This window comes from Phaethon aethereus (assembly GCF_964289735.1).
Source record: "Phaethon aethereus genome assembly, chromosome: 10".
Lineage (NCBI taxonomy): Eukaryota > Metazoa > Chordata > Aves > Phaethontiformes > Phaethontidae > Phaethon > Phaethon aethereus.
Genome location: NC_138586.1, coordinates 22,764,536 through 22,908,714, shown reverse-complemented (window position 1 = coordinate 22,908,714; position 144,179 = coordinate 22,764,536). Strand labels below are relative to the sequence as shown.

General features: G+C 43.6%; 2 protein-coding genes and 1 pseudogene across 3 annotated transcripts; 1 reads left to right on the top strand and 2 right to left on the bottom strand.

Annotated features, from left to right (window-relative positions):
• Window positions 1-23,427: 23,427 nt before the first annotated feature.
• Window positions 23,428-24,612, top strand: TENT5D (terminal nucleotidyltransferase 5D; the record flags this gene model as incomplete). The annotated part of the gene is made up of 1 exon (XM_082004359.1): window positions 23,428-24,612. Exon 1 carries the CDS (start codon window positions 23,437-23,439, stop codon window positions 24,610-24,612), a length of 1,176 nt encoding a protein of 391 aa, XP_081860485.1. The 5' UTR covers window positions 23,428-23,436.
• A 48,680-nt stretch (window positions 24,613-73,292) lies between these two features.
• On the bottom strand, window positions 73,293-74,817 carry LOC309408387 (syntaxin-1A homolog; annotated as a pseudogene). The gene is made up of 2 exons: window positions 74,744-74,817; window positions 73,293-74,367 (listed from the first exon to the last, which is right to left on the bottom strand). The product of its transcript is annotated as a syntaxin-1A homolog (transcript).
• Window positions 74,818-82,767: 7,950 nt separating this feature from the next.
• BRWD3 (bromodomain and WD repeat domain containing 3) lies at window positions 82,768-138,950 on the bottom strand (the record flags this gene model as incomplete). The annotated part of the gene is made up of 40 exons (XM_082003990.1): window positions 82,768-83,552; window positions 84,679-84,837; window positions 85,347-85,444; window positions 86,018-86,181; window positions 89,193-89,345; window positions 89,609-89,749; window positions 90,305-90,361; window positions 91,906-91,987; window positions 92,076-92,201; window positions 92,924-93,044; window positions 93,725-93,880; window positions 93,971-94,032; window positions 94,400-94,511; window positions 94,926-95,008; window positions 95,233-95,357; window positions 96,879-96,986; window positions 97,442-97,558; window positions 98,166-98,343; window positions 99,336-99,412; window positions 100,240-100,389; window positions 101,022-101,115; window positions 101,611-101,794; window positions 103,651-103,821; window positions 104,529-104,754; window positions 105,163-105,291; window positions 106,103-106,237; window positions 106,768-106,921; window positions 107,886-107,990; window positions 112,181-112,221; window positions 114,055-114,155; window positions 115,322-115,392; window positions 116,109-116,209; window positions 117,825-118,046; window positions 119,859-120,019; window positions 126,981-127,079; window positions 129,706-129,856; window positions 138,226-138,285; window positions 138,592-138,621; window positions 138,766-138,824; window positions 138,914-138,950. 40 exons carry the CDS (start codon window positions 138,948-138,950, stop codon window positions 82,768-82,770), a joined length of 5,385 nt encoding a protein of 1,794 aa, XP_081860116.1.
• Between the last annotated feature and the right edge of the window lie 5,229 nt (window positions 138,951-144,179).

The following is a 144,179-nucleotide window of genomic DNA, read 5'->3' as shown; positions in this document are numbered from 1 at the left end:
TGCCTTAAAAAAAACCCGTTGCTTTTGCAGCAGAAGTATGATTGACAGAGCAGAGGATAGACTGGGAGAAGACCCAAAGATCCTCCAGGACTGGCTTTGCAGAGGTAGTGATTTCCTCGGCTCCTAGGGACTGCAAAACCTCAGAAACCTCCACCAGTGCCATCTTCAGACCCAGGTCCATGAGCTGCTGTTGAGATTGGTAGATGCCCAATGTCGTATGGGTTTTCTCACATAACACATCCACTTTGTGTTCCTTGTGGCAAGGCGCAGCCTTTCCTCGTCTGCATGGCACCACCGCTTCCTTGGAGACCTGGCGGCAGTGGGACAAGCAGCAGTTCACATCAGTGGAGGCATCGTACGTGCAAGCTGGGTGTGTTACAGGACCTCTCTGTGTATCCAGGGACCAGTCCTGCCAGGCCGGATCTGCTGTGTGGTAACCCATGCTTGACAAGACGCCTCTCCACCCCATGCTCAGTGGAGCTGATCATTTGAGCGTGGGACGGAGAGCACCATTCATAGTTTATTTTCTCATGCTTTCCCAGACTTAACCATTACAAATCTGGTCTGTGACCATGGAGAGAGACCTCTAATCAGAGCTGTGCTCAGTTCTTCTCATCCTCAAGGCAGCTTTGATGTCACAGTAGTGGAAAGAACAAACCAACACAATCCAGCTTGCATAAGCTTTTGATCCTGGCTTTCATCAGCCTTTCTCTTTTCGACCCCCTTATGGAAGAAAATACCTATATGAAAAAAACAAAGTGTACTTTGTTTTTGTTGGGTGTTGGACTAGATGACCTTTAAAGGTCCCTTCCAACCCAAACTATTCTATGATTCTATGATTTGACAATGTCAATGCAACTTGTGTTAATATTAGTGGTTCCTTCCTGCATAACCAAATGAGTCTGAGTTTCAGACAATGCTAGAGATTTCTAACCATACACAAGCCAGAAATTCCAAGCCTTCATTTTGCAGATTTACGATAAACATAGCACCATTTAGCTGGACTCTTTTAGAGTCTCTTAAGCAACTTCTATGTTTGCTGGCTATACAGCTGAAAACTAATACCTGGTGGTAATAAAAAACAATTTTTTTATATATATATAGTTATGCACCAAGTGGTGTTTACTCCTAGTTTTTGAAGAACAGCTTTTAAAACCTTAATTTCAAGTGATTCCTAAACAATACTCCAAGAGCTCCAGCTTTCTATGAAGCATTTCTTGGTGGTCATCTGGTTTCTAGCTGGAAGGCTGTACCTAAAGGTAAAAAATGCATTCAATAGATCATTCCTTTCCCTTCTCTGGGAACAGAGCTGTTACACGGCTGTGGCTGGCGAGGTAGATACGAGAACAAGATTTAGCAAAGTAGGTGCCCTCCAGTGCAAGCTCTCAACAAACCAGTGTAACTAAGAAAACACTATCACGCCATTTCTCAGTGGCCTGAGGATTGTAGTGGCGTATTATTAGAAAGCTTGTGTTACAACTGTGCCTCTTGAGTTTTGGGAGGTTGGTTGGAGTCTCCGAGCTACTAAAACTGCTATTTTGAGAAGTCAAACAAGTATTTCACACGATGCAGCTCACGTAATCTACCTTCAGCTCCTTTGCTGAAAGTAATTTTCTTCCAAAGGAGTTTTTTTCTTGCAAGAGTTTCTGAAAACATGGAGGTGAAAGCAATTTAAGAACAAATACGCCTGTCGCATCCACCAGAACACAATGTATTGCTCAGGAACTGCTCAGGGCACATGGTGGTATCGTGGTTCTGACTGCTCGGTGATGCTTCACACAACCTCTGCTTAATGAACAAGCCCAGGTGACCCTGGCTTGTGCCAGCACCTCCTAAAATTCCTCACAGATGGCATGATAGCTTCATCATTATGATCAGCCTTTTCCATTAGAAGTAAGTGTCATTGCTTAACCGTCAGTTAAGTGTTTTTCTACTGATCCCAGTATTCTGTCATCGCCCCTTCGTAGGATCTTCCTGCTTATTAAAGGAAGCTGCAGATTTCTGTTATGTGCAGACATTTACAAATAAATAAGAACATCCTAAAGCAACTTGCCAACTCCCCATGAAGCATTTGCTGTGTTATCAGTCTCAGAAATCACATAGGAATTCTTAGAGTGAATGGATAGAGCATCTGGACTTTTTTCCCCCTCAAAGTCTTTAAGTTTTGATGGTTGGGTTCCTTCTTGCTGGGTGAGGCAATAAACCTATTTTACAGTTCTGTCAGCTTCAGTGCAACAGGTTGCAACCTGTAAGAGCTGTGAAAGTAGCCTGCAAGCATAACAGATCTCCCATTTCTGCACAGTGCAATATATTCATTTCAGGTTTGGAGGCCTTGGCGAGCAGGAAGCCCTGCTTGGACATCTCATGGTCTGGGGAAAGACCAGGGAGGGCGGGAGAAGAAAAAGGCATAGCCTGACTTGTGCTACAGCTGCAGCTCAAAGTACCCCATTGATCTGGAGATAGCTCTGGCTATCCCCTGCCACTTTGGCATGTAAATTGATGTTTGCTGCCCTTTTAGCCTAGTGTCAACTTTAAAAGACACAGACTCTCCAAGAGAGTTATGTAGGGGCTGGTCCTGGTGCAAGAGGTCTCTTGGTCCTCTCATGTTCAAGGAGGAGATAGATATGTGGCTCAGAAAGAGAAGGATTGTTGTATCCCTACAGGGCCAACACATTATTCATGTGGAGGGTGGAGGAGAAGACCTTCCTTTCCTTTGCTTACCATTTTCAGCAGGGAAAAGAAAGTAGGACGCAGGAGGTCTAGAAGATCTTCTCCTCTTCCAGCTTCTCCAGCAGAGCAGCTGAAACCAGTACACAGCAGGACTCAGCAGATGCCATCCTTACTGCTCCATGCCGTACATTTTAGATCTCAGCAGAAACTACTGAACTTCGCCCAGATTTAGGGCTGAGCCGGCAGTTCCCCTGTCCTGCAAGGAATGCCTCCGCTGGCCCCCGCTGCGGCTGGCATGCCAGCTCCAATGCCGGGGGGAGCTGACAGCTCACGAGTTCGGATGCTGTGACGGGGTACCGCCAAGAAGCCTCCATGACTGCTCTGTTGCTCTGGGATTTAAGAGAGTTTTGCTACCAGGCCTGCCTGTGCTTTACTGAGTATTTAAAAGTTGTTTTCCCAGTGATGATCAAAATAAATCTTTACTTTCCATACAGTATTTGTCAGAACAATTTATTCTCTAAAGGAATGGTTTTTGCTCTGTATTTGTCATTTTTTTTTGATTGCTACAATATTGCAGAATGTAGTAAATAATAATATCAAGCTCCAATATAGCTCTTTTGATACAAAGCCCACGAAACGATGCTTTGTAGTACCTGAATACTACTGAAGAGCCTTGCTGCTTCGCTAAGCCATTTCTCTGTTAAAAATACCATGAAATCTGATCTAAGCTTTTTCTACTTTGTAAATGTGGAAACTACTAACGTCGTTCCTGTCTACCCCGGGTGACTCATGCGCTGCTGGCGTCATGCACCGAAGCGGCAGCTGAGCTCTGAAGTCAGTGCGTGCAGCCCAGCTGCGTACCTGTCACCTCCGATCGACCGCCTGCTCCATCACGGCGCAGTCACTAGGGCACGAGAGCCATCGTCACCCACGGTCTCGGCTCCGGGGCTGGGGCCAGGGCACGGGCTAGCCCCCAGCCTCTGCCTCGCTCCTGTGCTGCCTGCGGGGAGAGCTGGGAAGGGCCCTCTCAACCCTTTTGCCCCTTTCCGTACAAAGTAGTAGTTAGGACGTGTGTCACTCAGACGGGAGCAGATCTGGCTCCAAGTCATCTTCTAAATCAGCAAATGCCTTCATCCTTACCATTCACTCCCCCAAATTCCTTTGTATGCCTTCCTATGCTCCCTGCCTGCTTTGACTGCTGCCTCTTTGCACAGGTACCCTTTGGGCTGTATCCTGTCCTCCTCCTCTGTCCCTCTTGTAGAAAGAAAAGTTTAAGAGGCTGCTTGATTCCAGAGTCATGACCCACAGGTCCTGTGAAGTCACCATCAGTGCTTCAAAGTCATGGTCCTTGAGGCGTTTCTACGGGACCTTTTAGTCTTGCTCCTAATCTTTATGCCAGAGTACAAAGGCTGAGACGGTATGACATTCTGTGATGCCCAAGGATTTTTTTGTTTTTGCAAGAGAAATCTTTCAGCGGATAACATGAATTTACGGCCAGTTCGCGCTGTTACAACAGCACAAACAAGTGGAGCATGCAAGAAATCTGCAGCAAGATGTGCAGCCAGGTGTGACCACATGCGGGGATGTTTCCTGCGTTCAGTCCGTAGCTGAAGTTCATGGTCCAGGCTGCAGAAAGGTCCCCAGTTGCAGAAGCGTCCCGTATGGAGGCACATAGTGCTGCTGTGCTTCATGCGCTCCTCTCAAGGAGTTTTGGGAGGTTGGTTGGAGTCTCCGAGGAAAGCCCTACAGCAGGAGATCACCTGGGTTTGAGAGTGACCAGCAGAAATTTTATGATGCAGTTTGAGTACTGGTGCAGGAAGGCATTTCAGTAGCTTCTCTGGTCCTCTACAGCATTTAGGCAGGATTTCATTCTCATCCTTCAGGTGCTCCAGAGCGCCCTACACACACGATTATTTAAGCTTTACTAGGAGAGAAGATTGGATTAGCAGCTAAACAAGTCAGATCAGGTTATACATTTCTGTTCTTCCCTACCACCACAGGAATATGTACAGAGAGGCATATATATAAAAACAGCAGCCATACAGGGAGATCTTGTTACAATGGCCACAAATTTCTTAAGTGTAAACATTTTTATTTGGGATCCTATAAAGGAGTCAGAGGTGAAAGGCACACACAGAGCTTGTCTTTCCTTCAGACAGGACAGTCAGGAAATAGCATTTTTCTGAGCTTCCCAGCTGTCCTCCAATGACGAATTAGTGCTCGTTTCCATTTAGCCCAGCTTCATCTGCTCTGAATATATTCTATTTACAAGTGCCTTAAGATCAGTTCAAGTTGCTCCAGACTTCAGTGTGCTGACGTCGGAGGAGATAAACAGGAGTAATTTGCTGAGTCACCATAATAATTTTCATAAAATATGAGTCAGGATTTTCTTCTTTCATGTAATGATGAAATTAGGTTAGCATGCTTTGCTGAGCACTTAGCTCTACTATGTGTTCCCAGTAGCATCTAATGTTCCTATGGTATATTTTTGGAAGTCTAACCAGATTTACAAGGCCACATTTTCTCCTGTTTCCCTTGGCTTCCCAATAAACTGACGTTCACCACTCTGTGTCTTGAATTAGAAACCTTCTTTTCACTCCATTATATAGTCATGATACTAAGTGGATTTTCTGCAACCTCTCACCTGTTGGACTATTAAATCTCCATTTAAATTCTGTGCTTACCTGAGCTTCTCCAAAATGGGACAGCTGGAGCAAAGTTTGCCGAATGTCCAGGGATCGGCACTCAAATTACAGAGCAGGGCGACACCTCTCCTCAAATTGCTCATTCACCTTGGAGCAGGGTCTTCTTCACATCCCCCTCACGTGGGGCCCTGCGCGTACGTTACTCCTTCAGCGTGTCTCATGGTGTGTCTGCCGTCGCATCGGCAAACCTTCATCTCCGTAGGATTCTGATGGTGCCTTTCTAGTTTCCCACAGTTAAAGAAGCCATTACAAATTGAAGTAGTTACAGTAGAAAATGATATCAGCATTTAAATAGATTTCCTGAGGAAATGTTTTAATTGTAATTTTTCTAGCTTATTTTGTGCTCTTTAACTTTTTCCTCTCTGGCCAAAGGTCAAGAAATTACTTCATACAGACCAGAGCCTGAGCACCAGTACAGAAAAAGAGCTAATTCTGGCTAATATCATGGTTTTGATTATTTTGATTCATTTTCATTCCGAGCACCGGTGGCAGAAGAAAAAGTGAATTGCATTCTGTCTTCAGAGAGACCATTCTGGACAAATGACCACATTCTCCACTCCTAGGTTCAGGCAACACATAAACTTAACAAGTCTCTTCACATTTAAGAGTAAAATTCCGTAAAAGTCAGCAGGAGCTATAAAAACTCTGACCTCAGTGGCCTTCTGAAATTTGCACATCAAGTAGTTCTCAGTACTTTTGCTCAGTAAGATCTGATTTTCCTGCTATGGCTACTAAACTGAAAAAACAGGCAGAGACAGTACAAATTCCTTCTGAAATCTGGCCGAGCACTCAGTTCAAGGTGCCTGATGCTGAGAGGAAGAGCTTGTAGTGCTCTGACAGTCGTGTGTGCAATCTGCCGCCTTCACCCTGGCAGGCTGGAAAGGAAAATTTCTGGGTGTGTGTGTGCAAAAGTGAATGCCTCACTAACCTGGAAAGTGCATTTCCCCCCACCATGTTGTCTCAGAAGCATGCGCTTAAAATTAAGGCCATGGGGATTTTTTTTTCTCAGATGATCTCCTTTGAGACAGAATATGCATCATTCATGACATGAAATTCTGGAGTTTTAGAAGGAGAATGTAGTCCTGCGATGGAATTTTCCAAAGGTAAAGCTGATTTTCTTCCACCTTGCTGAACTGCAGAGTGGAGAGCTAAATGCGCAGGATATCTCAGATCTAAATACATGTGAGAATTGGGAAGTGTAGATCAGGATCTGACCTTTACAGTTTCGAGCTTGGTAATCTTCAGCATTTTGCAACTGCCTTTATTGCTATCACAGGTTGAACTTGTTCTGCACATCAAAATCCCTATGAAATTTGATAAAATCTGAAAGTAGGGCTGGACCCCATCGTCGCAATTGAAGATTTAGGTGCTGTTATTCTAGCAAAACGTGACCTTGCTTTAGGTTATCCACTGCATGCTATGGACCTTGAGCTTTGCCCGATAAAGGGCATAGTTTCAAGCCTCTTTGAAAAATTGGCTGTGCTTCTAAAATTTTATTCAACAAGAAATCAGTGCTGTGCGTCACTGGTCAGAAGATGACTAAGCTCTGGTTATAAATTATATAAATGATAAGGATTTACAGCTAGATTATCCCATTTTTTACTCCTATTGAGTAACACCTTACTTCTTAACCAATGAATGAGAGATAAGCGCATCTTTAAACTAGGTGTTTGCTCAAAAGCTTTACTAACAAGAAGTGTATTTATGTGTATGTTAAGTGCTTTCTTGAATTAGGGCCAAAGTAGGAGGCAGCAAGAGTGCAGGCTTCCGAGAGCATTTCTTGTTCGTCACACCGGCAGAGGAGACCTGGCCTCAGAGGTTACCTTTAAAATCCTCATTTCCAAAGCAAACAAAGTGCTCTGGGTGAAATCCCAGCTTTACTGAACTCCGTAGCAAAAGTCCCAGCAACTTCAGTGGCCCCGGGATGTCATCATACAGACATCCTTCTCCTTCATTCAGTCTCCTGCCACTTTTTGACCTGTGGAAAAATGTATTGCTGCCAGCCCTGTGATCCCATCCCTGGCCTGCCTGCCTGTGGCCATTCACAGCAGCCTGGTGACATCACGATGGCACAGATTTCCATCCACCTCCCTGAAAACGCGCAAAGTGGTAAAGGCACGATTCCAAGAAGATCCAGCTCCCCCTGCCTGACATTACATTAGGTTTATCAGCCATCGAACGTAAGCTTTTCTCTGTATATTAAACACTATTCCCTTACTCAGCCGTGCTGGCAATTACCTAGTGATATAGAGTGAAAAAAAGGGAAGATATGTAACTTTTTCTTAGTAATCTGCTGTTTTCAAAGTGCAGTAAAACCATTAACTAATTAACTTGCCCAATTAATCACTCAATAGCTACCTACAGTGGTTGGGCAGAGCTGTGGGCTTCATCCTGGCACAGGGTGAGTGTGCACACTCCCGTCCTGTTCATCTCTCCGGCAGCGTGCTGCTTGTGGCCCAGAACCAGGCAACTGGAAAATACAGTTCTTGTAGCTGAGAATTGGTTCATGTTTGGAGTTGATGAGGGTTTTGGAAGTTACAAAAGTCTCCTCACTTTTTCATTTATTTTGACAACTAGGAATAGAAAGTAATATAATAATAAATAATAAAATAAATAATAAACTAATATAATAATATGCACCCATTTAAATATAAATAATTTTGACAAATGGGAATATAAACTAATATAAACTAACCTGGTATCTATGTTATAAAAGGAAGTTGGCTCATGAGCGAGGTTCTTTAATTATGAAGTGCTTTGTAATTGCTGCAGTTGCTTTATCACTGGCGTCATAAAACTGTTCTCAAGAGGAAAGAGACACTGAAGATGTTTTTAAGGGCCCTAAAGAATAACAGCTGGTTTGGGGGTTTTTATGTTTAACACGGGTCATTTCATTGCTGCAGATTCTTTCGAGATAAAAGGTTAAAATCTTGCTTTGGCGTAATACCCAAGAGCCAGCCTAGAAGTATCTTGGTGCTGTAAGTTAAGATACAGACACAGCTATTTAAGGTTATTATATATATTTGCCGATGATAAAATGCAGCTTAAAATACTTTCATAACCTTTTTTTTGCCAAGGTATGCTCACTGTTATGAGTCACCGTATTATTAAATCTGCACTTTTTTCAAAAATAATCATGGCTTACCCATTTGGCATAGTTTCTCAGAACAGTAAAGTAAAAATGATCTCTCATTTATTTCTGTGTAGTGGCAAAAAGCAAACTTTGACACTGTACAACAGCAAATGTAAGGTATTTAGTATTACAGTGTAATGGAAATGACCAAAAAAGGCACAAATGCTGTAATCTCATCCCACGCAGGGTTTTACTCCATCCGGCCAGTTAAGTAATTGATCAAAGATAATAAATTTAGAAGCACACAGTTGGAAAGCCTGGCTTTCTAAATCTGCCGCTCAAAACTAGAACCGAGCCAGTGACATCACGTATTGCACATAAAGGAGCATATGGAATGTGTATAGAGGGACCGTCTCCTAGCAAAGCCGTGGTGGAGGGAGATCCTGGTCCAACTGCTGAAGGCCCCGTCGCAGCTGAGCACCTCTCCGCTGCGGGAAGGACTGCTGCAGGTAAGGCAGGATTTGGGGGTTTGCATCACCAAACTGCTCATGTCACTGATTTCTTGCGTGAGTTTAGCTAAACCACCTTAATCCTTCTATTTGCATCCATGAAACTTCAGATTTCCTTGCTGAGATACCCTTGGCAACTTTATGTCCTCTTGCTATGCATATATGCGTTTGCACAGTATATATAGATCTGTCTGTCTCCAGTGTGTAACCAGGCGAGGGGCTGACCCTGGTGGAGCCTTCCTAGTGCTCCTGGAATACAAATAATGAGGCCAAACCCACCATCTTTTCACGCAGGAAAGATCTCAAAAACCAGAGAAGTTTTGTTCTGACATTTCTCGGGGTTAATAAGCTGCGAAATGAGTCACCGGAGGCTGAAACCATCTGCCACCAAGTAACTGGGACCCTCCTTCCCCGGGCGCTGGGTTGGCGGGACTTCGGCCGCCCTGCCATGACAGGCCGGCCCGCCTGGCTCTCTTGTCCCGTCGCCGTCAGGGAGATGGATGACGGGGGGTCTGCAGGTGGTGAAGGGCGAGGGTCGATGCCTCAGGGGTCTGCATCCTGCCTGGTTGCCCTAGGGAAAGGCCAGTCGTAAAGTCGATGGCACCCCTTACGTGCAGAGACACCCACGGGAATCCGTTAACTTCAACGGCCCCGCTTCTCTGGTGCAAGGCTTGTGTCTCGGGCCTTCCTCACCCACGCGGGGCTTCGGCACCCGCACCAACGGCCCTCAGTGCCGGGGGAGGCCTTCAGGGAGCAGAGAGGGAGTGACCACGGCCTGAGGCGGCGGCGCGCGGCCTCCCCCGTGAGGCGGCGGGCGGGAGCGGCGGCGGCCCCACCTCAGGCCGGCTGACGCGCGTTGCCATGGCCACCGGTTTACGCTACAAGGGCCGGCGGGGGCGGGCGGGAGGGGCGGGCCGCTTCAGCACCAGGGCGGCCGCGGACAGCAGCGGCGGCGGCGCGGCCTGCGGCGGCGGCGGCGGCGAGCGGTCGCCTGCGCGGTGAGTCCCCGTCGTCCGTTCACCCGCGCAGCCGCCCCGAGGGCCCGCGGGTCCCCCCCCCGGGGGCGGTGGTGGTGGGGTGGGGGCCCTGCGTGCCGCGGCTGGCGAGCCCCTCGGTGGTGCCCGGGGCGCGGGTCGGGCGGAGGGTCGGCGGCGCGGCGGGCGAAGCGCCGCGGGCAGGGCGGGCGGGTCGCTGGGCCGTCAGCGCTGCCGGGGCTCGGCGGGGATCTGCCGGAGCGGCCCCTCCCCGAGGGCCTGGGAATTTTGAAGGATTCCGCGGTACGAAACGGGTGCTTTACCGATCGGGCCGTTCCGGATCGGCTGGAAGCGGCTGGTCTCAGTTACAAAACTTTGCAAAACCTGGAAGGGTGCCTCGGGTTTGGCCTTTGCCTCTCTTGGTAAGGCGTTCTCCATAACAACTTTTATCAACTTACAAAAAGAGCAGTTTGGCAAACTGCCGGTGCTTTGGGGCGGGGGGGTGGTTTTCGTTGCACTCAAGCTGACTTACTACGGGCGTTCGTTTGCACGAATCCTAAAAACTTCGTGAATTTTGGGCAAGACCTGCCTCACCGAATTAGTAGTAGTAGTAGTAGAAGTGTGGTGCTCACTACTTGCTGTCCGATTAGATGCTGGAAGCTCTATCATCTGATCTAGGTGGCATAAAGTAGCCCTGGTATTTTAGGCCTTTTCTAGGTGTTCAGAAAGGGCCACCCGTGTTCCCTGGGGAGGTCAGAGCCCAGAGGTGGGGGTCAGGCAGCGAGCTGGGATTCTCTGCCCTGAACTATTTGGAAGTGCTCTTCAAGTAAGTGTGCCTGTGCACAAAGCAAAACTGGTTTCCAGCAACTTGGGGCAAGTATTCTGGGTATTCCCGAGCTGGGAAATCACCCTCCTGTGCTCACATCCACAGGCGTGTCTCTTTGCTACATCTGTTAAGCCACTGCAAATCCTCAACCATATTTATTATTCTGTCAAAAAGAGCACAGCTGACTACACCGGCGTACACCTTGTCTTCCGCGTACTGCTTTAGCAATAATAGTTTGTTATGGCTCCCATAAAAAGCAACTAGGTAGGTATGAATAACGATGTGGATCACTGTTAAAGGCCAGGAAATGAATAATAAATGAAAGTGAATCGAGACCAGGGACTCTCCCACGCCTTATGTGTTCTCCTTAAACTCAAGTCAGATGTGACTTGTGTATGTCCCATTCAGAAATGTAAAAACGAGACCCTTGTCCTTTCATCCTCCTGTGTGCTGTGGCTGCAGCATCCAGGAGCGAGGAATAAGGGCTTGATGTGCGGAGGGGAGAACAGCAGAGTCTGGATTATACCTTCTACTCCTGTATATCTTAGCCCTCTTGCATTCCCACAGCTTAGTTTAGAGAGAACAGTAATAATTCCTTTAATTTGCAGTTGCTGCACACCTTTGACCTCGTGGTAGAGTTGCTTGCACACCGTTCCTGCTCAGCTATGCATTAGAGGCATAACTTTACAGTAAATTTAGTTTTGTTGCCTCATTAGGCATCAGACATACAGCACTGTAGGAAGGACTATGTGCTCTGTAATGATTCAGCTGCCAGAGAGAGAGATGTCTAATGTCGACCCTTGCGAGCAAAGGCCTGAACTTAAATTCCTGCCCTGGAGAGCGTATCAACAGCTCCTGCTCAAGTTCAGAAGTAACTGCTGACACAGTAGAGTCCGATAATTTATGAATCCATTGTAAATCAGGGAGAAATAAGTGGACCACATTCCTTGAAAGATCACATTGAAATCACATTGAGATTGAGTTATTCTGGAGAGTAAATTAAGCAGCATTTAGGCTGGCAGTGGAAATTCATTCATTAAACAACACTGCTTGAAGGAATGAAATTCTACTCACATTTTCAGAATAATCCGGATTGCTTTCATGGCCTTCCTAGTTCTGAGCTCTGATGATCAGGGACTCCTGGGTGTGAATCAGGGCTCCTTGCCCCCAGGACGGGTTTGGTCTGTGCCATCAGTGCTTGGGGTGAAAATGTTGGCACCTTCTGCTCTGCTTTGCCTCTTTCATTCATGTTGAGCAGCCCTTGGTGGGTCACCCTGAGGTTATTGGCAGTGTTTTCTGAGTTCCCAGTAGCCTGACAGTCATCTGCATATGGGGAAAGAATTTGCCTTATGGATTTAAGACATCTATATGTCTTACATGTCTATGTTTAACTCCCACTGGTTTTAATGGATGAAGCTCAACAAACAATTACAAGATTTGCAGGCAAACTCCAGGTCAAATTTCACCATCAAACTATAGGTAACGTGGAGTGAGGGATCGTCCACACAGACTGGAAGCGAGCTCAGAATTTATCTTACTGAAGTTAGATGCCCAGCCATACCGGGCATACTTGGCTGGTTCTGCTTTCATTTACACCAGAGCAATTTCTGGTGTGAGAACTGAATTTACGTCATTGGGCTTCAAACATTAAAAAAAAGAAACCTTTTGAAAGTTAACAGTCTGGCTTTTCCCCCTTGCCACCACAATCTTCATGCAAAAATAATTATTCAGAGCATCAGTACAGAATCTAAGATACCACAGGGAATCAGCAACATACCTATTGTCCACTGCCATGCAGAATTAGAGTGCAGTATGTAAAGGGAGAACATAGATAGCTGTAAAATTTGGGCATAATATTGAACATGGTTTCTTCATGTTGCAGAATTGCTCACAGATAAAGCATCATTTCAGGTGTTTTCTAGCCAAGATATTTTTGTGGCCCTAAAAACTGTTTCTTTCAGTACATGTTAATAAAAGAACAGTTTTCCTCCATAAAACACTACAAATTGGTACAGCAGATGTCAATTTATGTCAACATCAGCTGATTTTCTTCTCCATTACCCTTTCTGCTGGATCTTTGCTTATCTAGCAGGTCCTGTCTTCTTGACATCCAATGTCATGTTGAATGTTTTTTCACATTTGGTGAGAGAAAGTTTGACTCAGTCTTTCTCAAAAACTGGTTGTTTGTAGTGATGGTTATTATGCATTATTGATAGTGATGGAAAAGTCATGAATACATGTCTTTGCTGCAGGGGCTTAGCCTTTTTCTTTGGTTTATCATTGCTTTATCTTCTCTGCTTTTTAGTGATAATGTCCACAGAGACATTGCATACTGCCTTCACCACAAAGGAGTAGCAGCACCCTGGTCCTGGTGCTGCAGCCATAATCCTTTTTCCTGATGTAGTTTGAGTGGAGTTATGCAGTTTTTTACTTTATCACAGAACTCTAGAAAACATTTCAGTTATCAAAAATCTATTTTCAGGGGGAATCCTAGCTCTTACTGATGCGGAATTAAGAATAAACTCTTGTACAGAAAGTATTTTGAAAGTAATAAATATTTTCCCTCACTTTTACAGTGTAACTCATAAAACTGGGAAAATAGCATTAAAAGGAAACCCCACTACTGTATTGTGTAGTCAGAGATTAACTTTCTAATATAAGTATGAAAAATAATTCATAAAAATATGAATTACATGTTAACATTGTAAACACAAACAGTAACATAAGCAAACAGTGGAAGATAGAGTAACCTTTGAAGAGGACCCCGGTTTGCTGTGTTATCTGTTCGGTGAGACACGTTTCTGTGGAGGGTGCCAGCCAAGCCTGGTCCAGGATCTTTTCTTCCCGGTCCAGAAGTTTTTTCCAACTCAATTTAAACTCGCCACTTGCTGTAGCAGTCACCAAGAGCCTTTATTCAGAGGGAGCCTAGACTGCTTAACAAACCAGCCAGGAGCCTAGAGTTCATGTCTTCCGCCATAAAAGGAAAATACTTCTGGAGTGAAACAGGATAATTGCTTAATAGCAAATGCTTTTATAAAATATGCAGAGCAGAGCAGGAGTGAACGCGGAGAGGGCTTTATGGAACATGAGTGCATTTGTCTTCGGCTTTCCAGCTCACCCCAAGGAAAACTCTCCAAATCCATTGTACTACTGTATGTACTATCAAAATCCACCCTCAATACTTCAATGGCTCAGTACTGATTCAGAAGAAAAAAAACCCAAACAACAAGGATTGCATTGATTGAATGAACTAAATGCAGCTTCCAGCAAAGCACAGCATTTTTTGGTATGATCAGTAAAAAAAAAAAGAAATCCATTCAATTTACCGTACGTGTGGTGTTGGAACCCTCTCAAAACAAACATGACTGCAAATGCTTTCATGACCAAGGTCATCCCACAAGACAGGTTCTTGGGGACATTTGGCCACATTTGTAACTCGCCGGGTGTCCCTTGGTGTAGATGAGGGGAGGAAGCCTCTGGAGAGTTTCTTGACTTTGTAACACCCTCTATCCCCTGAAAACAGACCAGAATTAGGATTGTAATAGCACACTGCATAGCTCATCCCTCTTTCTCTGGCATTTGAAGAGGAGAGATAATTATGGAGATGGTTAATAGATGGAAAAGGAGGGCTGTTTCATTCTTTACCTTTCCTGCTTTTGCTGCAGTTTAGTCATAATAATGAGAGTTTTTGATAAGTGAGCTTTAGATTGAGTCACTGGTATCTCGAGTGAGTAAATAGGTTTTGGTATTAGTCTGAGGAGCTAAGCAGAGCAATCATGTGCTGCTCTTGGAAGCTGGCAGACAGAAAGGGGGAGGCAAGCTCTCTGGAGAGGGGAGAAAATCCTTGGCTCTTGTTCTTGCCGACTCGGGGGAATTGCCTTGCAATGCCATGGCTCGCTGATGAGGTGTCCGAGCAACCTCCACGCTCACTGAAGCCCATGGGAGATGCAGGGACCCAATAGGTTTGAGTGTCAAGACGCCTCGTGATGGGACCTGCAAGTGGGGCACCCAAAAGCGGTGACCGACTGGGAGCGTGCTCTCCAGCAGTGTTCATGGCATGGCACAGCGCGTCGGAGGGGGAAACCCAAGGGGCAGAGGCATGCGTTAGGTCCTAGACCGTGCTGGGTCTCGTTATAGCCTTTTGCTCATTATGCACAGAGACACAAGGGTAAAAGACTTTGAACAGAGTTTGTTGGTGCATATCATCACAATTCACATTTTGAATTCAGGAATAGGAAAATACTATCTTTGAGACACAAGGTAATTGTTGACATAGTCGTTTTTATTTTTGTTTTTCCTTCAGTTAGAAAAATCCTGGAAACTATGAGTACAGAGTCAAGAAATGATGCACTTTTTCCCATAATGACAGAGCCAATAAGAGGCAGCCATTGAGAATAATGTCCCAACAGCCAAAGCACTTCATCAATCTCAGCTGCTGCTTTTATGAACATATTATATAATAATGGGTGTTCTTCTACAAAAAAATATAAAGGTCTCTCTCTTCTTCCCCTAAATATCAGCAGGGGAAGCCATTAATTCTACTCTAGTGTTAATCTATTCTATCATGACGATAAATCCATTAATGGATATCATATATCCATTAAACCTTCCACCCTCGCACAGAAAGAAATAACAATAGTTCATTGTTAAAAAGACAAAATGATGCTTTTCTTTTTTTTTTAAGTAACTGATTATGTATCTGTTTGACTTTTTCTCCAGGAGACCAGACTCCATATGCTGAGACCCTTATCTAAGCAGTCCAGTACTTCTTTTCCTTGCCATTGAAGACATAACTGGCTTCTCACTTTCAGCCTAACTAGACCTCAGCCCTTGCCAGACTTAACCCTGAATTCCCAGCTGCAAACACAAGCCATCACTGTATGGATTTGGGGAGCTAGCCGGGGAACATGCATTCATTGAATTAGCAGCCCATCATGAGCTGGAAAGCAAATGAAAGCTGCGGACAGATCCTGGCACAGCAGGGCAGAGTGAGGAAAGCAAGTACTGGGCTTCTGGCAGCAATAAAATGGCACATTCAGTGATAAAAATCTGACTGCTGTAGCATGAGGGAAAAATCCACAATAGTCTTAATAAAATTGAATATAGTCCATACCTCAGCTTTTCTTGCAGATTATGCATATATTTACACTCAAGTCATACTTGCAAAGTTATCTCAGAAGCATATATACTTTCAGCATAAAGGTTGAGGTTGTGGAACACAACTCAGCAACAAGTAAATTCACGTGTATATCAAATCGTACAGTGGACAGGGCCCTGCTCAGGGTAGTTAGGGAACATTGTGTAGGCATTGTGAACTTTGTAGGATGGAGTCTTTGAAAGAAAGCCTAAAAAAGGCGACCTAGCTGTCAGCACTCTTTGAAATGAGAAATATAAAAAACTGCTTTTATGATAGCATACAAATATTTACAAAAATAGTTGTAATTCCTGCATAGCCAGTCGGCGGGCCATTCAGTGCATGGAAATTCCAGCAACAGGCTGAATCCTGGGCTTGCTGTAAATGAACCAACAACCTAGTCTGCCAGGAAACAAGACCTTCCTGTCATCTGCACGCATTTTTAGAAAGAAGATGAAGCCAATACACAATTCATAATCTTTCATTTTGCTGATTTGTTATTAGTTCTGGTTTTTTTATGATTCCACTATGTCCCTGCTAATTTGCATGTCTATTAATAATATTAGATTCTATTCAAAATCCCATAGAGAAAATATCAAGTCTGTTAATATCCTTGCAGAGGATTAAGTATGACCTGAAACCCAGAGTCTTTATAAGCACTTCTGTGCCTTTCCACTGCTTTTACCTTATCATTTCCGACGTAAAAAGCTATTGTTATGACTGCAGGACTGCCAAGTTGTAATGCATGATTTATTATGTACAGCAGGTGACTGGTAGTTAACATTTATCTCAAAATGAAAGTTATTTTTTGTTGTGTTTTTTTTTTTTTTCTGCAGCTTTCCCTGTGAGGTTCGTGTTTTTGTCAGTGACAAGATGACAATTCGGATTTTTACCAAAGGATCCAGTGAGTCATCCTATTAACTCCGCTGAAATACATGCTTGCCAATTGTCCTGCCACGGTAAGTCTGTGGGATTTGACATTCTCTCTGGAAACGTTATTCAGGAGTTAGTCCGTAGTATGCGTTCGGTAGTACAAAAAATCTTTACTTAAAGCATTGACTTCTCACTGGTGACCACAGTCCAAAACAGACCAAATATTGCATACCATACCTATTTTTTTTAAAGCTATTGAAGTATATTAGAGCAAACGAGAAGACTGACTGTGCCTCGTACCTGCTATTTACAAGGGCTTGGTGTGTTTGAACCTGGAGGCTGTGTAAGAAGGAACCTTGTGTTGTGGGAACTGATACAAAGGCATGGTATATCTAGCCTTGAAAATGTTGCCCTGTGAGGGGATCCACATGCAGCTAAGAACGAGTGTACTGTGAGTCATGATGAAAAAATCCGACACCTGAAAAACCCCAAATCTCCAGGATGACATAACATGGATTATCTATTCAAACTGGTTGCCCAAATTAAACTCTTTAGTTATTTTGTCCCTCCTGAGAACTCCCAGCTCCTCGAGCCAGCATCCTGTAACGTTCCAGTAGAAGTGTAGGCTACTCAGTTCCTTTTCCCAGCTTTGTGCTATAGGAGAGTATGGCTGCCCTCGGGTCGTACTGCTCTGCAAATCGTTTTCATCTGGGAGGCGGGGTGGTGCAGGCTGGTATACGACCCTGTTGCTTTTCCCTGTGCCTTGGGTTGGAGGAAAGGTAGGATACATTTTTGTTGATAAAGCCTCTCCTTTTCTGCTTGCTTGTTCTGCCCTTGAAGATGATATTCTGTGACACAGCCCAAGCAAACTGCTTTTTGCTTAAGTGTGTTTCGCACACCATGCAACCTTATCTCACAGGAGAAGAGCATATGGCCTTGAGTTATTATTTGTTATTTCAGGGTAACTAGATGGTAACTGTACTGAAAACTTATGGCAACTCATGCGTTATCTCATGATAGCAGGATAAATAAACAGTATCTTTACTGCATGCATTAACATTAATGGAAAGAAAAAACTCATGAAAAACACTGTCAAGCCAGTTTAAATATGTCCCCATTTAGGATGCCCCAGATGCTTTACTGCTTCTACTTGTCTCATACGCATTTAAATTATGACTAGAACTCCTTCTACATTTGACATTTTTGCCTTCAGAGTGAATGCCAGCTGCAGTCCTTAAGTCAGTGCGCATGCAAAATACTTTAAAATGTCCAGCTTAATAGAGAAATGTGCCTTTGAATTAAAAAAAAGATTTAGCAGGATATCATGGAAATCATTAGTGTTGCACATAATGTGTACACAGCAAAACAACACAGAGAGCTAAGGGGCGAATTGCAATAGCTATGCTGAGCATCTCTGGGGTAGCCCCCAAAAGCAAGGCTACTATGGCAGCTGACAACACATTTTGCTTGATCTGGTCCCTTCACAACCAATTTCAAGTGCAAGCAATGTAAAGACAATTGGAGCATTAAAGTGTTCCATATAATTGTTGTAAAATAGATGGGGGAGCGGATAAAAGCGAAGGGAAGAGAACGGACCTCACACAGCTGCACAAAAACTATTTCAGATTTATCCTGCTTGAGGATGCCAGCACGTTGCAAACCCTTTGAAAATACAGTGAGGCAACATTATAGAATATATAAAAAGAGAATTTTAAACAGTTTATCGGTAAAATATGTGCTAAATTTGATGAGACTGTCCTCTAGACTGTAAGTATCTGTTTCTATGAAAGTTGTGTGGCACATGAAAGCTATCATTGGTGTGGCAGATTTTCTTCATTCAAATGGAAAGCCAGATCTGCTTTTGTTTGTTTTGATGAAGCTGATGTATGGCAGAGTGCTAAGAGGTGGTTGACTAAACCTTTTAGCATCATTGTAAAACCAAACTCATAGTTGTTTGATCCAAACCCCACTGAAGAAAATTAGAGCCTCTAATTTCAATATAAAAATAAATAATAAAAATTAGCAAAACTTGGTTTAATGATCCCACAGTAACTAAACATTTTTTTGCTTTGCAACCACTTCATCAGCTGAAGATGACCACCCAAGGACAAGTTGGAACTTGAATCGGGGAAATATTTTTCTAACCTTATAATAAGGATAACAGATCACAAAACTTGACTAGGTTGGATCCATCTTATTCTGTGCTTCTCTAGCCAGTATATGTAACAGTAAACACCCTGAAAACTACTTTTCCTCATCGCTTTATCTAGCAGAGATCTTAAATCAGGCAGAATGCAGGGTCCATTGTAGTTTATAGTAACATTTTAAATCCCATAAACAAAAAACTGTGAAAAATCACTAGGAGAGAGTCCCAGTAAGTTACAAATACTGATGAAGTGAGGAGAAAAGCCCCTCTTTTCAATACACAATTTCAAAGGCTATTTGTTTCTTTCACTACCATGGTGCTAGTGTTTATGCAGCCTTTCACTTGCCCATATATGCACTTTCAAGACAGGAAGACACTGAATGTGAAACATGTGAAATGCTTTTAGGTATTCATATGGAAGAAGTTACAGAAACTGAATTCTTTGACAGGGTGCCGCAGGGCAGACCTAGGGAAGGCTGAGACTGGGGGTGCCAGCAAGTAAGAGCTCTCAAAGTCTGTCTCACATATATGGTTACCCTAAATGGCATAATACTGCTGCTGGCAAAAGGGCAGTGAGATATAGCTGCCTCCAGGGATCATCCTCCACTGCAAACATCACCAGTTTCCAAAGAATTAAGCGATTTTCCAGACTCTTTCCATTAAGCGACCCAACCCTGGCACTCTCTTGTGTTCGGCTTCGTCTGGCTGCTGTTGTCACGTGCAGTGAGTTCTCTTCCCTTCATCCCTTGACCTCTTTTGTTTTACACAACACTTTGGCTCATTATAGCCTCAATGCTGATGCTGATTTATTGTAACTGAGGCTTATTTGCATTAATAATAATTCCTGACGTTAGCCTGAGCACCTTGGTAAATAAATTTGCCACTGCTTTAAGGAATAAGGTTCCTAATGACTATAAAATTGCCAGGAAATTGTTCTTGTTGCCAGAAAAGATGGCAAAAAGAGAGAAACGAGAGAAAGTCCTTCTAGGAAAGTGCAGGGTTATCTACTGGGTTGCAAACTGGAAGCAAATTAGCAAATAACTTTTTAAAAAAGGTTATTTAGGTCTACCTGTAAATTAATAATATTCTTGACAACTTAATCCCTGTTTTTCCTAGGACATTGTCCTTACTTGTCAAAGTTGAAGTCATTATTTCAGCGCAGAATTCTTAGTATTTATCATAAGACATTTTTCAGACATCAGTGTTGAGGCTCTGAACTCACAAAGTGTCACCAGATTCTCCAGGAATCAGAATCACTTGAGAGAAATGACATTTTGAGGTACGACCCTTCAATACAAAAAAGATATTTGCTGATATTACCTTTTCTTGTCTTTTTAAAATCTTAGTATATTGCAATAAAATCTAAAATAACTAAAAACATGTAGCAATAATGGAAGGATTTCTAACCTTATTTAGGGATACTTCCATCTTCTGATTTTCAAAAAGTATTTGAAGAGGGTCCCTGTGCTAAAAAAGGGGATTGAATTTCAACATTCCCTTCTCTAAGCCTTTTCTTTTACATCACAGCATTAACCTTGAAAAGCTCTCTCAAAATTTTGCAATATCAGACAAATCACATAACAAAACCTACTGCTTATACAGCAATTCTGACATCTATAAGTTTGCTAAGAGATTGTTAGAGCCGGTCCACCATAATCTGTACTTCTGAGTACGTATGCAAACGTATGTATTTTTGCATGCTATGTATATGGAGTTATGTGCTACGGAAACAATGCCAGGGACTACAGGGTTGTGCCAGAACTGTAGGACTGAATGCAAGACCTTCACACCGTCAATTCAGAGGCAGTTAAACTCCCAACTTTGGTCCTGATTTAGCCAACTTTTAAAGCATGCGTTTAACTTCAAACATAGGCTTAGTTCCATTCTTTGTAATGAGGCCAGAAAGGTGCCTGAAATTACATATGCCCTTGATTAGCTTACTTGGGAGCTGAAACCGTAGTAGAAGTATGTGAAAAATAGCTCCGTAATATTCCCAAGCCATGTCAGCTCACAAGTGACTTGAAATTACTAAAATATTCCAGAATGTGGAATCTGAAGGTGAGGGAAGGAAAATATACGGCAATATACATATGTAATCACTATGGATTAAGAAACAACAGTAGAGGCTTTTTGGTAGTGTTATTACTCAGTGTGATTTTAATTTATTTTTATTCCTGAGCCTTAGCTGAAAAAATATGTTTTAGCCATCTGTCTGTGGAAGCATTTCTCGATGTTTCAGTAGTACATTTGCAGTGTTGGCAGGAACTTCCCAAAACTAAAATTAGAAACTTAACTACTTCTTTCACACGGCGGGTGACTCACTGAGCCGGCCCGGATCACACCTGAACACCGCCTGAGTTTCGCATCTCCAGTCACTTTTCTTCAGTCCCTCCAAATTCCAGCTTTGCTTCAGCCCGGCTGGGAGAGATGGCTTCGTCTGAGCAGCGGTCCCCATCGCTGCCTTCTGAGAAACAGCCATCTACCTACAAGGGATGGCATAGTTTTTCTGTGGCAAATCCATTATGAAGTTTAGTGCCGTGGTATAATTCCCACCCTGTTTGTGTGCAGTATGAAGGAATACAGCGATCTTTGTTTTTGTATTCTTTTTAGGTGCTCAGGTAGTGTTTCAACACAATGATCTGTTGCGATACTCTTGCGATGTAACAAATATTTTATTGCAGTTATTCTGAAATTATTTTTACTTTCCCTGAATTCTCTCTGAGCTAAACTTGCATAAACCCAACAGAAATATTCTTAAAACAAGCCTTAGCTGACACATGCAGCATTAAAGGAGAAAGCAAAATCATAATGTTTGTGCAGAAGAAAGAAATTCCTTTCAGTACTCGAAAGTATTTTCAGTATCTCTACCTCCATCTATAAACTGTCTAAACAAGCAGCTTCCCATGGGTTGAGGATATCCACACCTGACTCGGCAGAGTAAAGAAATGCCCAAAATAACTGTATTGACTAAAGAAGTTTTGCTCTCCCGAGCGATGAAGGAAGGTCCCGCTATGTCCGTAAATGTTCTCCTTCACCTCAGAGCAGCAAACGCAGCTTCACACCCAGCACGCTGAGGCACAGCGGCTGAGCACTGGGGTTAATCGGGAAGTTAGCAGTAAATCACAATACCCGCCTCGGAGTTATCGTGCGATTTATGAGAGAGTGTTAAAAAATGGTACGTTAGGATTCAGCAATAAACCTTTCTGATTAACTGTCCGAGCGTTGACTACCCCAAAAGAACCGAGGAAGCGTAAGCAGGCAAGAGGGGACACAGCATGAAACCATGCCTGTGGATTCTGGAAGTTTTTCAGCCTTCTGAACTATTTCTGTTCTGTAACACTGACAGTAATGTCAGGAGACAGTAAGATGAAGATTTCCATCTTTCATTACACCTTGGACACCTAATGCCCAGTTGTGTTTTTCTTTTTCATAGTTTCTTTTCTTTTACTTTCAGTAATCACACCTAGTTATATAATTGCATGATTGTGCTTCATTACATTCACAGTATACATAAATAAAAATAAAAAATAAAGCATTCAGGTTCCCATTACAAAAATTTAATTAAAGTTTTGCATATGATCAATTAGAAATATTTTAAAACCAGTATTGTGGGGTTTACATCTTTTTTTCCCCTCATTGTAAAATGTAAATAAATTGTCCATGCTCAGGTCTATCTGATTGCCAAATATGATGATATAAGACAACATATAATTTTAAACGGCGGAATTATAGAGCCTGAGCTTTATAGAATACATGGGTATTCTATAGTCTTACCGGTTCTGCAAACCATAACTTGCAGCATTGGAACATTAATGTAGGAAGATGGTTAATGGCTTAGAAAGGAAAGATTTTGCCTCAGAAATTTTGCCTCAATTTTTGTAGTGGAAGCAGCTTAACAATTAGCGGATATCCAGTCCTTAAACTGTAACAAGTGGTATTAAAGGATGCGTGCGTATAAACGATCCGCAGAGACTAAAGTACATCCAAGGCATATGGCTAGGTAAACAATGAGCATGTTGCATCATTCCTGCTTTTTAAAACCTCCCGGTCTTTCAGTAGTTTTAAGTATGTAGGTCACTGAAGGTAGAGGGAGGTTTCTAGGCAGGACAGAAAGAACAAATTTGCTCATTTTGCTCCTTTTGTGTCTTCACAGTGAAATTTATTTGGAGTTTCATCATAAACACCAAGTATTTCATGTTATTAACCTTTGAGTAGTTTTAAATGAAGTCTATATGGTTTACTGCATTTACTTTGAGTCATGGATTATACAATAACACAATGGTTTCTCAGCAGGATTAAAACCTGAGTACATTAAAATTCAATTAAAAGCCTGTGACAAGTGCAGTGGTTGACTCAGACCGTTAACTGGGATTGTCTCTCTGTAAAATGAACAGCTTTGTCCCTGCACTGAGGAAGGAAGATATATGTTATAACGGAGTGAAATGCCAGGCTCTCTATTATTTGAGCAAGTTCTAACATTTGTCTCTTCATTTCTATTTCTCCCTAGTTAGCCAACCGACATCACAATGACTGAGGACTTAGACCACAGATTCAGTAGTCTCACCTGGGATCAGATTAAAATCCTGGATCAAGTTTTAGCTGAGGTCATACCTATTCATGGCAGAGGAAATTTTCCAACACTGGATGTAAAGCCAAAGGATATCATTCATGTGGTAAAGGAACAGCTCATTGAAAAGCAAATCAACATTAGAGATATCCGCCTGAACGGCTCGACAGCCAGTCACATCCTAGTAAAGCAGAATGGAACCAGTTACAAGGACCTAGACATCATTTTTGGGGTGGAACTTCCAAGTGAGCTCGAGTTCCAGGTCGTTAAGGAAGCAGTTCTTAATTGTCTATTGGACTTCTTGCCAAAATGTGTTAATAAGGAAAAAATCACTGCTCAGACCATGAAAGATGCCTATGTGCAGAAGATGGTCAAAGTCTCCACCGACCACGATCGCTGGAGCCTCATCTCACTGTCAAACAACAGCGGCAAGAATGTAGAACTGAAGTTCGTCAACTCGCTCAGACGGCAGTTTGAGTTTAGTGTGGACTCCTTCCAGATCATACTGGACTCCATATTAAATGTTTACAGAGCAACAGACTGCAAACTGACTGAAGACTCTCACCCCACTGTCATCGCCGAGAGTATGTATGGAGACTTCAACGAAGCAATGGACCACTTAAAATACAAACTGATTTCCACAAGGAACCCGGAGGAAATCAGAGGAGGTGGCCTCCTGAAGTACAGCAATCTCCTGGTTCGTGACTATAAGCCAGAAGACGAGGCTGAAATTAAATCTCTGGAACGTTACATGTGCTCCAGGTTCTTTATTGATTTTCCAGATGTTGCTGAGCAGCAAAGGAAAATTGAGTCATATCTGCGCAACCACTTCATTGGGGAAGAGAAAAGCAAGTATGACTACTTGATGACTCTACGTGGAGTTGTAAACGAGAGCACAGTCTGTCTCATGGGACATGAACGAAGACAAACTCTGAATATGATCACAATTCTGGCTTTAAAAGTACTCGGAGAACAAAACATCATCCCAAATGCAGCCAATGTAACATGCTATTATCAGCCTGCTCCATATATCAGTGACAGAAACTTCAGCAATTACTACATTGCTCATGGACAACCACCTATCATCTACCAGCTGTACCCATTTCACATACAAATGCAAAGCAGCATGGTTTAGGAACACGATAACCTCCTCAGCACTTACACTCCTCTCTCTTTCCAGTTCTCTCCGTAATAAAGGCCTCATTAAAGCAAGTTTTATCATCATTTTTGATTTAAGGACATATTTTTGTGCAAGTTGCCAAAGTTATTTGGTTGATCAATGTCTAAATCACCATTAAGCAGATTAAAATAAGTGAAATGGCTATCTATGAAGTATTTATACCCCCATGTATGTTTGGGCTATACTTTTTTTTTTCAATGAAAAGAGAAGCATATAAATTATTCTAATTTTATAAAATGAAATGCACTAAGTTCTGGGTTCCAAAAAATTCTTCAGCAAAATTTGAATAGTGTAAACGAAAAACTAAACCAATAAAATACCTCTCAGTAGAAACGTCTGATTTTAGAAGTGATAGTGTTCTGGGTACATTAAAGTAGATCATCCACCAGTTATACCCATGCAGCTCCAGCAACATTTATTTGCAGCACCTTTTGAAAAGACGTGTTGATGGGCTGTCTCTTGGTGGATTGCGCTCTGCTTTGCAGGCTCTGGTCTGATCGCTCTTCAGTCCAGTTAGAGACGTGAGTTCCTTCGCCCCACCAGAGTACTGTTTGGTCATGGTTAGCAGGAAGGATTCCCACCAAGAGCAGCCTCAGCATTTTTGTGTATCCAAAATTCCCACCGATCCGAGTGAGGGATTTGGCTGCTTAAGTAATGCAGTGTTGGATGATGCCTCACAGATAATGAAAGTTGTAAGAGGTACAACAATTCTGATTAAATAGGTCTTGAAAAACAAGGTAATAGAAAGAGAAAGAAGGTGAAAATTGAGCACGTAGGGCTTGCTTTCTATTGCTAATTTGTTATTGATCAGAGGTGCTTTAATGCATAATAAGCGGAGTCAGGAAAAAAACAAAAAGCCCAGAACTGCGTTGTTTTTAGGTGAATTAAATTAAATCCTTGGCAGTGGCATTTGAAAAAATATTTTATACTAGCAACATCCTGTATAAGTTTAAATACCTGCACACATACACTAGTAGCAAATGAAGATTTCTCTTATGATCAGGAAGCAAAACATTAGTTAGAAGTTCTTGTGTGTGTTTACCAAAGATAAGTTTTAAACATGTCACATAAGTGCCTCCCTGTGCCAGTCGCTCCGTCAAAGTCGTAACGCTGGTGGCAATCACGCCAGAGAGCTCCTGAATTTCAGAAAGGGAAACTCCACCGCCGGGTCGCAAAGCGTTCGTAGCACTGAAGGTCGGAGAGATGTGCACCGTTTGCTTCAGTATGAGTGGGTTTGGGACAGATGGAGCTAAGGTGTTCTCACCCAAAACGCCTTCGGTTTAGCCACAGAATATGGTCCACGAAAGAATACCAATGAAAAGGAGATTTAGAATGGGTGCGGTTGTAAAATCGGAAGAGCCAACTGGGATGCAAGCAGTAGAGTTTCTTATATCTGATGCTTAACACGTCACTGTGTCGTTACTGGTACATCACTGTGTGTCCTCCTTGTCATCTTTAAAAACACTGACTACATTTTATCTACTTGCAACAGGTATCAGGTCTTCGAAATGTCTGCTACTTGGGAAAGAGTGTTGGATTTATTTTACACAGAAATATGCTACATATCACCATTTTAAATCAAAAATTTCTAAGGTCTATGAAGTCCTATTGCCAGTGAAATGTAGCTTTTCTTTTCCCCCATTATATGCCTGTACAGTAGAACAAAGAGCTGTTTAAAGACAGGTTTGCTGACCGTCATCACTAAAGTCAACTCTTTTCTGTAAAATATAGTGCAAAAAACAGTGTTTCTGCAACGTAAGAAGGGTATAATAATCTACTTGGAAGCTGATTCATTTTGTGATGTCTTTAAAGGATATACCACTGTTTTTTTTCTTGATGTTATAGTATATCCAATTCCATGTCTAAAAGCACACTTTATTTCACTTCCACTAGTATCTTTCCATTGGCTAAACTATATTTAATAAAATCGACAATTCTAATTGCTATGTTATCAAATAAGATAACACCGTATTTGCATGTCAGCACTTCTAGAGAATTGCCTCTGTCAGAAGCAACATGGAGTGAAACATGGTGGATTTTAATTTTTTTTTTTTTTAAATTGAGCTGTTTAGATTACAAAGGGAGCCTTTAAATTTAGTTTGGTATTTGCCAAATTAAATAGCACTGTGAAATTCTGCAAGAGCCTTGCAGAATGTAGGTTATGTCCCTGCTGATGCTTGTGCTTCAATGCTTAGCACGTGTGATCTGCAGGGCTGAAGAGCTGAAAGCCAGCGCTTTCCGATGAATCTGTGGGAGTTAGGCATCCAAATGCCATGAGTTTCGAGAGGAACTGGGCTCCTAAACTCCCTAAATTTGTTTGAAAATCTCGGTCCCTCTGCGTTGGCCTGTGACCTTAGTGTAATGTAGCCACATGAACTTATTATTCCTCAACTCCTGGTTTTCTTGCTTGCTGGGTGGAGAAATGGGTTGATCTCAAGAATGGGGAAACAGGTCAGCCAAGAAGGAGCGTTTTCAATGTGTCGTGTAAAGCCAATGATCCATTACCCAGAGAAATATTTCAAAAAGTTGTTTTTCACCCAATGAGTAGAAACACGTATCACCCTTTATAAAGGACTATAGTTCTTTTTTGAATCAGACGTTGTGAAAAGTATCAGGAATGGTGAACTAGTTCTGGCTTTGTATAAACCAGCCTGTCTGCTTGTACAGCAACTGGTTATTTGCATATATATATATATATTTAATTCTGTTATGTCTCTGTTTATACATCCAGGTTAGATAAGGAAGGACTCAGCCAAAGCCCATGGCTGAGACCCCAGAAAAGAATAAAGGACTTACGGGAGTACCTAGAGGTAAAGGTACAAAGACGTCAATATGCAAAAATGTCTCAGGTATAAATAAACCCTTTAAATTTATTGAAAAAGGTCTTGTATTTCTTACCTAGAGGTAGTTCAATTTTGAAAGTGAAGTGAGGTTTATGATTTTATATATGCTTGCATATATAAAATCTCACATATCTACACATACACGGGCAATTAACAAAATCTGATGGTTTTAAATATTTCCTTCCAAATGTTGTATTGATACCTGGCAGCAGCATTTGACCTGGAGATTTTTTTTTCCAAGGTTGTAGTGATTCTGTAAATTAATACTAAAAAGGGGATGATGTACAGACTGCTGCTTGCAAAACATTGATATCAATATGTAGGATGAAATACTGTAACCTCCTCCAGTTGTTGCTGATTTTACTATGTGCAGATATAATTCTACAAAGAATCGAGAGAGTTTTCTCAGTAGCTGTCTCCTGACTTCATGTTTACATTATATCTTGTTGTTACAATCTGTTCAATAATTATAATACCTGGAAATTGTAATGCTGATTTTATTTAACCACATAAAACTTCTTAAGGTTTACAGCTTAAAGTAATCTAATGTTGTCCAGACCTAAGTGTTAAAGTTTCAAGTGCTTTCCTAAAAAAGGTCATTTGAATTTTGTGTTATATTGTAAAAGGTCTATTTGAAGCATATACTTTATGGTAGTCCTTTAAAATGTAATTTGTGCATTAAAAAGGTTTTTGCAATGGATAACAGAAATGTAAAATTGTCCTCAGTCGAGATGTTATAACATCTGTTGTGTTACACTGAGCCTGCGGATCTGTGGAATAATGGCTCTGATTTACCATGGCGTCACTTCAGTTTTCTAGATGTGTAATTGCACTGATGTTAGAGAAGTTGCATTGGCGTAAATGCAGAGTTACACAGGTGTGTATCCAATATGATTTGTCAAAATATCTGGAGGAAGGACAGCAGAGAGAGTTTGGCAGGTCAGCATGGTTCTTACAGCTCAGTTTTTGTTTGATACTTTTTTCTATTAAATTAAACAAATGGAAGGGTATTCAGGACAAAGCTGTTGCGGATGAAATAAGAAGTATTTATTTCACTTAATGTGCCAGCTGTTGAAAAAAATATTGTAATGCTAAAAATGTGTACTAATCACACACATTTGTAGGTCATTAGTCCACAGTGTTGACTAGTGCCTTTGGGTATCTGGGGAGCGAGCATTAAAATAACTTTCTTGTTTAACATACGGTTTGCTTGTACTACCTTCATTATTCTGGCTGGACATCAATTCTAGTGTGCAGACTTCTACCAGCCAAGCTGGCATATCGTAACTCTAAGATTGCTAAAGATTCGGTTACGGTTCGTTGGGTTAATAAACCACCGACTCAAATTTACCACCGATCCGCTGTCAGACCTACGCTGAAGGTACAGAACAACCGGATTCTCATAAATATCTTTGATACATTTGAATGGCTCTACGCTAGTTGTCAAACGGGCTTGTGCCAATATTCACATTTTAAGTGCCTAGATATACATTTATAGAACAAAAACATGACTGTGTGCTGGGTAAATAAAATTAATACTTGACAAATGATTTGACTTTACATATGCCTAAAAATACATTTTACCTACGCTGAAGGTACATTTCCATAATTCTAAACACATATTTATCCAGGCTGTAGAATTTCTGTTGAGTATGAACACGGCCAACGCCAGTGATGTTGGACCAAGGTCAGAGAAACTCCTGCAAGCTTTGAGTTTTCAGTTGGGCAGCATAACCACATTCATCACAGTTGGGTTTCTCGTTGCTTACTTGGATTTTCTTGGTTTTGTGGGGGTTGGGTTTGGGGGTTTTTTTTGTTGGGTTAGTTTTTTTGTTTCATGGGCTGGGTTTTGGACTACTGCTTATTAATTCAATCATATTTTTTAAAAAGGAGAAGACAATATTGTTCTTTCTTCTTGGGGGCGTCAAGACACTGTTAGATCCTATGGACCCTCATGTGCCTTACAGAGGAGGGGAAGGAACACGCCGGAGGTTTCAGCCCTATGTGAGAGCTCGGAAATTCCTGACTTGGGTGATTATTGCCTTTCAGCCTCTTGCGGTGTTGACTGTGCAATAAAGAGACTCGCTGCGGTTCACACACGGCAAAGATTCTGCCGTTTGGCAGAAATGGGGAGGGAAAGCAGCCGGGGCTGGTGCAGCCCAGCAGCCTGAGGACGCCGGAGAGGCTCCCTCGCCCTCACCAGCCCCTTCGAGCTGCGCCCCAAAGCCCCTTTGCTATCAAACGCCTGATGAGATGGAAGGCGTGGGAAGGGGAATGGCAATCTGTTGTGCAGGGGAAGCTGCAAACGTCTCTGCTTTCAGCGGCACTCATCAGTTGACACAAAATGGTCTTCAATGTTTTACCACTTTGCTTCATGCGTGAGTAGCCGGCTCTGCTCGGCTCGCCCTTGGGCGCCCGCTGCCATCCCGAGCTCTGGGTGTGCGAGGGCAGGGAGACACCCACAGTCTGGGGAAATTTTTTTTTTTTCATTTTTTTTTTAGCATCGCTCTAAATGTGCTCTTTCACCTGTTTTTCATAGTGGAATGGATAAATTTTTGGAAAAACCTTCCCATTTTTTCAACCAGCAATAACCGTTTAATCATAATTTCATTTTCTGACCATTTCTTTTCTTTTATGCAGCCAGATTTTTAATAGTCTGCCTCTTAATAAAATGGTAAGTGGGGAAATGGGAAGGCAGCCCACATAGAGGGGGGTTCCTTTCCTTAAATATTCACCAGACACTTTCCTGAGGAATTCAAAATCTAAGGAAATACATGAAGGTAAGAGAGTGCTGTTTTGTTTTCTTTTTTTTGTTTTTTTTTGCCCACCCCCCCATTTTTTCTGCTCCATCAGTCTCCATCACTAAATACTATTTCATAAGCAAGCGATTTTCTTCTTACCAGCTGCTTCCATATTCAGCTCCATTTCATCTTGTACCATGGCAGAACCTGTGTTTCTGAAATCACAATTAGTTACCATGGAAAGCAATTCAATACCATAATAAATACACTCCAAGGCTGCTCGCTCAGCTATGTATTACAAAATAAAAATTAAAAAAAAGTCCTCCAGAGGACTGGATCCAGATCACACGTATATATGTTTAAGGGCAAGCGTGTGCTTGTATGTACCCAGGATAATGTAATTTTTTATTCTATTTTCTGTGTATGCTGGGTGTATGTGAACACAGGCAGCATGGCAAACCCCACCGAGACGCAGCCCTGCTCCCTCGCAAGCCCTGCCCTCTGACACGAGCCCCTTTCTCCCCATCCCATATTTCATTTTCCTGTAAACATTCCCATCCTGTTGTTGATACGAATTTATTTCGCACTCGTTCTGTTTTGCTTTCCGGAACAGACAGGAACATAATGCTGCCCATATGTTCCTGTGTTTCTGCACACACACAGCCGGCAGCGTTTCCGCGTCCTGGGCATCTGCCCGGTGCCGGCTTCGCCGTCCCGTTTTCCCCGCGGAGGAGAGGCATTAGGTGCTGGGAGCACAAGTCTGGGCTCGAGAGGTTGATGCGACCCCGTAGTGCTCTCGTCATTTATGCCAACAATCTCTTCCTCCAGCGTTTTATCGGCTCCTGACGTTTTCCAGACAACAGGCTGAAACTCCAGCTCGGAGTTTTGCCTACAGGATAAAAATGGATGTTGGTATCTCGTTTTATTGTGTTGCCTGCATATCCCTGGAAGTACCCAGGTAATGTTTTTCCAGTCAAGGGTCTGGATTCATTACCTGCCTTGAACGGCAAATACACCCCATCAGGTCAGAAGAAAAAGCTGTGAACTTCTCGTATTAAAGTACAAACAACTCATGATGCTTCTTTGATTTAACTGTAAGTTCCAGTGCAAACACTCAGTCATGTTTTCAGTCCAGAGGCAGGAGGACCATAAGGAATGGCATTGTAGCTGTCGAATTTACTAGCGTGGGACAAGCACAGCTGGTCTAATACTAAACTCTAAATAATTTATTGCATCGATTAGTCCTTTCATTAAATAATGTATTCGGTCAACAAATTTCTCAAGTCTTATTTTAGGAAACAAGAGCATCGGAAGACTTTACATCCCACGTCCAGCCAGGCACACGCTTCGTATGGCTTCCACGGAGCCTCTTCCAGGTGGACGTTTATGTGCTCTTCTGAACGGAAACATGAAAATTTTTCCATGGTTTCTAAGTAAGGTCATAACAAGAAAAGAGGTTAGAGTTTACAAACTGCCGAAAAGTTGTGGGAGAAGCATGTTTTAGGTAAAAGTTTGGCTCCCCTTGGAGTCAACAAGGTTATTAAGTTAGACAATGAGGCAGAGCTACAATAAAACATAATAAAAGGTATTTAAAAATGGGAAGTGGTTTTGTTCTTCAGGTTTAAAAAACGACTGATTTGTCTGTATTAAAACATGCTTTTAATACCCTTAGATTAAAAACATCTTTTGTTCAGCTCTCGTTTACCTTGTTTCTGGCACTTTCTTTTTTTTTCTCCCACTTTTGCTCCCTCTTTTACCCTCCTTTTTGGGCTGGGACGTCCTTATGGCTTAAAACACTGAGCAGAGTGTCAAAAACCTCCCTCCTACACGTCCAATGCACACATCTGGGCCGACACCTCATCCTCAGGGGTTTGCAAGGACAATACTACAGGGAAGGAGTACGGGGAAGTTTCTCCATCACGTGAAATACAATTCAGCGTTTGCGAAATACAAAAAACCTCATCATGTTAATGGTGATGTTAAATGGCAGGTATTTTGGTTTTCTTGGTGATTTGGATTTGCGTAGCAGCGGATTAGTCAATACATGTTTGTGTTAAATAGCAAAAGGAAAATAATTTATTTTATAAAGTAAGGCTGACTAATGAAATGTCGCTGTGGCAGCCGGGTCCCGTTTGGTTTTGGTTTTTTTTTTGCGGTCTGGGCAAATGGATGTACACACTGAATCTCGACGTGGTGATTGCTGGAGCTGAGATGTGATTAATTTAACTATTTCCTCATCGTATAACTGTGAATACCCAAGTCATGGACCTATTTTCAATTGTTAGTACTTCGTTATTCATCCTATATTAAATAAGTGCGCACTTCACTGACGTGCGGGGCGTTTGTGCAACGACAGCGTGAAAATACAAATACAACCACCGAAATTCCACCTCCTGGTAACCATCGGAGTGTCTCAGCAGTTGCGCTCGCCAAAGCAGCGAACAACTTCTGAGTTAAAACGGTGGAGAGAAATGGGTTTGCCAGACACAGCATTTTCCTCAGCACCTGCTTGAAAACCATTGCAGATTTTATTAGCAGTTTAGCTCCGTTTCTTTTAATGGCATTAGGTCTTCAAACCCTTGTGGAGGGCTGGCAATCAGGCAGGAGACGTCTCAGGTTGCTTAAAATCGGTGGAAAAGTCTTGCCTGGCTCTGCCCTGGTAGTCCACCCCCTGAACCAGAGCAGTAACCCCCTCCTCCGCATACGTCCATGCTTTGAAAGAATAAGCAAAGGTGGCAGAGCTGGAAACCGTGCGTGTGTAGGCTTTGTGCACCTCGTGCTAACAGCGGCCGACTACGGCTTTACACTTGTAAGTTGTAGAGGTCGATAAAAAGTAGGTAAGAAGACTGGAGTAAATAAAATAACAGCAAAGATAGATGCTTTGGGGGTCTTTTTCACTCGCAGTTGCATCTTAGACACTGTAAAAACCAATTTTAGAGCCACTGGAAGTCGTTGGAAATCCTCCCTTTGATATGGATGGGGTTTGGATCCGGCTCAGCCTTGTGCACAGGGCTTTCTGCTTCTGATTTAACAGGAACGGAAGATTTCGAGATTGCTTTTCATTTAAAAATGCATGTTCTCTTCCTCCTCTCTTCTCCCCACACCTCGTTTGAAGCCTCCTCCGGGCTGGTCGTTAGAGCCCACGCCGCCGACCCCTCCGGCAGCTCAGCCTTGTGCAAAGAGCGTGGGCACAGCTCGGCCCCGGGGGCTGCAGCTCGTGGCTGGCAGCCTCCAGCTCTTGCCCCCTTACGCGAACGGGTCTGCTCGGCTGTTGAAGTGAGAAGGGGAACACGTGCATTTAATCAACCTGAAAACGAACTGCGCAGCACTGATGGAGGTAGCGGAGCAGATGAACCCAATCCAGCCCTCTGCTTCAGCAAAAAGCCGAAATAATTGAAATTGCAAACCACAACCTCGCGGAAACATGGCAAAACAAGCACGTGTGAGCGATTTTTTCCTGCGGACAGATTCCTTCCCAACCCCCAGCTTGTTTCACGCACGGGCGTCCCCCAGCAGGGACCATCAAGGACATCAGATCCACGATAAGCTCCACATTTCTGAAAGAAACCTGCAATTTAAAATAGAAACTGGGCAGACAGACGACAGCCAGGAGTGAGTGTACGGCAAAGCCGCGAGGAGTTGGAGAGCCAGAAGGATTTCTCCACATCGGTGAGTCCCAGGGGACACGGGCGACGCGCGGTGGGACGTCTGAGCTCCCCTGCCCGTGCGGCGAGCGGCCAAAGAAGCGGTTCTTCACCTGAAACCTTTGGCTGCAGCAGGTTAAAACCGTGTTCCTCCCCACTTTGACAAGTCAAAGGTTTTCACTGGAGAATCTCCCTCTCCTCCCTGTCAGCTTCGGGGAGGGCTGGAGGCAAGAGCTGAGGTTTGGGCTCCTGCTCCCGAGTTCCCGGTGACCAAAATACTCTCCGTGTATTTACACCCCACCTATCTGTGGACAGCCAAGGCCAAGCCGAGCCGCTCCCTTTGTCGGGGTGAGATTCGGCAGTCTCGGCTTGGCCGGTTTGGGAGGCAGATGGAAACATTTACCACGTCTGTCTCCTGCCTGTTGACCATGAAGAACGACCCTCTGCCCCGCTCCCGCCGAGGACAGCAGCTCTGCGGAAACACTGCTGGACATCATTATTTATGGTGTTTTAGTCACCCTGGAGACAAAGTAGATGCTACCAGACGTGACTTTTACCGCAGCTCATTATATCATTAGTGTCAGTACCACTTAACTGGCATACGCCTTCCCTGGTCCAGCGCTGGCGTTATCGCCCCCGGAGCGACGCGGCTCCGCGCCTCGGTGGGGTTGTGCTCAAGATGCGCCGGGACCGTGGCGAGGTGTCAGAGCTTTCTGCCGCTCATCCCGGCGTGGGTTTGCCGACTTCTGCATTTGATAAAAAAATTCTATTTGGGGGATGAGAAACCGCTCATCCGAATTTTGTGAACACTCTGCCCCAAAACATTTCACGCTGCCGACCCTACATGCGGTACTGCAGCCTCTCCTTTTCCCAACGGTGTGCCCATCTCAAAATCTACTGAAGCAAACAAATTCAATAAATGAAAAAAAAAAAATCCCAAAACCAAAGAGCAAAGCAAAAGCTTTCCTCCTGCTCCACCCAGGACTTCCCCATCGGTCCCAGCGATGTCAATCAGCTTTTTAAGATTTCAGAACGGCCTGGAGGAGATTTTGGTGGGTGTCCATCACCTGGCACAAGGCTCTGGCTCGGTGGGGGATGTCACCACGTCCAAGAGCCGCGTCCAGCCAGGCCACGCTGCAAGAAGAGTCCGCTGGGCTCCCGAGGTCCACAGGTGAGCAAGAAAAGGCTGCTGCCTTTCCTCCTCAACTGCACGTACCTGGGGCCAAGTCATTGCCGATGGGGTTTCCATGAAGTTTAGCAAACGGTTATAACCACACACACAGGGAGAAAGTTGGCTTTGGTTTCTGAGTGAGAAGCAAACGTCTATGTTGATCATGAGCTAATAAATGATCCTTGGAAGAAAAAAAAACCCTTAAGTTATTAAATCCCTGTCCTGAAGGCTGCACACATCGGCTCTGTGGACTTATCCAGCCACTTTGCCCCAGGAGCAGCCACTGTGGATGGGCTGGTGGGTCTCGGGCTGTTCATCAAGATCCAGCTATTTCACAGAGACGCCGTCACCACAGCCCGGCTGCCGCTGGCAGCAGTTTTGGGGCGATACGTGTGTCTCGAGAGGTGGATCCCCCCGCAGAGCGGCAGGTGGCAGTTGCTCAAATAGGGGAACTAAGAGGCGGGGCGAGGTGGGCAAGTTGGGATTTTAAAGCGGAAAACTGAAAAACAGTGCATTTGTGGAATCCCAGAATTCAGTCAAAAAATACAGGAAATTACTAAAGTGCCCCTGAAACCCGCACGCGTCTGCTTTCCCTCGCCTGGGAGAGCTGGACGGCATCGCTGGCGGGTGATAACCGGCGCATGCAGCAGGGCTGGGGGCTGCCGCAGCGGGATAGCACGGCTTCGGAGGGGGAACATGCAAACTAGCAGGAAGACAGATGGTATGGAGATGTGCCCAAAGCCCCAAGAATAAATCCAAGTGCTTGGTGGATGTTTTTCAGCAGAAGACAAATACTGTAATTTTGGATCGTTCTTCTGGGGATTAAGGGTTCAGCCCCGTGTTTTAAATGCAATGGGATTTTTTACTCTTTTGGCAGTGCTCATCTTTATCCCCCCTGCCCGTCACGCCGCACGGGACGTCCCTGGACCCGGCTACGCACACACCTCTGACACCCCTTTCCAATCACTGAAGACCTCGAGACCCCGCGAACTGCTCTTGGTCTAAAGCGGGGGAAAAAAAGTCAACTGGTGTTATATCTTTTTGTCTTTGTAGATGAAACAGCGTGAAATGGCTCAAGCCTGCAAATGAAAGGAAGCAGGAGCTCTTGACTGGAAACCTTATATCGCAAGGTTGGGGCTCAAGGGCACTTGTCCCTGCACCCGTCCCATCCCTTTCTGCCCCAGCCTTGAGGACGCCAGCGGGAGGGGAGGTTGGCCACCCCCCATCCAGCAGCACGGTTTATGGCTCTTCCACCAGCTTCTCATGAGGAGGACCTCAGAGGAAGGTAGGGCTGAAGGTCTCCAACAGACCAGCAGAACCTGCTGGTGGCTGCTGTTGTCCACGCACCACTCGGTGCCATGCCCACGGCGACCCAGAGTGACACGGGCACGGCTGTGACCTGGCCACCACCTTTCTTGGGGTGAGAAAAAAAGGCTAGAAGATAAATGTGACCCCGAGGGTGGTGTAAATCCAAAGACACTTTGCAGAAGCATCTCTGCTGCCCACCATAATCCCACAGGCAGGCTCTGCCCTCAGGTGTCAATTATTTCAAAGTGACTCCAGCCGAAGAGCACCTGCTCATAAATATCCACAAATCCTCCCAAATCCTGTTTGCATCATCACTCGTGTACTTTGGCAGGAGAGAATATGGGTGACTGACTCACAACGTCTTAGTTCCCAAATTTCAGGCAGTTTTAGCGTTTTCCTTGTGTTTTATATTAAGATGCTCGTTCCTTTTATAACCTTCATTACACATCAGGAAGAGTGCACGCAGACCCAAATAGCTCTTGAATTTATAAATATGGAGCAATCGATGTATTTTATTTTGCAATTATTGCAATAAACAAATGGGATATTTTGGTAACGCTCGAATGTGCTCTGTAAGTAATGCCTCTCATTGTCCTTTAATTGTATGTATTTGGTAAATGAGCTTTAAAGGTTCTATTAGTATTCATTAGGCAGAGACGACCACACACTTTCTGCAAAATTAATAAAATATAACTTTTTCCTCTGATCATGACATAGCTGAGTTGCAGCCCAGTGCAAAGCACTTTTATTATGTCGTGAAGGTTACAAAGTGGCTGCTTTTAGTTAATGGCTGTCTAACAAACCTAGGTGTGTGCACTCGCCAGTTTTCTTGTGATTTTCAGTCCAGTGCTGAGCTTGGGAAGCGATACTTGAAATCCAGCTGGCTCTTGGAACTGGGGTGCTAAAATGCTCCCATGAGCATTACTGAGCCAGCACCTTTGGGGTGTCCCAGTGCTCCCCTGGGGCAGATGCCCAGGGTCAACCCCAAAAGGCAGAAGGTGCTGCCGGTGTCCTCTGGGGCTGAGGAAGAAGAGGCGGCGATGTGGGGGCACACGGCAGGCAGATCTGTGGAGCCCCAGCTGAGCAAGGAGAGACCAGAACTCAACCGAGCTGAAATCAGTAACGCTGGGGAAAGGCGATGTGCCTTTTACACCATCGGGGTCGTGCCACAGAGCCATTAATTCTCCCTCCCCCTCCATGGGGAAGTCAGTACAAGCAGAAGCTTGTTCTCTGAGCTATCCTTAACTCAAGCCCTCTTGATTACAAGCTCCTGCTTGGCAAAATACAGTTTTTTTCCCCTCTATGTCCTGAGTTGCACAATTCTGCAAAATTTGTTGTCCAAAACCAGCCCGTGTTGTACCTTGTTATTAGGACCCAGAAGCCTTTAATCCTCTAAAACCAAACTATTTCTCCCCACCTGTGAGGAGCACCTCTGTGATTGCTGGCAAGTCTTCCTCCAGCCTTCACACGCTCCATGGAGAAGCTTTAAATGGTCATGAAGAGCCACGTTGGGTCCACATCCAAAGGCACATCAACTGATAGCCTCTGGAGAGGCAGGTCCATCTCAGAGGCCCAGCTGAAGGTTCTGAGTGGTTCCTGGTGAGGTTGAGAAGAGTTGCCCACTTGGCTTGAGGAGCAGAGGGGAAAGGACCTCACCTGCAAGCCAGGGCAGGACTTGAAGGTGAGTCTACTGATAGAAAACTGTCATTGTTTTTGTCCGTTTGCCCTTTTTTCTTTTTCTTTTAATCAAATGCATTCAAAACAGTTTGTAACAATTTTTTTTGGTTGGATTTTGAAACATAAACCAGAAAACATTTGAAAACTAAACCAAACTGCAACAAAAAGCCCAAAGAACAGCTACAGAAGTCCAGAAGGTTTTAGAAACCCACATGTAGAGAGCTGTGGACTTGTTTCCCAGTGAACTATTGAAATCTTGATTTAATGAGTCACCCAGCATTGGGTCTCAACATAGCAGAAACCGCGTGAGCAGATGGGAAGGCGAGCTGAGACTGAAGCAGCTTGCGCAAACGGGTGAAAATGCCACCCCCGGCACCCCCAGCCAGGCAGCAGCTATGGGCTTCGTGGTGGTAAAGAGGAGAGACGTGTGGTCTTGTGCGATCCTCCACACCGATGGGTTTTTTGGGAGGAGGCAGCATGCTCCAAGAGTTGGAGGCAACAGACCGCGGGAACAAACTTGCCTCCAGAGCTGCCGTGCGTCATCGCTGGAAAATAAAACATAACCACCTCTTGTCAAGGTGTGAGGATAGAATATAATATGTAATAAAGGATCCAAAAGAAGAAAAAAACCATGTACAGTGAGCTCTGCTTAGAGAGGGAGAAGGTTTGTTGCGGAGACGCTAACTCAGATCCTGCCAAGTCATTAATAACCCTGAATTCAAAAAATCCGTCAATCAGTTTGAGGAGCTGAATGAAAAACAACCGAGGGCAGAGGCTGCAGAATGTGTCTGGTTCCTTCAGACAGATGTAAAAAATGAGGGAGGGGAAGTGCATTAAAAAACCCAACTCAAAACCAATCAGGAAAGCTTTAAAAAACCCATTAAAATATAATGAAGGCTAAGAAATACAGAATATTACAATTTCCATCATGCAGGCTTCCCAGAAGGACTATTAAAACAAGGCAGCGTGGAGAGGCGAGGAGTGTGGGCTCTCACCCGGAAAGGCAACGCTTGTTGGGATTCCACTACATCAGACACTGAGTTCACAACGGGAGGGTTCCTTATGGCAAAATATAATGCCACCCCCAAAACACAGCAAACTTTTGGATTCGGCCCTAGGTCTCGACTGAAATGGAAGAAGAAAGCTGAGCGAGGAGGATGTGTTTAACGTAGAAGGAAATGGGTCAAGCAGCTGATAGCTCTATATAAATATCTAAACAGCAAGAGAGCAGCCCGTCACGTGTATTGCCTAGGGATTTAGGCTAAATAAATGAAGCTGGCCTTTCCCACCTTGTCGTCTGCGAGTCGGTAAATATTTGGGGTGCTCAGTCACCGAGTACAGGCACGTTGGGAAAAAGAAAACCACGAGCACGCACTGAATTTTAAAAGCGGATAACTTCATGCTCCCAGACTTAAAGGAGAGAAGTGATTGCTGGTTTCTGTTGAAGTCAGAATAATGAAGACATTAGGTAATTTGTTGCTTAAAGGCATCTGAAATCACAAATAAATTATGTAAACTGAAATCTTACCCACCTTCTCTTGATCCGTTACGGGGTCAGGCGAGGACCGGCATGTACATGCTAACGGCACATGACACTAATGGGTAGAAAGACAAACTCCAGCCCGCTTTTGCTTAAAGCACAGAAGGAATTCTGCCGGTTTTAATGGACATTCCACTTTAAGGCATCCCGAGAATTACGTTAAGGGGGCGAGATGTAGCGCGTCGGTGATGCGTGAACGATTCGGGGTTTTTCCTCTCTCGGAAGAGGGCAAAGAAGATGTGTGCTGGCATAAGCATCGCCTCTCACTTTTCAAGGACGGTGCAATATATTCCTTCCATTCCCTACCCGAACTTTCCGAGCCTGCCCGTCTGCCTTCTGGGCTAACCCCTGACAAAAAAGCCCCGTACGGGGAAATAGCAACGCTCTTCAGCGGAGCGTGAACCTGCTGCGCTTCCCCAGGCTTTGGCCCGAGCTTGGGGAAGGGACATGAATTAACTGAATAACCGTGTTGGCTGATGAGTTCCCAGCTGGGCATTTGCAAACGAGGTGTCCGTGATTCAAGACTTACCCCGCTGTGTGAGGTACCCAAGGTTTGGCAAAGAAACAGCATTTATAGCCACTCCGTGGCTACATCCCCTCTCCTTAGAGGAACACCTTGTTGAGATAAAGCCAGCTGGGGAATTATATATTATTGATTTAGATCTTGCAGCTTGTTTTTCATCAGAGGAGCTTTGCTAGTTCCAGTCAATGATCCATTTTAAGTCTCAAGAATTACTTTTAGGGGTGGAAAGATGACGTTAATGATTTAAACCTGTGCATGCTGCTGCTGAAGATGGTGTCTTTCCTGTGGCCCTTCAAATGGGGCAAATAAAATAGTGCCAAGCCTGGAAGAATAATCCTGTGAGCGTCCAGGATGGCATGGATGGTTTGATGGACGGTACGGTCTGGTTGTTCCCTTCCCAGGGCAGCCTCTGCTCAGGCTGGCACGGACAGCGATTGATACAGGGCTTGAGTAAGAGAAATATGCACCTACAGTAACTGGGTGATAGAAAAGATGAGATTTCTCCTCAAATGAGCTAAAAACATAACAGCCTTCCCAGCTCGATGAGGTGTATACAGATTCGCTCTGAACGGGAGGAAACTAGAAGATCGGCATCGCAGAGGCTGGTTTAAAAGCTCTACTGGTTTCCTCCAAGCGTCCCAGATAAATGAACTCAATGGTGTCATATTGCTGTGCAAATCCCATGAGCATCTGAATGACAAATAACTACTGGAGGTAAAATGCCGCACAAGGTAACTTCTCAACACCCGGGGACACCATGTGGCACCAGGTCAGGTTGACAGGCAGTTCCTGAGGCTCCTCCTTGAACCCACGTTACTCGAGATCCTGCTTTGGCACTGACATGATGCGGGGAGCAAAATACACAGGTAGGGATGCTGAACGGCACCCACAGGCATCCACTACACGGCTGTCCCCGAATTTACTTGATCCTTGGTTCTCCTCACAGCTAAACCCACATCTGCCACCTGGGCTATGAACGTCAGGGTGATTTTTTCCCCCAGGCCCCCTTTTTTCCACCAGCTGTGTATTTTAAGGACCATGAAAGCGCACAAACTTGGCTGGAGGCAGAGGGAAAGCTCCCTCGAGCAGTCCCGGAGGAGGAGGCAGGGCGAGGGTGTGAGTGGCCGCCCCAGGAGGGGCTGCGGGAGCTGGCCCCGCTCCCCGAAAACCTCCCACCCGTATGCGCAGCTCGTGGCTTGCACGGGGCAGAGAGCACGGGAGTTGCCTATTTCAAAGGAAATCTGCCCCGGGATAAGGCATTACGGGTCCAGCTAGCTGCCTCTTCTTCCCAATAACCTTATTTTCCTTTTACATTGCATATAAAATCACCCGCACGTAGTGCCGCACAGGCACCAAGCACACACGCACGCCAGCCTGTACTCACATGGCTCTTTCTTCAGAGGTGTTATTCAGACCCACTCCAGGTGCTGGTGAAAAACCGCTCACGAGGTGTCAGTCACCCAGGAATCCGCTGCCCGCCCCCCCGAGCTGCCTTGCCCAAGTTTTGGGGGCCCTGACTCAGGATTTAGATGAGAATTAGGTTCTGCATCCTATGGATAAGGATGATTTCCACTCTTTCAGAGCGGAAAGGCACTTTTTACCCTCACCCACAGCACAGAGACATTTTTACTGCCCCAGACACAAGCACAGTGCAACCTGGCACCCAACCAGAGGCAAGAATTAGGCATAGCCAGCTCTTTTAGGGGTTTGGGGGTTTTTTTCCAGGAAGACAGAAAGATGAGAGGATGGTTTAGAGCTGCTCAAATAAGAGAACCCCAGAGGAAAAAGAAAAGGACACCTGCCTGCAGTGCCAGCCAGGAGACAACACTACACCCAAGCAAAAAAAAAAAACCAAACAAACCAACTAATAAAATAAATAGGATTTTCTTAAAATTGAGGACAAAGCCCCACCCACACAGCCATCACCCAACAGCTCCACACAGCCATCACCCAACAGCTCCACACAGCCTTCCCCAGTCCCCCGAAGGCAAGCCCCACCCCAGCCTCTCCTTTTATTTACTCAGAACACCTGCTAGCAATTTCTTCCAGAGCATAATCAGCTTTTAATGAACAGCCAGGTCATTGTCACCCGTACCTGCTGAACCACGCGCCGGGTGCCCTGCCCATGCCAGTCAAAGGGACCTTTTGCTCGCAGGAGCCGAGGTCATGCTTGGTGTAATCCCTAGCACTTAAAGAAAATTTATTTTTTATTGTCATTTAGTAGCGTTTTATCATCATTTAGCAGCGTCGCTGGCGTTGTTGCATTTCATTATCTGCTGGTAACGACGTGCTGAGGCCAGACCCCTCTCCCCTGGGTGCGGGGAGCCTCCGTGGGGGCTCGGAGCGGTGAAACGGGGCAGCTCTGCTCCGGTTGCGAAGGGCCGTCCAGGAGCAGGAAGGCGAGTCCCGGTGCCGCGAGCGGCGGGGGCTGGCGGGGCCGCGCCGGCGGAGCTGCGCCCGAGCCGCGCCTCGGCCCCCGGAGCCGCGATTACCGCAACTTCTCCCGCTCCGACGCAGCGTTCGGCCGGGGGGGGGGAGCGGGGGGAAAGGCGCCGCCGGCCCTTGCCCGGAGGGTGCCGCGGTGCCTGGAAGGACGGGACCGCCGTGCCCAGCGGCCCCCGGCTCCGCCGCCCAGCTCCCCCGGGGGCTCAGGCGTCGAACGGCAGCGCGGAGAGGAGCTGGGAGGGAGAACGCTCTTCGCGGTTAATTGGGGTGGAAGTTTACCGAGGAGAGGGGACCTGGGCGCAGGCGGCCGAGTTTTCCCAGGTCACCCAAATAATGTGGGTTTAAAATACTGCTGGCGAACACGCCTGCTCACCCGCCGGGTTCACCGAAAATCTTTAAAGCTTTTCTCTTGACTTTCTGTGGGGGGGAAAAAAGCTGACTAAGTACTTCACACACGGGTTATGAGAGTAAATTTTAGCAGGGAAGGGTTGTGTCGCCTTCCTCTATAACATACTGCTCTTTCCTGGGGCTCCTGTGGCGGCTGCTCCAGGAGGTGTGGGCTCCTTCAACAGAGACAGAAGGAAAAAACCCACTAAACTTAGAGGAATACCACGGAGAGCTTTCTTCACTGACAGCTCTGGGCTACAAAATACTTCCTGACACACATTGATCCAGCAAAAAGACTGTAATATGTAATAATGCCACTTTGTCATTTTATATCCAATTATTTCTGCTCCATGTCCTTGGGATTTCCCAGCTGCGCGTTACGAAATGGGCAGAGAGCAACCTTTACTTTTGCGCTTGCTTAAAAAAAATAAAATAAAATAAAGTAAATGCAGCTGATGCTGGAGTAGCTTCAGTATTCTTCAGCGCAGGCTGGGCAAGAAGTCAGCTCCCGCGGGCAAACCGCTCTCTGCTCAGACCTGGGGCTCCCCTAAACCCGTCTGCTCCCCTGATTTTTCTGGGCTTGGCTTCTTTCTCCCTGCAGGAAGCTCAGCTGTAACGTGTCCCACATTCAGTCCTAAGCCCGGCGCTGCCACATCCGCAGTGACGACGCTCAACCAGCCCCTCCGCGCGGCGAAGCGCCGGGGCTGAGGGCACGCTCCCGGCTCGGCGAGGCCAGGAGGGGTCTGCCTGGCTGCAGGTATCGTCACACCCCTGAAATTTAGCTGCTCCAACCTGGAAGAGCCGCAGCGGCTCCAAAACGCTGCCTGAGCTCGTTACGCAAACAACTTGCGTAAGTTTTAAAGAATGAATCGTTATTGATGCTCGAAACGGCTGCAGGAAGACCTTCCACCTGTGACTATTGTTCCAATTAGAAAACTTTCCGCTCTTAAAACCTGACGTTGGAATTAGACCAAGAACACCCCAGTTAGTCGGAATTAGACCAAAAGCCCTCTCCGAAGAGAAGGCTCCCGTGTGCCACACCACCGCGGCCGGTGAGTCGCTCCTTGTGCAGCGGGGCGGACGCGCCCCGCAAAGGAAAAGGGAAGGACGGAGCGTAAAGGACATCTGGAGCCGTCGGGGAAACGGCGTGCCCAGCGCTTGCTTTGTACCACCTTTCAAAGAAAAGCCGTTTCAAATATTAGCAGCCAAATATCCAGCACGCTGACGCTTGCCCGCGACAGGTCACCCCCTCCGCTGCGTTTTCCCTGGCAGCCCACGGGTGGTCACACCGCACAAAGAGGTAAAAAGCAAAATTCTGCCGTGCAAATAAAGTGACCTTTCACCTTGGCTTATCTATTTCTTTTCCCTTGGATATTGCAATTATCGTTTCCGTTGCACAGTCCCTCCTCGCTGCTTCGGGTGCGCTGCTGATGCGCAGGAGCACGGGCTCTTTTACGGGCTGTTGACGTTCATTAGCTCTTCGGGTCCTAACGCGGAGCCAACCTTTCCCCTGCTCGTTGCCGCTCGCCGCGTGACACCAGTAGCACCGGGGATGCGGCCAGGAGCTGGCACTCATGCCGCTGGCGGCCGATTCCTACGGTGGGTCCGCTGGGGCTCGGAGCTGACATCAGAGCATGCGTCACTCTTCTCCTTCGCAGCTGTCCCTGGAGACAGGAGAAGTCCAGGGTGATGATTATTGAGATTCCTCTCGAGCCCCGGAGGTTTCTGAAAGATTTTTCTTTGGCCGTCCTGTGCAATCGCGTTGTCATGGTGACCAGAGCGGGATGCTGGACGCCAGCCCGGCTCCCCTTCTCAGAGGACGGGCTGGCCGAGCGATGAAGGTGATGGTTTCCAGTGGGGTTTTGCCACGCCTGAGCAGAGAGAAATGTCAAAAATGCTAAAAAAAAAAAAAAAAAGGGAAATCTTTTCTAAAACAGACTTGGAATTTTTTGCTTCACCATGACGATCAGAGATTCGGGATTCTCCTCATCATTTTGTAGAATGAAACACAAACTGTAGGACGCCTAATCATAGGACTGGACTAAAAACTTCTCATGGTTTGAGCGGTGCTGGAGCAAAACTGGTTTGAGTGGTGCTGCACCCGGCAAACCTGAGCTGCGGCCGCTTCGTGCTCTTCCCTTCACAGACTGACCTCCCTATGCAGGTGAACTTTTACTCCTGCGAGTAAACGCTGTCTCAGCAGGAGTAAGGCTCCATCGTGTGGCCCACAAACTACCGTCTAGACTACTCCTAGCCAGCTAGCTGAGTACTAACGCATTTCCGTGTGGCGCGGTGAATTATGTGCAGACTTCCCGTATTCTCCAAGCACAGCACTGACAAACCCGTTGCAATTTAGCGGGGCTTCGTTAGTGGGACAGTCACGTCCGATACGCACCCTCCCTCCTGCCTGAGTATCCTCAGCAGCTCCAGAAAGATTTCCAGACGTCTGTCCAGTTTTGCCGACGGGAATACGTGCCGGCAGGAGTATTTGCTGATCGGCCAGAGACGGGCCAAGTTTTGCTCTGCCGAATGAAAGAAATGATAAAAGGGGCTAGAATTGCTCCAAAGGCAGCGAGTGCCGTCTCTGCAAGGATACAGCGTCTCGGCACCTCCGGAAAGCCCTGGTACTCCCGGACCGTGCCGCTGGATAGCAGACATGGGCTGGAAACCGTCCAGGGAAAGAAAGCCAACTCTTAAGCGGGAGCTTCCTCGGCCCCTGAGTAGGAGCCCTCGGGAACATCGGTGCGGCGTGTAGGACGCGGCGCTGAGTCAGCAGCGCCTGGCGGGGAGCCCGTGGGCGGTCGGGGCTTGATGTTCATATTTTTGGCTGCCATTGAGAGGATGAGGCTTTGGGCTGAGGGGGATGCAATAGTCCAATGTTTAGTTTTACAGGCAGGCTGATAACATTTTGCTGAGCTTCCACTGTTAAAACAATGCAGCGCGCTCACGTCTGCCGGTGAATTACACAAATGCACCGAGATAATTTCTCAACCACGTGTGAAACACTGGGAAAGGAGCTGGCATTTGCCATGGAGAAACGTGTTTCCTGCACCTCCATCCCCACGTGCCTCCCTAACCCACCCATCTCCCTCCGGTGCAGCTTTTCCCAGCCGGCTCAAGGTGTTGTACTGGGGTCTGTGCCCGGCAGACCGGGGTGGTGATGCCTCGGTCCCCGCACCAGGGCCACCTCAGCTCTGCTCGTTCAGCCCAATACTGCAGAGCAGGATGCGGCGCTTCCACGTCGGGGCTTCGCAGCCGACGCCAACGGCCGTATTGGCTCGCAAAGAGGCAAAGGAGCCATGCGAGGGCAGGAGGGATTCCTTACAGGCGCATGGAAATGTCCAGATGGAGGTTATCACAATTTTTCCACCCAGCTTTTGCCATTTGCCGTTTCAGTGTGCAAATATATTTTGCCATCAAAAAAATCCAGCAAGTTGGCCACATCAAGCTATGCCTTACTGTTAAAAAAGAAAAGGAAAATCAGGCAAAATGCATAAGGAGGGACAGGACAGGAGAGGACAGGTGAGGCAGAGTGCCCCGGGGCCGAGCCGGTGCCGCGGACCGTGCCCTGTGCCACCAGCAGCCACCAGCTCTGCTCACCCCCACGGCAAATCCCCGATTCGGTGGGACGTCAGCATGTGCCGAGCGATGGATGGAGATTGTCCCGTTGACCTTCCTGAATGCTCCAACAGCTTCGCTGTGAAACTGAAACTCCTTTCCCCCATGATAGCTCAAATACTATAAGCTGACGTCAGTAGGATGGAGCACAGTGTCTTGATGGTTTTCCCCAGCGCGTGGCTTTTTGCGGCTCCTCTGTTCTACCACTGTAACAATGCATTTCAAGGAAGAGCCTTCTGCCGTCCTGTAAAATTTCTTATTAAAGCCACGTGTCCTTCTGGTCTGCAAGGAAGGAGAAGTGCTTTCACGGTCTCGAAGGAGGTCACGCTTTGCAACCTGTTTTTTTCAAAGCAGCTCAGCTGATGTCTTTTGCTGAACATGGTGTCCAAAACAACCTGCTTGTCAAGTCCAGTCACTAGATTAATTAAATACGAAGGAACCGAAGGAAGACAAATTTTACGTTACCTATTTACTCGCATCTCCTTGGCCCGTTGTTTATTCTGGTGGACCTCCCATGCCCTGGGAAAACAGGTCATTCGAGCCACTAATAATATTTCTTTCTCCCCTGCTCAGCCTATAACGACTACCTCTCTCTCCCTCTTGATCTCTTCTGCTTTTACTCTGTCTGTAGTAATAAAGATCTTATCCTTCAGTTGTACCTGAGGGTGTCCATCCTACACGAGATAGGCCCAAGGGGGTGAGCTGCCCCCAGAGCATCTTACCTAAGCAAGATACATCTCCAGCTGAATTTTAATGGGATGTTGCCAAGTCAACAATAAACCTGCTTTTTCTTGCTACTGAGATGGAAACTTCCAGGCACAAGCAGATCTTGCATGGTGAAACGGGAAAGCAGGAATGCTGCTGCATGGGGAAATCCTCCATGGGCACCCGGTCGTTTGAGGGCTGTATGAAGGGAGAGGGGATGGGCCATGTTCAAAGTCTCCCTGGCTCACACTTGTAACAGGCCTGACATTGTCCTCATGGCAAAGTGTGTAGTGTGGCAATCCTTGAAAATACCTTTCTATTGTCACGTTTTACTTTATTTAGCTGTGTACTGTGGAACGCGTTGAGAATACTTTCCTATTGGCATGTTTTAGCTCACATTAACGGTGTCATCTTGGCATCAGATAACCACTATTCAACCAGCTGTGTACTGTGAGTCTTCAAGAAGCACCTTTCCCTCGCATCCAAAAGCCTCTCCAGCTCTCAGATCACTGTGTTAGCGCAGGAGCATCCTTGGAAGAGCCGTCACTTCAGCTCAGCTCCTCTTCTACTCCTGGTCCAGCTCTGCACAATTTGGGAGCTTGCCTTGTTTCTGGGCTGCCAGGTTTGGCTTTTGATTATCCTCTGCTTTCTGGAATATGTTACGAGGACCTGCTGAAACGATGAAGGGGCCGGAGACGCTCTACGAAGAGGGCATCTTCCATTTCTGGACCCTGGACCACGACAGGCCACCAGTTTTAGCGGTGCCGGAGAGCTGAGGGCTTGTGCTTCATCACCTTTCGACCGCTGGTGCTCCATAAAAACCCATGGCTTGACCTTCAAGTCAATCCTTGATGTCTCCTTGGATCCGTGCTACACAGGCAATACATAAAATATCACCAAACTCTAAGGGATGCTTATCTTAAAGAAATTAGTGAAGGCAAAGTAGCTACTTTAGTGTTTTTCTACTACTAGACAGATGTTAATCCTTAATGAATTACGTTTGTGTGAATCCAGTAGTACTATTTATATTATCTGGCCTTTGTTGAGTTGACTTATTGTTATAAATAACTACTCTTAATATGCAGTCAGTGTACAAGTGGCTTGTATAATGATTCAGGAACAATCACAAGCTAATTTCCCACTGATAATTCCCCAGATATTTGAATAAATAGAAGACTGTATTTGCATACCTCCCCAGAAGGAAGTAATCTCCGTGGAAAATATTCTGGTTTGCATACTGCATTAGTCAATGACTTCAGCACAGTTGCTTTCACAGGAAATTAGGCTAATACACGTGGAAGATTTCATTTTCCTTAAAAAAAATATAAGCGCAGTGAGACACAGAACAGTGCAAACGACTGCAGAGAGATACACTGCCCTGAGCAATTGGTTGCAGGATCCACTCAGATAAATCAGGCTTTGTTAGGGAAAAAAGAATTAGTTAAAATCAGATGTAGCTATAGCTTTGTCTTCAATAAACAAACGGCATTGGGGATTTAGTTAGAATACGCACGCGCTGTGTTGCACACAACGTGCACGCGTTTAGGGCTTGCTGCGCTTGCCCACCGTCAAAATAAGCACCTTCGAAATACCCAGGGTGGCTAGAAGACCGCTCAGGACCTCACGCACCGTTTAAGGTCACGGCGTAGCAGATAAGCGGCGGCTCCGCAGCCCGGGCATGAGCCCTGGTTTCAGCCGCGGGGGTGGAGAAGGCGTCCCCCCCATAGCGGCGTGGGGCCAAGCGATCCCACGCGCCCACGCGAGCAACAGGGCGTGAACATAATGCAGTGATCCCCAGGCCACCCGTCCCAAGGCACCGGGATTTTTTTCATTTATGTGTAAGCATTTCTGGACTATTTAATTTTTTATTGGGTGAGGGAGACATGGAAAAAACCGTCCCCTGAGCCCCAGAAGCTGCGCACGGCCCCGACGCGAGGCAGCCGGGGTGAGCTGCAGCCCCGACCCCCAGCGCCGGCACAGAACACTGAATATTTCAGTAGTGGGGAGGCGATGCCTTTGCCAAAATCCCGAGTCCTTAACTGCCGGCTTCGAAGGTTGTATCTGTTTGAATAACACCATCAAGCTGTGCTTTAAACCGGCTTTTTAGTCAAAGGAAGACACAAATATTCTCATGCCCACGAAGGATACCATTAAGCGAAAAGAAGATGAGAAAGAATCTCTTGAATGAAGCCTACGGTCTGGTTTGTGAATCTTTAATATGCATTTCTGCAGCGCTGTTCAACACTCAGCAAATTCATATTCTCTTTGACAGAGTCGACATTTTCGTGAAGTATTTATAGCAGCCGAGCAAAATAACCATATTTCTGGAGATCTTAATTCATGAACATTGTTCCTCAAGCAATGGCTTTTTAGTGGAGGTTTTCAGGAGTCTGTTCCCAAATCCCAGTCTTCCTTATTTACACTATAAACAGTAAGGAGATCAAATAATAAACTGGAAATGCAATTAAACTGTTCTTTCCAGTGGAGAATACTTGTGTCTGTAAGACTATGTGTGTAAATTCTGACTGTGGTGCGCGACTCAGTTATTTATGAGTTAGTTATTTAGCCAGCGAGCAGGATAACCAAGTACCGGGAAGGGCTGAGCAAATCCAAACACGCTCTTCCGTCGCCAAAACGCAGCCAGTCCTCTGGGCACGTCCCCGCCGTGGTGGGAATAGCTTGTTCTTCAGAGAAAATGCCTTTGAGCCATCAACTGACAAAAATGACTACACGCCACAACCGACAGCCTTCTACCGCGCAGCTATTTTTTCTACAGCTGATTTCTTTCAATAAGCCAGCAATATTTAAGTGAAAGAAAGCACTACGACAAGAGGCTATTAATCTGTATTCCTCGTTACCAAACATCATTTCCACTCGCTCATGACTTCACGCTTCCAAATGCAGGTGTTGGAATGGAAATGGCAACCAAAGCTAACGTTTAAAGTCCTCTCTGCGCTAAGGTCTTCCGCCGCGTCTTGCCCGCTTCTGCCAAGGCCGGCAGCCGCTGCCCCCGGGATGCCAAGGCTGTGCGCACACCTTTGCAAGGCAGCTTGACTCTTGATTTCAGCCCAGCACCGCAGCCCCTTCCCAGCCAAGCACCGGTTCCAGATGCTGGTTTCAAGCGGTCACATCCTTCCTCACCTTCCACCAAACCCTCTTCATCCTGACACAAAGCCAGGATTAAATATTTTTAATCATCTCTGCACAGACTTCTGCAAATGCCGACACAAAACGGTTTTGCTGGTTTGGCTTTTTGTTTTGCTTTGGTTCCTTGGTTTGGGGGTTTTTTTTGTCTTTCCTGAGCCAAAGTTCTTTTTTTAGTTTTTCTTTTCATTAGCCATCTTTGGCCTTGTCAGTGGTAAAGTCATGTGTGTCACTTGGGCTCCTCGGTCGATAGCCCTTGAACCGGGATGGAGAGACCTTTTGAAAGAAGGTGCTTTGCAATGAGATATATTCCCTCTTTCCACTAAAAGGAAAGGACTCTTGTAAAGTTAATGATAGGGCTTATATTCAAGGAAACATTCTTTCACAGACTCTAGCTTTCAGAAGTCCTTAAAAAGTTTGTTGTAGCACGCTGAAGGACGCCCATCCTCCAGAGGCATCTCCAGCCATCCTCCAGCTCTCAGAGGAAGGTCTTCGCCTCCCCGGTAACGGTGAAATATTTCACCTTTCTCCAGTGTACTAACCACCGCATTTCACGGATGTCTTTTCTTTCCAGTATCGGGTGGTGGTGCCAGCCGGGGACACAGCCTCACGAGCTGTCTTGGCAGCCACATCGCAGAAACAAGTAGGGAGAGCTTCTACGGAAGACTAACTCCCATGCTAACGACTCATTAGCGCAGGGGGGCATTTCAGAGCTCGTCCCGTAGCCATGGTGAACACTTTTCGTCAGGTCTGTTATTTTTCACCTCTTGCTGATCGTATTAAGGAAAGTTTAGTTGAATACAAGCTGATCTAGGCCAGACTTTACGTTTCAAGCTAGCTGCTGTGCAGCATCCACAAACACAACCCCCCCTTCGGCACTTAGAAGTCATTAACCCTAAAATATATTTTTCTACAACTCAAAGACCGTTATCTCTACGCGTCAAATGGATGTCCCAATATAGACAACACAGACAACTCGTTTTTCTTTCAGATGATAATTACCATAAAGGAGTATTTAAAGTCTGGTCCAGACCGCATATACAACAACTGGGTTTGGTGGTGTGAATTTTTGCCGCCCTCCTCCCAGCTCAAGCTCCAGGTGAAGACCAGGGTGCAACTGGTTTGTCTCCAGCAACGATTTCCAACAGCTCCCCAAACCTCCATTTCTTTCTGGGGGGTCTCAAGTTTCAGCTGATCTTCCACATCAGTAATCCTTAAGTTATCTATTTTCATTAGTGGTTTGCTCTTCAATTTCTTTTATCCGAGCATTTCAAAGATCTTTAATTAAGCCTCACAACCCTCTTAAGCTGATGGCAGTATCACTGTTTTACATGGGCTTCACTGAATTAAGGGAGGTTAAGAGGCCCCCCAAAAAAATAAGAATTGTGAACCTGTATCAGTTTCTCTAACTATTTATTCCTCCACAGAAGAGATGAAATAGCCTTGAGGGAACAACCGCAAGCCGGGACCAGACATACAAGTTGGTTTGATTTTGTTTTCGTTGGGATGCTTGCTGAAATGCCCAGCCCTGAAGCTGGTCCTCTCTCTTGGTACCCCAGTATTGGGAACGATTAGCGCTCTCATTAGCAGACTCAGAAGAGCAGGGGAGAGACAAGATTCTCCATCTTATGGGCGATTTCATTTCCTTTCACTTGCTGCAAGAAGTCCTGTTGGTTGGAGGACGAGACCCTCGGAGAGATGCGTGGAGGACCAGGGCTGCTCCTCGACCCTTCCTTCTTGATGGTGGCACGGTGGTGACCAAAGTCTTATTTTCATCCCTCAGAATACCACAAATATTTCAGGCTTTTGACTGATCGGCTCTGTCTGCTAGAAGCCTATCAGGCACAGGGATACGATTTGCTACTATTAAAGCTGTTGGTTTTAACTGTGACTTCAGTGTCAGGAAGATGAAAATCTAACAAATGTAAAAGCCTCTGCCCGAGCAGCTGCATTTTATAAGTCACTTGATATTTTTCAGTTTAAATTACTCCAATAAATGTGGCTTGCTGGTCAATTTAGCAATGTAAGTGCTTCTGATGAGCTCTCAGTGCAAGACAAATAAGCAGGTTTCGGCAATATGACTCTTAACGTTTCATAGAAATTATTAAAAAATCGTAAGTGAGTGTTGCTTCCCACTAATTGCGAGTTTACAATCATGTTCCCATGGCTTCCTTAAGGAGTTTTCACCATTCCGACCTTTAAAAAACACACAAGGAACTTAGAGAAGACATTCGCTATGATTGATTTGGATGCAGACATCTAAAGAAAAAGAAGAATATGAGAAAACACAAGCAATATCTCTGAGTTTCTCTGAGTTTTACGGGCAGCAGAAGACCGGGCTGCCGTCGCCACTGAAATGCGCTGCCTGTAGGCAAAGATTTCCATCACCCGCGTATCAGCCGCGTGGGCGGAGAACGAGATAAAAAATTGCTCCTTTGCACAATGTTCAGCAGAGGTAATTAATTGGGGATCGATCCAGAAGTAATCTAACTCCTTTTAAGTTTACAGTGATAAAATCATGATGGATGGGATAGAGCCGGAGAAATTCCAGCCTGGCCGGACACGAAACGAGCTCTGCGTGCGGGAGCAGCCAGCCTGCCCCGCGCCTCTCCCACGTGCAGCCTCGTGCCTTGCCCTTCTGCGACAAGGCTGTTTAAAGCATGGAAATGGTCATTATTTATAAACCACCTTTATAAGCCACATCTTTTTTTTTTCCATCTACACAGTTTTCCCTGCCTCTGAAAGATGACCCGATGAATGCTGTTTTGCCGCTAGACTGTCCTGTCCCTACCCGTAATCCTCATGGAAAAATCGGTGCCGTCTATTGCTATTTCTATTTTTTCAGCACGGCAGCCCTGGCTGCTGCCAGGGTAGGAGCTACTTCAGAGGATTATTGCCGAGGGTCTGCTCTGCAATTTCAGCCTCTTCCCTCTCTTTCCTTTTCGCCACGCAGCTTTGCTGACCCTGTGATCCTCTAATTGGGAATTCCCCAATTAACCGTGTCCTCGTTGCTTCTCCCAAGCCGCCCGGGGCCATGGTTTCACCATCTTGAAATATTATACCCGCTTTTGATCCAATTATGCATCAAGAAACTGGACAGGCAGAGAAGCATCCCTGCCGACGGCGACGAGGGGAGCGCATCGGCGGGGTGTCGGCGGGTCGGACGCACAACGCCCGTCTCCAGCACCAGGAGGGGTGTCTGGATCTGCACGCGCCTTTGAAAGCCGGAGATTGAGAGTAGATTAAAGCCAGGCGATAAAGTCCCGTGGCAGAATTTAATATTCCCGTCGCCAGTTTTTGAAGCGTTGCTACAAAGCAGTACTTTCTAAGTCTGTTATTCGGTAATGAAGAAGGATCGAGACCGACTGGGCAGCCGGTGGAGAACCAGACCAGAGTGACAGCCCAATATCTGGACGCGGAGCTCACTTTTTGCATTAGCACGTGCAGGCTTGGCTGCTGAAAGCAACGTATTTCTTGTGAGCTAAAATACAAAAAAAAAAAAAGTTTCTTGTCAGCTCCCGAGGGAAATAGCGGTGGAAATGATGCCTTCACCTGTGTTCATTGTGTGCTGTGAAACAGTAAAGCAAAGGAGGTCGCCAGCGCAGTAACTCTGCGGCAAACCTTTCCCGAAGTTTTCTGTGAAAAGTCCCTAATTCCCTGAGCCCTCTGGATACCCATGACTATACTAGCAGAAGCAATCCCGACTCCTGTGTTTTGTCTGATATTTCTTCTTTATATCCAGGTGTTTGTTGTATCTTGGTGCACCATCAGCTCCCAAAGTCTAACGGCTCAGAGCACGTGGGTTGAGTTTTACCAGGACGCGGAACTGTGATGTACAAATAAAGGAAAATCTTTTAAAAATTTATTTTTTTCTGAGTCTTGAGAAAAACACATTAAGATAAGAGATCAGCTCCTGCAGGACTGTTACAGTGTCGGTGGGGACGGAGGCTGCTTCTGTGCTACGTAAGTAACAAGAGTCAGTTTTGAGGTGTATTTCTGTATTTTGAATCGTACATGAAGATATCTGATATCAACGTGTCTTTCAAATAATTGCCGTACTCCACCACATGCTACCAAACTAAACCGTGGCCGTTTTTGTGAGCCTGGAAAGTGTTTCGCAGCTATAGGTAATAAAAATATTTCAGACAGAGCAAACTGCCTCTCTCCAGAGACAACGAAGTCATTACAACCCTGTAAGTGTATAGTTTCTTATTTTCATTAGTTTTTTATTTAAAGAAAGAATAAAACGTGCGCACTGCAGTGGTACAGCGCACTAGCACGTAGTTAGCGTGAGCAAAGCCCCAGGAAAGGCTAATTTATATACAAAATCAATTTAATTTTGCCGCACAACTCCCCAGTCTTCCCAAAAATCTGCTCAGAATTATAAATTCGAGGCAGGACGCTGTGGTTATGAGCAATGCTGGGCAGAAGATGCTTATATGACAATATATTTTTGTCCTGGTTGCAGCTTGAGCTGTCCTGGACGCGCCGCAGCCGGCGATGTGCATCCCTGGATGGGCGACAGTCCTGCATCCCTCCTGGCAGGCCCCGCTGCCACCCGGCCCAATTAACACCTTTTCTCCTGCCCCGCCAGGCATGATACTCATTTTTATCTTTATTTTCTTGGCGAGGTCGCAGGCGGCGCGAGAAGATGGGTTTTGCCTGGGCGTCCTGGCGTTCGTCCATCTGCTAACGTCGGCGTAGCGTAAGGGAATTCCCGAATGTTTGCCCGACGTGGGGGCCCTGGATTGCTTAGGGAGGGGTGGACAAAATTATTTCCTGCTAATACCAAGGCTATTAGCAGCGAGAGGAATCATCTGTGCACTTCGAGTCGGCCTCTGATCTCATTTAACGGGCTGCGACGGGCTCCGCTGGGGGGAAGCGAACGGGAGAGCAGGACCAAACCTCTTCTCCTCCTGGTGCTGAGAGCGGAGCAGAGGAGGTCAACGCTGAGGGTGTTGGTCAACGCCAAGCATGACATCTGATGGGCGTGGAAGCAGGAGGGGTTTGGTAGGACTCTATCAAATAGGAAATAATTTCCAACACGACAGGTTGCAGGGAGCTCCTTCCCCTGTGACACCACAAAAGGAAGACGAAAGGTGGTTTTGAAGGAAACAAGAAGCTTCATTTGACCTGCTAGTACAAAGTGAATGAGAAAGCTTTGACCTGTTGATTCAGGGCATGGCATAAGACGTTGCAATGACCCGTTTCCGTGCTCGGAGGCTGTATGTTGAGTTAAAGGAGCATTCAGCGTGCTCGTGCTGAGTCTCCGAAACTCTCTTTTCTTTCAAACAGCACGTGTTTTCTTTGGCTATGGTGTGAATCGAATGCATTGTTTCCTTGCTAGCAAACTCTCTGAGTAAAACCGCTTTTCCAACATGGAAATTATTTGCCATTTTACAAATCAAATTATTCTATTGTATTCAGTGATGGATTTCAGAAAAAAAGGGCATTTGCTCCAGTTTTCATCATTCTTGGTTCTCCCACCTTCAGAGCAGTTTCAAGGCACTATATCATGGCTGGTTCCCAGCGTTGACATGAGGGGAAACGTGGTGTAAATCCCAGCTCAGCCCCTGCCCCGGGTTTGTTTTCTGCAGAAGGACAATTCCCAGTGCTCAGCCTGGCAGAATCCTGGTGGGTTTTCCATGGGCTCTCTGCAAAAACACTTTTTTCCCCCCCCTCTTTTGCTCCTGATATAAAGCTATTTTCCTAAAAAGGTTGTCTTTAGCTGGGAGGTGCCGGAGCAGCTTCACTCCCGTGCGGAGGTCGTGCCGCTCACCCCGGGAGCTGTGTTCGTCTGCGCCCCACTTTCTACATTAAATGCAAACAAGCAATTAGGAGGCACCAGCCCATAGTGTCCGCTGTTGCCAGTGCCCCGGCTTCCGAAGGGTGTAAAAAAGCACCTAATATCAGCAAAACCAACCTTTTTATTTCCCTTTTACCTTCCCAAAACTTAATGGTTCCTACATCACTTTAAAATAGTTTTGAGGGAAAAAAATTCTTTCTAAGCGAAGACTTGGACCATCACAATTCTGAGTAAATTCTTAGGGCCGAGCTATAAAGTGGTGGTGATGGAAATGCTGACAATCCTTCAGCCTCAGCGGTCCCAGCTGGCCCCTCTGATAATAAATTACATGAAATGAGGAGTAAACAGGACTTTCTGATTCACCGGGGCCATGTACAACCGAGCGGTAAAAACAAGTTGGATTTTCAACACTGTGTTATTTTCCCAGCTTCCAGTTTGACCCAATGGCTGGGACGTTTTAAATTAGGGTTGGTTGTGTGTTAAGATTTTATACTGTGAATATTTCAACATATATGAATCTTTAATACACTGCTGCTCAGCTTAGCTCAGGAAATCTGAAAATTATCGAGTAGCAACTATACAGCTTTCATAAAAACATTGTTATGTGATGTACCATCAAAATAACAAGCTTAAATTTGTCATAGTACTGGCTGCATGCTTGCAATCAGTTTAGCTTTATACAAATGCAAAAATGTTCCCCTTGGGAATGTGCTAGATACCAGATTTTTCCAGTCCCTGTGGAACACTATAAAGGGATCAAAAGTCACCCCAAACAGCATGCATATGGATGTTCTGCTGCACAGTCTATTAAAATGTTCCCAATTTAAAATACTTTTGGCCAAACAAGTAAAAATGCTTTAATACCCTCAGCCCAAACTGGAAAGAATGGGGATCATGCAGTGAATTCGCAGGATACCTGGGTAGAGTGCGGCACAGCCAGACACCGGAGCTCAGCCACAAGCACCTCAGCTGCCCAGCATCTACTAATGAGTTTCGTTATTTAATAATAAACAGCAACATTTAATTAGTGCAACCATTATTATGCATAAAATACTTTAATGACACTGAAGGCTGGTGGAAAGGAGCCAGTCTGGGGTGAAGTTGAGTGGGAGGCTCAGCTCTCATCCGTGCACTGAAATGTGGCTGTCAGCAGACAAGAGAGAGATGGGTTTTGCCTTTGGTGCCTGCGCTCACAGGTTAATTATACACTGAAATTGCTTCCGTTTGGGTTTTAATTGGCAGAAGGGGGAATTCCTGGTTTCCTTTGTTGCGTCCACCAGAGATTGTCGCTGCTGTCGGGTGAGGACGAGTGTCATCGGTGGCTGGCTCCAGCTGCACTCCTGCGAGTGTGCAAGCGTGCGAGTGTGCAAGCATGCAAGCGTGCAAGCGTGCAAGGCGACAGGAGAAAGCCCTTCTCTGCGTGACCACGGGGCCTCTTGGAAGGAGCAGAGAAACTGGAGTTTGGAGGAAATGGCTGAAGATTTTTAGTGCACAAAAAGTCAAGAATGACCACCTAAATATTCAGGGTATCACAACAATTTCCAACGATTTCCTGCCTTACTCTAGATTTAACCACCCAGGCAGTTGGCAAAGATGCTCACAAAAAGCGCAAAAGCAGTTGCAGTCGCAGCCATTGTTTTAAAACAAGCTGTGCGATGCCAGTCCGTGGGTCATCCTCCAGTTAACCCCCAGCTGCCCCAGGCTGGCCCCAGCACCAGCGGGTCGGTGGGGCAGGTCTGCAGGCTGAATTCAACCAGCCAGGACTTCAGCCCCGTCATTCTCTTGCAACCCAAGCAACCCCATCCCCGTTGCCCCCAATTCCTTCCTCTTCCCCAGCACTTTTTCCCCTCCAAACTGCATCTTCAGACCTGCCCCCATTTTCGGCCAGGTTTTCTTTCCCATCCGCAGGGCAGGGCATGGGGCTGTCCGGCAGCACGGGGCTGCGGACATCCCTGTGGCCACGCTGAGCCAGGAGAAGGCATGGCTCCAGCCTTCCTCACCACCAGCATCCCTTGCCCAAAGAGCCACTCCCCATCCTTCGGCTCAGGAGGCGTCTGAGCGGGGGATTCGTAGCTTTCCCGAGTGGCCCATCTGCCGTGGCTGTTCCAGGAGGAGCACGTGTGAATCCACACGTAGATAATACCCTGTGTCATCACCGGTGGAGACGTTGGTCTTCGGTAGCCATGTGGCAGATGGGCTGGAGGAGACTCATCAGCATCCTCGGTGTTGCCAAGCGGTTAAGTGGCTGCATGTGTTGTCACTACCCAGGAGAGTAATTTTGGGACACTGCGCGTTGCCGGCTGAAAAAGCGATGAAGCGATCAAGCTGGAGTGAAATTACAGCTCCCCGGCCAGATAAATTGAGGCAGGATGTGAGGCCCGGGATGGAGCTGGCCAGAAACCCCCACTCAGGTTTTCCTTCACGACAAAGCCTGTGCTTGAACATCCGCCTGCCCCAAAACTGGCTGCCCGGGATGATGCTTTAGCGCACAAGAGTGAAAAGTGTCTTCCAGCTTTGCCAATGATAGATTTGCTCAGGAATTTTTCAAAAAGATTTTTATCAGTTAATCAAGTCTTTCATGGTTAATTTGATTCATCACATTGCTTTTCTCAAGACAGTATTATGAAATTGCTGAAAACTTTTATTTTAGCCTTTTCTAAATGAGAAGTAGCCATTTAAAGAAGAAACCCCACCTCCAAACCAACCAAAACCACATTTAGCAAAAACATGCATGTGAAAAATCGTATTACAGTGGAAACACTGAAAGAAACTGATATTTTTTAGCTTTCTGATATGGGTCAGGGACATTTCAAGACCTTAAAAATGTTTGTGGAAGGAGAAAACTAGTACCTGCCCAACTCCCTTACAGTGCTGGTGTCTAGAAATGGGAGATACGGTGAGAAATGCCTAGATAGCCATGGCCCAACATGTCGGGTCCAAGGGTACCACCGAGCTGTGTGCTGGGCACGGTGCTAGCACCGAGGTCCGTGCGTTTGTATAATACCTCCCACGTACCCAGGAACCCACAGCTTTGCTGGTGGATGCAAGGAGAGGTCCCACCAGCTCTTCTGGTTCCTGCCTGGATGGCGACTGGGGAGGGAAGGACACAGATTGCTCATCGTTTTTGCCTACCCATTGATTATAAAGAGCTTTTGACGTCCAGGCTGCACGTCCTGGCACAAAGATGTGCTGGGCTGAGCGACTTCGTGGAAGTCACCGTGGGCGGTCGTGCCACGAGCGTGGAGGCTGCAGCATCCACCTTCTCTGTCTCCAGCCTGGGAGGGGAGGTATGGCTGCTAAAACCAGGCTAGCATCCCAGAAATGGGAATTTGCACGTCCCAGCTGGCCACGTTTGCCCCGTCTGCCCTCTGCTCGGCTGCAGGATGGGATCTGCAGAGCAGAGGGGGGCTCAAAATACGAGGCTGTGTCTGCGTCCCTTTCACCTCTGAGAAAATAGCACGGGTAGCTTGAATTTCTCCAAAGCCTTCCCTGCTCTCATGGTTGCATTCAGCTGCCCAAGTCGATTCATAAAGGGGCACTGGAAGAAAATTTGCCCTTTCCCTATTGAGTCTGGTGTTAGTTGCCACGTAAGTCACAAAAACATTAAAATAAATTATAAATGTCTGGTTTTATAACAAATTCATATTTTGCAAGTTTGAAAACTTCAGTTTCTTGTGGAACATATTTTCTTCCTGGAACTTTGTGCTTCTGCTTTTATTCATCAGAAATGTTTTAGTCTTAATTTAACATTATTCTGTTGCTGCTTTGTGGACGACAAACACATTGCTCTCTCCCCTGCTTGCATCTGCCACGAAAACAAAAAGATGATATTCTGCACCTGTCCCTGCTTCACAGCCAGCTGAAACGAAATTCGACTCAACAGTCCCTAAACAAAGTGCAAGCAATGACTCAGTATGGAAATAAGACTTATTTCTTTTTAAGTCTATTATGTGACAGCACAAGAGAGCAGGCATGCTTTCTTGTGCGGCGGTATATATATTGTGGGCCTATTTCAAAATCTTCTTCCACTGCTTTCTCAACAACTCAGAGATAAGAGGGAAAAATACTGTATTTCTCTCCCGCGCATGATACTGATGCACATCTGTTCTATTTACATTTTTTAAACTTTAACTAGGCATGGTCAAAATACAAGAAAATGGAAGAAAAATAGAGGAAAAGTCTCAAGTCCCAGGCTACAGCCAACCTGCACTTGAATTTTCCCACTATCTGCCAAACGTTTAGCAAAAACTTGGCTCTTAGATGCCCAGAGGGGTGGCTTCCCCAGAGACTGTGAAGTCTCCATCCCTGCAGATTGTCAAGACTTGGCTGAGCAAAGCCCCAGCTGACCTGGGCTGGCGCTGGCAATAGCCCCGCACCCATCAGGATGCTGGACTGGATGAGCCCCATAGGTCTCTTCCAATCAACATCGCTATGAATTTGATTTCCTGCTGCTGCTATTATCAATAAGGGTGAATCAAAACCGTTGCTAATTGTGCGGGTTATAAGTACCATGGTCTTCGTACGCTGCTGATGGTTGTCATCTACCAAATCCCATCTGCATCGCAGATGTGGTGTGCTGAAGTGGCCTCGCCACTTCACTCTAATTGCAGGTCGGAGCTTAGGCTTTAGAAAGCCAAGGTTAATTTACTTACGATGACCAGATGATGCCTATCATTATCCGTGTTGTAAGGATATTCCAATGGTCCATTCAAAACTGGGAGCCTGATGAGAAGGGCACTTTCCAGCCATGCAGGATAGGTTTCTGCCTGAGGACATTTACAGGAGAAAGAACCAACCCTGAAACCACTCATCTTAGAAAACAGACAGAGGAAGAGTGGAAGGAGCTGAAAAGTATGTGGATACAGCAACCAGATCAGAGAGAGGCATGGTGTAAGGTACTTCGGTGCTTTTGCATCTGCATTTGTCTCTGCTACAGTGTTTTCAATGGAAAATCACCCTACTTTAGAAAAAGTTGTAAGGCAGAGAGAGACATTACTGGAAAAGACGTTACATTGTGAGCCAAGATAAAGCTGGGCACAAGTAGGAAAGACAGCGAGGAGAAGAGAGGGCAGGTAAGGAGCACCTGCAGGGGGGTGTTCGTGGTGTTGGGGTTTATGGTGTAGGTGGGAAGCCAGCAGAAGAACAGAGTGGATCCCCCTCTTTCTGAGGAAACCCAACTGCCAGGGGTGGGTGAAGGCTGAGTCCAGAAGACCATGCAGCTCCCCAGGGCCTGATGCAAGAGCAGCAGAGATGCTCAGGGGCTCTCCCTGCTCTGTCTGACTTGACGTGCTTTGAGGAAGAAGCTGCTGGGAGATCAGCTTGCCACATGTCTCTTCATCAGGCTTGTTTGGCTAGAAGAGTAAGTACAGGGCGCTGCTGCATCGGCCCTCTTCCAGGCGAGACCTTCAGTGATGGAGAGGTGAAGCACCATGCTGAATCTTCACTCCTGATTAACTTCAACCATACTTCAGGCCACGCTTAGTATCCGTGTATTACCTTAAGCATTCATATCTTCTCCTTGACCTTAGCCTCATGGGGCAACTTTCTCAGACGCTGTTTGGGACTCATGAATGATGAGTTATACCCATTGACTATGCGTATAGTTATAGACTATATGTAGTTATGGTAAGAAGTGCATCTATACATGCGACATGTCCACTGCCTGTGCAATGAAGATGAGTGCAACATACTGAAATAGTACGTCTGGAAACATTTCAACTCTGAGCATGCTGGGGCAAGAACTATGGAAACTTTTAAAACACTGTGGAAACTTCTGTAGCAAACTTACTAATATCTGCTGTCCATCTTAACCCATCTAGTGTCCTTCTTCACTCGGATTTATATATTCCCTAAGTTTCCACAGAAATTTGGTTTTCAAGTCTTGTATCTGTTCTCTGTCTTAAACAAAATCCATTTTGTTACAGTGAATAAACCTAATACATTCCCAACCGCAGTAAACACAGCAATTTTTTTGACTGCATAATATAGCTGTTTAAAAAGTGCTAATTGCTTCTTTTGGAAAAAGTGCCTGAATGTTCCCATTCCAGCACAGAACAAGCAGCACATGTACGATGCTATCAAGATTGTTTATCTTCCCTGCTCCTCTATTCTTAATACTCTCCACTTCAGTTATTCTGAAGACTGGCAGGTTCCATATAAAAAAATCGGGTAAATAATTTAAAAAGTAGCGCTTTCAGAGTTGAGCTGAGTGTAAAACAGCAAGCAAAATGGTGTTTCTACTTGCACAGTTATGTCATCCTGGCGTGGAAAGCCATGGAAAGCCTTCCAACTTGCTGCCCTCACTGACAGGTCATCTTCGTCCCTCAGAGAGGCGCGGACACAGTTATTTCTCTTCCCATTTGCACAACATCAGAATTAAATGCAGAAATATCCACCTTCTGAAGAATAAAGCTTGGTGGCAAAAAGGCAGTGAAGGTCTAAGGGCCTGGCTTTTGCTGAGCTCTGCACCGTGTCATCCAAGCGCACGTGAGAGGAGAAAAAGGATTGATTTTGGAAACCACTCTTCCAGCTTCCCACCTTCATGTTTGATTCACATCTCATAAGCTCTTAACCGCCTGTCAAAAAATAAAGTAAAAAGTGTTCTTTGTGGCCCACAGAACGATGCACTTCAGTAATCATGCTTTACGATATTGACTGCTCCTGGTTTGTTTTCTGCCCACAATTTCATCTGAAAGTCACCAAAAGTTCCCCAGCTGTCAGCCAGCGCCTCCGAAGCTTTCTACGGGGCTCAGGTTTATTGCTGTCCTAATATTTTGGCAATAGGATTCTCTGTTGAGTAATATAAGGGAAATGATGGCACCCACTTGCCCTAATTATGTGAAGAATAGAAAATACTAGAACTTCCCTGGAGGACAGAGAGGCCACCTTCTTCTCCCATAAAATGCAGACGCCGCAGGAGACCTCTCAGAGACAGACTCCTCCAACCCAGACAGCACACTTGAGCTGTAAAATAGCCTTGCCTCTCATTACAAATGGCTTTGTGTCATTACCAATGGGAAGTAAAATTCATTCTAAAGTGTATTTGTTACAATAAAGTTCAGCCTGACCAGTTAGCTTTTTTTGAAGGGAAAAAAATTCTGCGTATTTTAAGTCAAAATGAGGACATGGAAATGGCCCTGGACTTTTCCATAGAGAAGACCAAGGAAAGATCTTCAACGTTTTCCAGCCCAAATTCATAAACACACCGTGTGAAGCCGCTGTTGGAGCAAACCAAGGAGTCACAATGGGAAACTGTCCCAGATGTGCCTGCTTTGGAGACCACTCAGTCGGAAAGAACTGAGTGGTCTCCAAAGGGGATATGTTTCCGTACGCTGCAAGGGGAGAAACTGCTAAAATAGGAAAGCCTGGAGTAACGGCTTGGGATCTTGCAGCCAGGCTGCGGAGCGGGGCGGCAGGTCAGGGACCCAGACCTCAGCGGGGGTTAGAGGGGCACTGAGAGGAGACAGCCACCCCTGGGGACACCCCGCGTTGCGTCGGTGCCGTTCCTTGCGTGGGGGAAAGGCTGGCTCGGGCAGGGGGAGATGCAAGGGTGCTCGCTGCCCCTGACCCACCTCTAGAGAGGGTCTTCTGTGTCTTGGGACAAGTGCCCAAGAGCATCTCCAGCAGCTATGCCAGCTGCCACCGCAGCTCTGCGTTCAGGGCCAAGGCGTGTGTTTCGGGGGTGCGGGCGCGCCTACAGCGCGTTTGCAAACACCCATGTTGAGCTCTGCCTTACCCGCACGCCGAAGTCGGCGCGGGACAAATACGTTCTGCTGTGCTCGGGGAAGGCAGCGGGGGCTGCACCCACTCGAGGCAGGACGCGCTGAATCCGTCACCCGCCGCGTTGCTGTCGTGTTCCTCCTCGCAAACAGGACACGCAGGGATGAGTCAGGATGAATCAACTGCTGGCAGCAAGGGACAACTGGCTCTGATTGCGACCACGCTGGCGGCTGGCCGAAGGACGGGCGGGCTGAGGAGCAGGTCTCCTGGAGGCAGTGCCCCCACATCACAGCCTTCTGCCGCAGGAAGGACGCTTGGGCAAGACCGCGAGGGTAAGCGGAAGGCACGCGCGTCCCTTGCTGCGCGTTTGCTCTGTAAAAGGGGCGACGGAGTCCCAGAAATTCATATTAGCACCCATAAGCTACCCCTTTCCTCGTTAGCGGGGCACCAAACCACCCTGAGCCTGCCACTACCTTTAAAGTGCAAGAGAATTTCCAGATTTTTGCCTTCTGAAAAAATAATTCAAATGACAATAAAGATATATATAGACAAAAAAGCCTGAGGTCTCAAGATCCAGTGGGCTCTCTTAACAGCTATGTTTTGACAACGAATGCTAATGTGCACATCTGTAAAAGCAAAAATAAAAGGCTAATGAAAAAATGGGCAACATCCTGCTCGCATTTGAATGTGCCAGGAATAAAAGAAAGTCCATACAAATGTCAATCAAATTAATTTTGTTATAGTGGGGTTTAACCATTCCTGTTATTATAAAAACCATTTCTGTTTTGAAAAAATATTACGTAGGTGCCCTTCCCACTTCCATGTGGTTTTTAACACCGAGGTTAAGTAGCTGGTAATTATTCTGTGCGATGAGACTGCCTGCAGCTCAGGCTGGGAAGCAGACTGAGCGATGTCGGTCCCGACGCTGCGCCCGGCAAGTCTGGCAGCTCCCCCCCGGTGCCGGTTCGGGAGTCAACCCCCCACCAGAAAGGCAATGCACCCAAAAAGATGCAATCATCCATCAAGGTATAAAAAAAGCTTGCAATTGCTCCAGGCATTTTTTTTTTTTTAATACATTACACAGCTGTAAATAGATGTTGGTAGCAAGAAAAAAATCATTGAAATGGGGTGTAAATTGGAATTAGGGAGCAAGGCTCTTCCCTGCTGCTGAGCTACTGCTGCTTCCCCGTCCCTGGGTCACCTGCTGCCTCAGCATGACCTGAAATACTCATGTTTCACACACAGGTACAGCAAATATTGTATATTTGTACCACAGCTCAGAGGGGATTTATAGTCAGCATTTTTAGGGGCATTTTTCCTTTTTAAATATTATCTGTTACAGTTTTGAAGCAGCATACATAGCGAAGAAGCCAAAGGAGCCACGTTATTTCATGTTACATTGGGATCCGAAAATATTACTGGAAAACTTTGTTTATTCCTATGTTAATTGTATTTCTTAGGAAATGCATGTATTTAAAGCAGCGTAGCTAAATAAGGTAGAAAAAAGATGGCCCAATACCAGATACCTCTCGCCCATCCCGCTGGCTGGTAGCTGCTCTCCTGCCCAGTGGCTGACGTGACTCACGCCTTCGCTTGGCTCTATTTTAAGGCACCAGAATATCCAGCCTCTGCCTGACAAGGTGAATGGTTTTCTGTGAGGTAGATCATTTGTACCTGTCAGCTCCAGCCACTTTCCTGTTTACTCTCACTAATAAAACACCGACGTCAGGAGCGAGTTGTTCTGGCACTTGGATTTCAACATACGCACTCGGCGGGACCTCTTTATTCAGGTTTTGGTCTGTTCTGTGTCTGCTGTACCTTGTTAGCCTCCTCCCCTTAAATAAAATCTGCCTGTAAAGCTGCTGGTGATCTTTTACAGTGAAAACCACCGTGGCACTTGATGTTCTCTTTCAGCTTCTGCCAACCTCATTTCCCACGCCCATGCTCCTGCGAAGATGTTTTCCATAAGCTATAGAAACAGCTTGTTCTGCATTATAAAACAGCATAGAAAAATACATATTACATGCATGGAAGTCTTTAAGGATGAGCTGAGAGCCATTCATGCAGCTCCTGTATACTTCAAAAAAACGCTTAGACAGAAAGCAGCTCTGATCCTTTAATTAACCCCAAAAAGCAGCTGATGCAATGCAGCTCGCCCAGCAAACATCGTGTCTTTGAGAGGCACGAGGAGTCGTGCTGGGCACCAAACCCCCTTCTTACACCACTCCAGCACACGGCAGATCGTGAATAAACAGGAATTCTTTTCAATGCTGTTTCACAGTGTATTCAAAAAGTAAGTGTTCAAAAATCGTGTGGAGGTGGCACATTGGGACATGGTTCAGTGGGCATGGTGGTGTTGGGTTGATGGTTGGACTTGATGATCTTAAAGGTCTTTTCCAACCTTAATGATTCTGTGATTCTGTGAGTTACAATGGCAAAGAACCAGGGGTTCAGCTGACAACTGTGGCACTTACTCTGCTTTTCTGCGCTTGATTTATAGCCATCAAAGACAAAAAGCGGGTTGCGTACAGCCAGCGATGAGCAAATCCAAGGAAGGTTTCAAGGAGAAATAAGCCAGGAGTGAAGCACTCAGCCCGAATTCTGTTCAGAGCAGGCAAGGAAGCCAGGCAGAAATAGGGAGATAGCTTAGAAAGGGGAATTTCCAGAAGGCTGAAAGGCAGTGGGTGCCTGGTCCCGTAGGAGGGAGCGGAAACACGTCCCCTCAAGCTGGGAGCATCACACATGCAGCAAATGCCGTGGGCTGAGACCATTTCAGGGGTAGCAGGGATGCAGCTCCACTAAAGAGATGATGCTTGCTGTTACTTTGCTCTAGCGAGAAGCATCCACACGCTGGGACAGGGCACAGGGGCTCCACGTTACCTACCCAAAAGCTTGTGCAATTGAATGTCAGGGAATGGGAACACAGTTTTCTAAAGGAATTTCATAGTCATTTTTTTTCTCTCATTGTTAATCCAACCTGAAAAATTACTTCTTCAAAGTGAGTGAAAGTCTTTATTTAATGCTTCCATTATTAATGGAAATCTTGTAGTGGCTGGCTACCCAGACTGCATATTGGTTGACAAAACTACTAAAGCAAACCCTACTTTCAGACAACCAGACATTGATCCAAATTACAGAGCCCAGAAGGGTTGCTTTGCCGTGAAAAGCCAAGCGAAAAACTACCTGTGAAGTTAAGATTGCACCAAGATGTTAATTTAGGGGCCATTTAAATCTGTGTTTAATATTGCAAGCACACTCCATGGGCAGCAAAGGCAGCTCTGTGCCTCGTTCCAAAGAAAAGCCACGGCATCGCCATCGCACGTAGGTCACACCACGGCCACTGTCCCGTCGCCGCGCGTGACTCACTCCCCAGCCTCCGCAGGCTTCAGTAATGCAGATTGCTGGCGACAATATCAAACTGTCCTGTGGATTTGTCTTGAAGCTTTAGAAATAGCAGTTAAGAAGCAAATCATCCCCGGAGAAGCTATTATCTCCTCGTTTCATCATCTGATGCTAATGTGAGAACCTGGCAGACCACGACATGCATCCGTCGTTTCCATTTGGAATTGGCATGACGGGAGAGTTGTGAATATAATAAATTGTGACAAATCCCTTTTCTCTCCCTCCCACCATAAGTCCTTTGCCCTCCTGGCCAAGCAGAGACCGTAAATCAGCCCCACGGGAAAACTTCTTAGGTCTCTGCTTGGAAAAATGAAAAGATTTGTGCACACAAAGGTTCAAGCTCTGGTAAACAGGAATTTCCAGTCTGAGCTGCCCATCGTGCTGTTGGCATGATGGTTTGACCCAGCCTGTGCCAAGCAGGGCTGCGCTGGCGCACGCCTCTGGTCCTCCTTGGTTTCTGCGTGTCCCCACCACTTCAGTGCCCCATCGAAATCCCAGATTTGATTTATTCCCTGGATTTTGCAAAGAAGTAGAAAGATTGGAACAGGCTGTTAAAAGACATGTTTATGCCTTGCGTTATTGCCTGTGGGAGCAACCTGCTAATACAAACACCCTGCTAGATGAAAAACCACAAAATACAGTATGTTAAATGTACATATTCCTATGAGCAGTATTGATTGAGTAACTTGAACAGAAGTCACTACCCTCAGTATTAAAAAAATCTAGTCAGCCTACTCACTGTATTAGAGTTTCGCCTAACCTTAAACTGAAAAGAAGTCCTGCCGTAAATTCAAGACTTGTTTTTACCACTTAAAATTAATCGGCGACACAACCATTTCAAGACAGTGTGGAAATTAAGAAAAAACTGTGTGTTCATTAGTGATCAGTTTGAAAGATTTCAGTCCATCGTTTATGTCAGTGGAGTTGTGGAGATACTTTTTCCCTAAGAATTTGCAAAATGTATGTTCGTGCCACAGCCTCGCTCAAGCAAATGGCAAAAAAATGTGCTTTGCATGCCAAGATTGGCACACAAAATGCAAAGAAATATTCAACACAGAAGAAAACTAGAATAAAGAAAGATGCCCCTATTCTGATTTTGTAGTCGGTAATAAATGGATTTACTGGGGAGTTCAGGAAGCACCAAGCGTCTCCCCTTGGGAACAGCCATATCCAAGCCACGGAGATGGGCACGTTTGGGAGCGCAGGGTGTGCAGGGACCTTAGGAGACCTCATGGACCTGGGTGGAGGCAGGCTCAGCCCTCGGGTCCCCCCCCACATGAGGACCATCGCCTCCAGCCTGGCCTTACAGAGGGGGCAAAGCACCCCTGGTTTCAGGGCTTAATCACACAAGAAAGACCCATGAGGACTCTGTTCTCCACGTGTCTGCTTCTCCTGACCTGGCACCTGAATTCAGCGCTCACAAGATGGTTGTCCCATGACTCCGCTCACAACAGCTCACGGTGCATCTTTCTCATGCGAAGCTGCTCGGGCTCTGCTGGTGCAATTTTACTGAATCAATGAGAAGAGGTTCATTGTTAATAAAAAACAAAAAAAGCTGAAAAGGCATTGAATACAACAAAAATCACAAAAAAATACAATTGTTTTGGTCTCACCGGGAAGAGGCAGAGGGTTGGTATCAATCACCCACATGTACCCCCATCGCCACTATTGCTGTTAACTCTGTGTGCCCAGAGGGATGCTCAGGGTCCCAGGGATGTGGTACTGTCATCAGGACTCAGACAGGGCTTTCAGCCCCAAACTGGAGAGAGAATAAACAAGTGGCATCCCTGGGTCCAAGCTTTGACAAATTCCCCCTCCACTTGCCCCACAACCCCCATTTAAACTTGACCTTTTGGCCAAAACCCCACACCTGGAATATCTCAGTGAGCATTGTTGACTGTTTTGTTCTTTCCTTTCCCTATTTCCCACCAGGGACATAGCCCTTGGTCAGAAACCACCTCAACAGGAGTTTGGTATTTCCCTTTCCTTAAGTCTTCTCAAATTGGCTCTTTTCTGGAAGAACACTGCTTGGTTCTGGTCAATCAAAGCAATTTTCTTCAAAGCCTGGCTTATTTCCCCAAACTTGGGTCTGAAGTGCTGATACATGCAGTGCTCTCCTCTACACAGGTAAGTTGGAGCACCACAGCTCTGAAGACACACTAGAAGGCAGTGTTGGAGAAAACTTCACAGAAACTTCTTGTTCTGAAAGCTGCAGGTCAACAAATCAGAGGACTGGATCTTCTAAGATAGGGACCGCTATGGAAAACATGAACTGCTTCATCCTAAATTATTTCTCATAGATTGTGCATGAGTTGACTGCAGGAAGAGGAGATCAAGCTTCATCCCTGCCAGGGAAATCCAATAGCAATATTCTAACACTGGAAAACACAATTTATTTCATGCCTGTTTGTTAGAGAAACTCCCTTAAAAAGGATCTAAAACTGAGATGCGACCTGCTCCATGCTGCCCATGCAGATCGGGCTGCTGGGACACCAAAGACATCCAGTTGAAGTAAGCACTGACAAGACACTGAAATGAGCCCAATTTGCCAGTAAAAACCAAGGATGGAGTTTCCAACCTTCTGCTAGAAAGACAAGAAGTGGCTCCCCTGAATTTCTTGGCAGTGATCCCTACTCTTGCAGAAAGGCTTGCGAGACAAATCTCTGCATTTTTCAAAGAGAGGCGGCAGCAGAAGATATTTGATGAGCTCTATGAATAGAGTTGTTGATTCACTGGAAAATACAGGAAAAACTGGGGAAAAACAAATCAAGTCAATGTAAACAGCTGACACATTTTTATATCGGTGAATGAAACGCAAAAGTGTTTTGAAGCATCGCAATAACTTGGTAGCCCACATAGAAGAATGGATTTCTGATTTGACATTAAGTATACTCAGAATAAAAATACCAAGTGTGATTTGGTATACAAAGCCTTTTTGAATAAAAAAAACCCACCCCACTTTGTGGAAAATTTATGGAAATGGAAGTATTGAGTAATGGTTTTCAATGGGAATAGTTTGAGGAAAATGAAAATATAATTCATTAAATCTCTCATCTTGAATTAAAATATATAAATATTTTGAATTGAGAATTTATCCTTGCTCTCGTGCCAGGGTGTGTTATTCAAGGGCAACTTTCTCCTCCACTTTTGCCAATAAACGTGTATGTCTAGAGTTTCGGCCAAACAGATGCTGCAAATCGAACAGAACTCGGGAAGCTTAGTTCCTATTCAATGTTCAGGAGGCTTTTAAAAAGCTGTGTTTATAAGAAATTATTCTGTTCGGGAGGTATTTGTTGTGACATGAAAAATCAGCAGTGTTGAAGGGATAAATATTCAGTGTTTGAACTGAAATGCACGAGTCCTCCTGGGGTCTCTGAGCAAGAGCAACAGAATGTTAAAATCTAATAATCTACCTTGCCTTAAAAAACCAGTTCTATAGAGTGATTAAATTTTTCTGGAATTATTTGCTTGTCTAAATGTCAGGAAAAGATTTTATACTCTTCCAAAAAATTCTTTTCAGTGACATTTCTTCAACTGGAAGACTTCGCAAGTGAAAACCGGTGTGTGCTGCCAGCACAGTTATAAAGGCTTTGTACGTATAAGCCAGCTCCTCTTAACACATTTTAATAAAAAGTTCCTCTTTTAATGAATCTGTTTCTGAGCATGTCGTTGCAGAACAGAGCTAAAGGGTTTGGGTAGCCTGACTTTAACTTAACACGTTTGCCTTTCTCTTACATTTCCCCTGAAATGTGAACTTCCTATATTTATGATGCTCGTTTGAGAAATAATTAAACCAGCCCTCTCATGTATGTACTTTGAATCCTTAAAGCAGGTCCTCCACCTTGGCTTCATCATCTCCAGGAATATTCATAAAGCAAACATGCTCCAGATGAAGTCCCAACATTTACTCAGAAGAGAAAGGAAACTTCCCCATCCTGTCAAATGTTCATGCTCACATTACAATGTTGTTAATTACTTTGCTCCACAGTAATCAGTCTCCATCTGAGGCCAATATTTAATGAAAGGCAACCAAGCATCATGAAAAAAACTCATGAATAAACTTATAAAGTCTCATAGACTGCTGAAGCCATCGATGGACAGATCTGCTCTGAGGTGCAGTTTCTCATCCTTTTCTCCTACTTTAGCTTCTCACCAATCCTCCTAACACAAATCAGGGCTATTTTCTTGTTAATTCTGTATGCGAGTAAGAGCGTGCCACCGGCTGCTGCTGCCAGCAGAGAAAGCTGCAGCCCCCAGCAAAGGAGCGAGCGCTCGGGGACCATTGCCTCCACGCCGGGCTCCGGAGGAGGTTGTGCTCCATGAAACCCCCTGTGAATACACCCTGGCTGAAAGCACTGACGATAATACAGGAGGTTTTTTCCTGTGCTTTACAGATAATCATTTACTGAGCAGCTCAACCAGTTCTGCAGGGCTGCTGGCGCTGGATGCTGCCCAGTGACCCAAGCCAGGGCTCAGCCACGTGTCTCCCAAGGCTGGCGCTCGCTCTATGGAGAGGTTGTTTGCACAGAGCCGTGCTGGTGCTGCATAAAGCGTGGTTAAATCTAAGTTATGCTGCACTTGGATTTGCCACCTCCCCTACAACCTCTCGCTGAGGTTTTTCCCTTCTCTGTATGTCCTGGGAGTCTGTAAATAGTCTTCAGTGCTTCCCAGGAGGCTGCTTTTGCAACTGCACATCACATTTATATTTCTTAATATAAGACGCAGGCTGTGTATCCCATAGTCTGGCCACGTGAGCTGGGAAGGGCAAGCGGTCCCTGCCCCGCACTGGAGAGGCTGGTTGGGAGTAGGCACCGTGCCGAAGCACGGCAAGTGTGAATAAAGCTTGTCCTTCTGCTTGCTGACTTTATTTGATTTCCACTTCGGGAAACTTCCTCTGGGGAAGTCCTCTGTTGGACAACCCGGAGAGAAATGAACCAAGAGAAGGCCTCTTCTCCATTAAACTTTGTTGACAAAATCATTATTCCCATCTTCATCCCATTGAACATGGTTCAGGATGCTGAGCCCCAACTCAGTGCAATTCGTGTTGCATTTGCTCCCCTTGTGTGTTCGCATTTTCAGATCATTTGTAATTACATGATTGCATTTAGTTTTTAGCAACAAACACAGCCTCTGGCCTCCGTCAGTGCCCGTACGGCCTGTCCTCACCTCCCGAGCAGCTCTGCAACGCTTCACTTGCTTCACTTCCCGGGGTTCCCCCCTTCCAACTGCGCGGTGCTCGGAGCGCGCTCCAGGCAGCGCAGTTACGGGAGCTCAGCACATCCCCAGCCTCAGCACCGGGCGGGAGCAGCGAAATTACAGCCCTTTCTTAGCACTGCCTGGGGATGACATGTTGGGGACGGGGGGATGCAGTTCTCGGGGCGCCTGGGCAGTGAAAACATCCCGGGATGTGGGGATGTCCCAGCTACATCCTTCCATCGCCCATACACCTGCCTCCCGGGGCTCCCACGACGGTGGTGCTGTTTGACTTGTGCTTTCTGCAAGTTCCAGGGAAGAGAGAAATGCAAAATTCAGGTGTTTAAATCACAAACCCTTGCTGTGCTTGCCATCCTGGATTTTCATTACGGTTAATTTTCTAGAGAAAAAAGACCATTTCTTCTCTCAGATAAAAAGTTGTGGATTTTTAAAATAAATAAAGAGGTAGCTTCCATTCAACAAGTTTCAAATGAAAAAGTAGCATTCATTTAGACCTCAGAAACAAAAAAGGAAAGGAAAAGCGGGCAGGAACAGAGGTGGCTCAGCCTGGCTCCCCAGGGCACCGCCGCTCTTGCAAGGATGGACATTCCTGATGCTGGGAGTCTTCCAGGTCAACAGAAAATACCCGTACAGGGAAAAGAGGTGCGCTCATCAGCCTGAAAATCAAGCATTCTAGATTGATAAGAATTTAACCCAACAGACACACCAAGAAGTCATTCCGTCTCTGCTCTTCGTTGGCTTTGGGCTAACTGCTGCGGAGAAATAACTCACCCATCCACGCGCAAGGGGTGCACGGGCCCCGCGCCATCATGCAGGAAGTACAGACAGCAGCCACCTCTCGTGACACCATTTCTTGCACAGACACAGGAGGGAAATCCATGAGAGCTGCTTCAACATCCTCCCAGTGCGGCGGGACCTGCTCAGGCTCATCGGACGGTCGGCCGGAGGCGGGACAGGCGGGTGCAGCAGGCGCAGAGGCTGGGCACGGCCATCAGCAGGGCCGAGAGCCACGACGGCCGCGACGGCCGCTGGTACACGAAGGCTTTCTTCACCTCGCCGCCGGTCTGGGCGACGTAGTCAAGGGTGCGCAGGACGTAGCGCTCCACGCCGTCGGCGGCCCCGTGCTGTTCGGCCAGCAGCCCATCCAGCTGCAGGAAGAGCCCGTGCAGCTCTGCCATCTGCGTTTCCAGGTCGAGGAGCTGCTGCTGGCGCGCCTGGGCCGAGGCCAGGCGCTGCTTGGCCTTCGGCTCCCCCAGGCCCCAGCCCACGATGCGGGGTGCCTCGGGCCTCTCGGCCAGCCCGTCCAGGCCCTCAGCCCGCAGGTCGATGCCCACCAGCTCTGCATGCCTCCCGATCCGCTCCTTCAGCCTCTGCCGGTAGCGGCTCTCCCGGGCGTTAATGGCGGGCGAGGGCGGCACGGTGGTAGCAGCCGCAGCAGCAGCCACAGCTGGGTCTGGCAGACGCGGGGGCCCGCTCGCCCCGTGCCCCCCTCTGGCGCTGCCGGCAGGTCGCCCAGCTGGGGCTGCAGGGCCACGGCCTCGCGGGCGAAGGCGGCTCTGGCAGCACTGACGTGCTGCTTGTCCCGGGCAATGGTCTCCTGGGAGGCACAGCGCAGCACCGTCTGCTGTGTCCTGTCGATGCTCTGGGAGAGCTGCTCCAGCCCGTCCAGCGCCCGCTGGAGCTCGGCCGCCTCCTGCAAGGCCCGGCTGACGGGGCTGCCATCATCCCGGCCAAACGCCGCATCGTCAAAGCACCAGGCGTCCTCGTGCGGGTTCCCCTCGGCCGCGGCTCACCGCCGCAGCTCTGCCAGCCAGTCCCTCACGCTCCACGCCGGCCGCCGGCACCGTCAGCCCCGGGAGGCCGGAGCTCCCTGCGTCAGCGGGAGCTGTTAAAACCGTCCCTCCCGGCGCACAAGCAGATACTGAGGGAGGCGGGCGGGCCGCCCCGCATCAGCCGCCGGGCTCGACCCCGCGGCACTGCCGGCAGGCAGGGGAAAGGGCTTTCGCCGAGAGGCAGAGCGGGAGGAAGGTGGCCTGGGGTGGGACGGCCGCTGGCACCGCCGGCACCTGCGTCACAGGCGAGGCTCTCCTGGCTCAACATCTGATCCTCCGGGTTCGGAAACAAAGGGCTTTTGTTCACCAAGAAACAAAGCAACCCCAAAAATCCAGGCTCCCAGGGGCAGAGGAGGGGGTCGCCCACCTGGCGCTCCCCCCGGCCTCCCCTCCTGCACCCCGAAAATGGCCTTCGAATGGCTTCGGAGGAGGAACGGGCATGTAGGCGACCACACACGGCCGCCCTTCTCAGGCCTCTTAATGAGCCTTGGAGAGCAGCTCCCCATGAGAGGGGAGGGCGGATCATCCTATTGCCCATTTTGAACTGAAAAGACGGGACGGAGGCAAAGTTTGGCTTCCCCTGCGAAGGTCAGCGAGGCTCTGAGAGCGGGAGGGTGCCCCATGAGCCCCCGCGCCACGGGCCGGGCCCTGCGCACGCGAAGCACCGCGCGAGCGGCCGGTGGGTGGACAGAGAACACCGCTTCAGGGTTTTCCGGGCTGGAAACGAGCGTTGGGATGACGCAGCTGTCCTGCACATCAGGGCAAGGCCGTATGTAGTCCACACGCTGCTGAAATCCATAAAAATCACAATTTAATTCTAAAACATCTGCAAAAATTACCCTTAGGAACAGTACTTCTACAAAACGCGTTTCCAAAGTGCATTAGGAGGATAACTGAGTCGCTCCCTGCCACGCTGACCTTTTGTATCATATATTTTATAGCATGTATTACCACATATGACCTCAACATACAATGACATAAAGTATATGATATAATATCTACAGGGGCGACAGCTAAGGGCGGTGTGACGAAGGTAAAGCCGCTCTGAAGAGTAATTTCTGCTCACTAATGCCATTTGATGGTCCTTAGCAGGGGGGCTGCAGCGTCTGGGCAACACAAGTTTAATTTTGTTCTCTGTAACCAACAAGGCCAAGAAACCAAAAACAACGCCCTGTTGGTCCCGGGGCCTGGAGTACGAGCATTGCATTTAACCCATCTGAAAGGAGTTTCCATTGGGCTTGTTTGAATCAGCGCAATAAAATGAAACGTCAAGTCAGTCAGGAGGTTAACGGGGGGAAGCCAAAACGCTGCGTCGCGAGAGCAATACGCGGCGCGATAGGCTCGAGAGCCAGCTGAGTGGCACGGGACAGGTTAACGGCCGGAGGCTGCCCTTGGCCGAATAGCTTCTAGGAGCCGTTTTTGAGTACTGAACCGTCGGTGCCCGATGGGGCGCGAGGGCTCTAAAGCCCTTGTGCAGCGCCTGTGCGAAACGGGGCCCCGGGCCGGGCCCAGCCCCTGCCCGCTCGCGTGCGGGGCGGCGCGGCGTCGGCCTCGGCCCAGTTTACAGTTCAACCGCTTGCAGGCGACGGTCAGCGCCGGCCCCCGGCCGAGGCCGAAGACCCCCGACCCTGGGGCGGTGCCCAGCCCGCGCCGGCCACGCCACCGGGGCAGCTTTAAGCCGAAGCCGGAGCCGAGCGGGCGCCGCTTGCCGAGGGGAAGCCCCGCGGCAGCAGTGTTTCCGCTGCTGTTCAGCAAGAGGGCGAGAAGAGGGATGAAAAAGGAGTAGTTTTTCGGTTTGCATTAAACACCCCTTCAAAATAGGTACGACTTCCTCCTCCAGCTGCACCCCACCGCCTGAAACGACGCGTGTGCCGCGGTGGCGGCGGGGACCTCGGCCAGAAAGCGCGGCACCCGCGTCGGTGCTGCTTGGGGAGGCTCTGCAGAGGGCCTGTCGCCCCGCCAGCGCTTCTCGCACCGCTTCCCAAGAACGCATTTGCGGTTCCTCTCCTTTTGCCCAGGAAAACAGTATTTTGGAGCCAGGCCGGATGACGATTTGGGCGACGGACCCCCGGTGAGCCCCCGTGCTTGCCTTTGGCCAAGGCGAGGGTCTCCGTCCTGTCCTCCTCGAGATCTGCACAGTTTATAAAAGCTTCTATATCCACTTTATTAAAGTTTCTTTTTTTTAAAGTATAAAATGATCCAGTTGAATCAAAAAGTGATTTTCTTTTTACATTGAAAACTCAATTTCAATTTTTTTTGTCTTTTTAATAGCTAAACTATTTAGTAAGTAATGCAAAACCAAAGTAAGAGTTTATCTTCTTTTTTATTAAGACAATCCCACAGCTGGAAAATGAAACATCCTAGATTACATAAGTGACTTCAAAAAAACTAGAAAAAAATCTTTACAAATTTACATTTGTACAATACAAAAACTAACAGCTCATTGCATATAAATATTACATTTGGTCTGCCAACAAGTGGCATCAAAATCCCTGAAGTATTCATTTAAAGGGACCTGAGATCGCGGATGTGAAGATATGGGCATAAATATCACCTGGAAAAAAAAATAATATAGAAAGTAGACATAATTCTAATAGTTTTGTGCATTTTTGGAGTATTTTTAAATCATCCAGAACATGAACTGTAGAGCCTGTAGCACATGAATTTTATCGCTCCAACATCAACTGGTATTTCTAAATGAAATCTGCTATAATGACTCATGGAGGAATGAATAGCCTGTATTAGTATTTCTACAGAAAAATAATTCTCAGACTCTGATTTCTGAGTATATCCGAGCAGCCACCACTCTCTGAGGAGGCATTTTTAAAGGAGAGAAAAACAGAGGATTTTGATTTTGTCTGCCAAAGAGCGGTGCAGTCAACCCCTCCTGCGAACATTCAGGCAGGACCTCGGCTCCCCCGGCCTCCGGAGCAGCTCCTCTCGCTGTCCTGCCTGCTTCTCACAGACCCAGAAATCGGGAAGAGATGCAGTGCTTGCCAATTAAAAAAAACCCCAAAACTGAGAAACTGCTCTTAATTGTCCAACGGTTTAAAGATTTTCCAAATATTTACACGTTTCTCGGTTCCCAAACGTGGCTGCGTTATCGACCAGGAGTATTAACTCGCAAGCGCAGCACAAAGCTGCTCGGTTTTGCTTTAAATTCTCACAAACTCTTATCAGGTACCCACATCCATGCACATAAACGTATTTAAGCACCATTTTTATAATACTAGAGTTAAGGCTGTGACAGCAATTCCACTGGAAATCTAATTTTTCAGGGATTCATAGCACAGTTGTGTAAGTTTGCTGTGGGCTGAACATGACATATTAAAAATGTACAAGATTCCAACAGGTCTTTGCATTTCTAATACTAAAAAAGACAACTTTTAGACTAAATTTTGCAGGCTGTTACTTACTGTACATAAAGGAGTCGGGTTTTTAACTTTTTTTCAATGTGTAAACCTCTGATATACTAATATTTGAAAATTATCTATCGCACATGCGCAGTAATTTTCTATAATACATACTCGTAAGAACACAATGACAGCTCCCTACAATACTAAATATAGATTTATCCGTGGATTGTTAACTGCTCCTTCAGTCTATCATGTAAATAATTAGCTTTTTATTAAACTTTGCATGATGGTTTTAAAAAAGAAATAAAATTAAGACATGTAAACACACAAATACATTTTTAAAACATCGAGTTCATGACACAGACCAACGATAGCAGGACGCTCCAAGTCAGGGCTGACAAGACGCTCCTTAAACCTACAGCTGTTCAGTTTTCCCTGTTACTCACCGCTGAGATTAAAGATGAAATATTAACCACGTTCTTAACAAAAATTAGGGATTTAAACTTATTTTCTCATGTTAATACTGTGTGATTTTGAACGGTTGTCAAAGCCATGACAGCGACACCCAGGAGCAGCTTTTTCCAATGCTTGACAAGGTTCATCTTGCTTTTTGCGGTCAAGAGAGCCTCCAAACACCGTCAAAAGCAACACACTGTAGTTGGTCTTTCCACAATTTTTAAATTACTTGAAAACTCTCTTTACTACGCACCCGGCGTCAGTTCTTTTCAGTGCTCTATGTACTACACAGTCTTTCCGCTCTTGTGCGGGAGAAGCAGCCGAGCTGCACATCTGAGAAAACATTCCGGGAAAATTAAAATATGCAACAGGACGCAAAATTTTAAGCAGCCAAAAATCCTCCACAAAGTCTTTCTTCATGATTATATTTAGCTTGTTTATCTGCAGGGTGGGGTGGATTGGGATAAGGGGGTGGCCTCTGCTTAGTTTATGGAGAAAGGAGTGATGGAAAGAGAGGAGTGATGAAACTGCCCAGACCCATTCAAGTTCAAGCACCAACATAAAAGTTTCATGGGTTATTTAAAACAAATCTCTCGTGAGGCTGGAAGCATACGACTTCTAGAAGGGTTATATTAACTGCAATTCACACAGCAAGGGAAAAGAAAAAAAGGAGTAATTCCATAGATAGGGAGGGCGGGTGTCAAGGGGCAGCAGGGGGAACCAAGTGTTTTTAGGTAGCTGGGTGTCGGGCAGCACAACGGGAGCCATCCTGCAGCCTCCTGCCTCGGAGCAAGGGAAGGCACATGCTGCCCCGTCTGTTCTGGCAGAATCTCTACATGGGGTACGGGTGCCCGCAGAGGTGCGGAGCAGCCAAGAAGCCAGCCCTCAAACTTTCCGTCTTCATTAGATCCACCTCCAGCAGTTTGGGTATGTTGCTAGTAAACAAAGGCAGGCAGATATAAAAAAATATGGAAAGTCTTGGGGGAAAAGAGGCATAGAAAGAACTAAATCTTACAGTCTAGCCGAAATCTAATTCATCAAGATATCATAAGTTTCCAAAAGAGTACCATAAATAACCTACGGGGCAATAAAGGGAAGCTAAAGAAGAGAGGTGGAGCATGGCAAAGAGAAAAGCAAAAGGTGACGGGGAAAATAAAAAGCAGGGAAAGTTTGGGCTGAACCGAGACAACAGCACTTCGCTACTGCAAAATAAGCTTCGTCATTCATGCCCTGGTCTGGGAAGAAACGGGAGCGCTACAGCAGATGTGTAAGGAGAAATCGGAGAACGAAGATGCACACAAGACCTTCATCCCCATCCCCACAGAGGACGGAGTGCGTGGGGCTCACGCTCTGCTGCGAGTAAAGCCCCTTGGGGCGCGAGCCCCGTTTTCCAAGGTGACTCCGAATGCCCTCAAGTCCCCCGGCAACTCGGGAGAGGGATCACCCACGATCGCACACCTAGAGAAAACCTTGCCTGAGAATTAATCCTACTGCAGCGGAGGAACCCCTGGCCTGCCTGCACGCCTTGTTAGCCTTCAGGAGTCCGACACCTCATCAGAACTTCAAACCCTTTCCTTAGGCAGAGTTTTGGAGGTTTTTTGGTAAAAGTGCGAGGAGAGAGACTAAGGTCCTGAATCCGCAACACAGCGGGCAGTGCAGCGGCTAGGAGCTTGGCAAGTTCATGAGATGCTTGCTGAGCGCCCAGGTTTTGGATCAGGGACCAAGACGGTACAAGGTTTAAATAATTTTCCTGCTTCTGCTGCACCTCTGGGTCGATACTAAGTTTTCTGCAACCGTAAGTGGCTCCTAATAGGATCTGCGTTTTGAGAGAAAGTGTCCAAGTTACTACGAAATTATAATTATTCCACAGAACGAGGCTATGAGAAATCAATTGCCTAACTCAGAGAAAGAATCCAGATACAAAAGCAAGTAAAAATAACATCTCTAAAAACAAGTTATTTCTTCCATGCTTATAAAAGGTTCTCATGCACAAAAAAGCTTTTTTTTTTTTTTTTACAATAAGCAATAGTTGTTGTTCTAGCACACCCTGCTGTCTAGCTCTTAATCATGTAACACATTTGATTAATACTTACGCCACAGCAAAGTGATGCTTCACTGTTATCTTCACAGTACTTCATTACATAGAAAAGATACATGTAAGAACATATTGAATAGTATTCTAATTGCTGCTAAAATACACAAACTTATAAAATGATTTCTCTGGAATCCACGTGTTTTATCTCTCCCAAACCCCTACACAAAATAAATAAGTGGATCTTCAGCCAGTCAGACATATATGAAAAGCATTTCTTTTGCACATCAAGATTTTCAGGCTTTAGAACAGAAACCATAGTGTTTACATTAGCTCAACAGGACTGACCTAAAGGGGTATGATTCTGACTATGAACTGATGCATACATGCTATTCCTGGTTACCGTATGTAGAAGAATCGATCAGTCAAAGAAATAATACATTTCTTATAAATATATATGTGTGTGTATATATACATATATATGACAGAGATGATAGGACAGGCGTTTATATTTTAAAGCCCAACACAGAAGTAGGAGAGCCTCTGCACTCTTTTTTTCCCCCCCATCAAAACACAACTGAATCAAATCCAGCAATGGATTATGGCCGATTCAAAACATTCCTTAAAAAAATTAAAAGTGTGATTTTTGTACGGTACCATAAACTCGTATTAATTCTCTGAGCAATTTAGGATATACTCTCCTCCATCACAAAACTAAACCTCTGCATTTTTTCAAGTAATTTTGCATCTAACTAGCATTTTTGGAAAGCGAGATAAAACAGCTAGCGCTTAATATAGAAAGTAAAAAATTAAATCCCTTCTGCATCTGAGAATATACATGGGTCACTCTTTGCTGCCTGAGGTTTTCCAGAATTGTTGACCAAGCTGTGCACAGAAGAACTTAAGGATATTGGATGAAAGTTTAAAAAAAAAAAACCAAACACAAAAACCCCCCTCAAAAAACTCCATCAAAACATTCTAGCCTCTTTTTTCATTTGTTCTCTCTGTGTAATTTAACTCACTCTCTTAACCAAGCTAGAACGGTCAGATTTGTTTAGACAACGGGAGAAAATGGAAGTCCCATATATATTCCAGCCAGACCCTACAACGCAAGAGGCTGCTCATCTCCAGCTCAGCCCACGCCAAACGCCTCCTCCTGTTCACCGAGGAGCGAGACGACAAATGTCGTCACATACTGTACTATTACTACCAAAGCGATTTCTGTTTTCAAGTTAGCGTTTTTCAGGATAACAAGGGTACAGTGCAACACGAATTCTCTTCTGGAAGCTTGAGTTACACGCGTCCGTCTGGAGGATGTGAACAGGGGCTTACCCATACTGCCTGCCACCAGAGGTACCAGAGCTCCGTTCAGCTCCCTCATCACCTTCAAGGGGCAAATTAAACCTAACAGATTTGCACCGAGCAAGTGGCAGCAGAAACGTGTGGCAGAGAGTCGGCCTGTCTGCACAAACAAATCGTCATCTGCTGAAAACATTACGCTGCTGAAAACTCTGAGAATTAATTAGATTTGTTTTCCTTGTGTCAACATAATGAAGATATAGTTACTCTACAACTTCACGAGCAATTCCATCCCTCTACGCTCCTTCTTCCCTCTTCTTCAACACGTACTGAGTAATAGCATCTATTTTCTTTTAAGTTTCCAGTAGTTGTAAATAGAGGTAGCTGAGCTACTATTAAAAATCACGCTATGCTTTGAAGAGGAGGAACCTTTCAAATGTTGAAGTTACCCCTTAGCTGCACAATCTCTATTAATACTATAAAAATATGAGAGGACAAAAAGAAAATAGATGCACGTAACTTTTGCATTTGGCACCTTTTGTCTAGATATTCATACTTCTCAAGTATTCTCTTTTTAATAAAGTTAATGCACACATAGGACACACCACATCAAAGGTTTGCTACATATTTACAAGGCACCAACCCTTTGTCACTTTTTACACGAATAAAGAACCGATAGAAAGCACATCAGGACCCCCGTAACTGTAGTATAGACATACTTCAGTTCAGCACAATTCATGAACATTTGGCCTGGGAAGATTAAAATAATCCAGATCCTTCTTACAATATAGAAACTGTAAACATTTTATAGCTGCCTTTAGGATTGGTGTATTGTGCAAAAGTTATAATTATTACTGTGTATAAGGATTTATGGCAGAAACCACATAAAAACTCTGTAAGAAGGTGCTATTTCTATAATACAAAAACAAAACAAGGGAGGGAAGTCATAATCATGACTCAAAATGTCATGTTCTTATTGAGAAGCTGGAAGCCTCTTTAATGTGATGAACTCGTAGTGTGTGGGGAAGAATTTCTGTAATTTAAGGCCTAATGAATAAGGCTTGTTTTGACCAATGAAGTGTGGCGATCTGAAGTTTTAAAACAAACACAAACGGACGTAATGGAAAAGCACCACTGTGAAACTTGAGTGGAGTCCCCGCACAACTTGCTTGGTAGATTTTCTGGTAAAATCCCTGCAGTAGAAGGCCATTGAAGTTCTTTTAAAATTGTTCCAAAGTTTTTCATCTGTCAATAATTCCATCCCATGAGATGGCTGACCCTGGCTTTTTCTGTCATTTTCCGCACCCTGCCTGACCTGGAAGTACCAAGGTTCAAAGGATCCTCGGTGTGCACAAAATTGTCATTATCAGAATCGTCGTTGTACAAGACAGTTCTCCTGCCCTCGTTCCTTGTTTTGATTCGAGGCGGTCTACTGAATCGCCCTCCAAACACGTTTTCACCAAATTGTCCTCCAAACAGGTTTTCAAATTCATCGTCTGTAATTCGGGCACGTTTTGCTCTGGTGGCTCCTCGTGAGGCTCCTCTGCCTCCTCGGCCTCTTCTTCCTCCCCTGCCGCCACCTCTTCCTCTGCCACAGCCTCTTCCACCTCTACCACCTCTTCCCCCTCTACTCCATCTCCCCCACCTCCCCCATCTACCTCTCCTCCCTGTGCCTCTGCCCTGCCAATTCCGTTTCCCACCGGTGATTTTTCTTTTGATTTTTCTTTTGGGTTTTTTGGATTGCACAACTTTGCTGTAGTCATGGTCTCCATCAATGTAATCCTGATCTGTTCTAGACGTTGATTCAGAGTCTGAATCGGAGCCGCTTCTGCTTTCAGAACTTGAACTGGATCCCGATTCCCCACTTTCTGATGAAGACAAACCAGATTTTTCCTTTAATTCTCTCTTCTTCTTTTCCTCTTCCTCCGCCTCCTCCAGATGCTCATCTTCTGATGCACTTAGTAACTTCCTCTTGACTCCCGTCCGAGGTTCTCTGCCATCACCATTTGTAAGTGGTCCATCAGGAGAGTGATCTAAGCAAACACAAAATAACCCTATCGGTTATCATCATCACGCCTGAGCCAAACAGGATACAAAAGGTCGGATTCGCCTCAGCTGCCTTTGAGGTGTGCTCTGGGGACGATCCAGCTCTGAGCTACTCGCCACAGACGACATTCATATGCTGTGGAGACAAACACTGCTCTAAGGGGAAATTTATCAGACAAAGCAAGCACAGTTCATCTTAGCAGGAAGCAAGAACTGCAAATTGTCTTGACTTCTTAGTTCAGCGAAGATCCAGTCAATAAGAGGAGCCCAGAGGGACTAGGTTAAACACAAACATCTACCATTCAGTCAGATGAATCCTACTAAGGGCGTCAAGGCAGAAAAACCTTCAAAATCCATTCCAAACCTAAAAATACACATTAAAATAATGTGCTCACTAGGACTGCTGAACACCTTAACTTAAAACTATAGTGAAGTATTTTGATGGCTTGTGACCCAAAATACCGCATGTTTTCAGTTACCAATCCAACAACGAAAATTAAATTAGATTTAACACGGGATACGAAAAGCTCACCTGCAACACTGCTACAGCACAGGAGTAAGGACTTGATAAAAGCTTCAGGGTTTCAGCCAATGTTCATTTGATGCCTACCTCAGTGGAAAGTCTGATTAACATGTCCCAGAGAGAAAATAGCAAAGCTTTCGAACAGAGTGTTTCCACTTCTAATCACAACCACTTAGCTTTGACTATGACAAAAATATTTAAAACTTTGTAATTTGTTTTCATTTCTGGTTTCAACTTAATTAAGAAAAGGACAATGTTTTGGGGTGGGGATTCTTTTGGTTTGGTTTGCTTTTTTATAACTCCTGAAGGAACTGTAATTCTCAAGAAGTTTAAGAGCAATCAAGCTTTTCCATCTGGAGTGATTATAAAGGACTTCACTGAAGCACATGTGGCATCATGTGCATGCCACACTTCGGACAAGAGACCATAGAGCTGTGAAAAGTAAGGTAAATTTACTTATTTAGTATGGTTTGGGGATATAGTGTAATGCCAGACTCAGGCAACAATATCATAAGCATTAGAAAGAAGCAACATCTTTCCTTTCCGGTGCAACCAGTCATTCAAAGAACAGAATACTTATTATTTCTCACCTTGTTTCACTGGTGTAGTTTTACTCCTGATTGGCCTACTTTTCCCTAGATCAATGGTATTTCCACTTCGGTTCTGTGCATTTGAGCCTGAGGAAGATGGCTGGCCTTCCATCTCTTCACCAGTGGCTGAACCCAGAGGTTCTTCTGCTGTATCTGAAACTTTAGACAGGACACCACTAATGTGACAGAGTAACTTTTATTCTCTGTTCATAGGGTTGTAATGCAAGGCATTTTGGGGAAGTTTTGTATCACCTGAGTTAACAGCCCAAGTTAGGAGGTTAATCTCACCAAGCTGCTTCTGCAGTCATGAACAGATAGATTCCTCCAGGATGTAATCCAAAGTAAGCTTAATGTATTTGTAATCACTGTATGAGAAAAGCCCATATACAAGAAATCCAGGCTCTTGTCACCAGATTAATTCTTAGCAAGGACAGTCCCAGGTTCCCTGTTCTCTGACCTTTACCAATAATGGCAGGAGGGCCAAGGTCAGCTAACACAATCTATAGACAACGTGACTTTGCTACTTGCTCTTTCAACAGGTAGGTTTTGGATGCGTCTCACGAAGATAAGATTTAAACTGAACATTAAATATCCTTCAGCTTTTTCATCGTTCTGCACATACAATTTGCTGCAAGAGAAAGGATGCATTTTAGAAAATTTCTCCTCACCATGAGATGAAACTGAAGAACTAGTCCTAGTCAAAGGCAGTGAGGTATTCTGGTTGGGTTTAGGTTGAATCTTCATTTGCTTCTGTTTCCCTTTTGGGCTGAAAACACAAAATATCCCGAAGAGATAAAACTGTTAGTGCCAAGAGACTCAAAACACAAAACTAATTTCCCATGCAGTGTGTTTTGGTTTTTGCAGCAAATGCGTAACACAAATGATCTCTTCCCAATGCTTGCACAGGTGTAGAAATACTAAAAATAGTGACAATATCATTCTGTTTGGGAAAGGCATGTAAGTCTGCAAGAACAAGATTTTATCTCACCTTTTAAAACAAATACTCAGTTTACTTAGCTAATGTATCACACAGAAGTCAAAAAAGTGTTATACAACACTTTTTTCAACAGTTATCAAACAAAGGCAAAAACAAACTTGCTCTTCCATTTTCTCCAGAGGGAATACTTCTAATTATATAGAAGTATTATATATTTCTATTATATTTTTCACTTACCAGAATTATGCATGAATTACAAATTGAGCTCATGATTTTATCACCCAAAAGAGCAATGACATCAGGAAATGAGCAATACTGTTACTGACTGCTTATTCAGGAAGGCATGTCTACCACTTTCATCTCAAAGGACACTGACAGCAAGCCTCACTATCATTACATTACCTAGATGCTCTGCTAGTTGACGGTGAACTGCTACTGCTTCTTAGCCGTTTTCGGTACCGTGGCCTTTTCCTCTTCTGACATTGCATTGCGGACTTATACTCAGAAATAATATTTTTCATATGATTTTCAAATAAGGCAGATAGTCGAAGTGTCATGCTGTAAATCTGGAGTGAGAGAGCATGGTCATACTTATTAGAAGTTGAATAACTAGAAGATCAGAAAAAAAAGAAAAAAAAAAAAATCACAAAGATGCCCCAACTTTGTAGCACAAAAGAAAAATTCATGGTGACATTCAACTACAAGGTTCTCTACAGATAATTTCCTTCCATGGTACAATGGTATTCCAGCAACAGAAAGTGTTTTCATAAAAGGTTTTAATTATTTACAGCACAAAATATTTATAGAGTTAAAGGAAAATGGATATCTAGATTACTGAAATATAGCCTCCTTTTTTAATCTCCATAAAGCATGGAAGCACCCCATAAGCTAACTTGATGTACCAAGGGAAAACAATTGAACTTTGCTGCCCTCTCACCTTTGTTTTTTGCTTTAATTCCCTAGTGGCGAGTCCTTACACCACCCCCACAGAGCTGCATACAGAAGACAACTAAAATGTCCTCATTCCTATTTTCTGTAACCAGATGTCAAAATCCTTAAACGACTTGCCTGTCCTTTTTCTAGGCCCTGCCTCTGTGTAGCCTCATCCACAAATTCACTCATGGCTGTTTCTTCATATTTCAGACTGTATTCACCTCTGTTCAAGATTTCACCTTGGATGTGTCTGAGTTCTGACAAACTAATAGTTCAAACTCAGCATAAATAAAACAAAGCTCTTGATTCCTTCCTCATACCCATACCCTTCTGCTGCATCCCCTCTTGTGAAAATTGTGTAAACACCGTCAAGATGATATCATCATCTTCTACTCAGACCACTTTCCATTTTCTGCAGCGTGTCTGAATATATAAACTCTTTGATATAGAGTTTTCTTTACATTCATATAACTTAATTTTTGCCCAGATCCTTACGTTTTAGCAATGTCTCTTTCTGCAGCTCTGGTATGTAGCACTCTGCCCTTCTTGCCTCCATTCAGGATGCTGTTGCAAAGATGGTAAAATGGGCTAGAAAACCCCAGGATATTGGCGCACATTTGGCTGTGGAGGAACCTGCAGCGGCAGAAGGCCCAGTTGTGTGCCCCAGCCCTCCTGCAGGATCATCTCACTGAGGCATTTCACAGCATTTAAGCAAATGGATATTGATGGGCCACTCTAATAAAGTACTTGGGATTTGACTCACAAGCTGCTCAGTTATTAATAGAGGCAAGTTCCCAGGGAGTGTGGAGCAGTAAATAACTCACCAAGTTTACTCTGATGTCAAGCACACATAAAACACCCTCAAATCATCTGTCTTCTTGCAATACTCTACTGATTTCCTTTCTATTAAAGCAAAAGTTACTGGTCTTTATCTTCAGAGCTTACCCACAGCCCACCTTTCAGCCCTTACTCAACTCCAGGAGTTCCAGCTACCTTCAGCGGCGGCAACTTTGTGCTTTCTCTCACACCCGCTAACACTCGGCTGGAATTCCCCTCTCCCACAGCATCATCCTACTTCAAGCTGACTCTCATCGTCCTGCTTACACAAAACACAGTAGTAGTTACTCCACTGATGAGCTAAGACTACTACTCCTCAAGCGACGGGTAAGGTCACACAATCTCCTGCTTCCTCCCACCTGGCACCGTTTACATGTACACTGAAAGCTCTTTGCAACACATTCTGCTCTTCATCCTGCTTGAGAGTGCCTAGCATAATAAAATGTTGTGTCACACCATGTTAGGCGCCGCATGAAAATTTTACAGAAATATTAAATTCTATGTATTATTGTGCTTTAAGTAACAGTAGCTCAATCTAGCCCCAAATGGTACGCATTTCTTAATAGTTTATAAGTGCTCCTGTTTCTACATGGAAATATTAGGCAACGTTGTAACCAGCACTCTTATCTATGCTAAATGATGTGTTTCGTCACAACTTAAGCATCTTATTTAATGTGCAGCTTTTCCTTATAATAATAAGTCATTACAAACCCAATTCTCTTTAGTGTCTGGAAACACAGTCAAAATTCCTTCTATTTTGATATTATGAAGACATTAACCACTGGAATCCTATTCTACATCACCAGTGGTAAAAACTGCATCTGTGTCCTCCTGCCGACTTGTGATTTTGTGAGCATAAACAATATATTATTCAAACACTGGAAAATTTTAGAATCGTTTCATCATTTAGCAGCTTCGGAGAGGCTGACAGGCAATACACTGCACAGGAACACATATCAAACATAGCTATGTTCACATGATCAGTCATACACTTAGTAGTCACTTTACCTAGCTCATATAAAAATATCTATATTCTAATGTTTTGATCTCGCCTTTCCCTCTTGCCATATCCTGTTTAGGGCTCCAGTCCAATACATTTTTTCTGCCTAAGTAGATTCCTATTCCTGCATGCAAAAAATGCAAGATTAGCACCTAAGAAACACAGGCAACACTGTGCAAAAGTCTTGCCAAGCATAATAAGTAAACTTGGAAAAAATTAAGTATCATAATGCTCTCATCTCCTTTAGTAGTAGAAATATTGCATAATACTTGCATTGGAATCATGGAATCATAGAACAGAATCATAGAATCATTAAGGTTGGAAAAGACCTTTAAGATCAAGTCCAACCGCCAACTTGACACCACCATGCCCACTAAATCATGTGCCAAAGTGCCACATCTACATGTTTTTTGAACACAAAATTAACAGTAGCTTAAAAAAGATCCTACTATATATATGCAGTAATCAAGCGGATAGCTTTGTTTCCAGGAATAAAATATTGAAAAAATAAAAGCAACTGGTGATCAGTTTTCTGCTACAAATATTCGAAGAAATAGATGCAGCAGTAACCATACAATTTCTCAAAAGCTTTAAGTTCAGAAAGTTCAGATGAAAATGAAATTCAGAAGTGAACCGCGTAAGTAGAACAAAGCAAATTAATAACCCTAGGTCCCCGAATTGACATATACTACTTCTTTTTATTTCACAATGCAGTGTTTTGCTCTCCAGATACAGACCTTATTTCATGCACTGTATTCACGTAGGGCCAGGGTCTTTGTAAAGAAGGTATTAAAATTTATTACTTACTCGAGACTTTTTATTAGGAGTGTAAGCTTTAGAGTTGCAGAATATTAAACGAATATCTTTGTAGAATTCCAAGGGACTAGTGTAGTTTCCTGCTTCCAAGGTTTCTTTCACAGTGCTGAAGTCCATAGGAGTGTCTACAATATCTCGATAATCCTGTAAGAATATACAAGAAAATAATAAAGGCTGTCAAACCCTACAGCAATAAAAACACCTAAGTGTTCATCCACAACAGTGGCTCTCACGTAATTATTCATTCTTGAGAGTAACTGCAGATAATTCCCTGAAAACGTCAGTGCACAGAACACAGTGTGTTCCAGCTCAGAAAGGGAGAGGTTAGAAACATGCCCAGCACAGATGTTTTGCCAAAGGATGAATAACAGGCTTTTTTAAATTTTGGACATGCAAGTTGTACTTACAGGATAGGAGAAGAGATCAACTGGCTGTCTGAAAGGCTCTGAGTCCTCTCTTTCATAAATCAGGTTTAACAACTGCTTGCATTGCTCTTTCCAAGCATCAGGACTTGCTTTCATGGGCTGTCTTTTTATTCGTCGTCTTACCTGCAGGGGAACAGATGTATTTCATCAGTTTTCAGAATATTTGGATTTTTCACTTTAAGTTCCTATTAATTTGGCAACCTTATGATTCAAAGCAGACCGCCACAATTAAAAACAGTACTGCAGTAAGATTAAAGCATAGCTGATGGCACAACAATACGCAGTATGCGAATTGCAGAAATACGCCTTTTCTGGTAATATGTAAGCACTCAAACCCATGAGGGGTATGCAGTATGTCAGATCCAGCCTTGCTATTTTTGTCAGCTTTCACCCAAATTTGACTGAAAATGAATCTTCTCTAGGTATTTTTCAAATCAAATAATAATAATAAAAAAAAATTCTTCAGCAATTAAGTAAATTTTCCTGCACAATAACTTCCTTAGTCTGCCAACACTTACCTAGACATGCAACTGAATTCACACTATTCTACAGACTGTAGAATTTGCTCTGATAGTTCTAAAGCTATGATAAATTTAAACCATTCCAGACCTAAACGGGTGTTTCAGTACCTGGTCTGTCTCCCTTCAGGAACTAGAGCAAGCAGAAATGTTTACTCACTCGTCTTTTTCCAGAGGAAGTTCCTGGAGCATCTGAATCTACATCTACTTCTGCCACCTAAAGGCAAAGGTAATGATTACACACACGCATGCTTGTATGCGCCCTCAGCAACGAAAAAAGGGTTTAAAACCAAACAGGCAACAGCAACCACAATTTTAAACTACTCAAATGCAATGAATGGTTCAAGAAACTAGTCTCAAACTAGAGCTTGCATACCTTAAAAAAAAAGTAGGTGGATAAGTTGTTTCATCTCTTTTCCAAGTTTGCTTCCATAGAAATTATAAACAAACGTGAGAAATATGAATGGCTTACTTTCAGTCCTTAAGATGCAGCTAAGTCCCAGTCTTGCAGACCTGTATTCTCCTGCCTAAATTATCATGCCCTGAGCAGCTGTACTGAGTTTATTCAGGTTTCATGTAGTACCTTACTTACATGAAGTGTATGTAATATTCTTTTCAAAATCTGGATTTAGAAATTACAACAAAAACTCCTTTGTACACAGCTTTCAACCACTAATTAAAAATAAAGAGGAAAAGTGATTGCTTGAAAGCTCCTACAAAAAATCTGAAAGTAATTTCTCTCTTATATTAAAACTTATTATAAACCAAGACATGCTCTTTGAAAGGCTAGAGAGAAAGGAAGGTGACACAGTAACAATTCTGGACACTTCTGATCACTGCTTGACATGGAACAAATGAGAGTCGCAACTGGCACAAGAAGGTTGAGTTGGGAAAGGAGGGTTTGCTATTTAAGTCATAGAAATGCCTCATTTTCTTCAAAATACTCCTTTAATATTCCATGAAAATGGATGCCATTATTATATTTTCAGTTTTATAAAAGTAATTAAATTATTACATTGTAGTACAGACTTTAAGTTTCAATGCAAATCCAAGACAACAGCACCAGCCATAAGCATATAGGTGTTCAAGCAGCATCAGGTTTAACTTAAATATTTCAAAACTGCAACAATGGAGTATGTCTTGGGGGAAGGGAGGAGGGAAGAAACCTCCTAACTAAATCTTATACTAGCTCATGTATTGGAAAGCAACACTGAAAAAGTAAAACAAAACCAAGTGACTTAGGTTATAACAGGTCCCTTCTTTGCAACAGAAACTGCAGCACATTTCAAAATGTTTACAAACTGCATTTAAGGGAAGAAGGTGTAAGGAGAGAGAAAAAATTAAAGGAAGTTATATGTAACCTGGTTTCTACCTGTCATTTCACTCCACAGTACAACTGACGGGAAATGACACAGAATTACATAAGAAAACCAGCTCTGCTGCCTCGTTGACAATGGGAGAGCTGTTGTCCTGGTTTGGCAGACTGAATAATAGCCCCAGTTCATATTCCTCTTACTTACTAATACTTCCTCACACAACAAAACGTCATGTACTGAGAGAAGATTAAAGATAGGCAGTTCCAAGAATGATTTTTCTTACTTAAGGGAGGTTATTGCCCCAGGTGAGCAACTCAAACGACATAAATAGGCTCATCTCAAAAACTCAGTGCAACCACTTATAAAATAAAAACTCAACAAAAATCTTCCAGGTGCTGAATTTAAAAAGGCAAGAAGTTCTGACAATCAGACCTAATGGTCTTACCTCCTCCTCTTCATCAGTACTGCTTAGGTCTTCTGCTTTCACCTTGTTGTATATTTCTAATATATCAGTACAACTCTGATCCCTGCAGGATGATAACAAAAGCCAAAATACGAAATCAAATATCTCAGAAACTCAAGATGTCAGATCCATAAAGTAAAAAACATGCCTACCCAATGAAGCGAAGTAAGACATCTGTTACAATTTTGGCTGCTTTGACTATAGGACTGTCTGGCTCGTTGAAAGTCCTGGCATTATGTTCAATGTATCGTACCTCCCACATCAGTGCAGAGATTCTCCTAAAAAAAAAAAAAAAAACAACAACGGGTGGGGGGGCATGAACCAGAAGAGAGGAAGGTGTACATTATTTTCCTTCTGATTTCAGTAAGATTCCTCAGTAAAAAAAAAAAAAGGGATCAGGTAATCCAGGTCCAAGAGAAAGAGGTTGCCCAAGACCAAGGTAAGTAGTTCCCATACTGCTGACTGCCCCAATGTGCCAGACTGCAACAGCTTTGTGGAAGAAAGACGTCCCTCTTCAAATCAGCAACGAATGGAACGAAAAGAGGAAACAAACCTACTGAAGGAGACACCTGACTGCTCCCACTTAGAGAAAGCCTTAGAGATAATGTGGTCCTCAGAGTGGGGAAAAAGAACAGGATATTATTTAGCCCCAGGCTAACTGGAGAAACTGAGATATCCAGTTTGCAGCACTATTTAGCCCACTTCTGGCAATGGCAAAACAAGCAAAGCATCTGGTTCAAAGACAGTAGAGATACAGATGAAGAAAATATGTTCTGCCTATAATGCATCCAGCTCAGTATGTTAAATAAAAAAGACACTCCAGATACAGATATAACAGCTTTTGCCTTAACAATGTGGCCAAAAGAAACTATTATTCGGCAAGACTCACTTTCCCCATGGCCAAATAGAATCTGATTGTATGCAGTTGGCCCATCAAAGAAATATATTGCTGAAGTGGCATTACATAGTATTCAGCTAAACACATTAAAATCCAACTGACCTATAAAACCTGTTTTCAAGCCTCCTCCTGATTGTGGTGAGGTCAGTTGGATAAGCAACAACAGTGCAATACATGGGATAGGCACTAAGGTCCACCGGAACAGCAAAGGGATTAGAAATGTCTGAAAGACAAAAGATCAAAATAATTTACATGCCTCAGAAGATACCAGAAGGAAAGTTGTAAGATAACTTGATTCCTTATAATAGGCTTGCTTTCTAAGAATTCAGCAAAAGCTATACAGCTGGATATGTCATTATCCAAAGGGTAGGATTCCTCCTCTTGTACCATCTGTTAACTGCTCTTGAAAAAGCATTTTTTGTTTAAGTATTGCATCTGAGATTTTCATGCCAGCAGCCAACTGTATTGCTGAAAAGCAACATGGCATATGCACTTACAACAGGTATAACAATACAGACATGTCCCGTGTATAAATATAGGATAGAATTTAAATCACAGTGTGATATTAAATGGCTACAAACAAGTTCCAAGGTATTTTTTGGGGAAGATGCTTGGTGAGGATTTGTTGGCTGTTTTTCAATGGGTTTAATTCAATGTTTTGCTCATTCATATTTAGATATGACCCATCGAGAATCCCCATTGACTTGACAGGAAGCAGGTCAAACCCCAGAAGAAAAACGGAGAAGGACACCGTATGAAATTTAAAAGGCTCTTTTCAATGATTTAGTTGAGCACATTTCAAATACTCCACACCAACTCCCAACACTCCATCCTATCTACTCCTCAGTCATGTGCCACCACACTGATATTCTTAATCCTCCCACCTTTTATCTTCAAACATACCAAGGGAAAGAAGTTGCTCAATCCCCCGGATTACTCGTTCACATTCTTCATCTCTGGAATGGGCCCCCCATTCTCCTTCCTGGGGTTTGTAGAGAAGAGCTGTCAGCTCATCTGGAGTCACAGGAACTCCAGCACCAACCTCCTCTGGATAAGCAGCTAAATATGAAGAATTCAACAACAGTAAGTAGTAGCAGTGGCAAAAAACTATTTACTTTGTACATGGACATGATTTCAACACACACTTACTTCCTTCTGGAATTGGTTCCATGTCCCATGGACTCATCCTCTCTCTTTCATTATTGTCCCAGCTATTAAAAAAAAACAAACAAAAAACATTCAAAAGCACAAGTTAGAGCTGAATATGATACACCTTTTCTCTATCAGACTTAAAACAAAAGGTCTTGCCTATTAGAATCAAGACATGTCACTAGCTACATTCCAGCTCCTTATTTTTCTTATAACTCCTATATATTCACTGCACTGCTGCTTACACTAAAAGCACTGTTTTATGAGTAAGCTCATAATTAAATAAATAAAAACAAAGTGGCTGATCGTGTGCTTAAATGGGAAAAAGGATCCCAGTTCTTGAGGTACACATTTAAGTTGCATGTAAACATCTAGAATACCCAGAGCGTGTAAACATGTGTGATACATTACAGCTATGTAAATACTTACTGAACACAGTAGCACTGGAAAGAACTATCGGGATATTCTGCCTGGAAAGGCTGCTGACTCTCCACAGTTCCAAACCACCAAGCATCATCTATTATACTGCGAAATCTATCCCCTACGAGGATGCAAAAGAACAACATAAATAACTGTTAAATGCTTCTTTTTAGAGAATCAGCTTCATCTTTTGTAAACGTGCTACTTCAGGTCTTACATTTTGCACTACAGGAATCAAGCACTTCCCCTAAAGGAAGAATTTTCACAGCTCTAGTTAATTAGTCACAGCTGCCCCCATGCTTCAAATCACAACATAACAGTAGATTCTTCTGCTATCACAGGCCTTGTGACACTTTCTCTCATTTCTCTTTTTTTTTTCCTGCTACAGGAATTGTAGCAAACATCAAATAAAGTTTCCAATGATCACTATAATGTCTGCTATAGCCCTTTACATCATGTAATACAGACACTGTAACCTATTAAACAGCTGCAGAAATGTTGCAAAACATATGGAAGTGGGAAAAAAAGTAGTTACCTATTTGCCAGTTCCTTTCTTTGGCTTCATTATAAAACTGATGCAGCACAAGGAAGTCAATAACATCTGGCATATCATGGTACCTTCATGAAGCACACATAAAAAAATGCTTCTGTTACACACAAACATAGTTCCACATGTACAATACAGACAGTCTTCAAACACAACATCTCATGCATTTTATTTTCAAGTTTGGTGTAGTAACGAATTAATGCCACGACCAAGAGAAAAAAGAAAGGAGGAAGGGGAAGCTTCTAAACTGCAAGAAAATCTCTTGAAGAATGTCACTAGCATTTCAGTTACTTACTTTATGGAAAATGATTCTCCTGTCATTTTGCCTGTGATTGGATCTAGGAATGCAAGCTTCAGGCAGCAGAGCGTAGGAGGCCCAACTTCATATTTAATTCCTACAGTCTTCACAAATTCTTGTTCCTATTTATCAATAAGCATGGAAGAGTATTATTTTAACTTGCTAACAACAAAAACATCCGTGTTAAAGTACCAAATATATTAATAAAAAACATGTATGTTTCCACTCCACAGTCCAGGTGATTTCACCCATAAAGTTTTCTCTTCCAAATACTAAAAATCAATCACGGTCACCTTAAAAACGAAAAAGATGCAAGATGCTCATTCCCTTGGTAGATTTGTGAACAAGATACCCACAAATTATTTACCTTTTGTAAGAAGATTCTAAGGAACATACCACTCTGGTTTTAACCACACTGACGGCACCAAAGGTTATACCTGACTAAACCCAGGGCCTCTCACCCTTGCACAGCAACATGCAGGGAAACAAAAGGAAACTCTTCCTCTTAAAGCGGAAATTCAACAATAGCCTTTATGTTCACATCCTGTCAAACATCAGCCGGTGGTAAGATCTCGATCCTAAATGAAACACTATTTCCTTTGCCTTACAAACCGATGATGCCTTTGAAGATTACAGCTGGAATCACTGAATACCTAGGACTAGTAACTGGATATTTTCCCAGTAAAGCAATTATTTTCATTAATAGAACCACTGGCATACACATATATGAATATTAGCATACATATATGTGCTCTTCTCTCGATATGAAAACTGAGCAAAGCAGAAAAAAATATGGCAACACTGTGGATTGAGTATTAAGAGACTCAGTGGTTCAAAGCAAAAGGATAAGAAAAATCCACAGAACTATGTAAACCTAGTATCTACCCAAGCAATCCATGTTACATTTTGTAAAAATATGTTGTAAGATATTGTCTTGCTCTGCCAAGAATTTAAGAACATACACAATTACATGTTTAGATAAATCCACTGTTTAACAGAGCTTGTGCATACACTTAGGTCTTTACACCATATATCTTACTTCTCACCATAGCATCTGAAACAATAAATAGAACCTAGATGTTCAGGTCATTGTAGAGTGTCATTAGAACTATAAACAGCTTCTGAGTGGTGACTTCTGCATGAATTAGTGTTAAGAAAAACAAACAAACCCAGAGTCATAAAATAATTTGGGTTGAAAGTGATCCCTAAGAATCATCAAGTCCAAAATCCCAGTTATGGCAGGGCTAACGTCCAAGTTAGATCAAGCCACTCGGAGCTTGCCCTGTTGAGCTTTGAAAAGTCATCAAGGATGGAGATTCCACGCTCTCTCTGGGCAACCTGTTCCAATGTTAACTACTCTCACACTGACCTTTTTTAAAATTTATTTAATATTATACATTTTTAATCCATCAGGCAAGAATACCACACTAGGTAAACCTTCTCATTCTTCAATATCCTTCTGGCTTTCTGCTATCAGGAACCAAACAGATGAAAAATGAAAACACTGATTTTAAAATTTACAATTTTCATTTTGACATTAATATTTTAAAGTAATGCTTTCTTCATATTTTTCATACTGGCTTTTTAATGTCAATTTAACCTTACAGAGACATTCAGCTCTTTGAAGTATTTGTTTAACTTACCCTGAGTTCCATTTTGTTCCATGGTTGTTTTTGCATGTTAATACTGTAAATTTTTGCTTTCCTTACTGCCCGCACATAAGCTTCATGGCCTTGCCTAAAGTATATGATCTTAAAAGAAAATTTAAAAAAAGAAAGTTTATTTTATTTTACTGATAGTTCTCTTCCTGTTTATTCTAAAGTTTTTACAAACCTGTCAGGCATCTTCCCTTTCAGCACATATTGCACACTTCTTTATTTCATTATAAAGTACTCTACTCTTTAAAAACCTTTCTATCAGCCCCAAAAGTGACACCTGCTATGTGCTTTCAAACTTGGGATCATTAAGAAGTGTGCAGGTTTGTCTGAAGATGCACAATCCGTTCTTCCTGCTACTCATAAGTCACACGTGCACAAAAAGAGACATAGGACAACTATGCGTAAACAACTGACTGAGAAAAAAAAAACTTATCAAAATTCAACCCATCGTGAGCATGATTCACTGAAAATATTGCTAGATTTAATAGCCCTGACCAAAACAAGCTCAGCAGCCTCAGTGGGAATTTCAGAATTGCTACACTCATTACCTCATCTCCCATTTGTGGGACAAAAGGCGAGCGGCGGGGTATAGTATCCAAGATCCACTGTGGGGCAAGCCATTCTTCACTGGGTTCACCTTCCATCGAAAGCAGTCCACTTGGTTTCTTAAATATATTACATTAAATTTAGAATGCAAACTGTAATTACTATGGCAGAACATACAAAAAACTGATCATACAGCACTTACTGAAGATAACTAGATATAAGGGCAAAGAAAATGCTGGAATATCAACCTTCCAAAAACCTCAACTAAATAGTAGGGAATGAGGCACATTTGTTATAAATATAATAGAAGATTAAAATGTTTTTAAATCAAGAAATTATATTTCTTCTCTTAGAAATATTATAAATGTCTTCTTTAAAAAATACCAGGAAAAAGAAACCCAACAATGTAGACACAATACAGATGCGTTAGAATTCTACAACAAAACCACCTTAGAGTAAATCTAACTGCAGTGAAGAGCATAAACCTAGGAGAAAACATCCCACCTGTAATGGAGAACTACCCACATGAAAATGGAAGTACATCTATGTCACCATAGCACCAAAATAAAAGAAAAAAAAATTACTCTGGTATTACAATTATTGTGCTAGCTATAGGATCTTTCTTGCTGTGTATTTGTTTGTGAAAAATTTTACTTTGAAAACAACCACTCCAAAAAATGTATATTCATAAGGTCAAAAAGACCCTCAAAAATTAAAAATGCTGACCTTTTTTCTAGGCTGTTTAAGTTTCCTTCGTTTTGGCTCCAGCCCTTTTGCTCCCTTTATATTTTCATCTTCAGAACTGCTACAGATTTTCCGAGCTGCCTGCCTGGTTTGTCTCTTTGGAGGCTGGAGATTAATTCCAGCATCTGCTGTCCAGTCAGAATATTCACTCGATGAATCACTGTAGATAATAAAAAGTTGTAAGAAAGAAAACAGTACTTCAGTTTTCACACAATGGAGTGAAAGGTCCAAACATGCAACCTGTTCTTCTGGTTATGTGGAACAGATGTCAGGATTATCACAAAAATTTCATTCTCATGTGAATTTAAAGAAAACCTAAGTGCCATCTAAGTTTTGTGTATTTCCACAAATTATATTATAAACTGCAAACTCAGGATAAAACTACAGTGATGGCTGATACCTATTTTCATATTAATTATCTCATTGATTCATAGACTGACTTCCTAAGAACTGACTGCACAAAATGCATGAAAAATTTAGAAAACTAGAGCACTCTTCTAAAAATAAAGTTCTGATTTCTTTAATATCCAAATAACACACATATGGTATTTATATACCATGGGCTCATGGCCCTTCCAGCCATAAAAGCATAACATTAAAAATAAGAGAAGAGTCTGTAGAAATTGTACACAAATACATATTGACAACAGAAAAATTAGGAAATACTGAGGTATGAACAGAAGATATGTATGCATCTATCAATATTTCTATTCCATATGACTAACTGGCATTGATTGTTTTCAAACAGTTCTTAATTAAATACAACATTTTCTTACAAATGGTCTTTCAAAATTGATCTCAACTTTGAAAAAAAAAAGCGCACAAAAAATACAATATAAAATGTTTCACACAGAATTGGGACAAAAAAAGTCAGTCTTAGAAATTTTTTTTCTGTTTTTCTGTTAAATGCTTCTATAAAAACTTCTACAATTGCTTAGTCACTCAAATACATAAAAGTGTCTGTCCACAGACTCCACAAATTTTGTTGGTTGCTGTTTTAAACTACCTAAGCATACCAAACACTTGGCTTCAACCTGTCACAAGGTGTAACAAATCTGTACTGACTTGTAGTCATAGTATCACAATATCAACCCTCTTTCTTAAATTATGTAATCAACTAAATCTTAATAATGAAGAGAGCAGTAAAGCTACCTGGAACTGCTTTCACTTTGCCATGCTGCCACAGGATCATCCATAGATGCATCACTTGTGCCAACAGTCTCATCTTCCTGTATTAAAAACAGAAGGTTTCACTTTTGGGCCAAGTTTAAAATGTATCACTTTTGTTTGCAAGCAAGCTGTATGAGTTGTCTCAACTGAGGAAAGCTTTGTATTTAAGGACTACTTAAAGTCAGTTCACAATTTCTTTCTGTATCTTAATTAATATTATACTATATGCTTATCTAATTTCTATAGAAAGAGATGTGAATTTCAACAGTATTAGAACCACAGAATGAGTTCTTATTTAAATGATTAATAAATTTAAGTGTCAAGTGAACAGCTTTTATAGAACATATTGAACTGTACGTTCAATGCATTTATAAAGTGACAACGTTCAGTCTCTTTTTACTTTGCATGCTTCCCTAATGAGAGCAAGTTATATTTAATCTGGTATATTTTAAGTTCTTCCCTTGCAAATATCAATGATTAATACCAATACTCAATCTCTTTCAACAGCAGTCTACAGATGTAGATGAAATCAAAGTACTGAATGTGACCTAGAATATATGTGCAGTATGAAATCCCAAAATAGCAAGTGGTTTAACACAACCCAGTTAAATTTACTTGAAAATGTTTCAGATTTCCAAAAATACACAACCTGTTTTAAGCTAGTTTTGAATACTGTACTGGCATTGAGGTCAATGATCCTTCCCTCTCCAAGATCAACTTACTACACTAACACCACAAATCCAAATGACTCAATGATTTGAGTGTTTCTTCCTAGGTGGAGAAACTTGGAGCCTTAATGGTAACAGTGCTCTCAGCACATCTGTTGTTCAAACCACGCTACTTGTGAACAGGGAACCTATTGGAAGAATCATTTGATGCATCAGACCTCTGAGGAGCTGTCTGATTCTTCCCGTGCACGTGCGTTTTGACTTGCTCCTTGCTGATTGTGTTCGATGGTGGAGCGTGTTTGATAGGCGTGTTGGCGTTTGCGCTGGTTTCTTCTCAAAGACCTTCCACTTCCTGGTTGGTAATCGTTCTTTTATCATAGGACAGGAGGGACAAAAAGAAAATGAGTAGAGATTTAATAATGAATTACATAGTTAAAAAATGCCTCATTAAAGTGACTGTACATTGTATTACATCTACAAATGACAACTAGGAAATCTAGAATCAGAAAAGGTATTTTTTACACGCTTGTGATTCGTTTCAGCGCACATGCAGGTGGGTTTTCTGGTTAAACATCAACTCTACTTTTTAAAGTAGCAGTCCTTAGAAAGGAAGTTATGGAGAAATATATGCTTTTCTGAAAATACTTGCAGTCTCTGGAAAAGCTAGCCACTTAAAAAAGTGTGGCATCTCCAATATTTCTCCTAGTTTCCACAAGTCAAACTGATCATCCACTGTAGCTCTGCTCTTTTGTTTTCCCAGCATCTCCCCATTACTGAAGCCTTAAAGGTAGAGATTTACCACTGCTGTTTGCATATTACAATATAAAGACAGACAAATTACAGTTACAGAAGGAAGAGAGAGAGCCAGAGAAACAATTAGTACTACCGATCTCCTAAATCATTTAAATAAATTGGTTTTGTTTTTTTTGTTTCTCTTTTTTTTGCTCAGCGCTTAGAACTGCTTCACACCCAGGTTCTCTCTTCTACTCAGTTAACTCACCCGTTGTAAGGTGTGGGATGGCTTTCTCTTCTTTTCAACAGTATATAAATTAATTTCAATTTCACCTTTGGCAGCTCGACATTCTTCCTGGACCCTAATCATACATAGGAAACATCCATTTTATTCAATAAATCATATAACTTGACAGTTTCATTAATATACACATGAAAACACTTCTGGTTCCCTTGCTATAAGTACACAAGTCCTTCTAGCAGCATCCACACATATTTCACTCCTGGAATCACAAGTTAAGGAAGCAAACTTGTTAGTTGAGCATGCATAATTATTTTCAAGAAAATTTAAATGTATTAAAATTATTTTTGTGTTTTTTTTAAGTAAAGTTTCAGGAAAATGTGGTATTTCAACTACTGACGAAAGATTCAATTGTGAAGAGAAGGATTTACTATTCTCAACTCTCCAGCAGAGGCTACCACTCTAATCCTAGTATCTGAATTTCAAAACAAACAAACAAACAAATAGCCAACACATCTCTGAAAAATAATTTTTTAAAAATTGTAACAGTTGCATGGAAGGATCATTAAACACTATACAATTTATTCTTTTATCCCCATCTCAGTTAGCATCTTACTTGCTGACGCCTGGAGGAAGCTCATTCACCACTACTCTCCTGCTCCATGCCATGAGATCTCTCTCCGTTGCCATTTGACTTCGGGGAGCGTTGTGATGCATTTGCCGGACCCCTTCAATCTGGCCACTTCTCCGGAGACCAACATTTGGTGGAGATGTAACATCCAAACCTGGACTTCGAAGAGCTAAGGGAGAAAAAAAATTTTTCTTCACTTCTACAAACCATCAACAAAATCTAGACTTTAAAGCTTAAGGACTGCATGGAGATTCTTTTTTGACAATAAACACCACCTAAGTCTATTTTAAGTGGCTTTGCCTTTTGCTTCAGGTGAACTTTTTTGTGTATTGGCCTTGGACTACTGGAGATGTGTATGCTACTGTAACAATACTGTGGCTTGCTATATCTTAGAGATATCTGAGGCAAGCAAAGAACATAATCTAACGGAAAAGTGTTAAAGGTACTTAAGTGACCTTCAAATCAAAGTCTTGTCAACTGTTTAAAGGCTCTGAAATCACGCGTCTTAAATTCTATGGCACAAGAAGAGATGACGTTGACATCTAAAATAATAGACTGTTGCACGGTTTCAGGTTTCTGTTGTACCTCCATTTGTTCTGTATTTGTAATGCTTATCTACTGTGCCAGAGGCACTGCTCCTTCCTGAGCTTTTCATCTGGTGGCACAACAACGCAGTACTACATACTCAGGAGAAAACAGAGACTGAATCTTTAGGTAGCAAAGTGAGACAAAAAGGCTGATAATTTCAGAATCACTGCTAGCATTGCCTTAATTTATCCCACCATTTGGGAATGCATCAACACAATTTCCGTATTCTTAAATGTGGTTAACCATATGAATAAATTGCATTCACGGTTGTGGAAACCTATATAAAAATATTAGGCTATTAAAACATCAAGTACTTTATATATATACTCTAATTAACTCACACAAATGAGCAGTTCATGTAGCAAAGCCACTGATCAATGTGAATTCTGTTAAGGTCACAGTACTTTAATTTCTATACCACTCATATCTGGAAATTCCCTTTCACATAAATACAGGGATATAGAAATAAAATTGAGAACTGGGATTGCACAACCCATCAACCTATCATAGCAAGTAGAAAAGACTTCTTGTGAGTTGAAGCTGGCTTCTAGACCACCTTCTTGACAATACCTATTTAGATCAAAGCAAAAGTATATTTTCAGTGTTTTTCACTAATATTTTTCCTGTTTCTTGAATTTAAAGACAATCAACTCCAAATCTAGCAATCCTAATGAGCTTTGCCAGGAAATCTAAGTCAAACGTGTAATCAGTCGTTTAACCTAGAACTAATTTATTAGTGGATGCAAATTTTTAAAAGCTCAGGATGGTTTGCAGCACAAGTCCACAGCATCTGCTCTCTCACATCAACCGCACTCAGCTGCCTCACAGTCAGCTGTTCACGTCTGATTGGGTTTGTTTCAAATTTTTAATCACTTTGTGTATTAAAAATAAAATCACAGTAGCAGAACACTTACCAGGAGAATAATCTCACGCTTTCTAAGGAAACACTAAGACAGAGCAGACGTTTATTTTATAAACACTGATGCTCAGCCTTAGCATTTATGCTGCAACAGGAAGCCATTAGTCTGTCACAACATTGTATTCCATTGACATTCTCTAATTATATACTGTTATCTTGACATTAAGCAGTTACAAAGTGTCATCTCTGCAGTGACTTGACATCAAGACAATACAGTGAACTCTTAATTACTCCTGTTATAAACCTTTCCTAAAACATAAACATACAGTCTAATAGTTGTAGGTAATCAGATACAGCCCAATTAGACCATTGTGTGCCCTCAGCTGCACCTTAAACTTTTAATTCCTCTGCTAGCATCAGTAGAACATCCAACTGCTCTGCACAGGTTAATGACGTGTGCAAGAACACGAGAGAAAAGCATCCTCAAAGACAGTCTCAGAACTTATGTTGACACATTTTGATTAGTGCCTTGCTACGCTTTAGGAAAAGAACGGCGGAGGTAAAGAAAAGACACTTACCTCCATTAACAGAGTGGGATCTATTGAGTGGAGGGTTTGGAAGAGTTTCTCCTTCATTAATTAGTCTCAGATCTTGTTCCCTCTGTAGTTCTCTGATCATTCCATCAAGAATACTCTCATCCTGGTCATTAGTTTGCTGCCCAATGACTTGTTCAACTACTTCACCATCACCTTAACAAGAACAAAGCCACAGCTTCCTATAAAATGATTCATTTCTGTTTTACTAAATACCATAGAAACAATTACATTTAAAATTGTGCACAATTATTTGTCTGCTCTGCAAAACATCTGATCACCAGCTGGCTTTCTGCTCTCATGTAATAAATGGAGGCAAAGTTTAAAAGAGAGGTTACAATAAAAATCTAAAATTACAGACCACACAAAAGATAGAAACACAAAGCCTTAGAAACAGCAGAAAGACATTATGCTTCCGTAGGTAATAATGGACAATCTCTTCTGGAGATCAGCATTTTGCAAAAGTTTGTATCTTAAAGCAGAAATATAAAGCAGAAAAAAAACTGCTTTAAAAAACAAACGCTATTTTTTCAATGTCTTTCTTACCTTCTTGCTTCCTTACTCACATACGCAGTTACACCGAGGTTAATGGGACAACTCTTTAAGCATGCTGCCACATACCTGGTAGAAGTCCACAGATTTTGGAATACTACAGTCTCCTCATCTCGCCTCCAGTCAGGTTGATTCCATACACTTCCCTCATGCCATAAAGTCACCCTATCTCCTCTTCTACGTCTACACTATATTTAAACCACTAGTTTCAGAAGACAACCAAAATAAACAATCCTTATTGTACTGTCCTACAGAGCTGGTGCTCAATAGTGTGCGAGACATGTATTATGCATGAGTTTCAGACAGCATACCATTAGCTACATATCCCAGCTGAGGAATAAGTTGTTCATCCTTGCAATTTTCCCTCCCTGGCACCAGCCGCTGGAATCTCGTGGGATGAGGATTTCCATCAACATCCACCAAGAATGGAGGAGGCATAAGATGTGGGGCCTGTTGAGTCTGTTCATCCAACACATAGTTATTTGCATCACGGATCAGTGGTCGGTAATCCGTATGGAAGAACATCTGATCTGGAATCTGCAAGAAAAGCAATTTAGTAAATAAATCAATGGCCATTTGCAGCTGTCTTGCTGCTTTGGAATGGCTCCCATACCCATAAACCACAACTCCTACACTTAGGATCAGCAGAAGAAATGTTATGACAGAGAACAGATTCCTACCACAAATGTGTTTTATTACCAAGGCCTGATGCAAAAATTCAATAATAAAATATGCCCACAAAGGTGAATAGATACAAGTTAATGCTTTGTTCCCCTGTCTAGAGATTCTCTTGTCTAAATCTTTTTGATTCAGGTAAACAGCAACTGCTTCATGATCTAATTACTCTTTTGTCTGGGGCAGGGCAAGGGGATGAACTGTAACACAAATACTTCTCAGACAAAATCAGGTCAAGACACAGAGGAGTTTAAAATTCATTCAACCTACCTTTTCATAATATTTATTGCATCCAAAACCAAATAGTAGCAGATGTCCATGAGAGTCTGTGCAGGCAAAATGCTGTCCATCTGGGGAGAACTTGCAATCAAAAACAGCTCCATGGCCTTGGCCCTCAATCTGTATACAAGCACAGAACATTCCTTTCACAATCATGCATTCTCCATACGAGCATGCATGCGTAAGTCCTCCAACAAGTATTTAATCCTAATTCTGTGTAACTTCTCATCTCCCTCAAGACTGATTTACCCTTTTTTTTTTCCTACTTAATTATTAAAGCTAAACTGAACAATGCAGTAGAACCTTGCATTTTCTCTTTGTCCTGAAATTTCAGTGCAATTTTAATGTATGTTCTGAAACAACCACCTAGAAGTCTACATTTTATGTTAATGGCAGACATAGGGCAAGCCTGCCCCAAAGATCTCAGACATGTATTGGCTCCGTACAAGCAGGTTTCGCAGCCCCAAGTGCCAGGAGGATAGCTCAGGTCCTGACGCAGTACAGCTGCATTTGCTCAGCACTGGAACCAAACCAACAAGCCTGGCACCGGGCGCATTAAGATAGACGCGGCACAGAGCCAACCATACCATTCCCCAGACCACAGCATTGTGCTACAACACACAGGCTTGCTGGTTTTCATTGCTCTACCTTGGGAGTCACTATAATATTTTGCATGGTATAACCATAACCATACACATGAATAATATTCAGATGTAACAGATCCCATGAAAGACTTGCTGCTGCACTTACAATATGCGAAAACATACTTTGGTATTGCTTACTGAAGAGTACAGGGTGGTTTTTTTAACAGGTAGATGTTTTCCCCTAATCCTGTTGTAACACCGGTATGTAATGACATCTGCTTTTGCCTCAAGATCATTTTTACACAAATGTGAAAAAAAAAAACCCACCCTTCCCTTACCATTCTTACCATGTTAAAGTAATTGCGAATTTTTGTTCCTTTGTCTATATCCCAAACAAAAATATTTCCATCGTGACCCGCGGAAAGTACAATCCTTTGGTCAAACGGATGGGCCTCCAGAACAAAAACTTCATCATCGTGACCCTGCAATGAAAGCAGGGTAAAAAAAAAAAAAAAAGTAGCATCTCCAAACATGGTAGTGTTTAGTGTGAGGACATCTCAGTTCAGGTAGTCATCCATGACAGCTCAATTTACTCGGTCTTAGACTAAAACTGTGTCTGTACTTAGTCAACATTTCTGTCAGAGATTTGGCATTATCACTGCCCACTTTGCAAGTACCTCAGACTGTAGCTCAGCACAACTGAGACGGAGAGGGATGGGGAGGAAGGAGAACTCAGCAGCAAGGACAGCTGCAACCCTCTAATCTGGACACAAACAGTGGCCTTCAAAGGGCTCCCTTGTCAGCCAGCAATCACCAGGGTCTAGCAGCATTTTGGTCATCAGCTCCTTTCCCCGTGATACACACTCCTCCCAGTAAGCATAAGACAGGCGGCACGCTTCAGGACAAAACACTCCTTGTCAGGGGGGATGATGATGCCGATGCAGTTTAGCCTCAAATCAATTTTGGAGTTGAACTATAACCGTTTGGGATTACCTACTTGAATTTTACTTACAGATAAGCTATGAAGAAGTTGCCCTGTGGACGAGTTCCACACTTTGAGAAGGAAATTGTTGACTGCAGTGATGACAGTGGCATCATATCTATCCCAAGCCACCATAGTAACCTTCAGTTTAGTCACCTTGTCCTCCCCAGATGCTACATTGTTTCTAAGGAAATCAATAATTTAAAGAAGAAATAAATCAGTAACTATATACGTAAACATTTAACAGCGTTAATTCAGTATGAGATTAGGGAGAGCATGGCTGCCACCACCCTGACTACTGGCTAACGCAGGAGAATGAAGGATGGCTTCTGCAGTGGTAAAAACCAGATACAGAAAACATTAAGTACCACTAAGATTCATAGAGTTTTATTTCCTTAAAGAGGACAAGTTTCTCTTCTGTTCTTAAGCATCTTCGCCTACCCCAATTCTTTCTTTCAAGCTATTCAGTTCTATTAAGTTTTTTCCTACAAGGCGTTTTTCTTATCAGTCATCAATATGAGTAAACTCTAAAATGAGCAAGAACCTGCTAAAGAAATCCAAATCATACATCCAACAGCTAACTTACTAAAAATGTTACCATATGAAATATAAAGAATTCTGCAAAGCAAAATGCCTAATGGATTTCTCCATTTCTGCTTTTTGTTATTGTGCATATTCCATTACAAGGCCACTTACAGAAGCCACTTGAGGATCTCAAAAAGAAAAACTTGAAACCCTAACTGAACCTGAGAACCAAATCACTGTATCTCACCTCTTATGTGAAAACTTAAGGAAAAATACAGTGTTAAAAAACAGGCTGGACATATTATATTAGCATATCAGCATGTGATCAATGAGGTTCTACTAAAACCTCTTCCTGTGGGATGAACTCTATCTGACGTTCTTACTTCATGTGTAAAATACTAAATATTCCCCAACCATTAGACTAGGGAATTACCAATGTATTTATATTTTCTTTCAGGGGGCTAATTAACTGTGTGACTTAACAGATGGAACCATGGCATTTTCAATACACAAATATGCTGAGATTAACTCAAAATGGAAGTAAATAGTTTTCAATATGATGGAAGATTTTGTTTTGCGTGTAAACGTGGCTATGAAGTGCATTCTGGTTTGGTTTGTTTTACCCTGTCATTTTAGTAGCCATATCCAGGACCACACTCTTCCAATCTTGCTGCTGATAGTGCCATATTCTTGCTGTTCCATCTCTGCTTCCACTGACAAACCTCAAGCTATGGAAAAAAAAATATGAAAAAAGTCATGAAATCCTGAATAAGGATAAGTCACTGCTGCTTTTGGTCTAATACCCACATGCCCATCGCAGGATGTTATTTTCTCGCTATTCAGTAGCTTTGCTATGGAGTTTTCCACCCTCAGCAACAGCGTGGGCATGCTAAATCCTGCAGCAAGAATACTTAGAGCTTGGCAGAAGACTGTCATTCACCTTAGGAAAGGTCACTACAAGCACTTACTTTTATGTCACTCTGCAACAAACATGCACACACACACACATACACAACTATATGCATACTTAGAAGTATATACTTGTGTATATATACTTGTCTTACCCTATATACGCCCACACAGAGGCGTGTTTAACAACTCATAAAATATCCAGGAACTACCACCACAGGAAACAGGCAGCTACAAAACGCTGGCAAGCCAAGAGCACACCCATTCACACGAGCACAGAAGCTAGAATGTATTTAATCTTTTTTTAACACTTATTCTTTAACACTTATTCTTTATATTGTTTGTGCATCTCTGATCTAGAGAATGTAATTAAAAGACAGCGAGGTTACAATTTTCGTATCAGATATTGTACGGTACAAAAGAGCTTATATCCCACAACATTAATTACATTTGGTTACAGCCAGCAGATGGCCTTGGAATGACTTCAATGTCGTAATTCATACAAACTGCACATTCCCTTTTTAATGACATCAGCAAATCCCTTGAGCAGTTCATAGCAGCAGCAAAGAAAAAGAAACTGTATGCCAGGAGACTAGCATAAATTATAATACATTAACTCAGGGAGAGGGTGAAGACAGAAAAGGGAAAAACCCAAGTTGAACGCAAGTAAGTAGCCCTGCCTGGGAAGTTGAACACGAGTATTTTCATTTTTAAACTCCTCTTTCTTTAAAAAATTTCAAGCATCCAGCAAATGCATTTAACTACATCATAATGCTTTGGTTATCAGTGTCACAGAAACCATTTTGGTTGAGAAATTTGAAAAAAGCTTCTCAAGTAATACGGCTTCACAGGATGGCCAACACCTTTAAAAGTATATTCCATTCATACTCCGAATTACTGTACAAAGACAAGCCTATTCAATTTTATTTTACTAAGTAATTGTTTCAGCTTTCCAGTTTCCCTGATCTAAATTTTTTAATTAAGATAAAAAAATGTTTAAAAATGCCTGTGACATGTATTTCATTTTTATTTTTACTTCTTTACATTAAAAAAAAAAGGAAGTTATAACTTTTCCACTAAAAGCATCACTGTAGCATATGTGTATAATTTTTCGTGACTACATGACGTAGTATCTGCAGTGAGACCTGTGCTCACATCGCTTAGAAGGAACTGTTAGTACAGTTATACCGGTACATTCCCACATAATGTTACACAACAAAGATCTCCGAGTGCAGGTGCAGTTCCACTGGCAAAACTACAGTTGTGCTTGCAAGGCTCCTGCTTGCACACATCCCTTAAACCTCCTGCCAAGCAAAATAAGGAGTATGAACAAAAGTTGGCTTAAAACCTTTTTACATTAAGATGTTGATCACTAATCAAAGCTTGTCATGCCACTCCTCCCAACACAGCTGTGCTGCCGAAGTTTGACACTAAGACATGCCTATAGGCACCTTTGTACACTTTATCATGAGCATCCTGACTAATTGCTATATAAGAGACAGCAGTCTGACTTAGCACAGTTTGAAAAACTGAAAGTTCTGCAGGTTGGAATGATTCACTTTGTAAATTTTAAGATCACAGGATTACTGTTATCATCTAAACAAATTAACTGGAAAGTCATGTATTTGCCTAGAAATTCACATATTTGCCAGGTATGTCGTCAGAGATAAGTAAATTATTATGAATAATAAAGAAGACCAATGAAATGATCATCAAGACCAATGAAATGATCATCAAGACCCAAAGGTGCTAAGACTGTGCCCATGTAACCGGTTCCAGACAGGTGGAAGCAACCAAGGGCTGCAGGTTCAGAGAGTATGTGATGCGTGTGGAGAGTAATTGTCCCATATACTCCGTTCCAGAAACTGGTGAAAGTAAGCACTGTAGCTCATCATTAGTCACACAAACAAACACAGATTCACAGTCTTCACTCCAGGAAATGTTAAGACTAGCCCATTCCATATCACACTTGGTGATGTTAAGCTATCCAGACGTTATCAGTGACTCGCTGAAGACTAAAGATAGTGGGTTGCAAGGAGACACCACAAAAATATGGTAGGACGCTCCTGAAGTATTATGTAAAACATCCAAAACCTTGTGAAAAGTCAAACAATTGTAACAAGAAGAACATGTGTAAGAGGAAGTTTTAGTCTCAAAATGCAGACAAATTAAGCAGGGAAATTTTATCTACCAGGTAGACTGGATCCAAATTTGGGATGTAAGGATTAGCTGCACCTTTACATCCCATTGAAGAGCTGTTCTTTGCTTATTCCCCCTTGGTAATAAAAGAGGGCTTTTCTTTTCTTTTTTTCCGCTATAATTTCAGAGTTTAAAAAGTACAAGATGAGGGATGAGGGCCTGGTTATTTATCAGATCATGTTTATCACTCTTAGAACCTCACAGAAATTGAGCCCTTACGAATTGTGAGTGTGTGCATGAAAACAAACACTCTTCCCGTATTTTTCAGAACTCTGAGCACTAGAAGAGACAACTTGCTTATTCAGTGTGCCCAGAGAGGGCCTGGCAGAAGAAATCATTCACCAAGGAATTAAATCAGACAGACAGTGAAGAGTGGATGGCCTTATGTTTCAGCAATGTCATATTATTTGGAACACATTATCAAATTATGCTAATCATTGGCTGCTTTCTGGTCCCCAGCTGGTATCAATGATACAGCAAACATATGCAAGAGAAATAAATTTTAACAAAAAAACCCAGCGTATACATAATCTATCAACACTCAGCTTCAACATGATTCTCATATGGATCATAAATGAGAGCACAGCGAAATAATGAAAAAAAAAAATTTCCAAGATACAAGGTAGCTCTACAGTTCCTTGTTTTCCTTATGCATGATACTCATCACTTAGATGCCATTATTCCCTTGATTTCCTTCCATCTCGTTTCCAACAACACACCAAGTTCTATTTCCCCTTTCATATTTATCTTCTTTTCATGAACGACAGCACTGTGTTTGCAGATCCTTTTGGCCAGCGCAGAAGCATTGCTCAAATGCTAAGCTAAGAGCATACTTCTTTGGAAGTCAGTGTCACATTCCCATACTACTTACTACAGAGAGGACAGAGCAAGAGCAGTTGATAAAGTGGATTCTTCATCTGTGCCCCAGTACAGAAACAGGGGAAATATATCTCCTCTGAAAGCAACGGCTACCGAAAGCGCTACTGTCATTGGTAGCTTGGCCTCCCCTTTGCCTCTAACTTGGCCAGCAGTGCTGGCATACAGACGTGTGGTACAGTCACCATGCTACCTACCCCTTTGACTCCTGCAGCTCCAGAAAAAAGGATGCCCAAAAGTCACTACCTCAAGCAAGAGCCACACAGATTAATAAATATGTATATGTGCTTATTTTTCATCTTGCTCTAACAGGGCTGAAATGATAAAGCCAACAGGCTTTTTTCCCCCCACATTTAATCTGATATTCTAGTTAAGAAAAAATAAGAAAGAAAAGTAATTGAGAAACCAAATCCTGATCCCATTATAAACAATGGATATACTCAGAAGTTATTGCCATCTTACCAGGTAAAAGCACCTTGCAAGAAAGACTCCTTCAGTGAAGATCAGACCACAGCTCCTTGCAGAATTACTTGTCTGACCATGTGTGTATGTGTAACACTTCTAACTTATGCTTAGAACTACATTTAGTGTAATGTTCTTACTCCAGAAGTAACCCTGTCTGTACTTAACAAGGCTACCTGTGAAGTAAGACACTCTTACACAGAAAGGATACAAAATTTGGTTTCCAATTTGCTCAGTTTAAAAAAATACAAAGCAAAATGACAGTTACAGACTGTTTTTGTTTTTACAGCAGAGGACAGCAAGACCAAGCTTGTGGATATGACACATATCTTGCAATATATTTTAAATAATTTGCCTAAGATTAATCAGAGGCCATGTGCAGTCTTCCTGTTGCACCAAATTTCCTCTGCAAAGTTATGTGGAAAATTCAATACCATACTTCTCATGCCAAAATCCCAGGACAGCCACTCACCTGTCACCATTGTTACAGAACTGGACCGCAACCACTTTGTCCTAAATAGGAGGGAGGAAAAAATAGTTGTAAGTGCTTTGTAAGCTGAAACACTCATCCAAAAACATCTTAACGATGAGCTTCTATTCAGCAAATTGCATCTTCCCATACATCTCCCGCAACGTACCATCGTACAAATTCAAGAACAGAAAAGTCAAGTTTGAAGTTAAAACTTCCCCAGACATACTGTGTTAGACACTGAAATGCAAAACTTCAAAGAGGTGATGCCTGTGTTTTGCTCCAGAAGTAGCTCAGATACACAAATGATTTCTGACTCGGTCTCCCTGACACTTGGATGTTCAGGAGGAAGAAGCTGCAGCAGCTCTACTCTTGCCTGAGCACAGTCCATCTGCACGGGAAGTGCCGCGGGACCGTACGCACCCCATGCTAAGCTCTGCCTGGGAAACCTTGCACCTTTTATACTCCACAGAGTTAACAGGAATAAGGTATTCCTGGAGCTCACAAGGCCTGGTAGGAACAGCACTCCACAAGATGGAGAAAGAACAATTTAACCAAATAAATGATCACAGCAGGTTTGCAATTTTTAGACCTAACATTAAAGCGCATCAAAATATTTCACTAAAAAAAATGCAAACCTTGGCTTTATTTCCACTTTTACATTGTTGAGAAACAAATACCAAGTTCTACACATGATTTTTCCCTTTTTTTATTTTGCTAATTACTGGTGTTGGCTACATGCACTTGCTATCTCTACTCTCACTGACATCTCCAGCTCCTGATAATCAAGTGTCCAATTCTGGATGTTTTTCAGGTGCAGGCTGACAGCAGTCTGCTGCATTAAGAAGAGTAGACTTTAAAAAATTAAAGGAATTACAGTTTCTTCCAAACCTGAACTGCTGAAGATAGAAAATATTTTAATTTTTGTGAGCAAAATACTTGTTAGGTTTGTTGGCTTGGAACTCTGAGACTTAAGTGTTTGAGACCCAAGACTGCCGCTGACGTTCAGTGAATCAATTTAGACCTCAGCCTTAATCCATAAAATATTGTTAAGGTGGGCAGCTGGTCTATTAAGGTTCAAAGATAAATGAACTCCTCACAAGTGACAGCCCTATCAGTGTTGCTATAAGCTTGCCTTTCTGATATATTGTTTACCATGCACGTAATAAATAGAGCAATCATCACCTGCTCTCGGTAATAACTAAGAAATGAAGAAAGATTTGATACTGGTTTAGTGATGCTTCTTTACGGGGTTTCATTAAAACTGAGCCATTTGATGGTTTTAATAAAAGCTATTAAGACTCAACGTTAGTTTTCAAGTTTGAAAGTCATCGTACAGATATCTAAAGTAGTTTGAATTTTCATGAGAACCCTTCTGCATCACCTGCGAAAGGATGCTTTTAAGTTTGCTCTATTTTCCAAATGAAATTACCATCATGACCCAAAGTTTGACCACACACTCTAAAACCAGAATCACTTTGTTTTTTCTTGTTATGTGGATCTGTGGTCACAACCACAGTTAAATACTCAACAGTAAATTTAATAGGAAAAATGACATCATGTATGAACACTGCTTTAATTCCTCATTCCAAAACAGACTTACTCAAGAATATGGGAAAATCACCTCGTCCCTCAGTTTCCTGGGGGAATGAAATACAAAAGGCATATTTTGGAAACATCTCCTGCCTCTGAGGAATTTAAAAATAAACATATCACAAATTTCCAGGCATTTAAATACCACACTGTTGAGAGCCAAGTAAACTCTAAAGCCAGAAAACAAGTTGAATAGGATGTACAAAACCTAAGTTCCTGAAATAAGGTTCAGGTTCTCCTAAAGCGGAGAAAAAAAAAGATTTGCTTTCTGCTTTGTCTCTTACCGTATGAGATTCTAATTCAGCCATTTTCTCTGGACATTCCGAGCCCAAATAATAAATTCTTATCACATGGTCAGTACTGCCTGTTGCAATGAACATGCCACCTAAGAAAGACAGTGTTTTCTGTGAGAAGAAAAGCCATCCAAGGAACAACTTATTTTAATTACTGCTTTGTTGTCAAAGCAGCAAACTACAGTTTTAAAAAGAAAATTTCAGTGTAATCAAAACATACATCCTGAACAAAAAAAGCTAACTCTGACAGCTTCTACTTTGATCTGTACTTTCTCAGACCATATCAGCTTTAGCATAACTATGAGCTCTACAATATTTTCCAGCTGCAAACCTTTTTGACCAAAGGAAGAGAATATTGCAAGTTACAACATTCATCCGACAAATATTCTGCTTTCCCTCAGAAATTACCAGAGTGCTCTCCATCAGCCTATGAGGAAAATTAGATGGGGAATAGTTTGATACTCTCAGTGGTAAATATCAAAGAAAATGTTTAAGCACATTTTCCATATCTATTTGACACACATCAGAGAAATTATTGCTGAATCAGGAGTCTGTGATTATGGTATTTTCTTGTAATGTCTCTTCTATTTATAATATTGCACAAAAAGAGCACTATTGTATAGTTTACTCCATTTAAATGGTTTTAGTTATTTCAGGTTTTCTGATTTTAAAAAAGGAATGTGGGCAAGGCTCACATGGCTCTAAAATACCTCTCAATTTCAGATAGTAAAAATTAATGAGCAATTACATAATTTTGTTTGTAAAAATCACTATTTTTGAGAATTCAAAGCTGCAACAAAAGATGTCAGTTAAGCTGATATTTTCAAACGCCTTGAATTGATCCTCCTAGAACTTAGCCAAATTTGGAAGACGAGCAAAACTGTAACCTTTGAACAGAGGCCACCTGTCTGCCAGATTTCAAGAACTTTTCACTCAAAAACTTTACAAGATAAAACCTTAAAAGGATGTTACAAAAGAAAAACCTCTGATGTGCAAAACAACAGACTGAAAGCATAGTCTTCCTCAGAAGTGGTCAAGACATTTTAGCTTAAATTATAGGGGAAAAAAAAAAAAAGAGAAAAAGCAGCTTGAGGCAGATGCTTAGCATGGAAAATTTCAAACATTCACAATTCGACAGTACTATCATTAACTGAAAAAGGGTTTAATACTATTTGTATTTAAAAAGAAGTCACAGTCCTGTCACCAAAGGAATTACAGTTCATAAAATACTTTCAGCTATCTTTCAATGCATACGTACCAGAACTGAAAGATGAACAAGATATCTGAACGCCAGGCCTGGACCTCTCTGCAAATTTTACAGGGCGATCCCTATATGCAACAACACAGCATTTTTACTTTTCATTACTTTATTCTGACGCCATTCAACAAGAATAGTGCACTGCAGCTCAGCAGGTTACAGTCACTATGCCCATCCTAAATCTCTTAATTTCAGAATTCTCACCTAAGTTTGCTAGAACTCATTTTTCGTTTTAGCAATTTTCTTCCTTAGTTTGGTAACAAAACCATCATTTTCTAAATTGAAAAAACTATTTAACTTACCATGACACTCATCAATTCAAATCTATTTAAAACAGAACCTGGCGAACTATTAGTCTAATAGCACTTACTCCCTATCAAGTATGGGTTTGATGCCATCTACGTATGTGTGTTTTTCTGATTAAAAGCAAATAAAGTCTTCTGCCTGTACATTTTGGACAAGGATTTCATCCTAATCATAAAAGCTGAAAGTTCTTCCACAACACTGGCTTGCAAAGCACAAAACTTAGAAATAATAGCCCTGATCTCTGCCTCTCCTCTGGGTGTAATGCCATAGACTCACCAACACACATAAGAAAAGGGCTCCCTGCCCCACACACTGATATGGCACTCATGCACAGTGTGTCTATGAGAGAACATATCCCAAGAAACTTGTTTATGAGAAGGAACATGCCCTTATTTAATTATCTCAGCATTCCTCTCCACGCTAAACTCCAAATAAATTCATCCTTTGTTTAAGATTATTATAATTATCTAAACAGGCTTACTTAAATTTCATGGTGTTAGCATGCCACTGCCAGAAACAGATTGTTCCATCAGCACCAGTAGAAGTGAGGTATCGTGTTGTCCCTTTCCTTGCCGGAGAGAACTAAAAATAAAATCGTAACAGTTAAACCAGCTAATTTCTTTCTCCCCTACACGGTGGAAACTTGTAAATGGACGTTGACAAGACTCTTTTTCATGAACATATTAGCTTTCTCCCCAGGAGTACAGAGAGCAGTATCAAGGGAATATTCCATAAGAATAAAGCTGAGGAAATGGAAAACACCTACATTTTGACTAGCAAATCTTTGTTTCTACCGCACAAAAGTTAGTAGATTGGAGAAATGAAACAAGCCTAGACCCTTTTAATGGGGAAACAAGGTAAGGAAATACTTCTTTCTAGGACAGAACCGGATCAAACATGTTACAAAGACAAAAATGATTCCTGCATCCAAGCCCAACAAAAAACCGCAGCACAATAGAACCCCGACTCCCTCCCTCTTCCTGAACCTCTCCTCTGCCTCTCTAAGGAGTAGGAAATCTTTTCATTCTGAAGTCTCTCACTTTAATTTCATAACTATGGCAATACCTTTAATCTTCTGGCTATCTGGTATTTGATAAAGGGATCAAGCACTGTTTCCTCAAAAAGACTGATTGTGATTATTCTCTAAATTACCAGAGTTTTACAAAAAGCTTGGGAGGGATGCAAATATACAATAAATAATATACAAAACACAAAACCAGGTTGTAAAATATGTCTCCAAAACAATCACCTTAAAGTAACTAACTCGTGGCAGAGTTAAAATCAGACAAAACTGGAAGCATAGGCAAGAGGGGAGATGAGGCCCCAGGGACTCCTGCCACGATGGAGAAGACTGTGATGAATCAAAGGCCGCAAGGCTCCAGAAAAGAGGGATTCAGAGCCAAACACCCCCACTCCTTCTCCCCTCTATGTGCATAACCTGCCAAATTGCAGGGATTGTCTTTTTTATCCCAGAATTTTGTTTTCTTGGCTTGGAGCTCTTTAAATAACCTGGCAGTTGTGGGTTTTTTTTAAAGCAAATAAACTGCAAATTACTAGCCACTACTGACTGTGCCACCACTAGAGAACTGAGTGCCAACAGTTTAGTCTTTTTTTTTCCTGCTCTGCTGGTGCTCACTGGGCACTTGTCACACAGCTGAAACTGCATGGGCGCCAGCACAGATTCTCTGCAGTCCCTGGTCTGTGCTGTACTGCGGCTGCAGCAGCGTCTACGTATGCTCCAATATCCAGAACAGCTCCTTACAGTTCAGGCTATGATAACGAGCAAGTAAGAAATGTGGCATAAGGATTTTTATCTGGCAGTATTCCTCTGAAAAATGAACGTTCTCTGTGAATGCACAGCTGCTGCTTCAGTCGCTGTGCAAGGATCACCACCAACGTGGTAGTCAGCCGTTTCTCCCTAGCTCAGCTAGTTGATCTGATGCTCTCGGTGACCTTGCACTTGCTAGATCTAAGGAAGAAGCAATGGCACCACATAGTTAAAGGCAGCTGGAGGAAGCAGGATCATCCCCTCAGGCCACCGCACCGGAACGAGTTTGCCAGGAAACACCACCCTCGAGTTGGGGCAAATCTACACTGACAGACAGAGATGAAAAGCTAAGTTTTATCCCTGATTGCTAATCCCCATCTCTTATTACCATTTTAATTCAAAGGTTTAGGAAAAAAGGTCATTGCTTACCTGTATGGAAGTAATGGAAGCTGAATGGCCCTGCAGCACTGCGACTGGGGCGCAAGTTCGAAGACACCATACTCGGACTACTTTATCACAACTGCCTGCAGCAAGCAGCGTGTTCTCGTAGTTAACAGCCATGTCAGAAATTTCAGCCGAGTGTCCTCGCAATGTTGAGAGCAGGCGCCCATCATCTGTAGCCCAGATTTTGACCAAACAATCATCTGACCCCTAATGCCACACAAAAATTTCCAAAGATTATATAAAATAATGTTATGTCTACATAATACACGTGTACACTGCAGATGAACAATTATCTAAAATATCATTGCGCCATGAACCTGCCAGAAGAACAACTTCAGTGGAGTTCCACAGAGGCACAACGGAGTTTGGGAATCGTCTTGAGAGGTCAGGGAATTAGATATTTATAAAACAGAAGCCACTGTCTTGTGTTTCATACTAAGATATGATTTTACTGCTGCTAATGAAACTCCTCTCAGTACAGTTCAGTAGTAATTAAGGTAAATTTAAGAAGATAAAATATTCTGTTATGTACTACCAGCCATATTTATCTGTGGGAGCCAGATCAAACCAGCAGTAAAAACCAAGTAAGCCTTAAGCTCTGAGGAAAAAGAGCACTTAAGCATCTGAGGGATCTCAGAGCCTCTACCCTGCTCCTAGACCTGTGAGGCAGCTGTACCATGAGGTTCAATTTCTGTTAACAGAAAAAGGTTGGACCACTCAAAGAGAGAAATAACGCAGCATCACGTGCAACCAAAATACTATGACAGTGAGACTTCAGTTCAGGACAGGACACAATTCAAAAGCACATCCAACACAGATCACTGTAAAATACGTTACCTATAGTAGCAGCTACATAATAATTTTATATTCAATCCCAATATCGCCAAGAATTTTTAGACAGTTCACAGACCTTTCCACTACTTAGACACTACAAAGAATACTAATACTAGTGGCTAGGATTGCCACTATATATTCAGAAACATAACACAATGAAACTCACTGCAATATCAACGTCATTTAAGTTACATTTTTTTAACTGCAGGTAAATTTGAACACAAATCACTTTCAAATCTTCATATAATTGCAGATGAGAAAGATTTCTTTATCATGTAAACAAAAATGGAAAGGCCCTCCCTGTGACCCAGAGTAATTATCATAACAACATCTCTATTTTGCCAATTCATAATGAGTGGCGAAGCTAGCAAGAACACAAAGACAACAACTGGTCTGCCAGGTAATCTGTTTCTAAATACCTACTGATAAGACAAGGGCAAAGACAAGACAAGACAGGGATTGACATTAACTGTTAAGAGACGCATTATTTATTGGAAAAATCTGTTAGTTTTTAAATATGCACAACCAAAAGCAAGGGCAGCATCACAGAAATGTATGTTAATATATTCTGGAGAAAAACTTAAAATAATATTCATATATTCACTGACATAGTACAAATTCTAGAAAGAAAATGTAGTAGAGAAGTAAATTGCAGATGAAGTAATGAGGTCTTCTATTTATCATCAAGTTTTACTGAAATGTAAAGAAAGGACTGCCAGCATTTCCAAGGTTACCAAAAAGGTAAAATGTAGTTTTTAAAAAAGTGTTAAGATTTAACCCAGCGAGCAGCATGCAAGTTAATTCCAAATCCCAGAATACTGCAGGTGCCATTCAGTAAGAAAGATGATAAATAAAGAAAAATGAGCATGTGTTTCAAGTGAGAGTTGCAAGCTCTGGACCAGAACAACCCTGCTGTAAGTTCCTACACGGGAAAGCAAATAGCTGACTAAGTTTCAGTCTACCGGAGCCGCGAGCAATTTTAAAATACCAAGTCAAGTAAAAAGTGAAAATTAGCATAGAAAAAGATGGGTTTTCCATACATTTCAAGATTTTTCTTCCCTTCTTTTTCTGGAAGCCGTGTCTGCATCTCAATCAGTGACTAACAGGCTGTTGCGGGACTCAAGAAAGAAAGAAATTAAACCAAGCAAAGCAATCTTCCAAGAAAAGTACAATTTTTAAACTTACTGTAAAAATTCTTCTCCCACTGCGATCAAAGGCTATACAATAAACAGATGATAGATGTCCCAAAATTCTCTTATGCATTTTCATGTGTTGGTAGGTGGATGTTGGGAACAAGTGGCTGAAACGTCCACATCCAGTTAATTGCCTGGCAGAAATTATATTCACTGGGAGAAAAAAAAACCAAAACAAAATAAAAAGAGAACTAAGACATAAATTTTGTCCAGAATTCCAAGTAAACAAATTTTAAATCAAATATCACGTTTAGTAACAGCTTTATTATTATAATCCATAAATCTGAGCCTCTCCCAGCTTATCAGAACATTCTGTACAGTCTTGTAAAAAGAAAGCCCACTCCTGATGAAGCCTTTCAATACTTACTGCACCCCACACTGCACCTGCTTTCTTATACAAAAATTAAAGCAAAATAAAAGAGTTCCTATCACAACTAGAAGTTATCCCAAGTGTTCAATTCATGGACAGCCAACAGATACATTTATTCTATATGGATTTGGAAAACTTGATATTAGTAACATCTAATTTCCTTATCACAATTACAACAAATATATTTTTGGAGTACAATAATAGTTTATTTTAAGTGCTTTTTTTGTGATAAAAATCTTTCTTTGGAATGGGTTCCAGATCATACGCCACAGTCAATGGTCTTCACACAACCTCTCTCATTTTAAGTAGCAGCAGCGTTGCATTTCTATGACAATGTAACTGAAGAATAAGAAATATGTGGCACCGATGGAAAAAGCCCCACTCAAAAGAATGGCACGCACAAGAAAAAACTGCAACAACAAATTATTCCATATTGCTGTACCTAGGAGTCCTTACAAGAACAGCCTGAAATCAAAATGCACAAAAACATCATGTAAAAAAAGCACTGTTAGCAGTTTCACTGATGATAACTACGTCTCATTCCACTAGACAAGAAAAGGAGAAAACAGGCACGTATGTGCCTTTGCTGGGACACACACCACCGAACGAAGATCGTTATGGCTGTGGAATACAGAAAGATCCCAATTCTAATCTTTGATTTGATGCATAATTTGAGAGCATTTGGGGTATTTAATTTTACCTATCCTAATTTATACCACTTGAACTTTTGATTTGAAAGTTTTGAGAGGTTTTTTTCAATGGTACTTAAAGATCTAACATTGCTCGATTCGTGGGTTTTGCTGACTCCTTGTGATAACAGGCTCCCTGAAGAAACCTCTTATCTTGTCTACTGCACATTGAAGAAGCTCTTTAGTGCCTTTCAATCCTTTCGTTTAAAAGTATAGTGAACAACTTGACCCATTTTCTTAATTGCATCACCATGCCATTGCCTATCTACACAAAAAAAGATTATGGAGTATGTTAAAACGAACTCTACAAAGTCAAGAAGCATCATTTCAAAGGGCTACTAACCCGTAACACACTTCTGTACATTTGTAAGATTGAGGCATTTGTACGCAAGCAGAGCGATAAATGGGAAAGGAAAAAAAATTCTTTCCAGACTTACAGAAAGTATTTTTGTTTCTCAATTTTGTGCTCTGAAATGTGGACTATTTTTAATCACTCAATGCAATCGAAACACTACATACTAGAAAAAAAAGTTGCATAAAAGGTGTAGATGCTTGCAAAAGACATCAGGCTCCCACCATGACCTTATCTTCAGTCAATATTTGTTTTTCATGTAAAAACACATACTCATCAGTACTAAAAAAACAAAACACACTAAATCAAATTCATTTACTATCTACCTACTATTCAGTTGATACCTGATATTATACAGGAACTGTTAAATGAAAGCTGTCTTCCCTAGCAAAGTAAAAATGAAATCTTTAACCCTTTTTCCCACATCTTACAGGAGGGTACACAGATCTCATAGTGATAAATGCTGTACAAAGGTACCATCAGGTTTGCCTACGCATTATTTTATTTACTATTTAAGTATGCCAGCTTAAAAGCCAAGTTCTTAAAAACATTACTTCTCCCTTTCCCCCCACACTGTAGCCAATGTTATGCCAACACAGAGATGTAGTCATTTAGCAACATGGTCATTCTGTTGTGCCTTGCAGTGCTTAAACCATTTAAATAGATAATAACAGCATATCTGCCTTCCAACAATTTCAAATGGCTTTGAACATTTTTTTAACCACACAAAGAACTGTGTGAATCAAAAAGGTATACTCACATTTCAAGAATATTCCAAATAATCACAATACTTTCTGTGTATTACGGTGTTCCCATGCAATCCTTCTGAAAATTTACCACTGCTGTTTGTTGTAAATCACACAAAGGAAACACTAAAAGGTATCATGAACCATCAGGCACCTAACTCACAAAACCTTTCATTTGGCACTCGACACCTAACTTTTCCAGTCAATTCCCAGACTTGCAATTAGTTCAGCTTCAGAGGATATGAAGGTAATTTCACTTTTTTTCCGTGTCTATTTACCTATTTGCACAATGGGGACAAGAGTCCTCTCTCTCTCATGGATAATTAAAAAATAAAAAGTACTGCTTATGAAATGCTTCAGTCATAAGTTTCAGAGAAATACAGAACTACTGTTGTGCCATAAGGAACATCATCTTTATCAAAGCAACAGCATCTTTGAACAAAAAGTAGCAAGTATTCAATGTATCTGATCCTCACCATAAAAATGCTTCGGGTATGCCAGAAAAGTATGGCACATACACAAAGCTGTGATTGAGATCTTTGTCTTCCCACACTTCATAAACTATCACTGCCTTCAAAGAAACTGCAATGTAAAAATCCCCCACAGAACAAACCAAACATCCTCAATTCCAGTTCTCTTTTTTCTTTTGGTAGAAGATTAATACACAATATTTAAACAGGGAATTACCCACACATGATAAAAAGCCCCGTGAAGTTTGCTTTCTTCGGTACAATGAAGTTATTGTACTTATAAAGCCTAAAAGCATTAAAAAAGCCCCGATTCCCACACAGAGAATTAGCAACATAGTAGCCCTAAAAACTTTTAGCAGCCTATCTGATTAGCTGCTGTAATTCATGCCATACTGGACATAACGGCTGCCAAGTCTACCCCCTCACAATTTCCTGCCAGGGGGGAAAAAAACAACAAACTTTCAAACCTGTATTGATGTTATTTCACTTAAAAACTGAGCATATCTAGTCTTCTTATTAAGAAAAGTGAGTTAGTTTTGTCCACAAATGGAAAGGCCACCTTCTCAGATGAAGGTCTTCACTTCCAGCCCCTGAAATGACTGCTGCCGAGCTGCAGAGATGCCACCGACGCTGTCGTGAGAGGTGGGTTTTCTCTCTCTTAGCCTGTGCTGGGAGTAACCTGCTCTGGCCTCAGCATCAGCACAGCCAGCTCCCGCACGCTGGGCAAAGCCTGGGCTTACAGACGTACACTACTGCCTCCTCGAACTACCAACCTGTAGTACTAACTGAGGGTGATGTCGTTAAATGCACGCATTTTTCTGTTTCTTTCTCACAGTCCTTGGTCCTTGAAGCTTTACAGACCTTTGTGCAAATATGAGCACAGTTGCAGGGGGCAGAGGGGAGTCACATACACTGTACCACAGTAATTTTTAAATCACAATCCATTCTACTAGAGATAACAGCACAAATGTAAAACCCTTGCAAGAAAGCTCACTTAGGAAAGATGAAACCAAAACCCTGCAACAATAACCCATCAGTGCAAACAAAATTTAAAAAACAGTCATCAGGCATCACAAATTTCAAAGATAAGTCACAACTTCAGAAGGAATTAAAACACTTCAGCATGGACAAAGTCACCTAGCTGCAGCAGTTTAAAAACTGCTTGAATTCTTCCTCTCCCTATAAACCCTTGCCTCGCTCCATTTTTTGCAAGCAAAAATACAAAACAGCATACCAATACAAACGTTTGTTTTAAAAATAGTCTCTCTAATATTAGGGGTCATGGCTTCACAACATACTATTTTACCCTCTGAAATAAGCACTATAGCTTCCTAATGAGGACATAATATTTTACATAGCCAAGACATGTGGTGACTAAGCTGTGACCTCATCATGGGGCCTGATCAAGCATGAAGATTTGGTACCACTCACAGTGTGCAGAAGAAACAGAAGTTGGAAATTCATAAGAACACTGGGGAATAAACACAGGTGGCTCACACATGCAAAATACGCTTCTCAGAGTCTGGAAGTGTGGCCACAAAGACAGCTAGACCCAGCAAAAGCACCAAAAGAACAAAGTGTTCCAGCTTTCATAGCTGCTGACCTCATGGAACTCCTTTACAGCAGAGGCACATCATTGATTTTCTGACCTCATCAGAGCACTGCTATTTGGCAGGCCTAAGGTAGCTGCACCACCTTGACTGTAAGTTTCCATACAGCTGAACTGCTTGTTTACTGAGACTATGCTATGAACTTTCTGGTTCCAAATTTTGTGTTCTTTTCACTAACAGTTACCCACATAAAGATTTTCATACTCTGGTTAAAATAGCTCTAGTAATCAACTGAAGAGGGAAAGCAATCTTCTTTCTAATCTACTTTGTGTTGCCTGAAAAAAAAAAAAAGTCTCTGACAAAACTGAAGTAGTATTCCAAAGCAGATTTATCATATGTGAGTAAATCCCATTGCTGAGGTACTGTATGACCAATCTTTCCATTTTCTGACTGAAAGAGCACAGAGGGGAGTCCTAAACATACCACTAGTCCAAAACCTGCAAAGAAACAGTCCAAAAGACCATTCTCACCATATTCACTGCGTTATGCTGTCAGCATCAGAAAGCTATGAGAGCATTTTCTCCCCCTCTCTTCCCCCAGCAAACCACCACAGACCTTCAAGTCTCAACACACAAACAACACTTTGTGAGAACAACTTCCACAGGTCAGCACTTTCTCAGATACTCCCCCAGCCAGAAGATTTCCATCTCTGCACAAACGTGCTGGGAAAAGGCAAGACTGATTTCTTGCTCCAGGTCCACTGTGCATGACCAAAATAAAAATTCTGGAGTACAGATCACAAGGTCCCATCCCAACCCCATTCAGATGGAAAGGCAAACCACTGCAGCTACCGACTCTTCCAGCTGGGAGGGTAACCACAAGTAATCCCATTCTTGCAGCTGAAAAACCCACTTATGGTGGCAAGCTTAAATCTTTATCATTGGGAGGGAAAGGATATAAGAATACTTTTAGCTGCTAGTTCTACATCTTATTTACCTGTCTACACAGGTAATTACACAATCATTTAATCTCACTCATGAATACACGTTATTATTATGGGTGTCTACTACTTCAGCCCAACTACTTGAGCAAGTAATTCCAGAAAACTCAATCTGACTAAGCCTGCACAGTACTAAGCCAGCACACCATGGGAATTCACAATTATGCTGAAATATTAAAGAGGTTGGGCACACTTCTTCGTCTTGTATTTTAAAACAACACACAGACACTGCAGCAAATGTGGCTGTCACTACTCGCCAGAAAAAACCACCCACTTTGCACAAATATACACAGAAGAATTTTGCGACTTCCACTTACAAAAATTAATTCCTGTCTATAAAAGATCATTTGCCATATAACACCTTTGCATTTCTTAAATAACAATTCATAGGAAAACACCAAAATCAACAAATCATTCTGTTCTCTAAGTCACTGAATAGTCACCAAGCAGGCAGCACAAACCTTTGTCAGGAAAGCACGACAAATGCTGAAGGCCAATCTGCTAGTACGGTTCATTAATAACACTGCACATCCCAAAAACATGCCACCTGATTCTTCTCTTCTGAAAGAATTGGCCCAGGAGCCCTTATAGAAGTATAACGATAGAAGTTGAGCCTGTGCAATAAATCCATAATCTAGCCTATCAGCAATCCATCAGCCCAACTGTGAACAAAAAAGTAACTGCAGAAACAGCCTAAAAGAATAAATACATAGACATGTACAGAAGTAACCATACTAATGTATGGAAATAGTTTTCTTTTTTAATGTCCACATTAAGACTCATAAATCATCTGACAAAAGCAGGAAATATACTAATGTAATTGTTCCCTATGCACTAGTTCCAGGCAAATATCCATTTCTTTTTCATACAAAAGACCCATAATTAACTTTGCTACTCCATCACGCTCCTGCCACACCACCACAGACCTTACGCAAAGCGTGCTATCGATTTCAACCACAAACAGCCCAGGCGTCGGCACTTTCGTGTCTGACAAAGATTAATTTTTAGTAGTGAGAAAGTGCAGAAGTACAAACAGAGGAAGAGACACGGCAGAAAGAGAAGACTGCCACCATCATCCCTGCATCTCCAAAGGGATGGGAGAAATGTATGTGAATGCATCTCCTAGCAAAGCAGGAAAAGCCCACGCATTTGCACAAACACACATAAACACGGATAAAATACCCTAATAAGAAAACAAATGATGACCAACAGGACTTATAGTTACACCTGCAAGAATCGAATTTGTTTGCTATAGAAATGGTTAATGAAAGTTCAGACCGTATAAGGAAAATACTTTTCAGTTTAAGCAAAACAGAGCAGCTCTTACTATGTATGCTGAATGCCTATAGGCATCTGAGTTTTATACAAGTTCTTTATCTAACTGTGTGAACAACTGAAATTGAAGTAACACGAATGTTGGTTTGGTGATTATTTCCTTTTCGAACAGGGATGTTGTAAGCAGTCTGTTTTTTGTCATAATCAACCTAAAAAGAAATTCTTGACTCAAAAAAGTTCGCTGGGAGCCAGGCGCTTTGTTCTGGCTAAGACTCCTGAGTGAAAAGATTGTCTACGTGCTCCTGTGACCATGCCTATTCAATCTTACAAGCATATGTACATATTAAGTAGGTGTATGATAAAACAATACTCAAGCACGTTGCCTTCCAAACAGGAAGTTCATGTGCAAAGCTTTTCAACGTGGCCACAACATTTTAACGTGTGTACACACATTATGGAAGATCCAGGCCTGAGTAATACAAAAGGGGTTATTCTATTGTCAGCGAGAAACCTTTTTTAGACTAATTCACAGTGAAACGTCAAAAAAAACCCAATAATGCAAACTCATAGTAATGTTGCAGTCAGCAAAAGTAATTTTCAGCTGGAACAGTAATAAAAATACAGAGAAGAAAAAAACACCTTACGTATGTTTCAAAACTCACCCACGTTTGGTGGTTTCCCATAATTTACAGGTAGTTCGGGAGGCCGGCCTCTGTGAAGAGCTGCAAATGCAGATCCTTTCCATAGTGTATGTCTGAAGTCTGTACCAGCAAAATTAACAGCGGGTTAGTGAAACAATCAGCCCAATCGAGTCTAACTGACCTGTTCTTCTTAGAGTCAAGAGCATCAAGCACCACTCCCAGCATCCCAAAATAAGATTTGTCTTTTAAAATAAGTTTGTCAGAGATCTAACACTTAAACAAGACTGTTACTCTGATTTCTAGTTCCTAAGCAATATGACTGTAGGTGGTTTCAGCTTAATTTTGCTTCATTTTGGTGAGTAGGGAGCCTAAACTGATGGAAAGAAAAATAGAATGGAAAAGGTGGGTTCACTTTGTATTGACGCAGCACTGAATTTTGGTGTGGTTTTAGTCCTTCTGCAATCCCAACGCATACAGGACCTCTCCTTATGAACTGTACATTTGAGAATACGCATATACACACACACACACACATTTGCTCCCTGGATGTGGGAGAAGTGAGATTTTTTTTTCCCCAATAAATCTGTTTTCCTGCAATTGGTGGCAATATGCCTTCCTTTCAGATTCTCCTCTGCACCTCAACCCCCCCCCAAAAACATTGTTTTTAAAATGAAGACTCTTCTCTTTAAAGGCTCTCCAGCTATCTGCTGCCAACTGGCCTCAGAAAGCCTTCTCTCTAGAACAATAGTGATTTTTCTGAGACTGTTCAGGGTGCCTCAGAAATTAGACCTGGACTTCTTCCATTTCTGGCCATCTGGAAGGAGAGAAATGAGCTTCCACGGTGAATAAGGACGGAAACAGAAGGATAGTGCCACAGATTGGTGGATCTGTATATCACCATTTAGATCTCTGAATATGAAGTGCCCAAGCTTAAGTGACTGAAAGAGACTCCTGAGAGCACCTCCTGATTAAAACCCAAACTGAGGATTACAATGATACACATCAAAAAATAGCATTCATAGTTTCTAAAATAGATCAAAATAACTATAAATACTAATGGTAAATGGAAACTTCATATTGATACAGAACTAGGGGAAGCGGAAATCCATGTGTATCAACTTTGAAAAAGGTATGCTGTTCCATATTAGTGAGTGTGGTTTACACACCAAATGGCACAATGTCACAGCACCTGCTTCTGAAGGGGAAAAAACCCCACCATAAAACTAGTAGAAATGTCTTTGCAATAAATTTATCACACAGCTTAGGAAGCACTACATCTTTCAGTGACTCATTTAGCCTCTGTCCCCTAATTCACCTAAGAAACTTCTGTTTTTCTGCACAAAAATGTTTATTTTCTCCTTATATTTTGCTGCTGTTTTCTTCTAAGATACAAACTGAATGTGAAATGAAGGATTGTTTCTCTGCAGGCCTCCGTGCAAACCTGAGATCCTTCACCCAATTATAGCAAAGCATAAGCAAAACAAGACTCGGTCCCAAAACTTTGCGTAAGGAAATGTGTTTGCAAACAGCGTATCCCTCCAGGTGATATCCAGTGGATCAGCAGAATGCTATAGTCCTTGTTAGCATCTGTCCTGGTTTCAGCCAGGACAGAGTTAATGTTCTTCGGAGAAGCTAGTGTGAGGCTAGCACGTTATCAACATTTTCTCATCCCAAATCCAAAACATAGCCTCACACTAGCTTCTATGAAGACAATTAACTCTATCCTGGCTGAAACCAGGACAGCATCACAGCATAACTTCACAGGATGCGGTAAATTACATGTTCAGCTGCCACTGGAACAGGAAGATCCTGCTCTCCCATCCCTCCTCCTCTCCCAGAGCGATGCTCCTGCTGCCTGTGTCACATCCAGCACTCTGACCCTTCCACGAGCTAATTTAATTCACTACAGTAGCAATAACAAATTTTGCAAGGTTTTAGCTCTCTGAATCAGCAGATCACAGATCAAGTAAGTTCTGGCTCCTACGGGGAGGAAGTGGCAGGGGCACAGAGTGAGGAGGGAAGGGAGGAACCACTCTTTTCAATAGCAGATGGCTCTCAGATCTGTTTAGTTGTAACACAAAACTGTGCTCTCAGGATCATTACCTCAAGCAGAGCAGTTTTTCAAAAGGAATTGGACTCCTGCTCTATTCATTAAAGGAATGGGGGCTTTCTTTCAAATTAACTTTAAGCAAGGACAAGCAGGAATTGTCACTGAAGAATCAGTCTCACTTTCTCCCACCTTCTAAATGCTGCCCCAAGTGCCACCCAGCTGTTCAAGCTGACACACCAGTCTGCATGGCCAGGGAACCAAATAATGGAACAAATCAGCCTGAAAAATAGCCCAGCAAAGTAGATAGACTGCTGGATTATTTCAGACACAGGCATGTGTACATGTACATGAAGAAAGAGGCTATTTTTCAGATCGATCAAATCTCGAATCCAGTTCATCACACCGTTTACACAAACACCAGTCCAACATGCTGGGGAGGGAAGGCAGAGGAAGCAAGTAACAAGATCAGGCAACTGTAGGCAAGAGCTGCTTAAGATGGCATTTTCAACCAAGGAAACATGCGTAACAGGGCCAGCAACAACTGCATTTTAGCAAGACTGCAACAAGAAAGCTGACAAGCACAGAAGACAAACCAGGGTTCATTCAAACACACACAGATACCACAACATGAAGCAAAACAAAAGAGTTTTTGATCATTAAAGTAAAATTCAATCACACGTAAATTGAGAATCTTACCTTTTGCTGCCCTTAATAGAGACTGGCGCCCGACACCTAGCAAAGTCTGCACACCTAGGACACTCTGTGGGATTTCCTTGTCTAAAAGGGGTCCAAGTCTCTCACAGATCCTAAGAAGATAATCCGGAGGGATGTGTGCATTGACAGCCACCTAAACATATAAATAATGCAGATGTTTGAAAATTGTCTTATTCTTGTTTCTACTGGTATTTCTTTGTTTGGTTCATATTCAAGTGTTAACGTTACTGAAATCAAGTCTAAACCCGTGAAAAAAAACTCAAAAGTAATCACACCAAAGATGTCTTTTAAAGTGACATGGAGCGTTGAAAAAGTCAGACCAGAAATTCCAGGTGGTAGTAGCTACAGGTGTAATTTGGGATACTCCTTAATAACAAACAAAAAATCCCTGAAACTCACAGTTCCCAGTGCAGTACTCTGATCAAAGTAAGTATTGCCTGGGGAGCTTTTTTAAAGTCTTTTTTACCCTTCAGTTCATTCTTTTCACCTTTCTTGCTTAGCTGAAACAGCCTTGCCAGACACTCACATTACTGGAAAAAGCAGATGTGCTAAAGCCTAAAAACCCTGAAGATTACCCTAAAAGCAATACCCGGTCTCCAGTTTTTAGCTATTAGGAATCGGTATGTTTAAGATCCACGTGTAGGCTCCTAATTTGTCATCTCAACATTCTTCCTTTTCCCCTTTAGACCGAGACTGTTTTCTATGGAGAGACAATAGTTTTTCCGACAGTCTGTTCGAACAGCAAATAAATTGTGCTTCATTATCTACAATGTCCTGCACTTGCCTGACTTCTGCTGTATTTACGAGTTGGCAGCAGAAACTCAACATCAGAGCTTATTTAGCTCCTTCAACACAGGACATACCGCCACATCCATCTCCTTTTTAAAGATTAACTATAACAGGTCACTCAGCTCTTAAGTACCTGTGATTGAAGGTGGAAAAAATAGTTGGATTAGAACTACTTACAACTTTTGTATCCGTTGCATTATGAATAAAGAGATTGTCATAAACCAGTTTTTTTGTTTTACCAAGCCACAAACTAACGCCAAATAATACTAAAGCGGACCTGAAAAGGCCAGAACAGTGTGCATTGTAAAGAAATAATAGCAGGCATGTGCCTGCACACACCGCTCTCTCCTACATGACCACTTCTAATATGTCCAGTCACAGGCCAACAGGGGTGACAGGGCTGTGTGTGCTCACCACCCATGCAGTTCCCTCCCGGCAGGGCAGGACAAGTGTTTGTGCAGCTGCAGTGAGCCAGCGCGTTCCCCAGTTGGGCTAAAACCATGAGCAAGCTCCCTGCTGCATCAGCTCCGGTGCTCCTCCACCGCGGAGGGAGCCGTTTCCGCTGCCCTGGCTAGGAACGTTCACCCAACAAAAGAAGGAAAAGGTTTTCTGCCAGGTTTAGCAAAACTGACTGTGATTCAGAGAAGCATCAGAGCTAGTGGAAAGCAAGGAACAGGACCGTTTCTTTCAGCAGCAGAGCATCATCAGACAGGCCCAGGTATCCGGCCCACCCGGACCCCAAAGATACGCCCAGCTCCTGCCCCAGCACACCGGAAGGAGCGGCATGCATCGGGAAGGAGGAAAAGGTAGGTACTTTGCTCAGACCTGCTGCCAAAACATTGTTCACTGAACTACGTCATCAAGCAGATTATTACTACATGTCATTGGGAAATCATTCGTTCCAACTGGGCAACAGCAGTGGTGCTTCTGGGCTCAACGCAGTGAGTCATGTGTTGTATAATGTAATCACCTGCATCACACACAGGATCAACACCATCCCACAAACAAGCTTTTAATCAAAAAAAGGAAAGGCTTTTTTCATAATATACACAAATTTATCATTCAACTAAACCAACCAAAAACTCTTCCAATCTGAACGGAAACTCTTACAGGACAGAGACAGGCTCTGGCCTTTTGATGGAAACAGAAGAATCCTACCTCTCCAGGAAAGAGAAACACGATGACTGCATTAACATGGTCCCATTCCACGACTTTTCATATTGTGAGCATCAGCAAATGACTCCATGAATGCTCTCTCCATTGCACTAACTGGTTTCTCCAGCCATTCTAACTTTTCTTTTTCCAAAAATCATACAGTTCCAAAATTATATTGGTACCTTCCCAACTGTGCAGCCAGTGAAGTTCAGTATATAAGCATGAGTTCTCTTTCATCGGAAATTACATGATATAACAGAAGTCAAAATGGGATAAAAAGATTATCTGAACTTTTGTATTTGCCTATCATTCCTACTCATTCCTGAAATGCTATGTGTTAATGCTACAAAATATTTTATTATCCTGCGCTAGCCTCCCTTCAGTATGTAAGGGATCTGAAAGGATCTGAAGCAAAGGCAGTTCTAGAGAGAGAATCTGCAATTTAATAAAATCTGGGTATTAAATTCTTTTTTACATCTCTGATAATTAGTAACATGCTTCTCAGTCAACAATTGCCAATTCTAGCAATTTATCAAGCTTAAGATTAAAAGATTAAAAAGAAAAAGAGTAACCAATCCAGAAGCTATGGAATTTCACGTTTTACTTTTAGAGTAGGAAAAAACCAAACCACACCATTCTCTTTGGAAAACAAAAATTTCTCAGAAAGTCCAAACCATTCTCCTAGCGTAATGCAGCAAAACACTTCCCTTTTCACTCAGGGGCACGCTGTTTTTGACGTATCACCACTACTCTGTACCTAGAGAGAGATGCTGAATTAAGCCTGACAGCAAATACTCTGCTGTGGAGCACAAGTTATTCGACAAGCAGTCCTGATGAACTCCGTGCATCTACTCAGAAACGGAAAGGGACTTTGTCGCTTAAAGATCTGCAGATTAAGCCACAGTTTTATAAAAAACAGCAAAGAGAGCTAACATCAACATATGTGTGGACCGACCAACCTCCAAAGATGCAAGACGGACGCACCAGACTCACGGAGCACGTGGCAATTATCTGCACATGCCTGGTGGTAATTTACCTGGGACACCCAGATGTTAAGCAGCTCAGGACACCAGACATCTGCTTGATCGCTGCCCAGACCAGAAAAGTTGGCAAATACATCACGGAGCCAGAGTTAAATTGGCACAAGTGAGCTGCTGAAGCATCTAGATTTTAGTGCACAGTTTTATTAGATTGTAAACTTTTCTAAGGGACATTTAATGCGGAGCATATTGCACAGACCAGGCACATAGTGAAGTGACTTTATTAACGTGCCCTGCTCACCGGATTTGCCACCTGCAATCAGAACCATGCCATACTACGGAAGAAAGGCTGTATCACGCTTCTTTCCCTGCAAATTTTCATGTTTCTACAAGGCAGAACAGCACAAATAAGTGGACCTTAATCAGAATATTATCACTGTTGTTATTACCAAACAGCCACATAGGCAGGCAGCAATAGCAGCAAATTCTCCTTGAGATTTTTTTCTGTAATAACTTCCAGATAAAATGCTGGAATTTTATCCACCAGACCAGAGCAAAACAAACAATTCTATTTTCAGGTTCCCAAAAGAATTTGAAACAAATATCCTTTCTTTCACCTCTGCATGAGCTAGCTGTAAATGGATTTTAAGTATCTTTCCAAAACATGAAGCTGCAAACATACAGCTGAGAAAAACTAACTCTCCCAAATCAGATTTTCGTTAAAAGAAGGAAGGAAAAAGGCAAAGCTTAGCATCAGTTATAGTCAAACCCCTTAGTGTATGCTAGTCCAAACCCCACACAGCAAAATGAAATAACAAGCAAGGATATTATCACCTCCTCAAATATATTAGAAAATATTTTTAGAATATTAGAGAATATTTTAGAAAATAATTAGAAAATGAGAAAAAATAGAGATGAGTAATGGAGGCCAAAAACATGCTTAACAAGAGCCTTTAAAAGAGTGTGTTAAAATAACACAGAAGAGCTGAAAATGTGCTAAGGGAGAGCAAGTTCTGCACACTGGGATAAATTATAGAGAGGAAAACGTTCTGTTGCCTTAAGATGTAAAAGACTCTATAAAGGTTAAAATGTGAGAACACCAGAACACCGCAGTACCACGGAAGACTTCTCTGACACAGTAACCATACAGGTCTTATGGATATAAAAACTTTCAAGAATTGGGTAAAGTGAATCCATTCTTTAAAAAAGAAAAAAAAAAAATCTGACTGCAGACAATTTCTCCTCCAAGGAAGGTTTCAATAAACAGGAGACAAACAAAAAAAGACTCTTTGTGATTACTACTTATAACAAGATGTCTGTCTTCCCAGGGATCGGAACCAGATACCTCCGAAACAACTCTTTTGGGAAGCCCAGGGAAACATTGCTTCAAAGCACAGACTGAATTTGATGCATGTGCTGCAGAATGGCAGCAAACGCAGGCAGCAACGCAGAACTTTGAAGGCTCCTTCATACCCAGTCCGCCGTGGGCAGGCAGGCAGGCAGTTGTGCATCAGCAGCAGATTTCTAACCTCTACGACGCTTCCCTCACTTGCCAAAATAACAATCAATTAAGAATCAATTGACAACTGCATCAAAAAGCAGCAGAGCAGACCAAGAGGACCAAGGCGGCTGAGCAAGCAGGAAATTACTCAAGACCTCAAATATGGAATCTCGGCAGAAGGAAGCTCAGATACTGGATTTGCACAAGACGCCAACATACACAAGCCCACGTGAATTTAAAAAGCCATTATCCACTTGGTTTCCCCAGAGAACATGGGTTGGAACTACCATACTATCCGATGACATTTTCCTGAGGTGACAAAACCGTAACATCTCTCTGCTGCTAATGCTGGGATTGGCAATATCTATAAATAACAGCACCTCAGACTCATAGCTAGTTTTAAATCAATGCAGATGGGCAAGGCAGAAACTCAAAGCCAAATCCCATAAGCTGTTCCATACCAGCACAGCCGTTCACGGATGCAAATTCTCCACTGACCAACACTAGCTGGTTTTCTGTTTTTCCTGAAATTATACATATCTTCAGCACAAAGACCAAAACAGGCTGAGCCAGAAGAGACAGCCCATCAAAAAGTTCTTGAAAACCAGACCAGAGCCAGTCATCTTTATCAGGAATAAAAAAAGATAATTTCAAACAGCAGTCCACGGGAGACGCTTCTGATAATCTGAGTTCGTTCAGCTTGACTCGTCTGTACAACAGCTGACTCCACATTGAACTGCTACGGTTGATTTAAAATAGGAGTACTAATTGCGTGCAAGTTTGACAAACTTCAGGCCTTCATAAGGAGAGTGAGGACCCTCCCCTTTACAAACATGTTTCATGTCTCAAGACCACCAGCAGTCAATAGCAAAGTAAATACCGCTTTGGAGTCCACCTGCACAATTACCTAGACAGGCAGCCACATGTGGCACATAAAAAGTACTCCAAAGTGGATATAAGCAGAAAAAACAAAGGGAACACGTAAACTAGTGTTCTCCACATGGGTTTTCTCACTAGGTACGATTCTTGCTAGTGTGTTTTAAATTACTCTTCTGCCTTGCGGTACCTGACATTTAAAGTAAAAGACCAAGTTCAAATAAAAAAGAAAAAGAAACCTCAGCAGAGAGTTTTCAGATCTTGACTAAAAGCTGGAGTGAAGTGGGAGTAAACATTCCCTAGACAAAAGTCACTTAGTAGGCGATTTTGGTTTCCAAAAGCCCTAAGAGCAATAACAACATACTCAATGGCAAGAGTATTTTCTGAAAAATACCAACACCAACCTGAACAGTCAAACTGAGAATGGAAAACAAACCTGAAACATCAGCAAGTAGAACAAGAACTACTTTGTCAGATTTGCCAAAGTGGAATGTTGAGCAAACAAACAAAGGGGAAAATAAATAAATAAATAAATCAGACTTCTCTGGGTTTGTAAACTCTTGTCCAGTTCAATTACCTCAGGCCTGCCTGACCAGTGTAAATTCCAACACTAGGCTGAGATTGTAACTGAATTTGGTTTTCTGTCAGTAAGTGGTTAAAAAGGAGAAACAGTTAGAAAAAACTTCATCTCCGATTGCTACGAACTATAATTTAGTTTTGGTTCATTATGTGACTGAGATAATTAAAACAAAGGCCAGAGTGATTTGTGTTCTTCGCAACCCTGGCTTTGTTCTGAATGTCGCATTCAGACATCTAGCTAGCCCTGAAGTCGAATAGTTCAGGTTAATATACAATCGTATGCCACCCAAGGTTCAAACTCCAAATACATCAGACCCCTAAGCAATGAGAGGAAAAAAGGCCTTTCTCCAACATCCTCCACAGTGAAAAGCTTCAGTCTGAGGATCAATAGAAAGAAGCTCAGTTCATCCTACCTAGCATCAATCTGTCTAGCTGTAATGATTTATAATCCTGTTCCTTACTCTAAATAATGATAAACAGTTAAATAATACTAGATAAAAAGGCAATCTAAAAGGACTGATTACTGTTAATTAGTTTAAGACAGAGGAAAAAAATCTTATACTTAATTTTGATAATTCTATACAGTGAGAAGCAATTTTCCATTAATTCCAAGCCTCACTTTACAACAGTTTGTCTCCTCTTTCTGAAATTTTAAAGAAAAGTACAGGGTTTCAACAATGTCACCTAATAGACCAAGGGAAAAAAAAAAAAAAAGAGGTTTTGGGCTTTTTTATTTATGCCCCATAGAATGAAAGGAAAAAAAATGTGTATGTTAATGTAACTGATTAAGCAAAACCAGTATGTCTGAAATTAGACTTCATGCTGCCACTGTTAATATTCCTCTCGGGTACCGCATGCAGTCACAAGCTAAACCTGAAACAGCCTGTAGTTAGGTTTCAGATTCTCTAAGACCATACAGCATTAAAATTTATTGAATGCAGTACTTACTCCGTGTCTGTTCACTCAATATACAGTCCCAGAATTATCCACAAGAGGTATGACAAAGCATAATGTTCATCTTAAACTCTTAATACACGTTGGAAAGGGAAAGCCAGCAGGTACCAATGTCTCATCTAGACGCAAGGAGCTCTCCCATCCACATCTGAGCTTCTACAATGCTGCTAAAGTGGAAAACTTAACTCTTGAGCAAGCTACAAAGCAGTTTGAGCAACAGTCATATCAAAATCCCACATCACCATTGCACTGTGCGAGATGGGAAAGGCAAGGACGCACTTCAATCCCTTCCAGCTGAGGAGACAGCGATGATCACAGGTATGCAGAATATCAATATTGTAAAAGCTACTGGTAAGTTTACAGCATTCCAACTGCCAAGTGCCTAAATCAGCACCATACGTTATTACCCAGGGCTCCTAGACACCTGCACGCCTCGGAAACAAATCGCAATGACCTCTCAGTTCACCGCTTTCACGCGGAGGCCGGCAAGAACACGCGCGTCTCACGGTGGCGAAGGGAGAACGGCCATCCCCACGCTCCCGGCCCCTTGGCAGTGCAGAGGCAAGCTGACCTTTCTCAATGACAGAGACTGATAGGGTTCACACCTAGCAGAAGTAGCCTCTCCAGAGATTTCATAGGCATTTAACAGTTTCAACATTACATCGCCTAAAAAAAATATCCCTCTTTTTCACACTAAAGCAGGCCCACCGCCCAGTGAGGAGCAGGGTTTCAGCACCGGCTGCCGCCGCAGGCCAAGAATCCCTGAAGCAGAGCAGCAGCTCTGCCCGGCGACGGGCCCGGCGGCACGTCGACATGTAATCCCCCCGCCCGGCCTGCCCCGGCCGCCGCCACCGCCACCGCCACCGCCCCCCGGGGCCGGGCCATGACAGGCACACGCTCCCGGCGGCCTCCTCCAGCCCACGGGCGTCCGCGGACCGCTGTGTTTCGGCCACGCTGACGCTTCCCCCCGGCACGGGGAGGGGGGAAGCGAGGCCCTGTCAGCCCCGCTCGCCGGCAGCCCGGGCCGGGGGCCTGTCAAACCGCCGCCCCGTGGGGCGGCGGGGGCGCGGGGGCCGCTGCCGCCGGGTTGCCAGAAGCCGGCCGACGCGCCCCGACCTCCCCGGGCGGGGAAGGCCCGGCAGGCCGCGGGGGAGCCGCCTCCACCCTGGCTGAGGAGCGTCGGCCGGCAAGGGGCGCGCAGGGCGGCGGGGGGGGGGGGCGGTTCACGGGGCGGGGGGGCGCACCGGCACCCCGCGCCCCCCCCCGCCCCATCCCGCCCTCCCTGCCAGTTCCTCCACGGCGCCGCAGCCAATCAGCTGCCTCCTTGCATCGCCTCCCGTGGCTTTACGGCTTGTAAGACGCGGCGCCATTCGCCGCGCCGGGCCCCGGTACGTGCCCTCAGATAACCCTCTCGGCCCCACAATAGCACGTCGCAGTCAGTCAGCACCAAGCAGCCCCCGCCGCCGCGTCCCCCCCGGCCCGGCCCCGCCGCGCCTCCCTCCCCTCCGCACCCCCGGCGGCGGCCGCGGCCTCGGCGGGGCGCAGCCCGCAGCCCCCGTCAGGGAGGACGGGCGGGGGGGGGGGGGAACGATGGAGAGCGGCGCCCGAGGCGGGGGCGGCGGCGGGGGGGGAACTTGTTGGGGAAGTCGGGAGTGAAACTTGGCTCACCAGGTCCTCGAAGCTCCGGCGGTGCTCCTTGCCCTGCCAGTCCAGGCGCCGGGGGATCAGCTGCGGGAGGGAGACGGGGAAGGGGAGGCGGGACGGGGACGGAGGCGGCCGTCAGACTCCGGCCGACCCCGCGCCGAGCGACCCCTCCCCGGGCGAGCGAAGGGATCCCCCGCCGGTGCCAGCCCGCCCCGGTGAGGAGAAGCCTCGCCCCCGGCCCCGCCACCCGCAGTGGGGGCACCCGCGCCTCCGGCGGGGTCTCCCGGGGCCCCGGGAGGAGATGGGCTGGGTTAGACGGGGCCGGGCACCCCCCGACCCCCCCGCCCCGTCCCGAGGGCTTCCCCCGTCCTGCCGGGGCGGGCGCCTTACCTGGTGCTCCTCCAGCTCCTCCACCAGCACCTGGGGAGAGACGGACGGACACACAAAGGACGTGAGTCCGGCGCCCGCAGCGTAGCGGCCCCCCCCCACCCGTCGCCCCCCGGCGGCGGCCCCGGCCCGTCCCCGCCCGCCCGGCCCGGCCGGAGCCCCCGGCTCCCCGCTCACCTGGGCGGATTTCTTGCAGGGTCCGGACTGCAGGAACCGGGCGATCAGGTAGTAGAGCTCTGCGGAGGGGCGGGAGAAGGGGACACGGTTACAACGCGGGGGGCGGCCGGCGGGGCGGAGGGCAGCCCCCGCCGCCAGCGATACCCACCGGCTTCGAGCTGGGTCGGGGCGGCCGCCGTCGCCATCCTCCTCAGGAGGCCCGAGGGGGAGGGGAGGTGGCGGATCGGGCCCCGGGGAGACGCCGCTCCTACTGCGGCCGAGCCCCCATAGAGGGGCCCCGCTGCCCGTGCGCGGCGCTGGCCCCGGTCCGGCTCTCGCCCGGGCTCATGGCATCGCCGCTCGCCCCATAGCTGTCCCGGCCCGAGAGGCAGCGGCCGCGCGGGGTGCAGCGCGCGCCGCCCGCCGCACGGGGGCGGTGCGCGGCTTCGCGCGAGGGGGAAGCGGCGCGGGGAGGGGACGGGGCGGAAGCGCCTGGCCGGAAGGGACGGGCGGTGACGCAGCGGGCGTGGTGCTCGCGCGTCAGGCGGCACTTCCGGACGGAGGCTCGGGGTAGCGGCGGTTGGGCCGCGCCCGGGGCTTGTGCCCTCCTTGCCCGGGTCGCCGCCGTCGTGACGGGAGGGGGCGAATCTGGCCGCCCAGCAGCGCCGCCCGGCCTCGGCCCGCCCGGGCCCTGCGTCGGAGCTGCGGGGCCTCGCGGCGGCGTCCTGCCGGGCAGCGGCTGGGAAGCGGAGACCCGCGGAAGAATTCGTTTTTAAAAGAAAGAGCAGGGATTCGGCGGGTAGGGGCAGGGAGCCCACGCGTGTTTCGTGGAGGGGGACACGCAGGGGAGGACTGCGTGGGTGGAAAGATGAAGGTGGAGAGCTGACAGCCCCCACTGGCCCCCGTTAAGAAAAGCCTGGCTGTGGGAAAAGGCCTGAGGAGGCATTATTAGGTGTGGAACGGCTGCACAGATGTACTGGAGGCACAGAAAAATACATTTCCATGGCTGTCTTCATGAAATTGTTCAGTCCACCACAAACGTAGACAAAGGCGCTCAAGACAAAGCGTTGAGGTACAGGTCCCTGGTGTTGGGCAGCTTGAGAAGTGCCTCCAAATTTAGAGTGGCCGTTGCCAGCGTGTCCTCACCTCGGCACATACAGTCGGTGATACACCCCAAGGGGCAGAGTCCTGCCAAGACTACAGAATGGAGGGCGTTGGGTGGCTTCAGGAGCCAAATTAAAATTGTTTGCTCGCAGTGTCAAGGAAATGAAAATATGATTGATACGGCACCTGTTCAAAGAAAAAAGGGTTCGATATCAAGCACTGTAGATATTGTTGAGGGAAACAAATGTTTTTTTATATGGGAAGTATCCTGTCAAAGCTCCAGAAATTTATGTCAATTTAGCAATAAGTTCCTAAAACATATTAAGTGAATTGACAACATTCTTTAGTGTAAAATAATGTTTTGCCACCATAAATACCTGGCATTTGGTATTAGAACTCCCTGAGCCTCAGCAGTAGAACAATCGCTGTCGTAACTGGAAAATTAAAAAAGGCAACTTATCTTCATGCCTTGAATACCAAGAGCTGAATCATTGTAAATTGATGCTGTGGGAATATTAAGAATAAATTCATTTTTAGCATATGTTTATAGCACCTACTCATGACTAGGCTTTCTGTGAAGTGCTGTTTCAGAGTTCTTCCTGCTATTACCATTGCAATGCAGTCCTTCCTGCTGGCAGCCTCTTCTCAGAACGCTTCAGGGTACCTGACCAAGTGCCAGTAGCTCTCTGGAGGAGTCAGGTACTTGACATTCAGCTGCTCCACATAGTTCACCTGTATTCCCCTGCCCCTTCATACAGCTGTGGAGGTGGTTTATTTTGTGCCAGGAGCTCGGATTAACTGGATGATGTGTAGACCTCGTTTCTTCTTCAGCCTCTAAAGTTCTCAAGCTGCTAATGAGAGTTTAAATATATTTTAAAAATCACTCACCCTGATAGCTCTTGGAATCTTTTTTTTTTTTTTTGAAGCAGGTTCATTGATCAGCTCATTGCTAGCAGAGACACGAGGAGCCACCTTACCAAGCTGCAAACCTCAGTTCTAGTGGCTTTCCAACAGCAGCAACTCTCCCACCCTTCCAGCATTACACCAGCGCCTCTGAATCACAAAATCACAGAATCATTAAGGTTGGAAAAGACCTTTAAGTTACAGCACGGGTGGTTCCTGTGAGAGAAACAGTGTAAAATGGCAGTTCTCAAAATAAATTGCCAACTAGGAAAAGAGCATGCTGATCTTCACCATCCTTAGAGGTAATGTTTCTCCCACCTGTCTGCAGAGCTGAGAATTGCAAGCTCATCTTTTTATGCATGACAGGAATGCAAAGGAAAAAAAAAAAACCACAGATGATGTCTTATCATATGCCCTGAAGGCACATATCATTCTTTCTGAGCTAAATAGAATTCTATGTCAAGAGAAAACACAGCACCGTAAATATTGTACAGCACCACGTCCTGGTGCATTCTAGTGTAACTGCTACCTAACAGATTTCTTTATGAATATGATGTGTTTCCTCGGCACTTTTAGGTCGGTGTCTCACCGCAAGCAAACTTGTAGTTTGCTTTTATTTGAGCTTGGGAGCAGCAACACGTGAAGCTGCACCACCACAATAGGCAGGATTATTCTTTTAGGGCCTAGCCAAAGCCAATGGGAATTTCTGCATTAACTAAAATGGGCTCTCAAATTAAAAATCTGGGATAGAAAATGCTCCCAAAGTAAGCTCGTCTGTCCCTCACTTGTGTCCTTCCCACACCATTCCGCCTGGAAGCCTCGCAGCCCAATGCTCAGAAGTGTTCCGTGTTGCACCCTCAGATGGATTCATGCATCAACAAGGAAGGAGTGCATTAGTAATCGCCCAACTATTTGTTATGATGTGTTGCAGAGTACAGGTATGCAGGCTACGGCATCCTGTGTTTGGGTCAAGTACAAACAGAGCGTTTGTCATGCCTGAAACAGCCATTGTGTAACTCTTCCCTTGGCCAGGCTCTGTCAGTGCGATCGTGGCTGTGGTTTACTCCTCTGCCGTGACTCCCTAGCCTCTTCCTATGTCCCTGGTTCCCTGGCACCTCAGCTTCTTATCATTAACGTTTTCCCAGTTGCTTTATTATTCCCTAAGGCTGCTATAAGGACTGTGATCGATACCTCTTCCCACTTCTCCCGGGTTTTCCCTTAAAGGAGTCATCTGTCTGGTGAGTAATGCCCATCTTCAAGCTTTCATTCCCCAGGAGCTCCATTTCCACAGCATGCTGCAGCCACGGGCAGATCTTGCAGCTCCATGACTCATCTCTTTCTGGATCCTCTGCATCCAAGAAGCAGCGTGCTGCGGGATGATAGTCAATCTCCTAGCGAAAGCAAGATTTTATGCTTGTGCTTATTCATCTCTCTCCAAAGCAGCACTCTATTATGTAAATGCCAACAGAAGCGGTGGCACTGAGTAGCGAAGAAGAATGTACTAACTGGCGTGGTAATCTTCGCTAATAAACAACAGAGGTATTCAGAAGCAGAGATGCTTTAAGGAAGAAGCTGGATTGTAACAGTTTCTTTCCATGCTGCTCTTCAAAAAATAAATAAAAATGAAAGCCTTTAAAGGATTTTAGGAGTAGAAACTGGTAATATTCAAATACCCATTGCTTCCACCCGGTTGGTATTGTAGAAACCTCTCAGAACTTAACAATAAGCCATTTTTCAGCTTTTTGCCTCTTTCTGGTTCACACAGGGCTGTGCTAGTGCTTGCACTCGGGGCAATTTTCATACCTCACTTACTGGCAGCCTGTACCTCCTCTGTGAAATGGTCCGTCACATCCGATCACTGTAGTTCAGAGTAAATGCAAGGCGGCAGAGTTTACCCCTGTTTGATTTGACTACAAAATTAAATTAACTTCCCCATAGTCGGCTTGTAACACCAGGTAAATGTGTCTCTTATTTATCATTACACTTGCCCTGATGAGTCAAATTCTGACTTCTGCTTTAACGTAGCGTGAAAACGGGGTTGCAGTTTTTCACAACCAGACAGAAATGTATGGTTCCAAATAAAAAAAAAGAGAGTTTCCCCTGGAATCGTGCAGGTATGCTGGGTTGTACCTGCATGTACCTACCTTTCCTTTTTAGTAAATGTAGATGAGACTGTGTATATCTGAATCCATTTGGATTTAAACACTAGAGCAAGTTAAGCATTTTTGTGGTTTTGGGGTTTTTTGAGTATTTTCCATGCACATTTCTATGTACATCCTGCTCATCTTGGGCCTTTCATATGCAGCTAAACGGTAAACAAGGATGGTAATTGTTGCAGAAGTTAAATCCAAGGTTTTGTTTAACTGATACAAAAATAAGGGCTATTTAGAAAGAACTTAGTATTTGGTGCCTTGTACTCTGCAGATGTAAGCAAATATAGATATTGAAAAGTCAAGGTTTACTTTAAGATGATCTCTAAGTAGAGCAACCTCAAAAATAAATCTTGGTACCATGTCTTATTTATTCTAAAAAAAAAGATGAGCTGGAAAATAATTAGCAATAATTATAGTTGTGGGTTTTGCTTGAGTGCAGAGGTCCTGTGTATGCAAATCAACACCCTGTCTTGCGGGACAAATTTCGAAACTTCCCCTCCTTCATACAGTTTTCTCCCTTGGTAAGAGCTGTTAAATAATAATTAAATAGCTGTTAGATATTATACAAGATCTGATGTAGGTTTTTTGCTATTTTTATAAATTTAATATTTAATTTCCCTGCTGCGTCATACCAATCTTTCCTCTAGATGGTGCCCGATACCCAAGAGTTGGGTGTAATACTATCCTGTATGAAAGGCTATTGAGGAATAGTCAGGACGCCGCTCTCCTTTGTTTCTAAATTCTATCTTACAATAATTCATCTAAGTTGATAGATTTACTTGTTCTGCATGATGTAAATATGGTGTTTCTTCCTCTTGAGCATCTTAAAATCTATTCACTAGAGCCTAAAATGCCACCTGCCTGGAACAGTATCATCTGTTACTCCGTGGACCAATCCATATCTCATATTTCTTATGGCAGCCATTAACTGGTGTTAGCTGTTGATCGGCTAGACGGTATGTACATCACTGCTGCGACTGTGAGAACTGACTATTTGCCTACTTTTTAAACAAATTAATTCTCTCTGAATATTATGATCTGTGTCTCTTTTACATAGAAATGCAAAATTTCAAATATGGTTGAAATGCATATGAACACGGGCAACAGTGATGTGTCTGTCTCTGTGCTGATAGCTCTGTGAGCAGAAGGACCAGGTAAATAATGTCAGTATTCCAGTATATATTCAGCATCATGGAATTTCAACATTATGCCTGAAAGCACTTGTTTTATAAGTTTTATAAGTTTATATACTTGCAAGTTTTATAAGCAGGAAAA